We start from the raw sequence: 144,179 nt of genomic DNA on the forward strand, positions 1-144,179 counted from the left end.
CTACAGGTAGCCCCTACACAACCAATCCAGATCCTATTGATCTGAATCGCAATCGATGCAGAGAATCGATTGCGTTCGCATTTTCTTCACAGGCGGTTCTTTGACGCGTTTGCGGCCACGCAACCGTCCGTGACAATCAGCATTGAGGGAAGCTTATGAGGACTCTTTTGTATTAAATGCTAATCTGAAAGGACATTACGTGAAGTGTTTTACACAGATGCTGATGTTATTATCAGTTTCTTGTTGAGTGCCCTGTACACTATTTTATTATCTGACTTAAAGTGGTACACACACTATTTTAGCAGGTGTGATCCAAGCTATATGTATTAACTAACTGGGATATAGGCACAACCTCAAGGTGAAAAGTTTAGTGTAAACAGAAGTGAGATTAACCCTTTTAATTATAGAAAGTAAATAGTGAAAGATGGAATAGAAAAAAGGCATTTAATGTGGACTTGAATTCAGAACTTCTTCTCTGCTCTAAAAGATACCCAACAGGATAATAACCTTTAAAGAAAAACATGTCTTTGTTACAGCTGATACAAATCCTACAATAAATCTGCAGTGTGTCTACTTCCTGTTTTCATGGAAGCAGACATATTGTTAATATCCCGTGCTTTCAAATGAGCTTATCTACCGTGGCAGACGTGGGAGAGTTCAAATTACAACTTGTGATTGGACACAGATGAGATGTTTTCCTTCTTCCCTGTGCAAGAGTTCAGGTCCACTTTAAGGCCTTGTTCACATTATAAATCGCCAGCGCTATCGCAAGCGCTGGCGATTTATGGGGGGATTTTGAAAGCGCTTTTACAGGAGCTTTCAGAGCGATTTCGGCGGAGCGAATGTTTTTTTACTTCCTGACATCAGTGAATTCTTTAACCCAGAAATGAATAAATACAATGTATTTATTCTTAAAATCGCTTGTGAAATCGCTATACAAAGGGCTTTTTCAAAAGCTTTGCGATTTCCCTATACCTTCCATTGAGCCAAAATGCTCCGACAATGGTACAGGTAGTGCGTTAGCATTTATAAAAAAAATCCAAACGCTCAAATGTGAACATTCTCATAGGAAGTTATTGCACAAACGCTTTTAGAGCGATTTGCAAAATTGCCAGCGCTTAAAAAATTCAGCAAAAACTCATAGTGTGAACAAGCCCTAAGGCTACTTGCACACCAAGACGTTGCGTTAGGTGCTACGTTAAGGTCGCATAACGTGCACCTAACACAACGTACGGTGCTGCAAGAGCCGACGGTAGAGTGAGCCGCGTTAGGCGGCTCGATTCCTATAATGTCTCCCAGAGTGGCGCTGATTGGCCAGTGGGTCCACGTGATGCGGAGCGAGACACTCCGCATCACGTGGTCCCGCCGGCCAATCAGCGCCCGCCAGTGCAGTGAATATTAAGTAGCCATGTGCGCGGCTACTGTAGCTGGCTCTTCCCGCCTCCTCTCCGCCCCCCACTGCGCATGTGCAAACAGTCTAACACGGCTATAGCCGCTCCAACGCCGTAGCATGCTGCACTTTGCGGAGAACGTGCAGCGTTACATGTAACGCAACGTGGGCTGTGTGAACAGCCCACTTGTGTTACATTGCTGTGCGTTGGGGGAGCGTTACAGGCGCACTAACGTGCGCCTGTAACGTCTTGGTGTGTAAGCAGCCTAAAGGAAAGTGCACAAAATGATCCAAGAGACTTGAGCGCAATCAAGCAGGCACACGGATAGGACCACGCATGCGCAGCAACCCCCAACAAAAAATGGTTGTAGATCTTTCTGAGGGGGGCAGTGGCACAATGGAGGGGACATGAAGGGAGCCGATACATTTAAAAGACTAAGGGGGGAGGCTGCAAGGGCTGCTGCCCTGAAAGTCATGAATAAATACAATGTGTTGGGTCTTATTTACACACTTGGTAAGTGTTTGGTCTTATTTACACAATTTTCTGTTCGTTGCCCTTAAAATAAACCTGAGATGATTTGTACTTACCTGGGGCTTCCTCCAGCCCCCTGTAGTCTATTAGTTCCCTCAATGTCCTCCCGGTCCGATCTGCTGTGCTGCTATGAAGTCTGTGATCCATCTGGGTTGCGGGTTACTGTGCATGCGCTGTTCTGGGCGCACACCACCTCGATCGTTCTCCCGTGACCGGGGGCGTTCTGCTCAGGCGCAGTTACAATCTTAATGAAGTTCCCATTTGCAGAACACTCCTGGGCACCACAGCATGATGGGGGCAAGGGTTTTAATATTGTACCCCCCTCCCCCGTGGGCTTGAGAATGGTAATTACGATGCGATAATTAGCCCCCAAGTATAGGTAGCCAGCTATAGGCGCCCCATAGTAGGTTATCCAGCCATAGGTGCCCCAGTAAAGGTTAGTTAGCCATAGGTGGCCCAGTATAGGTTAGCCAGCCATTGGTGACCCCAGTAAAGGTTAGCCAGCCATAGGTACCGCCAGTGTAGGGTTAGCCAGCCATAGGTGCCCCCAGTATAGGTTAGCCAACCGTAGGTGCTGCCGTAAAAGGTTAGCCAGCCATAGGTGCCGCCAGTGTAGGGTTAGCCAGCCATAGGTGCCCCTAGTAAAGGTTAGCCAGCCAAAGGTGCCCCCAGTATAGGTTAGCCAGCCATAGGTGCCCCCATGTAAAGGTTAGCCAGCCATAGGTGCCCCCAGTAATGGTTAGCCAGCCATAGGTGCCCCCAGTATAGGTTAGCCAGTCATAGGTGCCCACAGTATAGGTTAGTCAGCCATAGGTGCAGCCGTAAAAGGTTAGCCAGCCATAGGAACCCCCAGTATAGGTTAGCCAGCCAAAGGTATTGTTGCCAGTATAGCTTAGCCAGCCATAGCCGCCCCCATCGCTGACAGTGGCATAGCGGATCGGACTGGGAGGGCATTGACAGACTTAAGCAGGTTCCCCAAAGGTTTTCGGTCGAGGGCCGGGTCAACATACTTCAGACTGCTGGGGGGCCGGAATATACATAAAATGATGTAGAAGTCTTTGCGGGCCAGACAGTGAAGCATACCCAAGTAACAAACTGCAGTCCAATTGGACAGCAGTGTCACCGGATGTGGAATTTGATTGGATGTGAATGGGTGGCCAGCACTGCTATTCTAAATGCAGACCACCAATATTTAAAGATGTAGCTGACCGCATCTATAAGTTATACATTTTGTGTTTGGGGGCCGGTAAAAAAAGCCTCAGGGGGCCATATTCGGCCCGCGGGCCTTAGTTTGAGGACCACTGGACTAAAGGGAAGCCTCAGGGAGTAAGCATCTCTTTGTCCCGTTCATCTCAGGTTTACTTTAACATTGTTCACTTTGCCTATCCCATATCCATATTTAGGACAGATCAATCAATACATTTTTCTTACAGTTTTATTTTTTTCCTTATAATATTTACAATACATTTTTATTCTCATGAATCCATTATTTATTTCTCTTTATTCCCAGCAGCATATCAGTAGTGGAAGTCATCAGTTTGAGCCTCCTGTTTAGAAGGGATGCTGCCTCCCTGGATGTGATTAGAAGGTGGGTTATCATTCTCCTTTTTTATTAAAATCGACCAATATTGTCTCCAGCTTTCTAACATCCCGGTAATATATGGATGTTTTTGTGATTTCTTTGATCTCAGTCTAGATTATCAGTATTGTTTCTAGCATTGAGTGCATTTTTATTGTTTACCACAAGATGGCAGCATTTAGCAATATTAAGTATTGTTAGTTTTGATGGCAGTGAAATGCTAAATTCTGAATACTCACCTGAAGACACAGGAAGATGGATCACAATGAGAACACCAGACTAAGAGCATTCCCCCACCCATCGTCCTGCCCGTGGGAACATGCAATGTCACGTTATGGCACACGTCGGGCGCAAAGGAGAGTTCAAACCATCGCCGCACTTTCTGCGGGAGTCATCCGGGATCTTAACAATCTGTTCCGCCATGACAGTCATAATCGATGCGTGCTACAAAACATTGTTCCTCTAATAGCACGCTCATACTCACATCGCGAGATCATGGAAACAATCGCTTGTTGCTCATAAAATCGCTGGTGGCTGGAAGAATAACCTACAAAATCACGACGTGGGTACGAGCCTTGAAGGAAAACTGTAACGAGAGGGACATGGAGGCGGACATATTTATTTCCTTTTAAACAATACCAGGTGCCTGGCAGCCCTGCTGGTCTGTTTGGCTGCAGTAGTGTCTGAATCACACCAGAAACAAGCATGCAGCTAATCTTGTCAAATCTGACAATATTATTTTAAAGGATTGCGGTGATGCCGCCGCGCAGTCTGGCGGGGGGGCGGCTCTCTCCGCGTTCAGACCGGCGGTTTCCGCACAGCAGCATGCGTCTGGTTTGTCTGAGCCTTCTAGTGCACACAGATGGAGAGCTACGCGCGCGCTGGGAGGCAGGACCTTTATGCCAGGAGGAGAGGGATCAGCTGATCAGGTTGGTCAGCTGATCCCAGCGCAGACTGTCATTGGCTGGGTAGCGCTGAGGAGCGCGGCACTATATACATAGATCTCGCTGGTCAGTCTCAGGTTGTCTGCCGTTGCGAATACATACGTGTGAGCACTCAGAACATAGTCAGATCTCACAGTGTGTTAGAACCAGGTGGACCTGGGAATTCACACTTAGCCAGATTACGCTTGTGTCATTACTGTGTTATACTTTAGACCAGTTCCAGAGTGTTGTGACCAAGGACCTCACACCCAAGCTTAGGAATACTGTGTCATTGCTGTGTTATACTTTAGACCAGTTACAGGGTTTTGTGACCAAGGACCTCACACCCAAGCTTAGGAATACTGTGTCATTGCTGTGTTATACTTTAGACCAGTTCCAGGGTGTTGTGACCAAGGACCTCACACCCAAGCTTAGGAATACTGTGTCATTGCTGTGTTATACTTTAGACTAGTTCCAGGGTTTTGTGACCAAGGACCTCACACCCAAGCTTAGGAATACTGTGTCATTGCTGTGTTATACTTTAGACCAGTTCCAGGGTGTTGTGACCAAGGACCTCACACCCAAGCTTAGGAATACTGTGTCATTGCTGTTTTATACTTTAGACTAGTTCCTGGGTGTTGAGACCACGGACCTCACACTCTAGACTAGGCCTCTGCTTTATCTGTTATGACCAATTGCTCTCTCGACCTCTCTCCTGCTTTCTGATTCGGTACCTATGCATATCTGCCTACCTGTTGCCATACCCTGCCTGTACCTGGTTACCGAATCAGCCTTCTGTCTCTGTACCTTATCTGCTCGTGTGTTGCCAACCTAGCCTGGCCGACCCTTCTGGCTGTCACTCATGCCTTGAGTGTTCAGTCTGTCTGTACTACCTGTGACACTACCCCGCCAAGTGTCAGGTAGCTGCAGAGACCTCCTGTTCCTCAGATAGGCCTCACGGCAGTCCAGTCAGGGGCTCTATCCCTTAGGATTCCTTTGGCTGCAGTATAGTCTGATTCCCAGTATTGCAGGGAATCACTGGCTCGCAGGTTATCTCTATCCCCTTTCCTAGGAGATAGTTCACACACAGCCAGGGGCCTCCTGCTCCTCAGGTGGTCCATGCTCATTGTTATCTGCATCTCCCGCCCCACGGGAGGCAGCCTACTGTTGCACCAAAACACTTACAATTTATCAGGTGTCCAGAGGTTAGTCATACTTGTATTATTGGTGATTCTGCAGATCATCAATAACCGGGTATATATCTGTATTGTTGGTGATACTGCAGATCACCAATAATCAAATTCTCTCTGTGTGCTGACACCAATCGTTACAGAACGGCAGACCCAAAAAACAAAATGGATGCACTCCACAGCCATCTTGATGCACTCACCACCTCGGTGGAGAATTTCATCAGAGTGCTGGACGGTCATCAGACCCAGATCACTGCCTTGTCTGGGTCCATACAAGTCCTTCAGACGGCTGTGAATTCAGTGCGATCCCCTCCAGTTACAGACTTACGTATGTCTGTACCCGAAAGGTTTTCTGGTCATAGATCTGACTTTCAGAATTTTAAAAATCGAGTAATGTCATATTTTGAGTTGAGACCCAACTTGTCAGGAACTGACACACAGAGAATTACATTTATTAAGACCCTGCTGTCAGGGGATTCTCAAACATGGGCATATAGCCTTCAGACAGGGAATGAGGCTTTGACGTCAGTCGAGGAATTTTTTAAGGCCATGGCCATAATTTATGATTATCCGGACATTGCCTCCACTGCTGAGCGGAAGCTCAAAACTTTGCGTCAAGGCAAGGATCCGGTAGAAGTCTACGCAGCTGAGTTCAGGAAGTGGTCTGTGTCAGCTAGGTGGGGGACATTTGCATTGTTAGACTGTTTTTTATCAGGGTTGTCAGACGCAGTCTCAGATTTGATGTTGGGACACCCTGAACCTAAGTCTATCGATGAGGCAATCGCCTTAGCAGTACGGGTTGATCAGCGTTTACGCTATCAGAAACAGACCCGGGGTAAGAACACTGTGAGATATGTCTCCTACGCCTCTCCTCCACCTGTGTCACCTCCACCAGAGCCAATGCAAATTGGGCAGTCAAAATTGACACGGGTGGAAAAGAATCGCAGGAAAACAGAACAGCTCTGTTTATACTGTGCAGAGGAGGGTCATAAGGTACAGAATTGTCCCAAGAAGTCGGGAAACGCTGCCGCCTAGGTGTAGTCAGATGTAATACCCTAGGCGCGCAGTCTTTACCTCTAAACGATAATCGCTTGCTCCTTCCCTGTTCTGTCACATGGGAAGGTCAGACTGTTTCCACTGAAGCTTTCTTAGACTCTGGCTCAGCGGCCAACTTTATGGATTACGAGTTTGCAAAAAAGTTGGGGATTCCCATACTTCCATTGGACCTGCAGGTTTTTGGTCACTGCAGTAGATGACTCTCCTATGCAAAGTAGACATCCCCTGTCTCGGACCCCGGAGTTGGGGTTCAGTGTTGGGGTACTACATAAAGAGAGTCTACAGTTTCTGGTCTTGCGTATGGCAACCTCCACCGTTATTCTTGGTATGCCATGGTTACAGCTTCACTCACCTCAGATAGACTGGGTTTCAGGTCAGCTAACAAGCTAGTCTACCCATTGTTACCCACGGTTACTTTCGCTAAACAGTGATGATAACACCAAGATTCAGGTTAAAGGTGTGCCAAGCCAATACGCAGAATTTGCAGACGTGTTTTGTTCCAAATCAGCTGATAAACTTCCCCCCCCACCGTACCTTTGACTGTCCCATCGATTTAAGATCTGGTTGTATGCCTCCCAGAGGTCACCTCTATAATCTATCTGGGCCTGAGAAACTGGCAATGCAGGAGTATATCAAAGAAAATTTGGCTAAAGGGTTCATCCGCCCCTCTCGTTCACCAGCAGGGGCAGGATTCTTTTTTGAGAAAAAAGATGGAGGCCTTCGTCCTTGCATTGATTACCGAGGTTTAAACAAGATTACAGTGAAAAATCGTTATCCTCTGCCCTTGATTGACCATTTGTTCACTCAGGTTACTAACGCCAAGATTTTCTCGAAATTAGATTTGAGAGGTGCATACAACCTAGTTCGTATCAGGGATGGTGACGAATGGAAGACGGCCTTCAACACACCCGACGGACACTACGAGTACCTGGTGATGCCCTTCGGGTTGTGTAACGCCCCGGCCGTCTTCCAGGAGTTGATTAATGAGGTGTTCAGGGAGGTGTTGGGGAAGTTTGTCCTAGTATATCTGGACGATATTCTGATCTTTTCGTCTAATCTCTCGGAACACCGAAAGCATGTCAAGTTTGTCCTATGGAAGTTAAGACAGAATCTGCTTTACGCTAAACTTGAGAAATGTCTTTTCGAAGTGACCTCTGTTGCCTTCCTGGGGTAGATTATCTCTACGTCTGGCCTCTCTATGGATCCTGGTAAGGTTTCTGCTGTCTTGGAGTGGCCTCAGCCTGTGGGACTGAAGGCGCTCCAAAGGTTTTTGGGCTTTGCCAACTACTACAGGAGGTTTATAAAGGGGTACTCTACAGAAGTCTCGCCCCTCACCAGTCTCACCAAAAAGGGGGCTGATACTTACCACTGGTCAGCAGAGGCACATACTGCTTTTTCCACACTGAAAAAACTGTTCTATTCTGCACCCATATTGAGACATGTGGATGTCACCTTCCCCTTCATCGTGGAGGTGGATGCTTCAGAGGTAGGGGTGGGGGCTGTATTGTCTCAGCGTTCGGGTTTACAGGGTAAACTCCACCCATGCGCCTACTTCTCTCGTAGGTTTTCACCCACAGAGAAAAACTACGATATAGGCAACCGGGAGCTTTTGGCTATCAAGTTAGCCTTTGAGGAATGGCGACATTGGCTAGAAGGTGCAGAACACACTATCACAGTTTATACAGATCATAAAAATTTGGAGTACATAGAGGGTGCCAAGAGACTTAGCCCCCGTCAGGCCCGATGGTCTTTGTTCTTCTCGAGATTTAGATTTGTAATTACGTATACCCCTGGTAGTAAAAACGTCAAGGCCGACGCCTTGTCCAGGTGTTTCGAGCCCGAGACGGTACAGCCCTCAGCCCCTGAGACCATTCTACCTCAGAAGGTGGTTTTGGCAGCCACTGAGACCTGGAAAGATTGGACAGTCACTCTGATCCCTTACCAACAGGATGTTCCAGAGGGGAAGCCTGACGGGGTTATGTTTGTGCCACTACCTTTCCGTCTACAACTGTTACAGCTGTTCCATTCTCACAAAAATGCTGGTCATGCCACCAGAACTTAGGATTTGCTGGCCAGATGTGCTTGGTGGCCTACATTAGCAACAGACTGTAAGGAGTTTGTAAGAGAGTGTGCAGTGTGTGCTAGGAGTAAACCTTCTCGTCAGGCTCCTGTTGGTACTTTACAACCTTTACCAGTCCAGAGTGAATCTTGGACTCACTTGTCCATGGATTTTGTGGGAGAACTCCCCAGGTCTGAGGGCAAGACGGTCATTTGGGTGGTAGTAGACAGATTCAGTAAGATGGCTCACTTTTTCCCCTTGAAAGGACTCCCCTCAGCCCAGGAATTGGCCGATCTCTTCATCCAGCACATTTTCCGGCTGCATGGCATTCCGGAAAATGTAGTGTCAGATCGGGGAGTCCAATTTGTATCTAAGTTTTGGAGAGCTTTTTGCCATCAGCTGGACATGGATCTTGCATTCTCATCAGGCTACCACCCACAGACCAATGGCCAGACCGAGAGAGTTAACCAGTCCCTGGAATAATTTCTTAGATGTTATGTTGCAGATGCGCAATCCGATTGGGTAAAATTTTTGCCGTTTGCAGAATTTGCACACAACAACCTGAAGAGTTCCTCTTCAGGGTTTTCCCCATTTCAGATAGTGTCGGGAAGATCGCCCAAGTTTGCCCCATTGCCAGTGGCTTCTACACCATTCCCGGCCCTGGAGGACTGGCAGAGGGCTTTGAAGGAGATTTGGTGAATGGTTAAGAGAAACTTGGGGAAAGCCTTCCAGACCCAGAGAAAGCAGGTGGACAAAAGGCGGTCCGCAGAGTGGAAATTCTCTCCAGGGGACTTGATGTGGGTGTCCACTCGGCATTTGGCCTTGAAGCAACTGTCACCCAAACTGGGTCCTAGATTTATAGGACCTTTTCCAGTGACCAGAAAAATCAATAACGTCACTTATGCTATTGATCTCCCAGCCAGCATGCGAGGTGTGAGATCATTCCATGTGTCTCTGTTGAAGCCGGCAGTGCACGTGGATTCCTCCCCCCCCCCCCTTGTGTTGGTTGATGACCAACCGGAATATGAGATTGAAAAGATTCTAGACTCTCGGTTAGTGCAGAATTCCGTGCAGTATCTGGTTCATTGGAAGGGATATGGTGTAGAGGAAAGAACTTGGGTGCCAGATTGTCGCATGCATGCGGAAGAATTAAAGAAAGAGTTTCATGACTCACATCCTGGGAAGCCTGGTGGGAAGTGTCCGGAGTCCACTCCTCGGGGGGGGGGGGGGGGGGGGGGTACTGTAAAGGATTGCGGAGATGCCGGCTGTCTACGCGTTCAGACCGGCGGTTTCCGCACAGCAGCATGCGTCTGGTTTGTCTGAGCCTTCTAGTGCACACAGATGGAGAGCTACGCGCGCGCGCTGAGAGGCAGGACCTTTATGCCAGGAGGAGAGGGATCAGCTGATCAGGTTTGTCAGCTGATCCCAGCGCAGACTGTCATTGGCTGAGTAGCGCTGGGTGGCACTGAGGAGCGCGGCACTATATATAAATCTCGCTGGTCAGTCTCAGGTTGTCTGCCGTTGCGAATACATACGTGTGAGCACTCAGACCATAGTCAGATCCCACAGTGTGTTAGAACCAGGTGGACCTGGGAATTCACACTTAGCCAGATTACGCTTGTGTCATTACTGTGTTATACTTTAGACCAGTTCCAGGGTGTTGTGACCAAGGACCTCACACCCAAGCTTAGGAATACTGTGTCATTGCTGTGTTATACTTTAGACCAGTTCCAGGGTGTTGTGACCAAGGACCTCACACCCAAGCTTAGGAATACTGTGTCATTGCTGTGTTATACTTTAGACTAGTTCCTGGGTGTTGAGACCACGGACCTCACACTCTAGACTAGGCCTCTGCTTTATCTGTTATGACCAATTGCTCTCTCGACCTCTCTCCTGCTTTCTGATTCGGTACCTATGCATATCTGCCTACCTGTTGCAAACTCTGCCTGTACCTGGTTACCGAATCAGCCTTCTGTCTCTGTACCTTATCTGTTTGTGTGTTGCCAACCTGGCCTGGCCGACCCTTCTGGCTGTCACTCATACCTTGAGTGTTCAGTCTGTCTGTACTACCTGTGACACTACCCCGCCAAGTGTCAGGTAGCTGCAGAGACCTCCTGTTCCTCAGAGAGGCCTCTCGGCAGTCCAGTCAGGGGCTCTATCCCTTAGGATTCCTTTGGCTGCAGTATAGTCTGATTCCCAGTATTGCAGGGAATCACTGGCTCGAAGGTTATCTCTATCCCCTTTCCTAGGAGATAGTTCACACACAGCCAGGGGCCTCCTGCTCCTCAGGTGGTCCATGCTCATTGTTATCTGCGTCTCCCGCCCCACGGAAGACAGCCTACTGTTGCACCAAAACACTTACAATTTATCAGGTGTCCAGAGGTTAGTCATACTTGTATTATTGGTGATTCTGCAGATCATCAATAATCGGATTCTTTCTGTGTGCTGACACCAATCGTTACAATTATCAGAAACACCTGATCTGCATATGATTGTTCAGGGTCTATGGCTACAAGTATTAGAGACAGAGAATCAGCAGGGCTGCCAGGCAACTGGTATTTTTTTTTAAAAAGTCAATAAATATGGCTGCCTCTATATCCCTCTCGTTACAGTTGTCCTTTAATTCATTCTGTCAATATGCTATACTGTATAATGTTAGTTTGTTAAAGTAAACCAGAGGTGAAAAATTGTTAATATATACTTAACGTTGGTGTTTGAGAGACTAATCAGACAGCTCCAGGCTACTTCTTTCATCCAGCCATCACTCCATCTTAGAGGGTTGTGTAGAGTCACTATATTAACCCCCCTGGCGGTTTGCAAAAAATCCGCCAGGGGGCAGCAAATCTTTTTTTTTAATTTTTTTTTTTTTTCATGTAGCGAGACAAAGTCTCGCTACATGATAGCCGCTGCTCAGCGGCATCCCCCCAGCCCCTCCGATCGCCTCCGGCGATCGGAGATCAGGAGATCCCGTTCAAATGGCGACGGGCGGGATGACGTCACCGACGTCGTGACGTCAGAGGGGACTCCGATCTGCCCCATAGCGCTGCCTGGCACTGATTGGCCAGGCAGCGCACGGGGTCTGGGGGGGGGCGGCCGCGGCGAGAGGAATTGCGGCGGATCGGCGGGTAGCGGCGGCGATCAGATGCTACACGCAGCTGGCAAAGTGCTAGCTGCGTGTAGCAAAAAAAAATTATGCAAATCGGCCCAGCGGGGCCTGAGCGGTGCCTCCCGGCGGCATAGCCCGTGCTCAGCACGGGCTTACCGCCAGGGAGGTTAACACATCAGGTACACTTTTATGTTTGATGCTGTTATTGTGCATTCTGCTGATCTGTGTTTTATAGTTTGTTGTATTTCTTGCTGTTGTGAAGCTTACCAGTTAATTCCTAACACATTCAGCTGGCAAAAACAATTGCATGCCTTGGACATGAGTGATGCACATACCCCAGGCATCTGCACTCTGCAGACAAATGGGGCAGATCAGCTTGTGGTGGCACATGGGCACTGTAGGACCATGTTACTTGTTGTCTCCATGGGCCTCTCTACTGGACTTGGTGAGACTGGCTGGCTTGTTTATGGCATGGCACATGTGGTGCACTAGACATGCCCAGTGTTCTGCCCCTCTGTTGGAATTATAAAAAAAACCAGATACTCCACAGCCTGTCCTGTCCCCTGAGAAAAACTCAAAACAGAAAAAATACACCTTTATTTCAAATTCAGGGTCGTAACAATAGACCATGCAAGGGATGCCTCCGCAGGGGGCCCAGAAGCCACAGGGGGCCCGTGGGGGGAACAGTTTGAGTGTCTGACAGCTAAGGACATGGAGAGAAAAAACGTATTCTGCTCTCGCACCATTGTTATATTGACTGCATATGACACAGATAAGGACTCATACACTGTCCCTGCTCCTTAGGGTTCATAAAAAAACATCTGTCTCTAACTGCTGCAAAGTTCTGATGACTTCATGTACAACCTTACAAAGTAGTCACGTTTTGAAAAAAAGTTGAAGACTTTCCCTTTTCAGCAATCACTCCGAAAGGATTCCTAGATTCTTATCACACACAGGCTAATGACCTTATGGCTCTGATTACATTTACAACACAGTGGAGTAGAGATTGATGTCTGACTGTTGCTGCCTTTTTGAGAGCTTGTTGTCTCACATGGAGTCCAAGATCCTGTAATAACAGTATCAATCAGTGACATTTTGAATGTTTTGCCAAAGTTACAGTAAATACTATATCTTCTTATGTTCAGCATGCCATTGTTGTTCCTCCATATAGCATGTGCTCTCATGTAGTAAGATAATACGGCTGTGTGTGTATGTATGTAGTGGGAGCAGAGCTTCGACAAGGGACTTGTCGGCTGCAAGGGGCTGGAGGAAGCCCCGGGTAAGTAGATCTAGGGGTAGCATAGATTGCCTGACGTTTCCTTTAAGTCTAAGTGTTTTTATCAGCATGGGGAAAACACATTGGTCCTGTAATGAACAGCGGAGATGCCGCCGCATGGTCTAGTGACAGGGCGGCTATCTCCGCGGTCAAACCGGCGGTTTCCGCGCAGCGACACACGTCTGGCTTGGCTGGACCTTCTAGTTCACACAGATGGAGAGCTACGCCGCGCGCCAGGCGACAGGACAGTTATATCAGCAGAAGGGGAATCAGTTGATCAGGCCGATCAGCTGATCCCAGCTGGACTCTGGATTGGCTGAGTGGCTCGGGCGGAGCTGCACAACACTGCAAGTATATATAGATCTTGCTTGTCAGTTGCTGCTTGTCTGCCGTTGCGAATACTTACGTGTGACCACTCAGACCTTAGTCAGATCCTACAGTGTGTTAGAACCAGGTGGACCTGGGAATTCACACTTAGCCAGATTACGCTATTGTTATATGCTGTGTTATACTTTAGACCAGTTCCAGGGTGTTGTGACCAAGGACCTCACACCCAAGTTTAGGATTACTGTGTCATTACTGTGTTATACTTTAGACCAGTTCCAGGGTGTTGTGACCAAGGACCTCACACCCAAGCTTAGGATTACTGTGTCATTACTGTGTTATACTCTAGACCAGTTCCAGCAGTTCCAGGGTGTTGAGACCAAGGACCTCACACCCAAGCATAGGATACTGTGTTATTCTTTAGACTAATTCCTGGGTGTCTAGACCAAGGTCCTCACACCCCAGACTAGGATTGTGATTTATATCTGTTATGACCATTTGCTCGTGTTTTGCCGACCTGGCCTGGCCGACCCTTCTGGCTGTCACTCATCCCTTGAGCGTTCAGTCTGTCTGTACTACCCGTGACACTATTCCACCAAGTGTCAGTTAGCTGCAAGGACCTCTTGCTCATCCGAGAGTCCTTCCTGCAACACAGCCAGTGGCCTCTATCCCATTGGAGTCCCTTGGCTGCAGTACAGTCTGATTTCCAGTTTACCAAGGAATCACTGGCTGCCAGATTATCACTATCTCCTCTCTCTAGGAGATAGTCCCTGCACAGTCCAGGGCCACCTGCCCCTCAGGTGGTTCCTGGCCGAGCTGCCTGTATCTCCCGCCTCACGGGAGATAGCTTACAGTTACACTTAACACTTATACTTCATTAGGTGTCCAGAGGTTAGTCATACTTGTATTATTGGTGATTCTGCAGATCATCCATAATCAGGTATACATCTGTATTGTTGATGATTCTGCAGATCATCAATAATCAGATTCTCTCTGTGTGCTGACACCAATCGTTACAGGTCCTCAGTTTTCCTGTGCAGAAAGCGAGGGGGGTGGGAGGGCCCCATCCAAAGCCTTGTACCTGCCGTATCTGTGACTTTTACGTCAACTTCATCTTAGGGTTATGACATCTGCACTTCACGAACTTGGTTGACAGCAGCCCCATTCTGTAGGACGTCACATCACTGACACAAGTATTGGCTTATCTTATCTCCTACCTTCATCAGTAAAGCAGCCTGCGCTCGCTTGCACACATGCCAAAATACTAATGTTTACCAGCTTCAGAGATCAGCTTACATAATGTGGTATTTATAAGGTGGGGACATTTCTTGGCAGCACCGAGTGTCAACATACCAGTTCTAGAGACAGTGCTGAAACACTGGCAGTGTAAATAGCTTCACTCGTAAACACCTTGCTTCACGAAAATAAACTCCAGGCTGGTGGAGTGTGCACCGCAGAGGGGAGGAGCTACTATCAGCTAATACTGGGTGACCAATAGCAAGATTTTCTATTCAGAAACTGTTACTGTTTTGCACTTTAGTTCTGTTGTCTTATAGTATTAAGTGTACTTATGATGAAGATATGGGGTTAACTCTAAATTGTCCCCAGATTATTCATGTAACTAATTATGACTCTTTACTCCCTTAAAGCAGAATATAACCCAGCATTTCATATTTGCTCTAAAACATTGTTTACAGCATATTATATGAAATCAGCATATTTTTTTTATTCGAAGGGTTACACACAGAGCTTGAAAGTTCAGTGCAGTGAAATGTGGACACATCCGAAGATTTAGATTATGTTATCTTGTGTTTACTTAAATGTATCAAGTGAGGAATGTGACACATTCTCTGACTGCGGAGAAGCAGCTCAACACAGAGACTCAAAGCATGTCTGCCTTTAATACATAATGAAAAAAAACAGTTATTAATACAATGCAAAGTCAGCTCACAAAGCAAAAAACTGTACTTTTGGAAACCTATAACTAATAAATGAATAATAATACTTATGCACATATGCAAATATGATAACCGTATGGCATATAAAAAGTAGGAAAACATGTTTTTATTGAATATTATGTCAGGGTTTTAAATCACTTTAAAGAGATCTGAGGCCCCCAGCTGCATATTGTTCTTATTTTAATTACATATGACACACTTTATTGGCAATCTTTAAACTTAAAGGGTACCAGATGTGAAAATAGTAATAGAAACGGAGGGAGCAGGCATATAGTCTTACCTGTCCTGATGCCTGTCGCTCCCCCCATTCTCTTTTCTGCCCCCCGCATTATGCCTAAATGCCCCCCGGGACCCTCTTCCAGGTTGCCGGAGTCAGGCTTTACTGCTCAGATGCTGGCCAGGCTGTGCGCATCCTACAGCGCACGCCTGTGGCTGGGAGAGCTCTGCACATGCATATGACTTAATTCACATGACGTAGTGACATCACTGTAGGACGCGTACAGCCCGTCCAGCACCTGCTCAGTAAAGCCCGACTCTGGCGACCCGGAAGAGGGATCTGGGGGACATTTAGGCATAATGTGGGGGGCAGAAAGGAGAACAGGCGAGCGACATGCAAAGGAAACCAGGAAAAAAATGATTGACTCGCATACATGCCCCTTTTCCAGTATAGCCCCCTCCAGAATAGCCAGATGTGCCCCCGGTACAAGTCAGCCCCCTCCCCATAGCTAAAGGTGCCCCAAGGATGATGCAGCAGTGTCTCAAGAAGCAACTAGATGGTGTCATAGATTTGAGATACAGCCATTGCTGCACAGGAAGCATCCCCGATCATTGCACTGCAAATAAATTGCTTGCACGCTCAACTCCACAAGCCAGGGGACATAGGTAGTCTTGAGCAATGCACTCTGCACACCATGTTGCCGGGGATGGAGGGCATAGTGTGTATCCAGGCTGAAGTACTTCCTCACATGTGGTAGGAGCGTGCGAGTGCTGCTGTAGGCTTGGACTGCTAGGCTATAAACAAAATACATGGCAGCCGGTCAGCATAATGGTAGTAGCGGTGGGGGAGGGGCGCCTTTTCCCCACACAGCACCTCAAGCAGTTGCTTGTACTGCCTTTTGGTAGAAGCACCCCTGTTCACAAGGGAAACATCACTGTTGCAAATTACAGATGCAGAAGAGTCTCAATCTTTCACTTGTAATATTAAAATACTTAACTCAGGAAGAAGTGAAGGCAAGACTAAATAAATAAAAAATAGACAAGGCACCTGGCCCGGATGGCATAAATCCTCGGGTCCTAAGGGAATTAAGTTCAGTTAGAGATAAACCCCTTTATCTTATCTTTTTTGTGAGTCTCTTTCAACTGGCAGAGTCCCAGTGGATTGGCGTACAGCCCACATTTTCCCATTATTTAAGAAGGGCAAACAATCAGATCCAGGAAATTATAGACCTGTAAGCGTATATAAGTTGTATGTAAACTATTTGAAGGGTTACTAAGAGATACTATGCAGGACTTCATAGTAGAAAATAATCTTATTTCTGAGCATCAGCATGGGTTTACTAAAGACAGGTCCTGTTTGACTAACATGCTCAGCTTTTATGAGGTAGTGAACGCTAATGTGGATATTGGGAATGCTGTAGTTGTGATATACTTGGACTTTGCTAAGGCCTTCGAACCTGTTCCCCACTGGTGCAAAAGTTGAGGATGCAAGGACTGGGGAAGAGTCTGTGTGCATGGATAGGGAACTGGCTAATGGACAGAAAACAAAGAGTTGTGGTCAATGGATCATACTCAAAATGGGAGACTGTTAGCAGTGGGGTCCCACAGGGATCTGTACTGGGTCCAGTGCTCTTCAATTTATTTATTAATGACCTAGTAGATGCAGTAGATCATCAACTCTCAGGAATATAGTGACATATTGCAACAGGATCTGGAAAGGATGGCTATATGGACACATAAATGGCAGATGAAATTCAATGTTGAAAAATGTAAAGTCATGCATTTTGGTCATACCAATGGCCTAGCAGCATATAAAATAAATGGGATACAGTTGGGGACATCAAACTTGGAGAAGGACTTAGGAGTACTCATCGACAGCAAGTTACATAGTTATTTTGGTTGAAAAAAGACATACGTCCATCGAGTTCAACCAGAGAACAAAGTACAACATCAGCCTACTCCCTCACATGTCCCTGTTGATCCAGAGGAAGGCAAGGAAGTTAAATAATCGTATTCAATGCCAAGCCGCTGCAGCTAAAGCTAATAAAATTTTGGGATGCATTAAAAGGGAAATATAAACTTGAGATGCTAGCATAATATTGCCCCTATTTAACTCTCTAGTAAGGCCACATCTGGAATATGGAATTCAGTTCTGGGCACCACATTACAGGAAAGATATTGCAGTTTTAGAGCAGGTGCAGAGATGAGAAACAAAATTGATATGAGGGACGGAAGGTCTCACTTACCAAGAAAGGTTAGATAAACTGGGTTTATTTAGTCTAGAGAAAAGACGCCTTAGAGGGGATCTAATTAACATGTATAAATACATCAGAGTGCAATATAAAAGATTGGTGGATGAGCTTTTTGTCCCTAGGCCTTGTCAAAGGACTAGCGGACATGATCTGCGCATGGAGGAAAAACATTTAAGCCATTTATTTAGATAAGGGTTCCTTACAGTAAGAGTGATTAAGATGTGGAATGCATTGCCACAGAAAGTAGTTATGGCAAATTCTATATCTGCATTTAAAGGGGACTTAGATGCTTTCCTTTCGTTGAAAGACATCCATGGCTACAATTACTAGGTAATGCCCAGTGATGTTGATCCAGGGATATTATCTGATTGCCATTTGGAGTCAGGAAGGAATTTTTTTACCTTTTGGGGCTAATTGGACCATGCCTTGTAAGGGTTTTTCGCCTTCCTCTGGATAAATATGTGAGGGAGCAGGCTGGTGTTGTACTTTGTTCTCTGGTTGAACTCGTTGGACGTATGTCTTTTTTCAACCTAAACAACTATGTAACTAAAATCTCTAAAAACGTCTGTAAATGCTCATTAATGTTAAGGTCTGGGGATTGTGGTGGCCAGATGAGATGCTCAACTTCATTAGAATGTTCCCCGTGCCATTCTTTAACTATTCTAGCTGTATGGATTGGGGCATTATCATCTTGAAAGATGACATTCCCCTCCGGAAACCGTTCTTGAACCATAGGATGAACTTGGTCACCCAAAATTCCTAAATAGTCTCTGCTGTTAATTCTTCCATGAAGGTGTGAAGGATTGCGGAAAAGCCGCCGTGTGCTCTGACGGCGCGGCGGCTGGTTCCGCGTTCAGCCTGGCGGTTTCTGCGCGGCGACATGTGTCTGATGTGGTTCAGCCTTCCTGTGCACATAGGCTGAGGAATGCGCACGCCGAGAGGCAGAAGCTTTATGGGAAGCAGAAAGGGGTCAGCTGACTCTACTGGTCAACTGATCCCAGAACGAATGGCGGTTGGCTGAAGGGGACTGGGCGGCGCTGATCTGCGCTGCACTATGTAGCTGCTTGTCCTTCAGTCTCACGTTGTCTGCCGTTGCGAATGCTTATGTGTTGGCACACAGACCACAGTCAGATCCTACAGTGTGTTAAGAGCCAGGTGGACCTGGGGATTCACACTGAGCTAGATTACTCTTGTGGCTATGTTGTGCTTTAGACCAGTTCCAGGGTGTTGTGACTATGGACCTCACACCCAAGACTAGGACACTGTGTCAGTTCTATGTTATGCTTTAGACCAGTTCCAGGGTGTTGTGACTAGTGTTGGGCGAACACCTAGATGTTCGGGTTCGCGAACGTTCGCCGAACATCGCCGCGATGTTCGGGTGTTCGCGCCGAACTCCGAACATAATGGAAGTCAATGGGGACCCGAACTTTCGTGCTTTGTAAAGCTTCCTTACATGCTACATACCCCAAATTAGCAGGGTATGTGCACCTTGGGAGTGGGTACAAGAGGAAAAAAAATATTTGAAAAAGAGCTTATAGTTTTTGAGAAAATTGATTGTAAAGTTTCAAAGGAAAAACTGTCTTTTAAATGTGGAAAATGTCATGTTTCTTTGCACAGGTAACATGCTTTTTGTCGCCATGCAGTCATAAATGTAATACAGAGAAGAGGTTCCAGGAAAAGGGACCGGTAACGCTAACCCAGCAGCAGCAGCACATGTGATGGAACAGGAGCAGGCGCAGGAGGAGAAGGCCATGCTTTTTGAGACACAACAACCCAGGCCTTGCATGAGGACAAGAAGCGTGCGGATAGCATGCTTTTTAACGCCATGCAGTCATAAATGTAATAAAGATAAGAGGTTCAATAAACGGGGACCGGGCGTCAACGCTAACCCAGCAGCAGCAGCAGACGTGATGGAACAGGAGGAGGCGCAGGAGGAGAAGGCCACGCTTTCAGGTGCAACTCAGGCCTTGCATGAGGACAAAAAAATGTGTGCGCAAAGCAATGCAATGAGTAGTTTTCAGGACACAATGGGCTATTCGGAGGAGCTATTCCCACCCCCACAATCTTCTACCTGTGAAAGGTCAATGGAACAGCCACAAATGTTGTGCCCGGATTCACAACCTTTTTCTGTGGAAAATGCACCTCGCACTGAAATGCAAGGCGAGGCCGAGGATGAACATGACGTCAACAACTCAACATGACGCAAAATGGGGGCGGAACAGAAAGCTGCTTTCAATGTTTTGAAGGCCTTAATTGCCTCCGGTGGCCAGTTAGATGCATCATTCATCACACCCAAATCCCAGAGCAATGTGTGCAGGAATTTGAATCGCAGGAGGTGTACCGAGATCATCTGGACAAGTGACCAAGTGACAAAGTGACCAGTGACAAAGTGACAAAATGACAAAGTGACAAGTGACAAAGTGACAAGTGACAAAGTGACAAAGTGACAAAATGACAAGTGACAAAATGACAAAGTGACCAGTGACAAAGTGACAACTGAGAGGTTGTTCTGGGGAGCTCCACTGCACTCAGTCGCATATGAGGAGAGGTCTCGTCGGGACTGCTGATCCTCCTCAGCTTGCTCAAAGCCTTGAGGGTTCCTGAAGATCCTCTGCTTGGAGTTCGCCGGGGTTCAGCTTGGTGTCGGGGTCGGCAGCGTCCTCCTCACTCCAACGTGGCAGATCTTCTGTTGAAGGAAAAAAAAAAAAATTGTTAAAAGTCCAGTACCGCTTCTGAAGGACTCACCAAGAGATGCAGGAGATGCTTCATCGCTCGCTGGGTGATGTCCCTCCCTACGCGCTGGAATTCTACGCTGCACATGCTAGCACGCTTTTGCGCAGTGCCGAGGCGCATTCCAGCAGCTAGCTACCAAGCTTCTGTGGATCTGATTGGGCCACCATGTTAGATCTCTGCCAAGTCCTCCAAAATTTTGAGCAATCCACGTTGCGTGACTGAGCAGTGACAACTCTACAGTCAGCATTACAATACCACTGCTGTGTTTACTGAAGAAATCAATGTTGAAGATGGAAACCGCTGGCATGATGCAAGTGGGGGATTCTGAAGATGAAAACGATCAGCGTGATGATACCAACATCAGGCAACCTGCCTCAGGAAACGCTGGTCCCAGCTATGACAAAGAACAGGACGAGGAACAGCTGGAGTTGGAGCAGGAATTGGATGCCCCCACTGCCGAGGGACAGAGCGGTGCACGTTGGACTTCCACAATTTAGCGGGAATGGACAGCAGAAGAGGAAGAAAGTGATGCTGGTGACGAATATGGTGCATCACAACAATCACAACGCTCACAAGAACATGAAGACAGAGGAGTCTGGCAGGACTCTCTGGCACACATGGCTCAATTCATGCTAGACTGCATTGAACGCGGCCCGCGCATTATTCACTATTCATTATTATTCATTATTCTGGAATCTGGACAACACCAATTACTGGGTTTATACCCAGTTTATACAAACACAATGTTAAAAAACTGATTGAAGAAAGTGTCAGACAGGTCAAAAATGGAACAATTCCAGCAGGCCCTTGAGGATGGAGACTTTAGAGAGGAGATTGACATCCTCCTCCTTCTCTAGCCAGTTGTACGCCGACAGACTGACTTCAGCAAACCCAGGAGGACCAGGAGGGCAGCAAAGAACACAAGCTGCTGCTAGTGCCGAAAAGGGAATGGTATTGGCAGTGTCCTTGGAGTGGGAACATTTTCTGACACCCATGCAGCAGCCCACAGAACAGCAATCGGGCAGTTCCACGTCCTCCAACACCAATCGCCTGGAGAAGATGGTCAAGGTCCAGGACTACATGTCAGATGGCGTAGCTGTGTTGAACAATCCATCTGCAGACAGACGGTGAGTGTGACAGGCAGCACAGAAGGACCATGGCAACTCACTCATAGTACCACAGTTTGATAGTGCTGCCCAAAAAATTATATGGATCCGTGGACCCGGGCACTGCGGGCAGTACTGGGAAGTGGGAACGCAGATTTTAGTACCTAAACACACGATACAACATGTTTTCCGGGGTCGGACTCTGAGGCACATACAGATGGTCCCGATCATCATCCTCATCATACAACTCTTCTCCTGAGTCTGACCCACCCACCACCTCTGCCACCCCAACATCCCCAGACACAGACCCCTCATCGTCCTCAACATTAACTTGGGATGCTGGCCTGAGCCAGACCTCCTCCTCCACATCAGGCCCCATCATCTCCTCAATGGCAGCCCTCATTAATCGCTCTGGCGACGGACCGATGGACACAACGTTCTCCTCCGGGGAGGGCTGCTGCTGACCACTGGCTGCTGGGGTGGAGTTTATAGCTTGCGTGGGGCGTTGGCTGTTGCTGTTGTTGGGAGTGCTGCTCACAGCGGAGGTCTCTGAGGAACTCATGGTGAGCTCATATAGTGGTTGGCGGTGAGTGGAGTATTACTGATCCCAGCAATATACACACTGACTGGCAGAGTACGCAATGCTATATAGTCTGTCTGAGCGGTGTACACAGAGTGGCAGTAAACAGAATGCTATATAGTGTGGCTGAGCGAGCGGTGTACTACTATTCCCAGCAGACACAGAACAGTAAACAGAATGCTATATAGTGTGGCTGAGCGAGGTACACAGAGTGGCAGTAAACAGAATGCTATATAGTGTGGCTGAGCGAGCGGTGTACTACTATTCCCAGCAGACACAGAACAGTAAACAGAATGCTATATAGTGTGGCTGAGCGAGCGGTGTACTACTATTCCCAGCAGACACAGAACAGTAAACAGAATGCTATATAGTGTGGCTGAGCGAGCGGTGTACTACTATTCCCAGCAGACACAGAACAGTAAACAGAATGCTATATAGTGTGGCTGAGCGAGGTACACAGAGTGGCAATAAACAGAATGCTATATAGTGTGGCTGAGCGAGCGGTGTACTACTATTCCCAGCAGGCACAAAACAGTAAACAGAATGCTATATAGTGTGGCTGAGCGAGGTACACAGAGTGGCAGTAAACAGAATGCTATATAGTGTGGCTGAGCGAGCGGTGTACTACTATTCCCAGCAGACACAGAACAGTAAACAGAATGCTATATAGTGTGGCTGAGCGAGGTACACAGAGTGGCAGTAAACAGAATGCTATATAGTGTGGCTGAGCGAGCGGTGTACTACTATTCCCAGCAGACACAGAACAGTAAACAGAATGCTATATAGTGTGGCTGAGCGAGGTACACAGAGTGGCAGTAAACAGAATGCTATATAGTGTGGCTGAGCGAGCGGTGTACTACTATTCCCAGCAGACACAGAACAGTAAACAGAATGCTATATAGTGTGGCTGAGCGGTGTACCACTATTCCCAGCAGCGATACAGAGCACAATGCTATACAGTGGCGGGTGAGCGGTGTACCACTATTCCCAGCAGCGACACAGAGCACAATGCTATACAGTGGCGGGTGAGCGGTGTACCACTATTCCCAGCAGCAACACAGAGCACAATGCTATACAGTGGCGGGTGAGCGGTGTACCACTATTCCCAGAAGACAGAGTGGCAGTAAACAGAATGCTATATAGTGTGGCTGAGCGAGCGGTGTACTACTATTCCCAGCAGACACAGAACAGTAAACAGAATGCTATATAGTGTGGCTGAGCGAGGTACACAGTGGCAGTAAACACAATGCTGAGCGAGCGGTGTACTACTATTCCCAGCAGCGACACAATGACTGGGGGGACCCTGGCTAGCGTGGCTGGAGTGCGAACTACCCTGCCTGCCTACCCAAAGCTAAACCCACAGACAAATGGCGGAAATATGACGTGGTTCGGGTATTTATTTACCTGAACCACGTGACAGTTCGGCCAATCAGAGCGCGTTCGGGTCCGAACCACGTGACCCGTTCGGCCAATCACAGCGCTAGCCGAACGTTCGGGGAACGTTCGGCCATGCGCTCTTAGTTCGGCCGTGCGGCCGAACGGTTTGGCCGAACACCATCAGGTGTTCGGCCGAACTCGAACATCACCCGAACAGGGTGATGTTCTGCAGAACCCGAACAGTGGCGAACACTGTTCGCCCAACACTAGTTGTGACTACGGACCTCACACCCAAGACTAGGATACTGTGTCAGTTCTATGTTATGCTTTACACCAGTTCCGGGGTGTTGTGTCTACGGACCTCACACCCAAGACTAGCATACTGTGTCAGTTCTATGTTATGCTTTAGACCAGTTCCGGGGTGTTGTGACTACGGACCTCACACCCAAGACTAGGATACTGTGTCAGTTCTATGTTATGCTCTAGACTAGTTCTGGGGTGTTGTGATCACGGACCTCACACCCCAGAACTAGGGTAATTCGGTAGGCTAGTTCCAGGGTGTTGTGATCACGGACCTCACACCCAGAGCTAGGATTGTATTGTATGTGTATTTGTCTTAGCCCAGTTCCAGGGCATAGATAATAGGCCCTCACACCTAATTAGGGCCAGTCTGTTCATATTAGCAGCAGGGCTTCCTGCAACCCAGCCTGGGTCCCTCTCCTAGGGAGTCCTCAGGCTACAGGAATATTCCCCACAGTCAGGGGAGTATTCCTCAAGTCACTCAGGCCACCGGGGTCCCTGGTGGTCTATACTTTACAGTTGTACTGTTACACCAAACACTCACATTATACTGGTGTCCAGAGGTTAGACATTCCCGGATTATTGGTGATACTGCAGATCATCCATAATCTGGTGTATATCTGCATTGCGGGTGATTCTGCAGATCACCAGTAATCAGATTCTCTCTGCGTGTTGACACCCATCGATACAGAACGGCAGACCAAAACAATATGGACGCACTTGACAGTCGTCTGCTTGCATTCACCACCTCGGTGGAGAATTGCATCAGCGTGCTGGATAGTCATCAGACCCAGATCGATGCTTTGTCTGGGTCTATACAAGCCCTTCAGACGACTGTTAATGCAGTGCGGTCCCCTCTTGTTACCGATTTACGCATGCCGGTGCCCGAGAAGTTTTCTGGTCACAGATCTGACTTTCGAAACTTTAAAGATCGAGTGTTATCATACTTTGGGTTAAGACCTAATTCATCTGGTACTGTCGCACAGAGAATTATCTTTATTAAGACTCTGTTGACTGGGGATTCTCAGACCTGGGCATATGGTCTGCAACCAGGGGATAAGGCCCTGACCTCGGTGGAGGAATTTTTAAAGCTATGGCTATAATTTACGATGATCCGGATATTGCTTCGACCGCTGAGCGGAATCTCAAGACTCTGCGGCAGGGCAAGGATTCGGTAGAGATTTATGCAGCTGAGTTCAGGAAGTGGGCGGTGTCGGCTAGATGGGGCTCATTCGCACTGTTAGACTGCTTCTTGTCAGGATTATCAGATGCAGTTTCTAGTCTGATGTTAGGCTATCCTGAACCAAAGTCCATTGATGAGGCCATTACACTAGCAGTCAGAGTGGATCGTCGCTTACGATATCAGAGGCAGACTCGGGGCAGGAATAGTGTGATATATGTTTCCTATGCCTCGTCTCCACCTACGTCACCTCCTCCTGAACCCATGCAGATTGGTAGGTCAAAATTGTCTCGGGTCGAGCAGAGTCGCAGGAAAGCCGAGCAGCTCTGTTTGTACTGTGCAGAGGAGGGTCATAAAGGGCAGAACTGTCCCAAGAAGTCGGGAAACACTGCCGCCTAGGAGTAGTCAGAGGTAATACCCTAGGCGTGCAGAATTTATCTCTTCATGATGATCGGTTGCTTCTCCCATGTATAATTTCATGGGAAGGTCAGACAGTTTCTACTGAGGCCTTTCTTGACTCTGGCTCTGCGGCCAATTTTATCGACTACGAATTTGCCAGAAAATTGGGAATTCCTATTCTCCCATTAGATCATAAAGTGTTGGCTACTGCGGTGGATGACTCTCCTCTGCAGAGTAAATACCCTCTGTCTCAGACTCCAGAGTTGGGGGTCACCATAGGGGTTTTACATAGAGAGAGTCTGCAGTTTTTTGTGTTACGGATGGCAACTTCCACGGTTATCCTTGGCCTGCCGTGGTTACGACTTCACGCCCCTCAGATTAATTGGGCCTCTGGTCAGCTAACAAACTGGTCTACCCACTGCCATCATCATTGTTTGGCGAAGGTAACCATGGGTAACACCAGAATTCAGGTGTAAGGATTGCCAGAGCAGTATAAAGAATTTGCTGATGTATTTTGTCCTAAGGCAGCAGATAGACTACTTTCAAATCCTAATTATGGGTGCACAGGTGCTGAATAATATGGATGGAGAATTAATCGATAATAAATGGATCAATATTTTATTATAAAAGTCAAAATTACATGCATAATCCACATGCATTACCCTCAATCACACTGTATCCACACATGCATGGGAGTCATATGGTGTCCATTAAAAAATGTGTAAATTACATATATACTTAGAGACTCCGCAGGGTTTTTCTTTAAAAATACTAAAAGACTGAAAGAGTATCTCTAATCAATCCCACAGTTCCGTGGCTGTTATCAGCTTTCCCTGTATATGTTTATGTCCCAAACAAATTGTTGTCCACAAATATGCACTATATATACTGTTTGGTGGGTTTTGAAAAAAAAAAGGTTGATGTCACCTGACACTGTGGTATTCCTGATGCTTAGTTCGTTTTGAACTCCCGACCTGGGTAGCGGCGAGCTACGCTTTGATCTCTGTGGCTCCACGTAGGTACTGGACGGTGTCACCGGCCGAGTTCTCCTATAGTCTCGTGGGAACTCGCCGGACTCTCCAGTCATACAACTCAGAGCGCTCCTGCGCGGTGACGTCACGTCTTTTCCCAGTGGTATGGAGCTGCGTATTGGTCAGTACTGATTCTGAGGAAGACAATAGTTATTGTCGAAACATGTCAATCAAAGTCAGTCTGTAGGGGCGCCCCATTGACTGCTGAAGTACCGAGCACTAGGAGGTTTGACTGACATCTGAAGTTGATGCTAAAAAATCTGCTGTTTATTTCAACTCTTGCAATCCAGGAAGCGCTGTGGAACGCATCCAATCCAGGAAGCGCCGTGGAACGCAAAACAGCAAGGTGAAAACCCGGAGCTTAACACAAAATAGAGCGGACCAATACGCAGCTCCATACCACTGGGAAAAGACGTGACGTCACCGCGCAGGAGCGCTCTGAGTTGTATGACTGGAGAGTCCGGCGAGTTCCCACGAGACTATAGGAGAACTCGGCCGGTGACACCGTCCAGTACCTACGTGGAGCCACGGAGATCAAAGCGTAGCTCGCCGCTACCCAGGTCGGGAGTTCAAAACGAACTAAGCATCAGGAATACCACAGTGTCAGGTGACATCAACCTTTTTTTTTCAAAACCCACCAAACAGTATATATAGTGCATATTTGTGGACAACAATTTGTTTGGGACATAAACATATACAGGGAAAGCTGATAACAGCCACGGAACTGTGGGATTGATTAGAGATACTCTTTCAGTCTTTTAGTATTTTTAAAGAAAAACCCTGCGGAGTCTCTAAGTATATATGTAATTTACACATTTTTTAATGGACACCATATGACTCCCATGCATGTGTGGATACAGTGTGATTGAGGGTAATGCATGTGGATTATGCATGTAATTTTGACTTTTATAATAAAATATTGATCCATTTATTATCGATTAATTCTCCATCCATATTATTCAGCACCTGCGCACCCATAATTAGGATTTGAAAGTAGTGTTTTTTAAGGTGGGAGGAGGGGGATACCCACCTCATCTGGGAAGCAGCAGGTGGGCAGTATCAGGATCTTTTTAGCTTTATTCAGGCAGCGCCATCTAACTTTTGTTGAGCAGATAGACTGCCTCCTCACCGTCCCTTTGATTGTCCAGTTGACTTAAGATCTGGTTGTATGCCCCCTAGGGGTCATCTATATAACTTGTCCGGGCCAGAGAAATTGGCAATGCAAGAATACATCAAAGAAAATGTAGCCAAGGGTTTTATCCGCCCCTCTCGGTCACCTGCGGGGGCCGGGTTCTTTTTTTGGCAAGAAAAAAGATGGGGGCCTACGTCCCTGCATTGACTATCGGGGCGTAAACAAGATCACAGTAAAAAATCGTTACCCCCTGCCTATGATTGATGATTTATTTTCTCAGATCACAAATGCTAAAATTTTCTCGAAATTGGACTTAAGGGGTGCATACAACCTTGTACGTATCAGGGACGGTGATGAGTTGAAGACATTCTTTAATACACCCGATGGGCATTACGAGTATCTGGTGATGCCCTTCGGGTTGTGCAACGCTCCTGCCGTCTTCCAAGAGCTGATTAACGAGGTCTTTAGACCGATTTTGGGCAAATTTGCCTTGGTATATCTCGATGATATACTGATCTTTTCAGCTACTCTTTCAGAGCATCGGAGACATGTCAAGTTCGTGCTGGGAAGACTAAGACAAAATCAATTGTATGCCAAACTGGAAAAGTGTATTTTTGAGGTGACCTCTGTTGCTTTCTTGGGGTATTTAATATCCACCTCGGGCCTATCTATGGATCCTGGGAAGGTCTCTGCAATGCTGGACTGCCCGCAGCCTCTGGGTTTGAAGGCCATCCAGAGATTCCTGGGTTTTTGCAAATTACTACAGGAGATTTATAAAGGAGTACTCTACAGTGGTCGCGCTCCTCACCAGTCTTACCAAGAAGGGGGCTGATACTTACCACTGGTCCGAGGAGGCTCTTATGGCGTTTGACACACTGAAGAAACTGTTTTGTTCTGCACCAATTTTGAGACACGTTGATGTCACCTTCCCTTTTATACTGGAGGTCGATGCCTCAGAGGTGAGGGTGGGGGCTGTGCTGTCTCAGCGGTTTGGTTTGCAGGGTAAGCTTCACCCATGTGCCTACTTCTCTCGTAGGTTTTCCCCAGCAGAGAGAAACTACGATATAGGTAACTGAGAACTCCTGGCCATCAAGTTAGCCTTTGAGGAATGGCGGCATTGGCTAGAGGGAGCAGAACACATTATCATTATTTTATGGTAAACACGGACCATAAAAATTTAGAGTACATAGAAAACGCTAAGAGACTCAGTCCCCGACAGGCCCGGTGGTCACTGTTCTTTTCCAGATTCAATTTTGTAATTACATACACTCCTGGTAGTAAAAACGTTAAGGTTGATGCCTTGTCCAGGTGTTTCGAGCCCGAGACGGCACAGCCCTCAGCACCCGAGACTATTCTGCCTTGGAAGGTGGTTTTGGCAGCCACAGATACCTGGAAGGATTGGGCTGCCACACTGGCCCCATATCAGCAGGATGTTCCTGAAGGAAAGCCTGAGGGAGTGTTGTTTGTGCCCCTGCCTTTTCGCCTACAGCTCTTACAGTTATTTCATTCTCATAAGAATGCTGGTCATCCAGGGGCCACCAGGACACAGGATCTCCTTGCCAGGTGTGCATGGTGGCCATCTTTAGCCACGGACTGTAAGGAGTTTGTGAGAGAGTGTGCTGTGTGTGCTAGGAGTAAACCTTCCCATCAGGCACCAGTGGGAACTTTGCAGCCTTTGCCGGTGCCAAATGAACCGTGGACTCATCTGTCCATGGATTTTGTGGGTGAACTCCCCAGGTCAGAAGGCATGTCTGTCATTTGGGTGGTAGTAGACAGATTCAGCAAGATGGCCCATTTTGTCCCTCTGAAAGGACTCCCCTCAGCCCAGGAGCTGGCTAATCTCTTCATCCAGCACATTTTCCGGCTGCGCGGCATTCCGGAGAATGTGGTGTCAGATAGGGGAGTCCAATTCGTTTCTAAGTTCTGGAGGGCATTTTGTCATCTAATGGGCATGGATCTTTCGTTTTCATCAGGCTACCACCCGCAGACCAATGGCCAGACAGAAAGAGTCAACCAATCCATGGAACAGTTTCTCAGATGTTATGTGGCTGATGCGCAAACCGACTGGGTTAAGTTTTTGCCTTTTGCAGAGTTTGCGCACAACAATCTGAGAAGTTCTTCCTCTGGGTTTTCCCTATTTCAGGTGGTGTCAGGAAGGTCACCTAAGTTTGCTCCTTTGCCAGTGACATCTAGTCCTTTCCCAGCATTAGAGGATTGGCAGGGGGCGTTAAAACAGATTTGGGCTATGGTGAAAACAAATTTGGAGTAGGCATTCAAGTCTCAGAAAAAACAGGCGGACAAAAGGCGGTCTACTGAATGGGACTTTTCACCAGGAGATTTGGTCTGGGTGTCTACGCGACACCTGGCACTGAAACAACTGTCACCCAAATTGGGGCCTAGGTTTGTTGGGCCTTTTCCAGTGACCAAAAAGATTAATGCTGTCACTTATGCTGTAGATCTTCCTACCAGTATGCGAGGTGTAAGATCTTTCCACGTGTCATTGCTCAAGCCGGCAGTACAGGTGGATTCTGCTCCCCCCCCCCCTGTGTTGATTGATGATCAACCTGAGTATGAGGTTGAAAAGATTCTGGACTCACGGCTAGTGCAGAACTCCGTGCAGTATCTGGTGCACTGGAAAGGTTATGATGTGGAGGATAGGACTCGGGTGCCAGAATGTCGCATGCACGCAGAGGAGTTAAGGAAAGAGTTCCATGACTTACATCCTGGGAAGCCTGGCGGGAAGTGTTCGGAGTCCACTCCTCGGGGGGGGGGGGGGTACTGTGAAGGATTGTGGAAAAGCCGCCGCGTACTCTGACTGCGCGGCAGCTGGTTCCGCGTTCAGCCCGGCGGTTTCTGCGCGGCGACATGTGTCTGATGTGGTTCAGCCTTCCTGTGCACATAGGCTGAGGAATACGCACGCGCGCGCTGAGAGGCAGAAGCTTTATGGGAAGCAGAAAGGGGTCAGCTGACTCTACTGGTCAGCTGATCCCAGAACGAACGGCGGTTGGCTGAAAGGGACTGGGCGGCGCTGATCTGCGCTGCACTATATAGCTGCTTGTCCTTCAGTCTCACGTTGTCTGCCGTTGCGAATGCTTATGTGTTGGCACACAGACCACAGTCAGATCCTACAGTGTGTTAAGAGCCAGGTGGACCTAGGGATTCACACTGAGCTAGATTACTCTTGTGGCTATGTTATGCTTTAGACCAGTTCCAGGGTGTTGTGACTACGGACCTCACACCCATGACTTGGATACTGTGTCAGCTCTATGTTATGCTTTAGACCAGTTCCAGGGTGTTGTGACTACGGACATCACACCCAAGACTAGGATACTGTGTCAGTTCTATGTTATGCTTTAGACCAGTTCCAGGGTGTTGTGACTACGGACTTCACACCCAAGACTAGGATACTGTGTCAGTTCTGTGTTATGCTTTAGACCAGTTCCAGGGTGTTGTGACTACAGACCTCACACCCAAGACTAGGATACTGTGTCAGTTCTATGTTATGCTTTAGACCAGTTCCAGGGTGTTGTGACTACGGACCTCACACCCAAGACTAGGATACTGTGTCAGTTCTATGTTATGCTTTAGACCAGTTCCAGGGTGTTGTGTCTACGGACCTTACACCCAAGACTAGGATACTGTGTCAGTTCTATGTTATGCTTTAGCCCAGTTCCGGGGTGTTGTGACTATGGACCTCACACCCAAGACTAGGATATTGTGTCAGTTCTATGTTATGCTCTAGACTAGTTCCGGGGTGTTGTGATCACGGACCTCACACCCAAGACTAGGGTATTCGGTAGGCTAGTTCCAGGGTGTTGTGATCACGGACCTCACACCCAGAGCTAGGATTGTATTGTATGTGTATTTGCCTTAGCCCGGTTCCAGGGCATAGAGAATAGGCCCTCACACCTAGTTAGGGCCAGTTTGTTCATATTAGCAGCAGGGCTTCCTGCAACCCAGCCTGGGTCCCTCTCCTAGGGAGTCCTCAGGCTACAGGAATATTCCCCACAGTCAGGGGAGTATTCCTCAAGTCACTCAGGCCACCGGGGTCCCTGGTGGTCTATACTCAGAGTTGTACTGTTACACCAAACACTCACATTATACTGGTGTCCAGAGGTTAGACATACCCGGATTATTGGTGATACTGCAGATCATCCATAATCTGGTGTATATCTGCATTGCGGGTGATTCTGCAGATCACCAGTAATCAGATTCTCTCTGCGTGTTGACACCCATCGTTACAAAAGGGAAATCATTTGCCTGGCGGATTTCCAAGAAATAGCACCCCAGATCATCACAGAACCCCGCCATGTTTTATGGTTCGGAGAAGGCAGTCTGGATGAAATGCTTCTTTCGGCTGTCTCCAAACATACACTCGGCCAGAAATAAGGTAAGCGATGATTCGTCAGAGAAAATCTAATTTTTCCACTGCTCGAGGGACCAATTCTGGTGGTTTCTACACCACTCTTCTCACACGCTTTGAAACATTTGTCATTGAGAGCAGAGGTTTTCTAATTGCAGTTCTTCCGTGGAATCCAGATTTGTGCAGCTCCCAATGAACAGTTTTTGTGGAAACTGGGTTCTGCAGGTGTTCATTCAGCTCTGCAGTGATTTTAGGAGCCGTGGTCTTGCGAGCTTTTGTAACAATTCGATTTAGAGTCCGACGGTCTCTCTCAGACAACTTCGACTTTCGGCCACACCTGTGCTTTGCTGAGGACGTTTTTCCTTCTCTCTCAAAGGCAGTCCTTTCTTTTGAGACAGTACCTCTTGAAATATCCAAGCATTCGGGCAGTTTTTGTTACAGTAGCGCCTGCCATACGAGCACCAACAATTTGGCCTCTTTGAAAGTCTGAGAGATCTGCCATTTTTATAAATTACTAGCTGATTGCCCGGCATTGCCCGGGTATGTATTTGGTTGGTGTTGGCCCCGCCCACTTTTCTAACCCAAACACACAATGACTCAATGGCCTAGTTTGTGAGCTTTGCATTGTTTGGCATCAATAATTTGCATTGAAATGAAACAAATCTGATTGGCTGTGGCTCCACCCTCTTTTCTGATTTTGAACCCCAGTCACCAAATGACCAACTGTACCAGGTTTTAAGCTTGTGTCCTTAACAGTGCAAGAATGGCAGCAATTGAATATTCCCCTTGAAAAGCAATAAATGAATTTGGATTGGCTTTTGTAGGCTCCACCCTCTTTTATGAATATTAATCCCAGTAACCCAGTGACCAACTGTGCAAAGTTTGAGAACTCTACCGTTAACAGTGTAAGAATGGCTGTAGTTTACATTTTCCCGGTGACATTTCTATTTGTCTCCGCCCACTGATGACCCAGCATTGCCTGGGTATGTATTAGGCTGGTGATGGCTATGCCCACTTTTTTAATAGTAACAGACAATTACTTAATTACTCAGTGACCAAATTTGTGAGCTTTGCAGTCTTGGGCTGTTTGTGTCTCCACCCCTTTTCTGCATTTGAACCCCAGTCACCCAATAAATAACTGTACCCAGTTTGGGGCTTGTGCCATCAACAGTGCAAGAATGGCAGTAATGAAATACTTCCCTTGAAAATCAATAGATTAATTTTGATTGGCTTTTGTAGGCTCCATCCACTTTTATGAATAATAGCTGATGAATCGGCGTTGCCCGGGTATGTATTTGGCTGGTGTTAGCTCCGGCCACTTTTTCTAACCCTAACACACAAATACTCAATGACCAAGTTTGTGAGCTTTGGAGTCTTTGTCATCAAAAATTTGTATATTCCCGGGGGCGTGGCCGGCTATGCAGGAGTGAAGACGCGATCTCCCGCGGCTCCTCCACCTCACCTCTAATCCTGCGGTATCCTGATTCTCCCAGCAGCCCAACTGCCACGCAACCTTGCCCCAGTGACGGCGGATCACCTCAGCTCCCAATTGAGCCCCGACATGCCGAAATCCGCGCAAGCCAGAGCCGAGGAGGCGGCAGAGAAGCTGGCTAAATATGCGCACAGGGCCAGCCAAGATGGCGCCGCTCCGTTCCCAGCCAACCCGCCCGTCATACAAGCTGACACTCTCTCGAGCGACGACACAGACATGGAACAGGAGGGGGAGACAGAACACACAACCTCTCAAACTGTGAGTAGATGCCCCAGCCCCAAGATTCATGAAGGGGAATCCAGCAGGAAAAAAAAGCGGGCAGAAACATCTAGTGATGGGGAATCAGACAAGGGGGAGAGGGAGCCATCCAGAGCCGAGCTTCTAGAAGCAATAAGAGCATTACAAGTTAATGTGACAGCCAAACTCGATACAGTACAATCTGACTTATCTCTGGTAAAAGATGATTTGAGAAAACTAAGGGAAAGGCTGCAGCATCAGATAGAAGAATCAGTGACATTGAAGATGCTATAAAACCCATGCAAGCAGCACAGTATACCATGATAAAAACTTCAGCCTCACACGCTCTGAAATTAGATGACCTAGAGAATAGATCAAGGAGATCCAATTTACGGTTTGTGGGATTCCCTGAAAAGTCAGAGGGAACCGCCCCAGAGAACTTTCTAGAACAATGGCTGAAGTCCACCATTCCAAACGTCATACCTCCCAACATTTTAAGTGTCGAAAGTGGGACACTTAGGCCACGCCCCCAACCCCCTAGTCACGCCCACTATTTTATGTTATTTTTTTTTTTTTATTTTTTATTAAAAAAATGTAATTAATTACTCCCGAAAGGGAGGGTGCCAGTGGGAGGGGGAGGAGGGTGGTGAGGGTGGCCGAGGGGGGGAAAAGAAAACCCGATCGAGGCACCAGCCCGGGGATGCGTATGCGGCATGGATGCCGCATGGACGCTATTAAGCTTCTCCCTCCCTCCCTCCTAATGTGCCCCCAGTGTCCCATTATGTGATTAATTAGGGGGGTTGTCAGTGGAGGGGGGGAGAATGCCCGTCACCGTGGGTGGGGAGGAGGGTGCCACTTTTAGGTGGGGGGGGGGGGCGCCTGGGCAGAGAATGGAGGCGGAAAAACTGATCGAGGCTCCAGCCGCGGTACTGAGGGATGCGGGAGCCCGGCTTCAATACTTCCTCCCTCCCTCCCTCTGTGAATGCCCCCTAATGTATGTCCGTGTGCCCCCCTCTCCTCCCCTCCCTATAGGCAGAGTGAGGGCAGCGGAGCGGGCAGTCGGGTCCTCTTACCGCTGGCTGATGCACGCGTACTGTCTCTGGCATCCGACCTCCATGTGCTTCCTGTGACGTCATAGTAAACAGGAAGCACATGGAAGTCCGATGCCAGAGACAGTACGCGTGCATCAGCCAGCGGTAAGAGGACCCGACTGCCCGCTCCGCTGCGCTCACTCTGCCTATAGGGAGGGGAGGAGAGGGGGGCACACGGACATACATTAGGGGGCATTCACAGAGGGAGGGAGGGAGGAAGTATTGAAGCCGGGCTCCCGCATCCCTCAGTACCGCGGCTGGAGCCTCGATCAGTTTTTCCGCCTCTATTCTCTGCCAGCCGTCGGGATTCGAGAGGGGGGGCCCGGGATAGCGGGAGGGCCCCCCCCCCCCCCCAAATCGGGAGAATCCCGACGAAAACGGGACGGTTGGGGGGTATGCAAACTTAGTTCTCACACACTCCTTTTCAATAGAAAGGGCGCACAGAATCCCAGGTGGGAACCCAACACCAGGCAAACCCCTGAGACCTATGATTGCTAAATTGCTAAATTACAGAGACAAAACCGAGATTCTGCAGAAAGCCAGGCTGGCTCCTCAAATGGAATATAACGGCAAAAAAATCTCCATCTATCAAGATTTCTCTGCTGAAATACAAAAACTCAGGGCCACATTCCAAGCTGTTAAAGCAGGCCTCAGGGACAAACAGATTAATTACAGTATGCTTTTTCCAGCCAAGCTGAAGATCCTGTTTAAAGGCAAAGCACTCTTCTTTACAACTTCTGCTGAAGCAGCTGCTTGGATGGAGGAACAGGATATTCCAATTCCAATCATCTCCAACAAGCCAAAACGCTGAACAGTAATGCAGCAACCTATCTACTTATATACACTGATTTACAGGTCTGGAATTTAGGTCCTTGGAAAATTTGACACTGGATCAATACACCAGCCCACTAGATCCTTTTTTTTTTCTCATGCTCCAATGTTCATAGCATAGATGTGTGCTGGTTTTCCTTAAATTACAAACTAACTGTGTAATAATTCAAATCAGTTTACTGACTCTCTTCCCCAACCAATAACAGCATACCAAGATAACTTTCCTCCTGGGATGACTTCCCTATTTTGTTTTTTTTCCACAGGTTCCCACTTTCAACTTTCAATTGAATATAAGTTTATCAGCACCATATAACCATTTGTAATACAACAGCGACACCTACTGGCATGCTTTTGAATTAATGGTTTAAATGTTTTTCTCAGCTGCTTTCTCATACTCCAAATGGTTCTCTGATTTCAAATATCCAACCGCATACTACCTCTTGCTGTATTGGACACCGGATAACATAATAATCTTTAACTATCTACACAGAATAATCTCTTTTAGTTAACTATTATGGTAGCAGGCTGAAATGTTACATTGACACTTATATGTTTTTATCCATGTATGTTGTTATTCTAGCAATATATGCTCCCCTCCCCCCTGTACCCTCCTCCCCTCAACCTCCCCCCCCCCCCTCCCCTTAACCTGAGACTGCTAAGACACTAATGTCATTGAGTTTGTTTTCTCTAAACATGAAGGTACTATTCTATCTCAAATAATGGGAGAAAAACATTTTTTCTGATGGTGAGTTGGACATAGTCGACCCTTTGTTGCTTACTCCTTTCGTTAGTTTAGGGCACAAGACTCTCTGTAGTTGGAACAGGGAGTAGGGTGTTTGAGTTTGTTTTAGGTAGGTAATCTCGTAATGACGAGACGTCCTCCTAGGGATTTTTGGTTATTTTTCTCTTCCCTTTTCTTTTTCCCTTTTCTTCTTTTACTCCATTCCAGCAAAATGTGATAGACAACTTTTGTCTCACAGTGTCATTAGAGAAGGAATAATAGTGAATAACCCATTCTTTAAGACATATGAAACAATATATCTATGGCTCTGATTCCAATACTGTCGTGGAACGTCAGGGGAATGAATAATCCTATTAAACGTAAACTAGTGTTCAACCATATCCGTAAATTAGCCCCACAAATAATCTGCCTGCAAGAAACCCACCTATTAGGAGCCAGAGCATTTCTCCTTAAAAAACCCTGGGTAGCCAAATATTACTTGGCACACTATTCTTCCTACTCGAGGGGCACGGCCATTTTGGTCACTAGAACATTCCAGGGTAGTGTCTCGGAGGTCAGGGTGGATCCCAAGGGAAATTTCGTAATAATTAAATGCCTAATAGAAGGGCGCTCATTTATATTTGCATCCATATATATAGCCACCTCCTTTTGACATATCTGTATTATCAGCACTGATGTCCAAGACACATTCCCTGCTAGACGGTCCATTAATCATAATCGGAGATTTTAATGCAGTTCTAGACCCAGACATAGATAGACTAAAAACAGGGGGGAGATCCTTTCCAACATTACTAAACTGGCTAGACACATACAATTTACAGGACATATGGAGATGGAAATTCCCTGACTCTAAAGTATTTTCCTGTTTCTCAGACCCATATAAAACTATGTCTAGAATTGATATGTGCCTAGGCTCCTCAGATACCCTACCACTAATAGACTCTATTAACTATTTACCACATGGTATATCAGATCATTTCCCACTGCTTTGCAAACTACGGCTCCCTACCCTGACCTCCCAAACATTGTGGCGAATGAATCCATGTTGGCTAGAAGACGAGATGGTTCTTCAGGAATGTCAGAGGGGTATGGATGACTTCTGGCGCATTAACACAGGGACAGCTGGGGAGAACATATGCTGGGATGCAGGCAAGGCGGTGCTTAGAGGCCACTTTCGTGCATCTCTCTCACGAATTAGACAAAACGAAACCGCATCGCAGGAATATCATGAAGAAGCCACCAATGACGCCCAAACCGCTTTAATTAATAACCCCTCGGATGACAACTATACCAGATGGCAAATAGCCCGCAGAAAGCTTGAATTAATCAATTTACAAAGAACCAAACGCAAGGACATCATTCAGTCTCAGCGGTATTTTGAATATGGGAATAAGTGTAGCAAATTGCTAACATATCTATTAAAATCTACGTCAGAGTCTATGGCAATTCCCAACATCAAGTCCCCCGCTGGCACTGTATGTAATAAATCTCCTGACATTGCTCATGCCTTCACTAATTTCTATACAGACCTATACTCCACTAAAGTTGGAAATATAGACACAGAAATCGAGGTGTTTCTTCGAGATCTGGATCTGCCAACTCTATCAGAAGAGGCAATTAAAACCCTTGATGCTCCCATAACACCCCAGGAAATAAGTATAACCATCTCCTCCTTTAAACATAACAAAGCCCCAGGCCCGGATGGTATACCTATCGAATGGTATGCAAAAAATAAGTCCTCTATAATTCCCCACCTAGTATCTTTATTTCAACACATATATGACACTGGCTCTCTCCCTGATACTATGTATGAAGCTTTAATTACGTTAATTCTTAAACCTAACAAAGACCCCACCTCGTGTGATTCATATCGTCCAATATCACTTATTAACACTGATATAAAAATTCTCACTAAAATTCTGGCCTCTAGACTCAATAACTGCATTACCTCCATTATACACCAAGACCAAACGGGCTTTATCCCCAATCGCTCTACCAGGCTTAATATAAGGAGACTTTTTTCAAACTTACAATTTCCACACAAAAATTCTGGTTCAAGAGTAATCTTATCACTCGACGCTAATAAAGCGCTTGACTCAATCGAATGGATATATGTAAGAGCAGTTCTCAAAGCCTTCGGCTTTGGTCCAGTCTTTCAAAATTGGTTCCAGATTTTATATAACAAACCAAAAGCCAAGATAAGAATTAACTCTTTGATTTCCCCTCTTTTTTCTATTTCTAGAGGTACGAGGCAGGGATGCCCACTTTCACCTCTTCTTTTTGCCATTGCTATTGAACCCCTTGCCCAAGCTATCCGTCACAGCCCTTTAATTCAAGGCCTCAAAATACACAATGTTGAAGAACGCATCTCCCTATATGCCGATGACATGCTGGTATATTTGGCAGATCCAGGTCCCTCTTTAGAGGCCACTTTAAATATATATAATGCCTTTTATAAAATATCGGGACTCTCTATCAATTGGTCCAAATCAATCTTATTTCCTCTGGATACCTTTGACCACCAGAGAATTTCCAAACTCTCTCAACTACAGGTAGTGGAGGAATTTAAATACCTAGGAATATGGGTAAGACGCCATCTAAAATCCTTCATAGAGACAAATCTCGACCCTGTTATGACACAGGTTGAATTAAAACTACGAAAGTGGGCCTCTTTGCCCCTAAATCTAGCTGGTAGAATATGTATTATTAAAATGGTAATAGCCCCCAAAATACTATATATTATGCAGATGTCCCCAGTTTGGATCCAACAATCCTTTTTTAAACGTATCAACTCTATGATACTTTCATTCATTTGGTCCGGCTCCCCAACGCGCATATCATTAGCTACACTCCAACTCCCCCCAGCTTTAGAAGGCCTGGCCTTACCTAATTTTATGCTATATCACATGGCGGCACAACTAATTCCCATTCAAAGTTGGCTGAGTGATGACAGATCAAATTCCAGCTTAGCGGTGGAAGCGGACATTGCAGGCTCCTATGAATCATTATGCGGTGCGGTCTATCGATATAAAGTCTCTGGAGGTCTAGAGGGAACATCCCTCATTTGTAACACCATACGAATGTACAAAAAAGCGCGAAAACTACTAGATGAACCCCTGAGATATGTCTCCCTTAGTTCTCCCTTATGGGGCAACCCCAAGCTCCCTGAATTACATACACTGCCTGATATTATCTTCTGGCATACACATAATGTCAAGTATATATCCCAACTGCATGACAGTGGCACTTTTAAAGACTTTAATACTCTACGCTTAGAATTTGGTCTACCCAAACATGCTCTATTTCGGTATTTTCAATTACGACACGCCTTAAAAGCACAAATTGGGCTAACAGGGGTAACCCTTGAACCCTCGGAACTAGAAAAACTTCTCCTCAAAAAAGATCACACAAAACAACTATCCACCTTATCCAATTTGTTAAGCACCCACGGAAATAACAGGAGAATCCTGGTTTCGAGAAACCGATGGTTTCTCGAAACCAGGTCGGCTATCGATCCAAATTTATCCCAAGAGAAATGGTCAGAACATGCGGAAGGCTTTAATAAGAATATCATTGCTTCATATGACAAAATTACAAATATTAAATGGTTTCACCAAGTTTACTATACACCACTAAGATTAGCTAAAATGAGTTCCTCTTATGATGATTGTTGCTTTAAGTGCAAAGCCCCCCACGCTGACTTCCTCCACTGCGTATGGAGCTGTCCTTTAGTCAATAACTACTGGAAATCTGTCATACATTTTCTACGAGATACTCTACAACTACCGGTGATGCTAGATATACAGCTGTGCTTGTTAGGGATCCTGGGAGACATACCCTGTAGCAAATATCAGTCTATCCTAGTTAAAATTCTTCTATATTATGCCAGAAAAGCTGTAGCCTTAAAATGGAAACTACCTACAATTCCCTCAATAAGAGACTGGAAAAAACTGGTAAATTCAGCGCTCCCACTTTACAAAATCACCTACCAGTCACGAAACCAATTCAAAAAATTCGATAAAATCTGGTATAGATGGGTAGATGCTACGGAAACTACAATCCCTAATCTCGATATAAGCGTAGCTGTTCAAGACCTACAATGGGTTTAAAAAAGATGTTTGCAGACACATTTATGGGCATCAATGCCACCTTCACCACAACGAATGTCAATAATACATGCACCCTGTGAGAAATCAAAGTTTGTCTAAAATATTAATGTTTATGACCAACTGCTGATTATAATCAAATCATTGATCTGTGCCAATATTCGTATGTACGCTGGAATGTTTTTCTTTTTTTCTTTCTCTATTTTATGTTTTTATTGTACTGCTTTAAAAAAAAACAATAAAAATTCTCTGTTAAAAATAAATAAATTGTATATTCCCATAGAAATTGAGCAAATCAGATTGGCTGTTTGTGGCTCTGCATTTGAACCCCAGTCACCCAATGACCAACTGTAGCAGGTTTGAGGCATCTGCTATTAATAGAGCAAAAATGGAAGCAATTTAAATATTCCCCTTGAAAATAAACAGGTGAATTTTGATTGGCTATTATAGGCTCCACCCACTTCCCATAATATTAATCTCAGTCACCCAGTGACCATCTGGGCAAAGTTTGAGAACCCTTGCCATTAACAGTGTAAGAATGGCTGCAGTTTATATTTTCCTATTGAAATTTGTTTTTGGCTCTGCCCAATTTTTGTAACCTTGACACACAGTCACTCAATGACCAAGTTTGTGAGCTCTGGGGTCCTTGGCATCATTAATTTGTAATTTACCAGTGAGATGAAACAAATCTGATTGGCTGTTTGTAGCTCCACCCCTTTTCTGAATTTGAACCCCAGTGACCCAATGACCAACTGTACCAGGTTTGAGGCTTGTGCCATTAGCAGTGCAAGAATGGCAGCAATTTAAATATTCCCCTTGAAAATCAACAGGTGAATTTTGATTTTCTTTTTAGGCTCCACCCACTTTTTTGAATATTAATCCCGGAAAATCCCAGTGACCAAGTTTTAAGCTTTTGGGTTTCTGCCATCAAAATTGTGTGAATGGAAGCAGTTTATCCAGTAAAGTAATCTGATTGGCTGTTTGTGGCTCCACCCCTTTAGTGCATTTGAACCCCAGCCACTTCATTACCGACTGTAGCTGGTTTGAGGCTTCTGCCATTATTAGTGTAAGAGTGGCAGCAGTTTCAATATTTCCCTTAAAAATCAATAGGTGAATTTTGATTGGCTGTTGTAGGTTTCACCCACTTTCCTGAATATTAATCCCATTCATCCATTGACCAACTGTGTCACGTTTGAGAACCCTGCCAATAACAGAATGGCTGAAATCAATCTAACAAATCTGATTAGCTGTTTGTGGCTCCATCCCTTAAGTGAATTTGGACCCCAGTCACCTATCAGCTAAGAGGCCTCTGCCATTAACAGTGTAAGAATGGTAGCAATGTAAATATTCCCCTTGAAAATCAATAGGTGAAATTTGATTGGCTGTTGGCTCCACCCACATTTCTGAATATTAATCCCAGTGGCCCACTGTGTCAAGTTTGGGAACCCCGCCATTAACAGTGTAAAAATGGCTGCAGTTTATATTTTCCCCTGGAATAAAATATAGTTGTTGGCTCTGCCCACTTTTTCTAACCTTAACATACAGTCACTCAATGATCAAGTTTATGAGCTTTGGGCTTTTGGTATCAATTATTTGTGTATTCCCATTGAAATTAAATAAATCTGATTGGCTGTTTGTGGCTCCGCCCCCTTTCTGAATTTGAACCCCAGTCACCCAGTGACTAACAGTACCAGGTTTGAAGCATCTGCCATTAACAGTGTAAGAATGGCAGCAATGTAAATATTCCCTTTGAAAATCAACAGGTGAATTTTAATTGGCTGTTGTAGGCTCCACCCACTCTCTTGAATATTCATCCTATTCACCCATTGACCAACTGTGCAAAGTTTGAGACCCCTGCCAGAAACAGTGTAAGAATGGCTGCAGTTTATATTTTCCTAGTGAACTTTATTTTTGGCTCCGCCCACTTTTTGTAACCTTGACACACAGTCACTAAATGACCAAGTTTGTGAGCTTTCAGGTTCCTGGCATCAAAAATGTGTGAATGGAAGCAGTTTATCCAGCAAGGAAATCTGATTGGCTGTTTGTGGCCCCGCCCCTTTAGTGAATTTGGACCCCAGTCACCCAATGACCAACTGTACCAGGTTTGAAGCCTCTGCCGCTAACAGTGTAAGCATGGCAGCAGTTTTAATATTCCCCTTGAAAATCAATAGGTGAATTTTGATTGGCTGTTGTAGGCTCCACCCACTTTCTTGAATCTTAATCACATTCACCCAGTGACGAACTGTGGCAAGTATGAGAACCCAGTCTAAGAATGGCATTTACATGTTTCCATTTAAAATGAATGGCTGAAATTTGATTGGCTGTGTTATGCTCCTCCCACTTTTCCTGGATTTGTAACCTCAGTCACCAAGTGACCAACTGTGCCAAGTGTGGGGACTCTGGCTTGATTACTGTGAGAATGGCAGCCTGTAACGATCGGTGTCAGCTCGCAGAGAGAATCTGATTATTGGTGATCTGCAGTATCACCAAGAATACAGATCTATACCTGGTTATGGATGATCTGCAGAATCACCAACAATACAGATATAGTGCTAACCTCTGGACACCTCTTAAAGTATATAGTGAGTGTTTGGTGTAACAGTATAACTTTGAGTAACCCACCTGAAGAGCAGGTGGCCCTAGGCAGTACAGGAAGTACTGCTATAGAGAGTACAGAAACCTTCCAGCAGCTTGAGACTCTCCAAGGGGTGGAATCAGGCTGAAGGTAGGAAGGACCAGAGAGTGAGTGACACCTGGAGGTGGATGTCACTGACAGATCTGGAGACTATCTCTTAAGTGGAGAGAGATAGCTCTCGAGGTCGGACAAGCCAGGTCGGCAACACACGGACAGACAAAGTACAAAAGACAGAAGGCTGATTCGGTATCCAGGGCAGGCAGGGTTTGGCAACGGTATATCAGATATGGGTGGTACCGATTCAGAGAGCAGAGGGATAGTCAGGAAAGTAACAGGTCATAACAAATATCAAACAATGCCTAGTCTTGGGTGTGAGATCCGTGGTCTCTACACCCTGGAACTAGTCTGATGTATAACAGAATGATAACACAAGTTCCCTAGTCTTGGGTGTGAGGTCTGTGGTCTCTACACCCTGAAACTAGTCTGAAGTATAACAGAATAAACACAAGTAATCTGGCTCAGTGTGAATTCCCAGGTCCTCCTGGTTCAAACACACTGTAGGATCTGACTAAGGTCTGAGTGCTTCCACGTAGTGATCGCAATGGCAGACAATTTGAGAGTGGCCAGCAGTAACCATATATAGAGCAGTGCTCACTGGCGCCGCCCTAAAATGATCAACCAATGGTTACCAGCTCTGAGGTCAGCTGACCAGCCTGGTCAGCTGATCCCCCCTTGGCCATCATAAAAGTTCTGCTTTTCAGCGCGCGCGCGTGTATTCCTAAACCTATGTGAACTAACAGGCTCAGCCACCCCGGCTGCACGCTGCTGCGTGCAAACCGCCACGCTGGACGCGGAACCAGCCGCCTCGCTATCAATACATGCGACAGCTTTTCCGCGTTCTGCCATGTCACTAGATGCACGCTTCCGCGTGCAGACCGCCGCATTGGACGCGGAATCAGCCACCTTGCTGCTAGTACACGCGGCGGCTTTTCCGCGTTTTCTCACACAGCCTTTTACATTTTTTCCATTGACTTGAATGGGTGAAATCTGATTGGCTGTTTGTAGCTCCGCCCAGGTGTGCAGGGGTGCCGCGAGACCCCCAGAACATATCATCCCAGGTAGTAAGGGATCTGTGGTCTCTACACCCTGAAACTAGTCTGAAGTATAACAGAATAAACACAAGTAATCTGGCTCAGTGTGAATTCCCAGGTCCTCCTGGTTCAAGTTTAGTTCAAATCGGTCGAGCTGTTTTCGCGTGATCGCGGCACACACACATACATACACACATACATACATGCACACACATATACATACATACATACGATTTTATATATATAGATAACCAACTTTTGTTTAAATATCTGTAAAAAACTATTATTTTCATTAAACATCAAATGACAAAAATAATAAAAATTAACATATGTCAAGTTTTGATTGCTTAAAACATGTTCAAAGATTATGATGCCAAAAGGTGTTTCCATTATTTTGTCCAGCCCCTGTATTGGTGTGCAAGATCTGTCCCCTGGAGTTTAAAGGGAATTGCGTTGAATCTCTTCACATAAGGATCCGCACCATTCAGTTAAAGCCACTTTATTTAATCTTCTTAAAATCACATTAAAGCATCAAATGTACCAGATCTACCATGACAACTCCTTTCAAATCTGGTGATGCTTCTTCAAGTCATTAGACACAAAAGCACAACTGCTTGCAGTTTTTGAAAGGGACAGTTGAAGCTATGTAATCAGTTCCTACCCGTTTTGATTAACTCAGTTTCTAGCTGCATACAATGTGCACGTAAACTGGAATTATAGACATCTTATTGCCTATCTCTGTACTTCACACATCACACCAAAGCTGTATCATTCACAAGGCCACCCAAGGCAGGTGCCTAGAGCCTAATCCGTGTTCAGGGGCCTGGCTGGCAACCAGAGCCGGGACAAGGTCCTCCAGCACCCAAGACTGAGACACCAAAGGGTGCCCTCCATCACCCCTACCACAGTCTTTACACTCTGGTTGCTATTTGATTACTAGAAAACCCAAACCCCCCCCCCCCCCCCCCCCTGCCCCACCACCACCTTAATCTCTAGTAATCTGGCTTGCAGTCACTGCCATGTATCCCCTTTTCTTATTTCTCTCTGCTTCAGACACAATAGGGTATTGATAGCTGAATGAGTTGTGCGCCCCCTCCTACACTGCGCCCTGAGGATGGAGCCTCTCTCGCCTCTGCCTCGGCCCTGGCAACTTTTATGAACCCTATTCCCCTTCTTACCTAATCAAAGAAAGGTAAATCCACAATATCCAGGCAAGTCTCTCGCTTTTGACAACTACAATCACGTTAGTAAAATATTGAGTTTAGAGCGCAGCTTGGTGGACAGCCAGGCTATGTTTGTTATTGCCAAGTGCTCTGTATAGGACAAGCCATGCCAACTACACTACTGCAGTAAATCACTAAGACTGTTTATTTGTTGTTTGGGTGCTGTCCTAACGCTGATAGGTGTTGCTCTTTGCTCTTGTTCAGTATGATGTTATTGCGTTTCTTTTATGCTGACGTTATTGTCTGTGTTTTTCAAACAAACAAAAATTATATTGTACTGCATTATAGCTATGAAGTGATAACAACAATACCAATAACATTTCTTTAGCACTTTTCTCCCATAGGACTCATGATGTAAAATGAAATCCATATTACCTAATATTTCTTACATCTGTCATGTATGAACTGTTTATCTACTCTAGGTGATGCTTTTATACCTGTGCTTCAGCTGTGTGTGTTATGGTTACAGGAAAATCAATAAAATATATTTGACCACCAATTATTGTCATCTGCAGAGTCGAGCTTCTGTTTCAGCAAAAACTGGGACCTCGAGTTGCACAAAGAAGCCATTCAGGATGATAGAATGTATCTGTGACCTAAGAGTAAGGGCTGGGATCCCGGCACTTTGCGATCAGCTGCGGTCAGAAAAGCGCTGCAGCAGTAGAACCCTGGGAAGGTGATTCCACAGCTGCTGCCTGCACCATTTTTGCCGCAATCCCAGAGCAATTGTATTCAAGGAAATTTGGGGAAAATTTGCCATCCGATTTGGAGATATTATAGCAATTACTTAAAGGACCTCTGTTGCGAAAATCTTAAAATTTTAAATCGATGTAAACATATACAGATAAGAAGTACAGTACTTTTCTTCCAGAGTAAAATGAACTATAAATTACTTTTCTCTTATGTTGCTGTCACTTACAGTAAGTAGTAGAAAACTGACAGAACCGACACGTTTTGGACTAGCTCATCTCCTCATGGGTTTTCTTTATTTTGAAAAGCACTTAGTTAATGGCAGTTGCTCCGCCCAACTGCCAAGAAAGTGTGCAGCGAGCAGGCAGGCTGGCCAGCATCTTTTTATAAATCTTTTCCAAGGAGTGTTTTTATAAAGAATAAAGGCCATGCTGAAAATCCCCTATGGAGAGATGGACTAGCCCAAAACCTGTCAGTAATGTCAGATTTCCACTACTTACTGTAAGTGACAGCAACACAGGAGAAAAGTAATGTATGGCTCGTCTTACTCTGGAAGAAACTTCTTATCTGCTTCTTATCTGTATGTGTTTACATGTATTTTAAAAGTAAAGATTTTCACAGCAGTGGTCCTTTAAATATTTCCATATTTGTTTTTTCTCCCAAGGTTAGAGTGGGATGGAGGGGTGAAGCAGGCAATTTGGGTTCCCCGCTAATGCTGAAAGCTTGGGCGCCGCCGTAGGCACCTATAGGAATATTGGCATTGAGCTGTGATTTGATTGCCCAATAAATAGCCGATGCAGTGCCCGTTATTAATTGGGCACTGGGAGCACCCAAATTACAGCTCAATGATGATATTTCTATTCCATTGATATTGGATGATATTTCTAATACCATAGCTGTGCATGGCACAGCTTCTGGGATTCATCTGTGTCCTCGCAGAACAGGAAGTGCTGCCACGCGCGGCAGATAGTGATAACAAACCTGTAATCAATTAGTCTCAGATCCTTCCTTTGGCTAGAAAGTGTAATGGTCAAGGACTTTACCTCTGACACGAGACCTGGGTTCAAATCTCTACTCTTCCTGTTCAGTAAGTTGCACCTATTCAGTAAGGAGACCTTGGGTGAGACACCCTAACACTACACCGTTCTAATGAGTGCGCTCCAGTGGCTGCCTCGCAAGGCGCTTTGAGTCCGACAGGAGAAAAGCACTATACAAATACTGGAATTTATTTTATTTATTCCTTTCTTTCAAATACTGTCAGTTGGCAAACATCTGCTGTCTGTAAGTAACTTGTACCCTGTGACTGAGTCACTGACATCGGAAATAAATATTCACATCTGCATTAGAGAGCTTGGAGAATAGGTGCGGAAGAGGCAGTCTCTTGTATTGACTATAAGTTTTGTCTATGTGTAGCACTAATAGCTTCTGACCCACTTCAGCTGTTTACCTGCAAGTGAGCAGTGCGGTAATCAGAAATGATGTTATTCAACAAACACAAGCTGATACGACGCGAGGGCATCTTCATGCTTAACGTGCAGCGCTGTATTGATTCTATCGGTGATTACCGGTGTGAAATGAAAACATGGCAAGACCTAAGGCAAAGCTCATTTATTTGCTTTCACTTCCAAGCGACCTATAGATGGCAGGTGATCGCCATTTGATAGCAAACAATACAGTGTTTTAAAGATTCCAGTAAGGTATGTGCTGGGTGGCCATAAGTAGCCAAAGCCGGCACTATCAGCAATGATCAGGTGATGATCATGTTAATAAACCAATAATTATGACGTCATGTATCTACACAGCTATAGCGGCGTTCGAATGCCCGACGACCGACGCTAGCTGCAATACATTACCTGTTCCGGCCGGGGCATGTCCCCTGGTCTCCGCTGTCACTTCTCTGTGCTCTGCTCCTCCACCTTCAATGAACTTAGTGTCCCGGCAGGAACTTTAAACAGTAGAGCGCCCTCTACTGTTTAAACTTCCCCGGCAGGAAGTTCAGTGAAGCTGGAGGAGCCGAGCACAGAGAAGGGACAACGGAGACCAGGGGACATGCGCCGGCCAGAGCAGGTAATGTATGCAAGGGGAGGGGGCCGCGGCAGCACCACCACCACAGATTGTGATCGGTTTCATGCTGAAATCGATTCACAATCTGTTTGCAGTAAAGCCAGCCATACGATCCCTCTCTGATCAGATTCGATCAGAGAGGGATCTATCTGTTGGTCGGATCTGATGGCAAATCAACCAGTGTATGGCTACCTGTAGAGGGGAGAGAGATTGTAGAGAGCTTTGTAGGTTAGGGTTAAGGGCTTGTTCACTCCTAGGGCGTTTTGCGTTTTTTTCAAGCACCGGCGATTTTGAAAATCCCCTTCAAAGTGCTTGTGCAATGATTCCCTATGAGAGTGTTCACATTTGAGCTTCTCATTTCCGATCCGCTCAATGGAAAAGTATAGTATGCCTCAATGGAAAGTATAGGGGAATCACACAACCCTTGAAAAAGCGCTTTGCTTAGCGATTTCCCAGGCGCTTTTAAGAATAAATACAATGGGCTTGATTCACAAAAGGGTGATAACTGAGTTATCACGCCTAAAAGCTTTGCACTTGCAAACTAGGGTGCAAACTACTCAGCACCCTAGTTTGCACGTGCAAAGCTTTTAGGCGTGATAACTAAGTTTTTAGGCGTGATAACTGAGTTATCACGCTTTTATGAATCAAGCCCATTGTATTAATTATTTTCCGGTTCAAAGAGTTCACTTCCTGACTGACGTCAGGTAGTGAAAAAACAAATCGCTCTGCAAAAGCGGATAAAAAACGCAGCTCCCCCCCCCCCCCCCCCAAGCGCTGGCAGAGGAAAAACATTTGCCCACAAAATTGAAAATCGCTGACGTTTTCAATTTCAGCCATGTTCAGTGCAGATTAAAGGGGAGCCTGTCTGGTAGTTGGTGGTCCAAAAAGTAGTATATTACAATAGCCCAATAGGTGTTTTGTACTAACAGTGGCGTAGCAATAGGGGGTGCAGAGATTGCAACCGCATCAGTGCCCTTGGGCCAGAGGGGCCCTACCTCAACCACAGTATTAGCTCTCTATTGGTCCTGTGCTTGTAATAATCACTTCTATAGATGCCTTGAATAGTAATAGTAATTGTTAGCACACTGTCCCCATCTCCTTCTTGCACCTCTGACACTGTGGTTCTCCTTGGCAGGATTTGGTGCGCCCTATCAATTGTTGTGTATAGAGTGCTTGGGGAGCCCCAATGTAAAACTTGCACCAGGGCCCATTGCTCCTTAGCCACGCCACTACCGATAGCCTGGCTGCGTTGTGCTTTGTCGCGCGTTTACGGCCCGGCTGCACACTTGCCCCAGTCATGCTCCAGCAGGCTCAGGACGCTCCCAGCGACGGGGGCATGCTTGCAGCCAGCCCACACATACTCGACAAAACGTGACTTGGCCAGGCTATCGCCCCGTGCAGCAGGAGCCACCAGGGGAGTTGTAGAGGGGCCGAGTGGCCACAAGGGGCTTAAGGAAGCCCCGGGTAAGGGTCCATCTGAAAATGGCACCTGCGAATAATGGCGCACGGTGTTGTTGCTAATCCGTTTGACGCTTATCGCTATTTAACGTTAAAGCCTTATCGCTATTTAACGTTAAAGCCTTATTGTTATTTAGCGTTAACACACAGAACCCTCTCTGTACCTATCCCTAACCCCCCCCTGGTGGTGCCTAACCCTAACCACCCCCCTGGTGGTGCCTAACCCTAACCACCCCCATGGTGGTGCATAACCCTAACCACCCCCCTGATGGTGCCTAACCCTAACCACCCCCTTGGTGGTGCCTAACCCTAACCACTCCCCTGGTGGTGCCTAACCCTAAGCACCTCCATGGTGGTGCCTAAGCCCTCCCAGTGGTGCCTAACCCTAACCACCCCCCTGGCGGTGCCTAATCCTAACCACCCCCTTGGTGGTGCCTAACCCTAACCACCCTCCTGGTGATGCCTAACCCTAACCACCCCCTTGGTAGTGCCTAACCCTAACCACTCCCCTGGTGGTGCCTAACCCTAAGACCTCCATGGTGATGCCTAACCCTAAATCTCCCCTGATGGTGCCTAACCTTGACAGTGTTACATTAAATCCATTCACTGTTTTGCAGTTAAATAACTTCTGCAGTTTGGCTTATGTAGGGCGCTATTGATAAATAATGTTACTGTGCACAATAACGTCTGCTGTTTGGCATATGAACAGCACTATTGATAAATAACGTTACTGTGTGCCGTTTTTCTTCTTTTTTCCCTGTGCGCCATTATTATGCAGTACTAACGATAAATAGCGATAAGCGTATCTTTTTAATGCGGCGCCAATTTTATGCATAGGCGCTGTGCGCAATTATTCGCTGATACCAAGTCAGGAATAGGTACCTCAGCATACATAGCCAGGATTAGATGCCTCTGTATAGATAGTCAGGAACAGGTACCTCAGTATACATAGCCAGGATTAGATGCCTCTGTATAGTCAGGAATAGCTACCACAGTATACATAGCCAGGAGGATTAGATGCCTCTGTATAGATAGTCAGGAATAGGTACCTCAGTATACATAGCCAGGAGGATTAGATGCCTCTGTATAGATAGTCAGGAATAGGTACCTCAGTATAGGTAGTCAGGATTAGATGCCTCTGTATAGATAGTCAGGAATAGGTACCTCAGTATACATTGCCAGAATTAGATGCCTCTGTATAGATAGTCAGGAATAGGTACCTCAGTATACATAGCCAGGATTAGATGCCTCTGTATAGATAGTCAGGAATAGGTACCTCAGTATACATAGCCAGGATTAGATTCCTCTGTATAGATAGACAGGAATATGTACCACAGTATAGGTAGCCAGGATTAGATGCCTCTGTATAGTCAGGAATAAGTACCTCAGTATAAATAGCCAGGATTAGATGCCTCTGTATAGATAGACAGGAATAGGTACCTCAGTATACATAGCCAGGATTAGATGCCTCTGTATAGATAGCTAGGAATAGGTACCTCAGTATACATAGCCAGGTTTAGATGCCTCTGTATAGATAGCCAGGAATAGGTACCTCAGTATACATAGCCAGGATTAAATGCCTCTGTATAGATAGTCAGGAATAGGTACCACAGTATAGGTAGCCAGTATTAGATGCCTCTGTATAGATAGTCAGGATTAGATGCCTCTGTATAGGTAATTCAAAAAGGTAAGGGGAAAAAATAACAATCTAATGAGCGTGTATGTCCAACAAACCCACTGTGTGGTCACTTTATTAGTGCATTAGAAAAAGTTAAAGTGCATACTCAGACAAACATCTTGTAAAATATCTGACAGATCTGTCAAAATATAAAAAAACAATATGGCCGGCCCATGCTGTAATGCAATTCACACACCACCTCCAACTACCTGCCAGGAATGGTCCGCTGGACTACACCTACTAGCTATGAGCAACAGTTCAGAGAGCAGGTATCTCTGGTCGCAATCCCCAGATATTCATTTATTAATAGCATCAAGCACAATTCATGATGAAAAAGCAATGATGCTTGGCGCCTTAAGCTGATGCTGTCATTCCTCAAACAATTGCCAATTAGAAATGGCCCGAATGGTTCGAGGCGAACTTTGGGTGGTTCGCCTTCGCCGGCGAACTTTCCTGGAAGTTCGATTCACCCCATAATGCTCCATTAGTGTCAACTTTGACCCTCTACATCACAGTCAGCAGGCACATTGTAGCCAATCAGGCTACACTCAGTCCTGGAGCCACTCCCCCCTTATATAAGGCAGGCTCCGCTGGCCATTACACTCACTCGTGTGCCTGCAATAGTGAGAGTAGGGTGAGCTGCTTCAGACTGTTTCTCCTAGGGAAAGATTAGTTAGGCTCTTGGCTTGTTAGCTTGCTCCTGGCTGATTGTTATTGCTAAAATAGTATCAACCAACAGCTCTTTTTAGAGCTAATATTCTCCTGATGTGTTTTTTTTTTTGTGTTGCTCACTGACACTGACATTATACAGCCCTATCTGTTGCAGCTGGACCTTGGTAATTGTTATTACTGTGCCAGCCAGGCCCTGCCTAACTATCTATACTGGGACACCTACCTATGCCTTCTTAACTACTGGGGCACCTACTTACCTTTACGGGGACACCTACCTATGCCTACCTACCTACATTAGGGGACCTACCTATGCCTACTTACCTATACTGTGACTCCTACCTATGCCTACCTACCTATACTGTGACTCCTACCTATGCCTACCTACCTATACTGGGACACCTACCTATGCCTACCTACCTATACTGGGTCTCCTACCTATGCCTAGCTAACTACTGAGGCACCTACCTATGCCTATCTACCTATACTGGGACACCTACCCATGCCTACCTACCTATACGGGGACACCTACCTATGCCTAGCTAACTACTGGGGCACCTACCTATGCCTACCTACCTATACTGGGTCTCCTACTTATGCCTAGCTAACTACTGAGGCACCTACCTATGGCTATCTACCTATACTGGGACACCTACCTATGCCTACCTACCTATACTGGGACTCCTACCTATGCCTAGCTAACTACTGGGGCACCTACCTATGCCTACCTACCTATACTGGGTCTCCTACCTATGCCTAGCTAACTACTGAGGCACCTACCTATGCCTATCTACCTATACTGGGACACCTACCTATGCCTACCTACCTATACTGGGATTCCTACCTATGCCTACCTACATACAAGAAGATAATAAGGTAGTTGCTTCATTGTTATCTCTGTTTAGATAGTTAGGAATAGGTACCTCAGTATACATAGCCAAGATTAGATGCCTCTGTATAGTCAGGAATAGGTACCTCAGTATAGGTACCATAGGTGCCTCTGTATAGATAGACAGGAATAGGTACCTCAGTATAGATAGCCAGGAATAGATGCCTCTGTATAGATAGTCAGGAATAGGTACCTCATTATACATACAGTAGACAGGATTAGATGCCTCTGTATAGATAGTCAGGAATAGGTACCTCAGTATAGATAGGCAGGATTAGATACCTCTGTATAGATAGCCAGGAATATGTACCTCAGTATAGATAGGCAGGATTAGATGCCTCTGTATAGATAGCCAGGAATATGTACCTCAGTATAGATAGTCAGGATTAGATACCTCTGTATAGATAGCCAGGAATAGGTACCTCAGTATAGATAGTCAGGATTAGATACCTCTGTATAGATAGCCAGGAATAGGTACCTCAGTATACAAAGCCAAGATTAGATGCCTCTGTATAGTCAGGAATAGGTACCTCAGTATACATAGCCAGGATTAGATTCCTCTGTATAGATAGTCAGGAATAGGTACCTCAGTATACATAGCCAGGATTAGATTCCTCTGTATAGATAGACAGGAATATGTACCACAGTATAGGTAGCCAGGATTAGATGCCTCTGTATAGTCAGGAATAAGTACCTCAGTATAAATAGCCAGGATTAGATGCCTCTGTATAGATAGACAGGAATAGGTACCTCAGTATACATAGCCAGGATTAGATGCCTCTGTATAGATAGCTAGGAATAGGTACCTCAGTATACATAGCCAAGTTTAGATGCCTCTGTATAGATAGCCAGGAATAGGTACCTCAGTATACATAGCCAGGATTAAATGCCTCTGTATAGATAGTCAGGAATAGGTACCACAGTATAGGTAGCCAGTATTAGATGCCTCTGTATAGATAGTCAGGATTAGATGCCTCTGTATAGGTAATTCAAAAAGGTAAGGGGAAAAAATAACAATCTAATGAGCGTGTATGTCCAACAAACCCACTGTGTGGTCACTTTATTAGTGCATTAGAAAAAGTTAAAGTGCATACTCAGACAAACATCTTGTAAAATATCTGACAGATCTGTCAAAATATAAAAAAACAATATGGCCGGCCCATGCTGTAATGCAATTCACACACCACCTACAACTACCTGCCAGGAATGGTCCGCTGGACTACACCTACTAGCTATGAGCAACAGTTCAGAGAGCAGGTATCTCTGGTCGCAATCCCCAGATATTCATTTATTAATAGCATCAAGCACAATTCATGATGAAAAAGCAATGATGCTTGGCGCCTTAAGCTGATGCTGTCATTCCTCAAACAATTGCCAATTAGAAATGGCCCGAATGGTTCGAGGCGAACTTTGGGTGGTTCGCCTTCGCCGGCGAACTTTCCTGGAAGTTCGATTCACCCCATAATGCTCCATTAGTGTCAACTTTGACCCTCTACATCACAGTCAGCAGGCACATTGTAGCCAATCAGGCTACACTCAGTCCTGGAGCCACTCCCCCCTTATATAAGGCAGGCTCCGCTGGCCATTACACTCACTCGTGTGCCTGCAATAGTGAGAGTAGGGTGAGCTGCTTCAGACTGTTTCTCCTAGGGAAAGATTAGTTAGGCTCTTGGCTTGTTAGCTTGCTCCTGGCTGATTGTTATTGCTAAAATAGTACCAACCAACAGCTCTTTTGAGAGCTAATATTCTCCTGATGTGTTTTTTTTTTGTGTTGCTCACTGACACTGACATTATACAGCCCTATCTGTTGCAGCTGGACCTTGGTAATTGTTATTACTGTGCCAGCCAGGCCCTGCCTAACTATCTATACTGGGACACCTACCTATGCCTTCTTAACTACTGGGGCACCTACTTACCTTTACGGGGACACCTACCTATGCCTACCTACCTACATTAGGGGACCTACCTATGCCTACTTACCTATACTGTGACTCCTACCTATGCCTACCTACCTATACTGTGACTCCTACCTATGCCTACCTACCTATACTGGGACACCTACCTATGCCTACCTACCTATACTGGGTCTCCTACCTATGCCTAGCTAACTACTGAGGCACCTACCTATGCCTATCTACCTATACTGGGACACCTACCCATGCCTACCTACCTATACGGGGACACCTACCTATGCCTAGCTAACTACTGGGGCACCTACCTATGCCTACCTACCTATACTGGGTCTCCTACTTATGCCTAGCTAACTACTGAGGCACCTACCTATGGCTATCTACCTATACTGGGACACCTACCTATGCCTACCTACCTATACTGGGACTCCTACCTATGCCTAGCTAACTACTGGGGCACCTACCTATGCCTACCTACCTATACTGGGTCTCCTACCTATGCCTAGCTAACTACTGAGGCACCTACCTATGCCTATCTACCTATACTGGGACACCTACCTATGCCTACCTACCTATACTGGGATTCCTACCTATGCCTAGCTAACTACTGGGACACCTACCTATGCCTACCTACCTATACTGGGATTCCTACCTATGCCTACCTACATACAAGAAGATAATAAGGTAGTTGCTTCATTGTTATCTCTGTTTAGATAGTTAGGAATAGGTACCTCAGTATACATAGCCAGGATTAGATGCCTCTGTATAGTCAGGAATAGGTACCTCAGTATAGGTACCATAGGTTCCTCTGTATAGATAGACAGGAATAGGTACCTCAGTATAGATAGCCAGGAATAGATGCCTCTGTATAGATAGTCAGGAATAGGTACCTCATTATACATACAGTAGACAGGATTAGATGCCTCTGTATAGATAGTCAGGAATAGGTACCTCAGTATAGATAGGCAGGATTAGATACCTCTGTATAGATAGCCAGGAATAGGTACCTCAGTATAGATAGTCAGGATTAGATACCTCTGTATAGATAGCCAGGAATAGGTACCTCAGTATAGATAGTCAGGATTAGATGCCTCTGTATAGATAGCCAGGAATAGGTACCTCTGTATAGATAGCCAGGAATAGGTACCTCAGTATAGATAGTCAGGATTAGATGCCTCTGTATAGATAGACAGGAATAGGTACCTCAGTATAGATAGCCAGGAATAGATGCCTCTGTATAGATAGTCAGGAATAGGTACCTCATTATACATACAGTAGACAGGATTAGATACCTCTGTATAGATAGTCAGGAATAGGTACCTCAGTATAGATAGGCAGGATTAGATACCTCTGTATAGATAGCCAGGAATAGGTACCTCAGTATAGATAGTCAGGATTAGATACCTCTGTATAGATAGTCAGGAATAGGTACCTCAGTATAGATAGTCAGGATTAGATGCCTCTGTATAGATAGCCAGGAATAGGTACCTCAGTATAGATAGGCAGGATTAGATACCTCTGTATAGATAGCCAGGAATAGGTACCTCAGTATAGATAGTCAGGATTAGATGCCTCTTTATAGGTAGCCAGGAATAGGTACCTCAGTCAGGATTATGCCACCATGAAGCGTGTACAAAAGCAAGCAATGCAGCATGTGTAAAAACACAAGGCATTGCGGCTCAGAGACAAACGAAGCTACCGTTGTAAAGCAGAAGTCTCTCACCCATGCGCTGCACAACCACTTTCTATCTGGTCTCAAGATGCTGCTAAGTCCATAACACAGGGCTTCAGCTCAGAGCCGCGCTGCACAGAGCGCTGGGTGGATGACACTCGGCGGACCTCCGTATGCAGCTACACACTGATGGCACGCTGATGCAGGTGGCATGGACGGTGTTGCAACGTGGTACCCGGTAGGAAACGCCTCTGTATAGGTAGCCAGGATTAGATGCCTCTGTATAGTCAGGAAATCGGTACCTCAGTATAGATATCCAGGATTAGATGCCTGTCTAGATAGTCAGGAATAGGTACCTCAGTATAGTCAGGATTAGATTCCTCTTTATAGGTAGCCAGGATTAGATGCCTCAGTATAGATAGACAGGATTAGATGCCTCAGTATAGTCAGGATTAGATGACTCTGTATAGATAGTCAGGAATAGGTACCTCAGTATAGATAGCCAGGATTAGATGTCTACCTACCTACCTATACTGGGACTCCTACCTATGCCTAGCTGACTACTGGGGCACCTACCTATGCCTACATGCCTATACTGGGACTCCTACCTATGCCTAGCTAACTACTGGGACTACCTACCTATACTGGGACTCCTACCTATGCCTACCTACATACAAGAAGATAATAAGGTCGTTGCTTCATTGTTATCTCTGTCTAGATAGTCAGGAATAGGTACTTCAGTATACATAGCCAGGATTAGATGCCTCTGTATAGATAGTCAGGAATAGGTACCTCAGTATACATAGCCAGGATTAGATTCCTCTGTATAGATAGTCAGAAAATAGGTACCTCAGTATAGATAGCCAGGATTAGATGCCTCTGTCTAGATCAGGGGTCCCCAAATGTTTTGGGTCGAGGGCCGGGTCAACATACTTCAGACAGCTGGGGGCCCGGAGTATATATAAAATGATGTAGAAGTCTGCGGGCCAGACAGTAAAGCATACCCAGGTAACAACCTGCAGTCCAATTGGACAGCAGTGTCATCTGATGTGGAATTTGAATGGAAAGCAGCAAAAAAGTTGGAAATATACATCTGGAAATATGCCTGAAGAAGGGGACTAGATCCCAGAAAGCTTGCATCATTTAACTCTATTAGTTAGCCATTAAAAGGTATTATTTTTTACAAAACGTTGTTTTTTTCTACCTATATAATTGGAATGCAGCGAATTACTGCTTTCTGGCTTCCATGTGGATGGGTGGTGCCAGCACTGCTATTTTATATGCGGACCACCAATATTTAAAGATGTAGCTGATCGCATCTTTAAGTAATACATTTTGTGTGTGGGGGGCCGGTAAAAATGCCTCTGGGGGCCACATTCGGCCCGCAGGCCTTAGTTTGAGGCCCACTGGTCTAGATAGTCAGGAATAGGTACCTCAGTATAGTCAGGATTAGATGCCTCTTTATAGGTAGTCAGGATTAGATGCCTCAGATAGATAGCCAAGATTAGATTCCTCTGTATAGTCAGGAACAGGTACCTCAGTATAGGTAGCCAGGATTAGATGCCTCTGTATAGATAGTCAGGAATAGGTACCTCAGGATACATAGTCTGTATAGTCCAGAATAGGTACCTCAGTATACATAGCCAGGATTAGATGTCTCTGTATAGATATCCAGGAATAGGTACCTCAGTATACATAGTCAGGATTAGATGCCTCTGTATAGATAGTCAGGAATAGGTACCTCAGTATAGGTAGCCAGGATTAGATGCCTCTGTATAGATAGTCAGGAATAGGTACCTCAGTATAGGTAGCCAGGATTAGATGCCTCTCTATAGTCAGGAATAGGTACCTCAGTATACATAGCCAGGATTAGATGCCTCTGTATAGATAGTCAGGAACAGGTACCTCAGTATAGGTAGCCAGGATTAGATGCCTCAGTATAGTCAGGATTAGATGCCTCTGTATACATAGTCAGGAATAGGTACCTCAGTATAGATAGCCAGGATTAGATGCCTCTGTATAGATAGCCAGGATTAGATGCCTCTGTATAGTCAGGATTAGAGGCCTCAGTATAGGTAGCCAGGATTAGATGCCTCTCTATAGATAGTCAGGATTAGATGCCTCTTTATAGGTAGCCAGGATTAGATGCCTCAGTATAGATAGTCAGGATTAGATGCCTCTGTATAGATAGTCAGGAATAGGTACCTCAGTATAAATAGCCAAGATTAGATGCCTCTGTATAGTCAGGAATAGTTACCTCAGTATACACCAGGATTATATGCCTCTGTATATAGTCAGGAATAGGTACCTCAGTATAGATAGCCAGGATTAAATGCCTCTCTACAGTCAGGAATAGGTACCTCAGTATAGATAGTCAGGATTAGATGCCTCTTTATAGGTAGTCAAGAATAGGTACCTTAGTATAGATCAGCTATGGCGAACCTATGGCACGCGTGCTAGACCCAGTTTGTGACAGCTATCTGGAGTGCCATTTACCTTCCGTGTCATTATTGAACTGGCAGTGAATTTATATTTCTTTGGCTGCATTTTCCCAGTGTTGGCTTCCAACACTTGGGTGATCCTCGCTCCACGGACATTTGGGTTTTTATTGGTGGGTGGGTTGGACAGGCATCGGGCTTCTGACATCCAATATTGCATTTTACCCTTTTTTGATACAATAAAGCGATGATTTTTCATACCATTTAATCCCTTGTCAAGTATTGGTTTAATCACGCTTTGCACTTCAAACTCCTTTTTATTACACCTCAGTATAGGTAGCCAGGATTAGATGCCTCAGTATAGTCAGGATTAGTTGCCTCTGTATACATAGTCAGGAATAGGTACCTCAGTATAGATAGCCAGGATTAGATGCCTCTGTATAGTCAGGATTAGATGCCTCTGTATAGTCAGGATTAGAGGCCTCAGTATAGGTAGCCAGGATTAGATGCCTCTCTATAGATAGTCAGGATTAGATGCCTCTTTATAGGTAGCCAGGATTAGATGCCTCAGTATAGATAGTCAGGATTCGATGCCTCTGTATAGATAGTCAGGAATAGGTACCTCAGTATAAATAGCCAAGATTAGATGCCTCTGTATAGATAGTCAGGATTCGATGCCTCTGTATAGATAGTCAGGAATAGGTACCTCAGTATAAATAGCCAAGATTAGATGCCTCTGTATAGATAGTCAGGAATAGTTACCTCAGTATACACCAGGATTATATGCCTCTGTATATAGTCAGGAATAGGTACCTCAGTATAGATAGCCAGGATTAAATGCCTCTCTACAGTCAGGAATAGGTACCTCAGTATAGATAGTCAGGATTAGATGCCTCTTTATAGGTAGTCAAGAATAGGTACCTTAGTATAGATCAGCTATGGCGAACCTATGGCACGCGTGCTAGACCCAGCACGCATAGCCTCATCTGCAGACACGCCATCGCTGCTGCGCTATGTCCCGGATTTAACAGTTCATAGCCTGCAGCCCCGCTCCAGTCTGCAGGGCTACGGGAAGATGACGCCCGAAGCCCTGCACTGGAGACTATTTGTGTCTCCAGTACAGGGCTTCGGGCGCCATCTTCTTGTAGCCCTGCATTCTGCCTGTCAGCGCGGGAGACTGCAGGAGCATCATCTGGGGAACTGCACACCAGAGACCGCCGGGAGAGGAGACTTCTGTCAGGTGAGTACATTTTTTTTTCTTTGCAGGTGAAATGCTGCCATCTTTGCGTTTATTTTTGGTGAAAAGCTGCCATCATTGCGTTTATTTTCTGGTGAAAAGCTGCCATTATTGCGTTTATTTTCTGGTGAAAAGCGGCACTCACTGTGTTTATTTTCTGGTGAAAAGCTGCCCTCATTGCGTTTATTTTCTGGTGAAATGCTGCCATCATTGCGTTTATTTTCTGGTGAAAAGCTGCACTCACTGTGTTTATTTTCTGGTGAAAAGCTGCCCTCATTTTGTTTATTTTCTGGTGAAATGCTGCCATCATTGCGTTTATTTTCAGGTGAAAAGCTGCACTCACTGTGTTTATTTTCTGGTGAAAAGCTGCCCTCATTGCGTTTATTTTCTGCTGAAATGTTGCCCACTGCGTTTATTTTCTGCTGAAATGTTGCCCACATTGTGTTATTTTCTGCTGAAATGTGGCCCACTGCATTATTTTCTGCTGAAATGTTGCCCACTGCGTTTATTTTCTGCTGAAATGTTGCCCACTGCGTTATTTCCTGCTGAAATGTTGCCCACTGCGTTTATTTTCTGCTGAAATGTGGCCCACTGCGTTTATTTTCTGCTGAAATGTTGCCCACTGCGTTTATTTTCTGCTGAAATGCTGCCCACTGCGTTTATTTTCTTCTTAAATGTTGCCCAAAAAATAAAACACTAATGAGCGTGTATGTCCAACAAACCCACTGTGTTGTCACTTTATTAGTGCATTAGAAAAAGTTAAAGTGCATACTCAGACAAACATCTTGTAAAATATCTGACAGATCTGTCAAACTATTAAAAACAGTATGGCCGGCCAACGTTGTAATGCCATTCACACACCACCTACAACTACCTGCCAGGAATGGTCCGCTGGACTACACCTACTAGCTATGAGCAACATTTCAGAGAGCAGGTATCTCTGGTCACAATCCCCAGATATTTATTTGCATGTTAATAGCATCAAGCACAATTCATGATAAAAAAGCAATAATGCTTGGCACCTTAAGCTGATGCTCTTATTCCTCAAACAATTGCCAACGCAATAATTCCGGCAGTGTCCACACTATTGCAGCAGAGTGTCCAGATCACAACTCAATCGTAGTTATTGAATCAGTTAGCACTCTTGAGTATGGAATATGGCACCATGAAGCGTGTACAAAAGCAAGCGATGCAGCATGTGTAAGCACAAGACATTGCCGCCCAGAGACAAACGAAGCTACTGTTGTAAAGCAGAAATCTCTATTCAATCCATTGGACAACTGCTTCCTATCTGGTCTCAAGATGCTGCTAAGTCCATAACACAGGGCTTTCAGAGTGCTGGGTGGATGACACACGGTGGACCTCCGTATGCAGCTACACGCTGATGCAGTGGGCATGGGTGGCGTTGTTACGTGGTACCCGGAAGGAAACGCTTCTGTATAGGTAGCCAGGATTAGATGCCTCTGTAGTAGTCAGGATTAGATGCCTCTGTAGAAGTAATCAGGATTAGATGCCTCTGTATAGATAGTCCGGATTAGATGCCTCTGTATAGATAGCCAGGATTAGATGCCTCTGTAGAAGTAGTCCGGATTAGATGCCTCTGTATAGATAGCCAGGATTAGATGCCTCTGTATAGATAGTCAGGATTAGATGCCTCTGTAAAGGTAGTCAGGATTAGATGGCTCTGTATAGGCAGCAAGGATTAGATAGCTCTGTGTAGGTAGCCAGGATTAGATGGCTCTGTATAGGTAGCCAGAATTGGATAGCTCTGTATAGGTAGCCAGGATTAGATGCCTCTGTATAGATAGTCAGGATTAGATGCTTCTGTATAGATAGTCAGGATTAGATGCCTCTGTATAGGTAGCCAGGATTAGATGCTTCTGTATAGATAGTCAGGATTAGATGCCTCTGTATAGGTAGCCAGGATTAGATGCTTCTGTATAGATAGTCAGGATTAGATGCCTCTGTATAGGTAGCCAGGATTAGATGCTTCTGTATAGGTAGTCAGTATTAGATGGCTCTGTATAGGTAGTCAGGATTAGATGCCTCTGTATAGATAGTCAGGAACAGGTACCTCAGTATAGGTAGCCAGGATTAGATGCCTCAGTATAGTCAGGATTAGATGCCTCTGTATACATAGTCAGGAATAGGTACCTCAGTATAGATAGCCAGGATTAGATGCCTCTGTATAGATAGCCAGGATTAGATGCCTCTGTATAGTCAGGATTAGAGGCCTCAGTATAGGTAGCCAGGATTAGATGCCTCTCTATAGATAGTCAGGATTAGATGCCTCTTTATAGGTAGCCAGGATTAGATGCCTCAGTATAGATAGTCAGGATTAGATGCCTCTGTATAGATAGTCAGGAATAGGTACCTCAGTATAAATAGCCAAGATTAGATGCCTCTGTATAGTCAGGAATAGTTACCTCAGTATACACCAGGATTATATGCCTCTGTATATAGTCAGGAATAGGTACCTCAGTATAGATAGCCAGGATTAAATGCCTCTCTACAGTCAGGAATAGGTACCTCAGTATAGATAGTCAGGATTAGATGCCTCTTTATAGGTAGTCAAGAATAGGTACCTTAGTATAGATCAGCTATGGCGAACCTATGGCACGCGTGCTAGACCCAGTTTGTGACAGCTATCTGGAGTGCCATTTACCTTCCGTGTCATTATTGAACTGGCAGTGAATTTATATTTCTTTGGCTGCATTTTCCCAGTGTTGGCTTCCAACACTTGGGTGATCCTCGCTCCACGGACATTTGGGTTTTTATTGGTGGGTGGGTTGGACAGGCATCGGGCTTCTGACATCCAATATTGCATTTTACCCTTTTTTGATACAATAAAGCGATGATTTTTCATACCATTTAATCCCTTGTCAAGTATTGGTTTAATCACGCTTTGCACTTCAAACTCCTTTTTATTACACCTCAGTATAGGTAGCCAGGATTAGATGCCTCAGTATAGTCAGGATTAGTTGCCTCTGTATACATAGTCAGGAATAGGTACCTCAGTATAGATAGCCAGGATTAGATGCCTCTGTATAGTCAGGATTAGATGCCTCTGTATAGTCAGGATTAGAGGCCTCAGTATAGGTAGCCAGGATTAGATGCCTCTCTATAGATAGTCAGGATTAGATGCCTCTTTATAGGTAGCCAGGATTAGATGCCTCAGTATAGATAGTCAGGATTCGATGCCTCTGTATAGATAGTCAGGAATAGGTACCTCAGTATAAATAGCCAAGATTAGATGCCTCTGTATAGATAGTCAGGATTCGATGCCTCTGTATAGATAGTCAGGAATAGGTACCTCAGTATAAATAGCCAAGATTAGATGCCTCTGTATAGATAGTCAGGAATAGTTACCTCAGTATACACCAGGATTATATGCCTCTGTATATAGTCAGGAATAGGTACCTCAGTATAGATAGCCAGGATTAAATGCCTCTCTACAGTCAGGAATAGGTACCTCAGTATAGATAGTCAGGATTAGATGCCTCTTTATAGGTAGTCAAGAATAGGTACCTTAGTATTGATCAGCTATGGCGAACCTATGGCACGCGTGCTAGACCCAGCACGCATAGCCTCATCTGCAGACACGCCATCGCTGCTGCGCTATGTCCCGGATTTAACAGTTCATAGCCTGCAGCCCCGCTCCAGTCTGCAGGGCTACGGGAAGATGACGCCCGAAGCCCTGCACTGGAGACTATTTGTGTCTCCAGTACAGGGCTTCGGGCGCCATCTTCTTGTAGCCCTGCATTCTGCCTGTCAGCGCGGGAGACTGCAGGAGCATCATCTGGGGAACTGCACACCAGAGACCGCCGGGAGAGGAGACTTCTGTCAGGTGAGTACATTTTTTTTTCTTTGCAGGTGAAATGCTGCCATCTTTGCGTTTATTTTTGGTGAAAAGCTGCCATCATTGCGTTTATTTTCTGGTGAAAAGCTGCCATTATTGCGTTTATTTTCTGGTGAAAAGCGGCACTCACTGTGTTTATTTTCTGGTGAAAAGCTGCCCTCATTGCGTTTATTTTCTGGTGAAATGCTGCCATCATTGCGTTTATTTTCTGGTGAAAAGCTGCACTCACTGTGTTTATTTTCTGGTGAAAAGCTGCCCTCATTTTGTTTATTTTCTGGTGAAATGCTGCCATCATTGCGTTTATTTTCAGGTGAAAAGCTGCACTCACTGTGTTTATTTTCTGGTGAAAAGCTGCCCTCATTGCGTTTATTTTCTGCTGAAATGTTGCCCACTGCGTTTATTTTCTGCTGAAATGTTGCCCACATTGTGTTATTTTCTGCTGAAATGTGGCCCACTGCATTATTTTCTGCTGAAATGTTGCCCACTGCGTTTATTTTCTGCTGAAATGTTGCCCACTGCGTTATTTCCTGCTGAAATGTTGCCCACTGCGTTTATTTTCTGCTGAAATGTGGCCCACTGCGTTTATTTTCTGCTGAAATGTTGCCCACTGCGTTTATTTTCTGCTGAAATGCTGCCCACTGCGTTTATTTTCTTCTTAAATGTTGCCCAAAAAATAAAACACTAATGAGCGTGTATGTCCAACAAACCCACTGTGTTGTCACTTTATTAGTGCATTAGAAAAAGTTAAAGTGCATACTCAGACAAACATCTTGTAAAATATCTGACAGATCTGTCAAACTATTAAAAACAGTATGGCCGGCCAACGTTGTAATGCCATTCACACACCACCTACAACTACCTGCCAGGAATGGTCCGCTGGACTACACCTACTAGCTATGAGCAACATTTCAGAGAGCAGGTATCTCTGGTCACAATCCCCAGATATTTATTTGCATGTTAATAGCATCAAGCACAATTCATGATAAAAAAGCAATAATGCTTGGCACCTTAAGCTGATGCTCTTATTCCTCAAACAATTGCCAACGCAATAATTCCGGCAGTGTCCACACTATTGCAGCAGAGTGTCCAGATCACAACTCAATCGTAGTTATTGAATCAGTTAGCACTCTTGAGTATGGAATATGGCACCATGAAGCGTGTACAAAAGCAAGCGATGCAGCATGTGTAAGCACAAGACATTGCCGCCCAGAGACAAACGAAGCTACTGTTGTAAAGCAGAAATCTCTATTCAATCCATTGGACAACTGCTTCCTATCTGGTCTCAAGATGCTGCTAAGTCCATAACACAGGGCTTTCAGAGTGCTGGGTGGATGACACACGGTGGACCTCCGTATGCAGCTACACGCTGATGCAGTGGGCATGGGTGGCGTTGTTACGTGGTACCCGGAAGGAAACGCTTCTGTATAGGTAGCCAGGATTAGATGCCTCTGTAGTAGTCAGGATTAGATGCCTCTGTAGAAGTAATCAGGATTAGATGCCTCTGTATAGATAGTCCGGATTAGATGCCTCTGTATAGATAGCCAGGATTAGATGCCTCTGTAGAAGTAGTCCGGATTAGATGCCTCTGTATAGATAGCCAGGATTAGATGCCTCTGTATAGATAGTCAGGATTAGATGCCTCTGTAAAGGTAGTCAGGATTAGATGGCTCTGTATAGGCAGCAAGGATTAGATAGCTCTGTGTAGGTAGCCAGAATTGGATAGCTCTGTATAGGTAGCCAGGATTAGATGCCTCTGTATAGATAGTCAGGATTAGATGCTTCTGTATAGATAGTCAGGATTAGATGCCTCTGTATAGGTAGCCAGGATTAGATGCTTCTGTATAGATAGTCAGGATTAGATGCCTCTGTATAGGTAGCCAGGATTAGATGCTTCTGTATAGATAGTCAGGATTAGATGCCTCTGTATAGGTAGCCAGGATTAGATGCTTCTGTATAGGTAGTCAGTATTAGATGGCTCTGTATAGGTAGTCAGGATTAGATGCCTCTGTATAGATAGTCAGTATTAGATGCCTCTGTATAGATAGTCAGGATTAGATGCCTCTGTATAGGTAGCCAGGATTAGATGCTTCTGTATAGGTAGTCAGTATTAGATGGCTCTGTATAGGTAGTCAGGATTAGATGCCTCTGTATAGTCAGGATTAGATGCCTCTGTATAGATAGTCAGTATTAGATGCCTCTGCATAGATAGTCAGGATTAGATGGCTCTGTATAGGTAGTCAGGATTCGATGGCTCTGTATAGGTAGTCAGGATTCGATGCCTCTGTATAGTCAGGATTCAATGCCTCTGTATAGTCAGGATTCGATGCCTCTGTATAGTCAGGATTAGATGCCTCTATATAGGTAGCCATGCGGAGGGGGGACACAGCAGCAGAGGCTCAGCTGTCATCGGATAGTCACTTCGGCGAGGATCCACTCTCTGCAGCTACAAACTTGGTGGACCTCCGTATGCAGCTACACGCTGATGCAGGGGGCATAGGCGGCATTGTTACGTGGTACCCGGAAGGAAACGCTTATGTATAGGTAGCCAGGATTAGATGCTTTTGTAGTAGAAGTAGTCAGGATTAGATGCCTCTGTATAGGTAGCCAGGATTAGATGCTTCTGTATAGGAAGTCAGGATTATATGCCTCTGTATAGGTAGCCAGGATTAGATGCTTCTGTATAGATAGTCAGGATTAGATGCCTCTGTATAGGTAGCCAGGATTAGATGCTTCTGTATAGGTAGTCAGTATTAGATGCCCCTGTATAGGTAGCCAGGATTAGATGCTTCTGTATAGGTAGTCAGGATTAGATGCCTCTGTATAGGTAGTCAGGATTAGATGCCGTAGTATAGGTAGCCAGGATTAGATGCCTCTGTATAGGTAGTCAGGATTCGATGCCTCTGTATAGGTAGTCAGGATTAGATGCCTCTGTATAGATAGTCAGGAACAGGTACCTCAGTATAGGTAGCCAGGATTAGATGCCTCTCTATAGTCAGGAATAGGTACCTCAGTATAGGTAGCCAGGATTAGATGCCTCAGTATAGTCAGGATTAGATGCCTCTGTATACATAGTCAGGAATAGGTACCTCAGTATAGGTAGCCAGGATTAGATGCCTCTCTATAGTCAGGAATAGGTACCTCAGTATAGGTAGCCAGGATTAGATGCCTCAGTATAGTCAGGATTAGATGCCTCAGTATAGATAGCCAGGATTAGATGCCTCTGTATAGTCAGGATTAGATGCCTCAGTATAGATAGCCAGGATTAGATGCCTCTGTATAGTCAGGATTAGAGGCCTCAGTATAGGTAGCCAGGATTAGATGCCTCTCTATAGATAGTCAGGATTAGATGCCTCTTTATAGGTAGCCAGGATTAGATGCCTCAGTATAGATAGTCAGGATTCGATGCCTCTGTATAGATAGTCAGGAATAGGTACCTCAGTATAAATAGCCAAGATTAGATGCCTCTGTATAGATAGTCAGGATTCGATGCCTCTGTATAGATAGTCAGGAATAGGTACCTCAGTATAAATAGCCAAGAATAGATGCCTCTGTATAGATAGTCAGGAATAGTTACCTCAGTATACACCAGGATTATATGCCTCTGTATATAGTCAGGAATAGGTACCTCAGTATAGATAGCCAGGATTAAATGCCTCTCTACAGTCAGGAATAGGTACCTCAGTATAGATAGTCAGGATTAGATGCCTCTTTATAGGTAGTCAAGAATAGGTACCTTAGTATAGATCAGCTATGGCGAACCTATGGCACGCGTGCTAGACCCAGCACGCATAGCCTCATCTGCAGACACGCCATCGCTGCTGCGCTATGTCCCGGATTTAACAGTTCATAGCCTGCAGCCCCGCTCCAGTCTGCAGGGCTACGGGAAGATGACGCCCGAAGCCATGCACTGGAGACTATTTGTGTCTCCAGTACAGGGCTTCGGGCGCCATCTTCTTGTAGCCCTGCATTCTGCCTGTCAGCGCGGGAGACTGCAGGAGCATCATCTGGGGAACTGCACACCAGAGACCGCCGGGAGAGGAGACTTCTGTCAGGTGAGTACATTTTTTTTTCTTTGCAGGTGAAATGCTGCCATCTTTGCGTTTATTTTTGGTGAAAAGCTGCCATCATTGCGTTTATTTTCTGGTGAAAAGCTGCCATTATTGCGTTTATTTTCTGGTGAAAAGCGGCACTCACTGTGTTTATTTTCTGGTGAAAAGCTGCCCTCATTGCGTTTATTTTCTGGTGAAATGCTGCCATCATTGCGTTTATTTTCTGGTGAAAAGCTGCACTCACTGTGTTTATTTTCTGGTGAAAAGCTGCCCTCATTTTGTTTATTTTCTGGTGAAATGCTGCCATCATTGCGTTTATTTTCAGGTGAAAAGCTGCACTCACTGTGTTTATTTTCTGGTGAAAAGCTGCCCTCATTGCGTTTATTTTCTGCTGAAATGTTGCCCACTGCGTTTATTTTCTGCTGAAATGTTGCCCACATTGTGTTATTTTCTGCTGAAATGTGGCCCACTGCATTATTTTCTGCTGAAATGTTGCCCACTGCGTTTATTTTCTGCTGAAATGTTGCCCACTGCGTTATTTCCTGCTGAAATGTTGCCCACTGCGTTTATTTTCTGCTGAAATGTGGCCCACTGCGTTTATTTTCTGCTGAAATGTTGCCCACTGCGTTTATTTTCTGCTGAAATGCTGCCCACTGCGTTTATTTTCTTCTTAAATGTTGCCCAAAAAATAAAACACTAATGAGCGTGTATGTCCAACAAACCCACTGTGTTGTCACTTTATTAGTGCATTAGAAAAAGTTAAAGTGCATACTCAGACAAACATCTTGTAAAATATCTGACAGATCTGTCAAACTATTAAAAACAGTATGGCCGGCCAACGTTGTAATGCCATTCACACACCACCTACAACTACCTGCCAGGAATGGTCCGCTGGACTACACCTACTAGCTATGAGCAACATTTCAGAGAGCAGGTATCTCTGGTCACAATCCCCAGATATTTATTTGCATGTTAATAGCATCAAGCACAATTCATGATAAAAAAGCAATAATGCTTGGCACCTTAAGCTGATGCTCTTATTCCTCAAACAATTGCCAACGCAATAATTCCGGCAGTGTCCACACTATTGCAGCAGAGTGTCCAGATCACAACTCAATCGTAGTTATTGAATCAGTTAGCACTCTTGAGTATGGAATATGGCACCATGAAGCGTGTACAAAAGCAAGCGATGCAGCATGTGTAAGCACAAGACATTGCCGCCCAGAGACAAACGAAGCTACTGTTGTAAAGCAGAAATCTCTATTCAATCCATTGGACAACTGCTTCCTATCTGGTCTCAAGATGCTGCTAAGTCCATAACACAGGGCTTTCAGAGTGCTGGGTGGATGACACACGGTGGACCTCCGTATGCAGCTACACGCTGATGCAGTGGGCATGGGTGGCGTTGTTACGTGGTACCCGGAAGGAAACGCTTCTGTATAGGTAGCCAGGATTAGATGCCTCTGTAGTAGTCAGGATTAGATGCCTCTGTAGAAGTAATCAGGATTAGATGCCTCTGTATAGATAGTCCGGATTAGATGCCTCTGTATAGATAGCCAGGATTAGATGCCTCTGTAGAAGTAGTCCGGATTAGATGCCTCTGTATAGATAGCCAGGATTAGATGCCTCTGTATAGATAGTCAGGATTAGATGCCTCTGTAAAGGTAGTCAGGATTAGATGGCTCTGTATAGGCAGCAAGGATTAGATAGCTCTGTGTAGGTAGCCAGGATTAGATGGCTCTGTATAGGTAGCCAGAATTGGATAGCTCTGTATAGGTAGCCAGGATTAGATGCCTCTGTATAGATAGTCAGGATTAGATGCTTCTGTATAGATAGTCAGGATTAGATGCCTCTGTATAGGTAGCCAGGATTAGATGCTTCTGTATAGATAGTCAGGATTAGATGCCTCTGTATAGGTAGCCAGGATTAGATGCTTCTGTATAGATAGTCAGGATTAGATGCCTCTGTATAGGTAGCCAGGATTAGATGCTTCTGTATAGGTAGTCAGTATTAGATGGCTCTGTATAGGTAGTCAGGATTAGATGCCTCTGTATAGATAGTCAGTATTAGATGCCTCTGTATAGATAGTCAGGATTAGATGCCTCTGTATAGGTAGCCAGGATTAGATGCTTCTGTATAGGTAGTCAGTATTAGATGGCTCTGTATAGGTAGTCAGGATTAGATGCCTCTGTATAGTCAGGATTAGATGCCTCTGTATAGATAGTCAGTATTAGATGCCTCTGCATAGATAGTCAGGATTAGATGGCTCTGTATAGGTAGTCAGGATTCGATGGCTCTGTATAGGTAGTCAGGATTCGATGCCTCTGTATAGTCAGGATTCAATGCCTCTGTATAGTCAGGATTCAATGCCTCTGTATAGTCAGGATTAGATGCCTCTATATAGGTAGCCATGCGGAGGGGGGACACAGCAGCAGAGGCTCAGCTGTCATCGGATAGTCACTTCGGCGAGGATCCACTCTCTGCAGCTACAAACTTGGTGGACCTCCGTATGCAGCTACACGCTGATGCAGGGGGCATAGGCGGCATTGTTACGTGATACCCGGAAGGAAACGCTTATGTATAGGTAGCCAGGATTAGATGCTTTTGTAGTAGAAGTAGTCAGGATTAGATGCCTCTGTATAGGTAGCCAGGATTAGATGCTTCTGTATAGGAAGTCAGGATTATATGCCTCTGTATAGGTAGCCAGGATTAGATGCTTCTGTATAGATAGTCAGGATTAGATGCCTCTGTATAGGTAGCCAGGATTAGATGCTTCTGTATAGGTAGTCAGTATTAGATGCCCCTGTATAGGTAGCCAGGATTAGATGCTTCTGTATAGGTAGTCAGGATTAGATGCCTCTGTATAGGTAGTCAGGATTAGATGCCGTAGTATAGGTAGCCAGGATTAGATGCCTCTGTATAGGTAGTCAGGATTCGATGCCTCTGTATAGGTAGTCAGGATTAGATGCCTCTGTATAGATAGTCAGGAACAGGTACCTCAGTATAGGTAGCCAGGATTAGATGCCTCTCTATAGTCAGGAATAGGTACCTCAGTATAGGTAGCCAGGATTAGATGCCTCAGTATAGTCAGGATTAGATGCCTCTGTATACATAGTCAGGAATAGGTACCTCAGTATAGGTAGCCAGGATTAGATGCCTCTCTATAGTCAGGAATAGGTACCTCAGTATAGGTAGCCAGGATTAGATGCCTCAGTATAGTCAGGATGCCTCTGTATACATAGTCAGGAATAGGTACCTCAGTATAGATAGCCAGGATTAGATGCCTCTGTATAGTCAGGATTAGATGCCTCAGTATAGATAGCCAGGATTAGATGCCTCTGTATAGTCAGGATTAGATGCCTCAGTATAGATAGCCAGGATTAGATGCCTCTGTATAGTCAGGATTAGAGGCCTCAGTATAGGTAGCCAGGATTAGATGCCTCTCTATAGATAGTCAGGATTAGATGCCTCTTTATAGGTAGCCAGGATTAGATGCCTCAGTATAGATAGTCAGGATTAGATGCCTCTGTATAGATAGTCAGGAATAGGTACCTCAGTATAAATAGCCAAGATTAGATGCCTCTGTATAGATAGTCAGGAATAGTTACCTCAGTATACACCAGGATTATATGCCTCTGTATATAGTCAGGAATAGGTACCTCAGTATAGATAGCCAGGATTAAATGTCTCTCTACAGTCAGGAATAGGTACCTCAGTATAGATAGTCAGGATTAGATGCCTCTTTATAGGTAGTCAGGAATAGGTACCTTAGTATAGATCAGCTATGGCGAACCTATGGCACGCGTGCTAGACCCAGCACGCATAGCCTCATCTGCAGACACGCCATCGCTGCTGCGCTATGTCCCGGATTTAACAGTTCATAGCCCGCAGCCCCGCTCCAGTCTGCAGGGCTACGGGAAGATGACGCCCGAAGCCCTGCACTGGAGACTATTTGTGTCTCCAGTACAGGGCTTCGGACGCCATCTTCTTGTAGCCCTGCATTCTGCCTGTCAGCGCGGGAGACTGCAGGAGCATCATCTGGGGAACTGCACACCAGAGACCGCCGGGAGAGGAGACTTCTGTCAGGTGAGTAAATTTTTTTTCCTTTGCAGGTGAAATGCTGCCATCTTTGCGTTTATTTTTGGTGAAAAGCTGCCATCATTGCGTTTATTTTCTGGTGAAAAGCTGCCCTCATTGCGTTTATTTTCTGGTGAAATGCCGCCATCATTGCGTTTATTTTCTGGTGAAAAGCTGCACTCACTGTGTTTATTTTCTGGTGAAAAGCTGCCCTCATTGTGTTTATTTTCTGGTGAAATGCTGCCATCATTGCGTTTATTTTCAGGTGAAAAGCTGCACTCACTGTGTTTATTTTCTGGTGAAAAGCTGCCCTCATTGCGTTTATTTTCTGCTGAAATGTTGCCCACTGCGTTTATTTTCTGCTGAAATGTTGCCCACATTGTGTTATTTTCTGCTGAAATGTGGCCCACTGCATTATTTTCTGCTGAAATGTTGCCCACTGCGTTTATTTTCTGCTGAAATGTGGCCCACTGCGTTTATTTTCTGCTGAAATGTTGCCCACTGCGTTTATTTTCTGCTGAAATGCTGCCCACTGCGTTTATTTTCTTCTTAAAAGTTGCCCAAAAAATAAAACACTAATGAGCGTGTATGTCCAACAAACCCACTGTGTTGTCACTTTATTAGTGCATTAGAAAAAGTTAAAGTGCATACTCAGACAAACATCTTGTAAAATATCTGACAGATCTGTCAAAATATTAAAAACAGTATGGCCGGCCAACGTTGTAATGTCATTCATACACCACCTACAACTACCTGCCAGAAATGGTCCGCTGGACTACACCTACTAGCTATAAGCAACATTTCAGAGAGCAGGTATCTCTGGTCGCAATCCCCAGATATTTATTTGCATGTTAATAGCATCAAGCACAATTCATGATGAAAAAGCAATAATGCTTGGCACCTTAAGCTGATGCTCTCATTCCTCAAACAATTGCCAACGCAATAATTCCGGCAGTGTCCACACTATTCCAGCAGAGTGTCCAGATCACAACTCAATCGTAGTTATTGAATCAGTTAGCACTCTTGAGTATGGAATATGGCACCATGAAGCGTGTACAAAAGCAAGCGATGCAGCATGTGTAAGCACAAGACATTGCCGCCCAGAGACAAACGAAGCTACTGTTGTAAAGCAGAAATCTCTATTCAATCCATTGGACAACTGCTTCCTATCTGGTCTCAAGATGCTGCTAAATCCATAACACAGGGCTTCAGAGTGCTGGGTGGATGACACACGGTGGACCTCCGTATGCAGCTACACGCTGATGCAGTGGGCATGGGTGGCGTTGTTATGTGGTACCCGGAAGGAAACGCTTCTGTATAGGTAGCCAGGATTAGATGCCTCTGTAGTAGTCAGGATTAGATGCCTCTGTAGAAGTAATCAGGATTAGATGCCTCTGTATAGATAGTCCGGATTAGATGCCTCTGTATAGATAGCCAGGATTAGATGCCTCTGTAGAAGTAGTCCGGATTAGATGCCTCTGTATTGATAGCCAGGATTAGATGCCTCTGTATAGATAGTCAGGATTAGATGCCTCTGTAAAGGTAGTCAGGATTAGATGGCTCTGTATAGGTAGCAAGGATTAGATAGCTCTGTGTAGGTAGCCAGGATTAGATGGCTCTGTATAGGTAGCCAGAATTGGATAGCTCTGTATAGGTAGCCAGGGTTAGATGCCTCTGTATAGATAGTCAGGATTAGATGCCTCTGTATAGGTAGCCAGGATTAGATGCTTCTGTATAGATAGTCAGGATTAGATGCCTCTGTATAGGTAGTCAGGATTAGATGCCCCTGTATAGGTAGCCAGTATTAGATGCTTCTGTATAGGTAGTCAGGATTAGATGCCTCTGTATAGGTAGTCAGGATTAGATGCCTCTGTATAGGTAGTCAGGATTAGATGCCTCTGTATAGGTAGTCAGGATTAGATGCCTCTATATAGATAGTCAGGATTAGATGCCTCTGTGTAGGTAGTCAGGATTAGATGCTTCTGTATAGGTAGTCAGGATTAGATGCTTCTGTATAGATAGTCAGGATTAGATGCCTCTGTATAGGTAGCCAGGATTAGATGCTTCTGTATAGGTAGTCAGGATTAGATGCCCCTGTATAGGTAGCCAGTATTAGATGCTTCTGTATAGGTAGTCAGGATTAGATGCCTCTGTATAGGTAGTCAGGATTAGATGCCTCTGTATAGGTAGTCAGGATTAGATGCCTCTAAATAGATAGTCAGGATTAGATGCCTCTGTGTAGGTAGTCAGGATTAGATGCTTCTGTATAGGTAGTCAGTATTAGATGGCTGTGTATAGGTAGTCAAGATTAGATGCCTCTGTATAGTCAGGATTAGATGCCTCTGTATAGATAGTCAGGATTAGATGCCTCTGTATAGGTAGCCAGGATTAGATGCTTCTGTATAGGAAGTCAGGATTATATGCCTCTGTATAGGTAGCCAGGATTAGATGCTTCTGTATAGATAGTCAGGATTAGATGCCTCTGTATAGGTAGCCAGGATTAGATGCTTCTGTATAGGTAGTCAGGATTAGATGCCCCTGTATAGGTAGCCAGTATTAGATGCTTCTGTATAGGTAGTCAGGATTAGATGCCTCTGTATAGGTAGTCAGGATTAGATGCCTCTGTATAGGTAGTCAGGATTAGATGCCTCTATATAGATAGTCAGGATTAGATGCCTCTGTGTAGGTAGTCAGGATTAGATGCTTCTGTATAGGTAGTCAGTATTAGATGGCTGTGTATAGGTAGTCAAGATTAGATGCCTCTGTATAGTCAGGATTAGATGCCTCTGTATAGATAGTCAGTATTAGATGCCTCTGCATAGATAGTCAAGATTAGATGGCTCTGTATAGGTAGTCAGGATTCAATGCCTCTGTATAGTCAGGATTCGATGCCTCTGTATAGATAGTCAGGATTAGATGCCTCTGTGTAGGTAGTCAGGATTAGATGCCTCTGTATAGATAGTCAGTATTAGATGGCTGTGTATAGGTAGTCAGGATTAGATTCCTCTGTATAGATAGTCAGTATTAGATGCCTCTGTATAGGTAGCCAGGATTAGATGCCTCTGTATAGGTAGCCAGGATTAGATGCTTCTGTATAGGTAGTCAGGATTAGATGCCTCTGTATAGGTAGTCAGGATTAGATGCCTCTGTATAGGTAGTCAGGATTAGATGCCTCTGTATAGATAGTCAGGATTAGATGCCTCTGTGTAGGTAGTCAGGATTAGATGTTTCTGTATAGGTAGTCAGTATTAGATGGCTGTGTATAGGTAGTCAAGATTAGATGCCTCTGTATAGTCAGGATTAGATGCCTCTGTATAGATAGTCAGTATTAGATGCCTCTGCATAGATAGTCAGGATTAGATGGCTCTGTATAGGTAGTCAGGATTAGATGGCTCTGTATAGGTAGTCAGGATTAGATGCCTCTGTATAGATAGTCAGTATTAGATGGCTGTGTATAGGTAGTCAGGATTAGATGCCTCTGTATAGATAGTCAGTATTAGATGCCTCTGTATAGGTAGCCAGGATTAGATGCCTCTGTATAGGTAGTCAGGATTAGATGCCTCTGTATAGCCAGGATTAGATGCTTCTTTATAGGTAGCCAGGATTAGATGGCTCTGTATAGATAGTCAGTATTAGATGCCTCTATATAGGTAGCCATGCGGAGGGGGGACACAGCAGCAGAGGCTCAGCTGTCATCGGATAGTCACTTCGGCCAGGATCCACTCTCTGCAGCTACAAACTTGGTGGACCTCCGTATGCAGCTACACGCTGATGCAGGGGGCATGGGCGGCATTGTTAAGTGGTACCCGGAAGGAAACGCTTATGTATAGGTAGCCAGGATTAGATGCTTTTGTAGAAGTAGTCAGGATTAGATGCCTCTGTATAGATAGTCAGGATTAGATGCCTCTGTATAGGTAGCCAGGATTAGATGCTTCTGTATAGGAAGTCAGGATTATATGCCTCTGTATAGGTAGCCAGGATTAGATGCTTCTGTATAGATAGTCAGGATTAGATGCCTCTGTATAGGTAGCCAGGATTAGATGCCTCTGTATAGGTAGCCAGGATTAGATACTTCTGTATAGGTAGTCAGGATTAGATGCCTCTGTATAGGTAGTCAGGATTAGATGCCGCAGTATAGGTAGACAGGATTAGATCCCTCTGTATAGGTAGTCAAGATCAGATGCCTCTGTATAGGTAGTCAGTATTAGATGGCTGTGTATAGGTAGTCAAGATTCGATGCCTCTGTATAGTCAGGATTAGATGTCTCTGTATAGTAGTCAGGATTCGATGCCTCTGTATAGTCAGGATTCAATGCCTCTGTATAGATAGTCAGGATTAGATGCCTCTGTATAGGTAGTCAGGATTAGATGCATCTGTATAGCCAGGATTAGATGCCTCTGTATAGATAGTCAGTATTAGATGCCTCTGTGCAGTTAGTCAGGATTAGATGCCTTTGGTTAGGTAGTCAGGATTAGATGCCTCTGTATAGCCAGGATTAGATGCTTCTTTATAGGTAGCCAGGATTAGATGGCTCTGTATAGATAGTCAGAATCAGATGCCTCTATATAGGTAGCCAGGCGGAGGGGGTATGCAGCAGCAGTGGCTCAGCTGTCATCGGATAGTCACTTCGGCCAAGATCCACGCTCTGCAGCTACAAAATTCTTCCTGTCCTATGTTCCAGCTCACAGCAAGAGCGCCCCTAGGGAGCACTCTTAATGTGAGATGGAGCACAAGAACAGGAAGAAGTTTGTAGCTGCAGAGCGTGGATTGTGGCGAAGTGAGTATCTGATGACTCCCTCAGTGGCAGCACTGTGGTAGGAACAAGCGGGCCCCTCAGGGGCCCGGTTGCACAGGCAACTGCTGCGACCTTGGCCCCTATGCCCTGATCCTCCTCCTAAAAATGTGTTGTTGTTTTTTTAGATATCCCAGTTTTATTTAATATTTAAATCTACTTTTTAAGTTTTTACTGTTTCATTGTCTCTGCTCAATAGCCCTTTATTGAAGTATGCCAGAGCTACAATCTATGAACTGTTGACCCTTTTTAATCTATTTTCTGCTCTCAGAAGCCATTTTCTGTATTATAGCTGGAATTCCTTATCAGTGAGGGTTACGCTGTGGTCCCACCCAGTCCCAAGCCAGTCACTTGCATGCCTGATGTTTAACTCTTTCAGGCAGGGAAAGAAAAAAAGGAACACAGCATAGTTATTTGTATGCTTGGCGCTGTACATACACATGTCTATGTCATCATGTCACCTCGTGCATCCTTTCAAGGGTACCTGAAGTGAAAAAAAGATAATTGAACACTTACCTCAGTAGTGGGAAGCCTCTGGAGAGTTCAGAGTCTTCTCAATCCTCCTTGATCCCACCGATCCAGAACTTATTCGACAAGGGCTTGAGGAGGTTATGGAAACAAAACATTTAATTTATCAATACTGTTATAAACGTTGATTAATATTATTAAAATATGAATGACTCCATTCACATAAAAAACATTACTTCAAGGTGGTAATTTAGGAATGATCTCTGTATAGGCATGCTAGCGGGCTATCTGCTGAGTAGCCTGTTCTGTTGTATGGAAAGGGGAGGGGAAAAGGGGTGAGCTGGAGGTGTAGGAAAAACAATAGAAGATAACTGTCAGACAATGCTGACCTAAAGTGTGCAATGGCTGAAGGGAATGCCAGGAACATTGGGGGCACCTGGACACACACTTCAGACTACTTGAACAATTTATTTGAGCAGCAAGATTCTAATATACTGTATATGCTTTATAAGTGTTGTGCAGTTACGTTCAGGACACTCAAGCAGTCCCCACAATATCTATACCAGAGGTGTAACCACAGAGAGCAGCCCCAGTGACTGCAGGGGGTTCCAGAGCTGTGGGGGCACAGCTTCTAACCTCCCCCCCCCCTCCAATACAGGGGCCCATCTCACATATCATAAAATGCAGCACATTAGCCAGTATAGAAAATGTAGTGCATACATGTGAAATCAGCCCGGTAGACTTGGGCACAGGACACAGCAGGTATATAGCTGATCCCAGGGCCGGCCCGAGACTTTTTGCCGCCTGAGGCAAATTAAAAAAAAAATTATTGCTGCCGCCGCCGAGCTGGAGGGGTAGCGGGCAGGGCGGGGGTATTGTGCCTAGCGGCGGGGAGGGGGGTCGGACCCCCCCCCTCCCTCGCCTGGGTCCCCGTCCTCCGCTCCCCTCCAGCCTTAAATACATCAGAACTAGCGCAACTCGTAAGAGGCAGTGGGCGGGGAGGACTCACCTCTTCCTCGCTCGATCCAGCGTGCGCTCCACTGACGTCCCTTCCTGCAGCGCCGTCCATTTACAATACAGTGGGCGGCGTGCAGGAAGTGACGTCAGTGGAGCGCACGCTGGATCGAGCGAGGAAGAGGTGAGTCCTCCCCGCCCACTGCCTCTTACGAGTTGCGCTAGTTCTGATGTATTTAAGGCTGGAGGGGAGCGGAGGACGGGGACCCAGGCGATGGAGGGGGGGGTCCGACCCCCCTCCCCGCCGCTAGGCCCAATACCCCCGTCCTGCCCGCTACCCCTCCAGCTGGGCGGCCGGCTCCCCGCACCCTCCGACGGGCGGATGCCGCCCCTAGAAATTTGCCGCCTGAGGTAAAAGTTTCACCCCGCCTCATGAGCGGGCCGGCCCTGGCTGATCCTGCTTCTGCACAAGTCCGGGCCGTGTTATTTACTATTCCTCCTCCAGGCCGCCATGGATAGGGGGGAATGATATAATTTGGCTTCCAGCGATTGCTGGAGGCCGATTTATTGTGTGATTTAAGCAACTTCGGCTCTGTCTTCTGACAGCGCCAACGTTACTCACTGAGCGCTGTGTGATGTGATTCCTATAATAGTCTATGGTGGCGCCGGCTGCGCTCAAATCTAGCAGTGCTAAAAATCACTTCTCCGAATGCAGCCCATATATAAAATGTATCACATTGGCCCATATGGAAAATGTAGCACTTTAGTCCATATGGAAAATGCAGCACTTTAGCCCATATGGAAAATGCAGCACTTTAGCCCATATGGAAAATGCAGCACGTTAGCCCATATAGAAAATGCAGCACGTTAGCCCATATACAAAATGCAGCACGTTAGCCCATATGGAAAATGCAGCACGTTAGCCCATATACAAAATGCAGCACGTTAGCCCATATGGAAGAGTAGAAGTATTGGAGGCTGACACTTCCAAACGTGAAAAAAGCTCTTTATTGAAACATTAAAATTAGTGGTAATACAGCTGTATTACCACTAATTTTAATGCTTCAATAAAGAGCTTTTTTCACGTTTGGAAGTGTCAGCCTCCAATACTTCTACTACACGAATTGGATCCAGAGGTGTGAGGATCCTTTGAGGCTTTGGCACCCATATCCCTGCTTTATATGAGTGCCACTCTTTTTACCAGCCCATATGGAAAATGCAGCACTTTAGCCCATATGGAAAATGCAGCACTTTAGCCCATATGGAAAATGCAGCACATTAGCCCATATAGAAAATACAGCACGTTAGCCCATATACATAATGCAGTCCATATATAAAAAGCAGCACATTAGCCCATAAACAAAATGCAGCCCATTAATAAAATGAAGCATGTTAGCCCATATAGAAAATAAGCAGGTTAATCCATATAGAAACAGCAGCCTATATATGAATTGCAGCACATTAGCCCATACAGAAAATGAAGCACATTAGCCCATATAGAAGTTAAAAAGATTAGGCCACACATAAAATGAGCATATTAGCCCAGACAGAAAATGTAGACCATCTATAAAATGCAGCATATCCTACTAATATTATAAAAGGGGAAGTTCGGATGTTTGCTACTCGATCACGCAAAAATGGCTGAAGGAATTTGAATGAAATTTGGCACACACATAGTATATTACCTGAAATAACATATAGGATACTTTTTATCCCCATAACCAAAAAGTGGGCGGAGACAAATACAAATTTCACTGGGAAAATGTAAACTGCAGCCATTCTTACACTGGTAATAGCAGGGTTCTCAAACTTTGCACAGTTGGCCACTGGGTGACTGGGATTAATATTCAGAAAAGTGGGTGGAGCCTACAAAAGCCAATCAGAATTCACCTATTGATTTTCACAGGGAATATTTAATTGCTGCCATTCTTGCACTGTTAATGGCGCAAACCTCAAACCTGGTACAGTTGGTCATTGGGTGACTGGGGATCAAATTCAGAAAAGGGGTGGAGCCACCGCCAATCAGATTTGTTTCATTTCAATGCAAATTATTGATGCCAAAGACCACAAAGCTCACAAACTTGGTCATTGAGTAATTGTGTGTTAGGGTTAGAAAAAGTGGGCAGAGCCAACACCAGCCAAATACATACCCAGGTAACGCCAGGTCATCAGCATGTAAGCCCTTATATAAAATGCAGCATGTTAGCTCATATAGAAAATGCAGCATGTTAGCACATATAGAGAATGTAGCACGTAAGCCCATATATAAAATGCAGCACGTTAGACCATACGGAAAATGCAGCACATTTGCCTATATAGAAAATAAGTTGGCTAGCCCAAAAATAAAATGAGCATGTTAGCCCATATAGAAAATGCAGTCCATATACAAAAAGAAGCATGTTTGCCCACATAGAAAATGCAGCATCTTAAACCATATATAAAATGCAGCATGTTAGCCCATACAGAAAATGCAGCATGTTAGCCCATATACAAAACACAGGACATTAGCCCATATACAAAATGCAGCACGTTAGCCCATATACAAAATGCAGCATGTTAGCCCATATACAAAATGCAGCACGTTAGCCCATATACAAAATGCAGCACATTAGCCCATATACAAAATGCAGCACATTAGCCCATATACAAAATGCAGCACGTTAGCCCGTATACAAAACGCAGCACGTTAGCCCGTATAAAAAACGCAGCACGTTAGCCCGTATACAAAACGCAGCACGTTAACCCGAATACAAAAATCAGCACGTTAGCCCGTATACAAAACGCAGCCCGTTAGACCGTATACAAAACGCAGCACATTAGCCCGTATACAAAAATCAGCACATTAGCCCGTATACAAAATGCAGCCCGTTAGCCCGTATACAAAACGCAGCACGTTAGCCCGTATACAAAACGCAGCATGTTAGCCCATATACAAAACGCAGCACGTTAACCCGAATACAAAATGCAGCACGTTAGCCCGAATACAAAATGCAGCACGTTAGCCCGATTACAAAACGCAGCACGTTAGACCGTATACAAAACGCAGCACGTTAGCCTGTATACAAAACGCAGCACGTTAGCCCATATACAAAACGCAGCACGTTAGCCCATATATAAAACGCAGCACGTTAACCCGAATACAAAACGCAGCACGTTAGCCCGAATACAAAACGCAGCATGTTAGCCCGAATACAAAATGCAGCACGTTAGTCCGTATACAAAATTCAGTACGTTAGCCCAAATACAAAATGCAGTACGTTAGCCCGTATACAAAACGCAGCACGTTAGCCCGTATACAACACGCAGCACGTTAGCCCGTATACAAAACGCAGCACGGTAGCCCGTATACAAAACGCAGCACGTTAGCCCGTAGACAAAACGCAGCACGTTAGCCCGTAGACAAAACGCAGCACGTTAGCCCGTAGACAAAACGCAGCACGCTAGCCCGTATACAAAACGCAGCACGTTAGACCGTATACAAAACGCAGCACGTTAGACCGTATACAAAACGCAGCACGTTAGCCCGTATACAAAACGCAGCACGTTAGCCCGTATAACGAACGCAGCACGTTAGCCCGTATACAAAACGCAGCACGTTAGCCCATATACAACACGCAGCACGTTAGCCCGTATACAAAATGCAGCACATTAGCCCGTATACAAAATGCAGCACGTTAGCCCATATATAAAACGCAACACGTTAGCCCGTATACAAAATGCAGCACGTTAGCCAATAAACAAAATGCAGCATATTGACCCATATATAAAATGCAGCATGTTAGTCCATATATAAAATGCAGCATATTGACCCATATATAAAATGCAGCATGTTAGTATATATATAAAATGCAGCATATTGGCCCATATATAAAATGCAGCATGTTAGCCAATATATAAAATGCAGCACATTAGACCATATGGAAAATGCAGCACTTTAGCCCATAGGGAAAATACAGCACTTTAGACCATAGGGAAAATACAGCACTTTAGCCCATAGGGAAAATGCAGCACGGTAGCCCGTATACAAAACGCAGCACGTTAGCCCGTAGACAAAACGCAGCACGTTAGCCCGTAGACAAAACGCAGCACGTTAGACCGTATACAAAACGCAGCACGTTAGCCCGTATACAAAACACAGCACGTTAGCCCGTATACAAAACGCAGCACGTTAGCCCGTATAATGAACGCAGCACGTTAGCCCGTATACAAAACGCAGCACGTTAGCCCATATACAACACGCAGCACGTTAGCCCGTATACAACACGCAGCACGTTAGCCCGTATACAAAATGCAGCACGTTAGCCCGTATACAAAATGCAGCACGTTAGCCCGTATACAAAATGCAGCACATTAGCCCGTATACAAAATGCAGCACGTTAGCCCGTATACAAAATGCAGCACGTTAGCCCGTATACAAAACACAGCACGTTAGCCCGTATACAAAACGCAGCACGTTAGCCCGTATAATGAACGCAGCACGTTAGCCCGTATACAAAACGCAGCACGTTAGCCCATATACAACACGCAGCACGTTAGCCCGTATACAACACGCAGCACGTTAGCCCGTATACAAAATGCAGCACGTTAGCCCGTATACAAAATGCAGCACGTTAGCCCGTATACAAAATGCAGCACGTTAGCCCGTATACAAAATGCAGCACGTTAGCCCGTATACAAAATGCAGCACGTTAGCCAATAAACAAAATGCAGCATATTGACCCATATATAAAATGCAGCATGTTAGTCCATATATAAAATGCAGCATATTGACCCATATATAAAATGCAGCATGTTAGTATATATATAAAATGCAGCATATTGGCCCATATATAAAATGCAGCATGTTAGCCAATATATAAAATGCAGCACATTAGACCATATGGAAAATGCAGCACTTTAGCCCATAGGGAAAATATAGCACTTTAGACCATAGGGAAAATACAGCACTTTAGCCCATAGGGAAAATGCAGCAATGTTACATGTGGCACTTGCGCCACGGTTTCCAGATTGAAAGTTCCAGGACGGAGGGGCGGAGCACAGCAAAACAGCAGCAAATAGCAGGAGCATGACAGGAGCATCACATCCCTGGCACCCAACACAGAAAGCAACAAAGAGGCATGACAGCCAGGTGGAAAGGTACAGAGGAGGGGGCGGAGCTAATCGAGTGGTCGCGGTGTTACAGCTGTATTTTCTATTGCATTAGTGCAGCCGGCCCAGGGTGAAATGTCCCCCCTTTGCTAGCTGTACACTTCAGGTAGACCGCCATGGGTCTCCATGAGGCTCGCAGCAGACCCCCCTATCGCCGGTAAAGAGAATAGGACCCTTGGCTAAGGCCGCCATAGCAGCTACTATGGCTCCTATGGAGATTCCTATGCCACTTGTGCTGGAGGAGGGAGAACTCAGTGTAGGTGCTGGGAGGAGGAAGAGGTCAGGATGGGTGCTGGGCGGGGGTCAGTGTGGGTGTCGGGGGAGGGACAGGTCAGTGTGGTTGTTGGGGAAGGGAGTAGTTAGTGTGGGTTCTGGGGGGTGGGAGAGGTTAGTGTAGGGGGTGGGGGAAGGGAGAGGTCAGTGTGATTGTCGAGGAAGGGAGAGGTCAGTGTGGTTGTCGGGAAAGGGAGAGGTTAGTGTGGGTTCCGGGGGTTGGGACAGGTTAGTGTAGGGGGTGGGGGAAGGTAGAGGTCATTGTGATTGTCGGGGAAGGGAGAGGTCAGTATGATTGTCAGGGAAGGGAGAAGTTAGAGTGGATTGTGGGGGGTGGGAGAGGTCAGTGTGGATGATGGAGAGGTTAGTGTGGGTGGAGGGTGAGGTCAGTGTGTGTGTGTGTGTGTGTGTGTGTGTGTGTGTGTGTGTGTGTGTGTGTGTGTGTGTGTGTGTGTGTGTGTGTGTGTGTGTGTGTGTGTGTGTGTGTGTGTGTGTGTGTGTGTGTGTGTGTGTGGGGGAGGGGGGGGGGGGGGGGGTATGAAGTTACTGTGGGTTCTAGGGGGGGTGATGGGTCAGTGTAGGTGATTGGTGGAGGGAGAGGCCAGTGTGGGTGTAGGGGGTGTGTGTGTTGGATGAGGAAGAAGTTACTGTGGGTTTTGGGGGTGGGGTGGGGGGGGGGTGTGAGGGATCAGTGTGTGTTGATTGGTGGAAGGAGGGGTCAGTGTGTTTGTGTGTGTGTGTGTGTGTGGGGGGGGGGGGGGGGGTTCTTGAGGGAGAAAGTACTGTGGGTGCAGGTGGGGGGAGGGGTCAGTGTCGGTGTGTGGATAAAGGAGAAGTTGGAAGGGGGTGGAGCTCAGTGAGGGTGCTGCAATGGGGGATGCACATTCTCACCTGATCCCAAATTCCTGTCAGGGCTGCCTGCCTCTCCAAAGTGTCCTGGATAGGGGGGCGGAGCTTCTCGCGGCGGGGGGCGTGGCTTCTTGCAGCCACCTTTGTTGTATGTAAAAAAAGGCATGTGGGGGTCGGGGGGGATGTGCCAGAGCCCCTCCCCTCTGCACGTGACGGAGCCGCATCTGTGCTTCCAGTGCCGACAGCTCCGGGGTCACGTGACAGGCTTTGTGCTTCTCCAATCACACTAAACTGCTCATAACTCCCCATCACCGCCCCCTGGAGGCCCCAAATAGCATTACACCTGTCTATCAGAGAGCCCTCCTCCACCCCCAGCAGCGATCTCTCCTCTCTGCCCCCTCTCACCCCCGCAATCTGCCCCCGAACAGCCGTCTTCACACCGCTGGCGCTGTGACCGCCAGGGGGCGCCCATGGATCGTATGATTTCCACATGAAAGCGGCGGCATTCCTCCGGGATTCCTGTTCGGGTCTTCGGGGCGGAGTCCGGAGATGGAGACATGCGGGTGGTCCCGGGTTTGGGGGTCACCGATCGCCTGAAAACCGCGCGAAGAGGCGGGAGAAGAAACACAAATGTGGCGCAGCGGCACGCGGTGGCTGTGTGTGTTCTCAACGTGGTCCGCTCTGTGGCTGTATAAAGCTCCGCTGCGGGAGCGAGGCATTCGCCTAGAGACCGCCGAGCCGAGGGGCACCTCTGCCGCTGATCGCAGCTCCAATGCTGCAACGGAAGGAAGGAATGTTTTAGTAATTATTCTTTTTATTATTTAAACATCAATCATAGAGTCACATAAGGATTTTAATACAGCAAATATATTAATGAAAGCGTTATATATATATATAGCAGCCAGAGAAAAAGCGATGTAAGCAGATATACCAAATGACATAAGAAATGATGGCTATATATATATATATGTATATATGTGTGTGTGTATTTTTTGTTTAAACGTTTTATTGAAAAGGTAAGCAAAGTCCATATATACAAAAAAGTCAACAAACCTCACTCAGGAAGCATTACATCAGCGTGAATTATGAAAAGAAAATATAATCAAATCCCTAGTACAGAATACATTATCATTTACATGCAAACAGTCCTGACATGCTGTAAATTGTCTTTCCAGATGAAAACTTGACTGATCAGTTATAGCTGTTTTTTCCCACCTGATGACCTCACAATACTCAGCTGGGTACAGATAGAGGATGCTTGGATTACCTGATGACCTCACAATACTCAGCTGGGTATAGAGGATGCTAGGATTACCTGATGACCTCACAATACTCAGCTGGGTATAGAGGATGCTGGGATTACGTGATGGCCTCACAATACTCAGGTGGGTATAGAGGATGCTGGGATTACCTGATGACCTCACAATACTCAGCTGGGTATAGAGGATGCTGGGATTACCTGATGACCTCACAATACTCGGCTGGGTATAGAGGATGCTGGGATTACCTGATGACCTCACAATAAACTCGGCTGGGTATAGAGAATGCTAGGATTACCTGATGACCTCACAGTACTCAGCTGGTTATACATAGAGGATGCATGTAGGAAGAATAAGTATATGGAATAGAGAACATACAGGCTAGGTGCACACTTAGCAGAAACGCTAACGTTGCAGAACGGAAGTCAATGGGCCGCAGGAAAAATGCATATAAAAACGCATATGCGTTTTCAAACATGCGTTTTTAAAATTCAGGTTTTGTTGCATAATATTAAAAAACACACATAATGAAAGTCAATGGGAACGCAATGGTATGCATTTTTTATGTTTTATGTTTGCATTTTACATGCGCTTTTATATGCGTTTTTATTTTAAAAAATTGTTTTCTTATGTATTTCCGCTTCCTGTTGTCTTCCTAGGGATTAGCATAAAACGCAATTGAAAAGCGCATACAAAACACATATGGGTTTTGTATATACCAAACACAAATGCATAAAAATGCACACAAACGCTTGAAAAACGCATCTGCAAGGAAAAACCGCAAACGTACTAAAAACACACACAAAAAACCCCACACATGACAGAAAACGCAACCTTTCACGCTGTGTTATGTGTGCACCCAGCCTCAGTCAGTTTTAAGCACTGAGTATGAGCTGAGTGTAAAGGTTGCCATACACTTATAGATTTGCAGCAGATTTGACCATCAGATAGATTTATGGCAGATGCCTGTCAAGTCCAATCTGACAGGAATCTATCTGATGTGCCACACAATAGGAACAGATTTCCTGAAATCTATTGAAAATCAATCTAAATGCATTATTGAACCATTAAATCCAATGCAAGGTATACACACTACAACTTACGCCACTCCCACATCAGCCTCTGGCCAAGTTGTGCTCCTCACTAGCAAACCTAAAAACACATCACCTCTTGGTATACATGTTGTTTACTACCCCATCCCCCGAATTCCCATAGATAGTAAACTCACTCATTATTGGACCATTAGAGCCAATGCAACTCTATGGGTCATCGATCAGAAATTGATTCTATCAAATTCCCCATTCGATCGATTTGCGGCCAATTTTCGATCGATTTGATCTATCTGACAGGATGGAAAATTTAGGTCGATCCTGTCAGATAGATCAAATCGATCGAACTTGGCCGCAAATCGATCGAATGGGGAATTTGATAGAATCGATTTCTGATCGATCGATCGCTGAAATCAACCACTGTATGGGCCCCTTAAGTGCATTAGTAACCATAACTGTGGATTCCTGATTGGCCAGTTTGGTGTTAGTAGTTTTCAGATCATCAAATCATATTTGTGATCTGTTCACAGAGATTATGGTAATTAGTAGCCAAATAGAAAGTTATATAAACAGATCACAAATATAATGATTTGATGATCTGAAAACTACTAACACCAAGCAGGCCAATCATGGCAGAACGATGGAACGTTTGACATGTTTAGTAGCCTGGTACACACTTTCAATTATGATTGGCCAATAACTTACCAATTACCACCTATGGCTAGGTCCACACTTGTCAGTTCAGGATCAAATCCGTTTTAAAAGGGTCCTTTTTTATTTTTTTCTCTAAACAAAACAGAGGCTAGGGTAAAGCCACAGGTGACGTTTCCAGTCCGTGGAAACGTCAGTGGGGAGGGGGGTCATTCCCCCCTCACCTGGGTCCCCCGTCCCCGCTCTCCCTCCAGCTAGTTGGGGTCCTTGAAAATGTTGCAAATACGGACCGTCCGTTCAGGTTTTAAAAACGGGTCCCCCTGAACGCAGACAGATCCGTTTTTTTTTTATGGGTGAAGAGAACTGCCATCTTTAACACTGGTATCCGTAGCTCCAGTTTTGATCCGGCCTGAAAAACAGAGCCACAGATATGTTAACGGACCAAGTGTGAACCTAGCTATATGTAGTGTGATTGTTTACCTGCACAATCTGCTCATTAAATCCAATATCTGTTGGCTCCCATAGTGCATTTTGGTAAGGTTAGTTAGTGATTGGCCAATCATAATTGAAAGTGTGTACCAGGATTTACTCACTGGGAAGACTACATCCTATAGGTGTTATGCCTGGGTCACACCATGCAATTTCCTTCAGATGGACGGATCGATTTGATAATTTCCAACAGATTAGATCTGATTTCAGATCGTTTTTCCAATTAAACTTTCCAAAAACTTCTACAAAAAATGCATCAGAAACATGATCAGAAATCAGATCAGATTGGACCTGTCAGAAATCATCGTTTGGACCCGTCTATCAGATGGGAAATTGCATGGTGTGTATGTACCAGGCATAACAACTAGCTGGAAGCATCTGAGTCAAGTATCTGATATCTGATCAAGTATGATATGTGTGAAAGTGGAGATTCCATTCTACAATGGGGCACAGTTCCATCTTATCTCTGCTTATTAATATTACTTTTTCTTTATGGTTATGATTGGCTCACAAGGTTATATTCTCTACCTCAGGCTTATTAACTCCTTCCATAGAGTCAGGATCAGGCCCGTTTTGTAGGGCCGTGTGGCCACCCTGAGGGGGGCGCAGTGATGGAGGGGGAGCTGCAGCTGTGGGGAGAGTGGCCCGACCTCTCTCTCCCTTCCTCTCCCGGGCCGCCCTCCATGCTCCCTCTCTGATGCAGAGTAAAGCGCAGCAGGAAGCAATGTAGAGAGTAACAGGAAGCAATGTAGAGAGCAAATCCAATCAATTAGTGGCGCCAATGGTCCACACATGCCCAATTAAGATTGTGATACCTTAAAAATAAAAACACAGACAAGCGGGTCTCCTCATAGTGAGTATTGCCTCAATACAGTACACCCTACTGCCAACACACATTGCGTGAGGGTAATAGCTATCACCAAAAGGCAGGGGATCACCCCCCCCCCCCCTCAATCGCCGCTCACCGGATGGCTTCTTTCAATAATTACACATCAAACATTTCATTCCGGCTGCACATAAAATACACTGGTATGTTTACATATCACAACACCCGTCCGCCGACACCGGTCACCTCTCACATCCCCAGGCCGCGTCTGGTTCAGTATTCAGTTTGCGTGCGTCCTCCTGACTGAGTCACAATCCTGACGAAATGCGTAGGGCGGAGCTTGGAGGACGCACACAAACTGAATACTGAACCAGACGCGGCCTGGGCATGTGTGAGGTGACCGGTGTCGGCGGATGGGTATTGTGATATGCAAACATACCAGTTTATTTTATGTGCAGCCGGAAGAGTTGGGAGAATTATTAAGCAACATTGGGGTGCTCTTTCGCAGTCGCTCCCCGCTGTCCCTGAGTTCCAGAATCCGCCTTTATTCTCTTACAAAAGGGCCCCTACACTCAGGGATAAACTTGTACACGCTGAAATTAAACCTTCTGACAAAAAATGTGGGGGCTCTAGGAGAGGCATGTATCCGTGCCTTAATTGTGTGCACTGCAACTCAGTTATCAGGAGCAACTTTTTCACTCATCCTAGATTGGGTACCAAGTTTGAGATTAGGAGTATCTATAACTGTGATTCCCAATATGTGATATACATATTGAAGTGCCCTTGTGGCCTTCTCTATGTGGGGGAGACTACTCAAAAATTCAAGATTAGACTGTCTGCTCATAAACATGCTATCCGGGAACGCCTGGTGGAGCAACCAGTGGCCTGTCACTTCGCCCAAGTTAACCATTCTGTTAGTCAGTTACGCTGTCAAATTATTGACAGCGTGCCTCCTTTAAAACGGGGTGGCGATAGACACAGGCTACTGTTACGCCGCGAGGCTCACTGGATACGTGTTCTTGACACTTTGGAACCACGGGGCATGAATCGTGAATACGATCTATTGCCCCTTTTGTGATTCCTTGTAATTTTTTGCAACAATAGATTTTTTTACAACTGATCTCATCTTAAGATCATATCCTTTTTTATCTTTTTTCTTTTATTTTTTCTGGGCATTCTTCCCCTTAATGTCTGTGGTTTGATTTTTATTCCTAATCTGGACTATAGAGATCAAGTGATGTGCTGTGTTTGGATGAGACCCGGTGACTGCTGCTGCGCGGTGGCTATTCTGGGCTGTTTATGCGCTGTGTGTTCCTCTCTACATCCGCATCTCTGCCCCGGCGTGTACATCGCTATGGCAACGTGTAAGCTGGTCTACACGTAGCCATGTGGTGTAACAGCGTGCCGGCCAATTGGTGGACCATGGAGCCACCTGATTGGCCAGGACCACAGTGACGTCATCCACTGGTTTGATAGACGCACGGGGCTTTCTCCGTGGCGTCTTCACTGTTCCCCTGACAACGTCCATGTGACGTTGTAGCACCGCCTACTCGACGCTCAGTTTCCCATCTGGTCCGTGCGACTGGTGGGAGTGGTTCCATCACTGTGACGCCGAGCTGTGGGGCAGACCTGGCGTGATGCGGATGTGGAGTGTGATTGCATATGACGCAGGTGAGTTCTCCTTTTCTCCATTGGCTCCTACATTTTCGTGCATAGTTCCCCATCAGGTCCTCCCTTGTGTGGAGACAGGGGATTGGTCTATTATGTTTTGATAGCCTACAATTGGTGAATTTAAAATGTGGGTGTGTTATATAAACTACTGTTGAAAACTTACACTTTGAGACTGCCATAGCTTGATAAAGGAGCATAACATCTGCTCCGAAACGTCGCTGTTATGTATGACAGTCTTTAATAAAAAGTAAAAGAGCTTTGATGGTGCCGGCTTTACTTCTTTGCTATATGTACTCGAGTGGTGATCGAGCAGCCTGGGCACATCTTCATTAGACCTTCAGCGGGGTGTGCATCTCTTCAGATCTTCATGTGCAGCCGGAATGAAATGTTTGATGTGTAATTATTAAAAGAAGCCATCCGGTGAGTGGGGATTGAGAGGGGGGGTGATCTCCTGCCTTTTGGTGATAGCTATTACCCTCACGCAGTGTGTGTTGGCACTAGGGTGTACTGTATTGAGGCAATACTCACTATGAGGAGACCCTCTTGTCTGTGAGACCTTAAAAATAAAAACACAATCTGAATTGGGCGTGTGTGGACCATTGGCACGTCTAATTGATTGGATTTGTTTCACTGGGACTTGTCTCTGTGCATAGTCAGCAGCCACACAGGAGCTTGAGGACTGAGCGCAACATCACGGTGAAATTGAAAATGTAGAGAGCAACTCACCTGCCTGAGTTCCAATCGCCGGTATCTAGCCGCTGGTCTCCTCCTCTGCATAGCCGCTTATACACACTATACTTCTTGTTTGGGGGTACTGGTTTAGCAGGAAGTAGAGTGTGTGTATAAGCGGCTATGCAGAGGAGGAGACCAGCGGCTAGTGACCGGCGATTGGAACACAGGCAGATGCGCTCTACATTGCTTCCTGTTGCTCTCTACATTGCTTCCTGCTGCGCTTTACTCTGCATCAAAGGGGGAGCACGGAGGGCAGCCCGGGAGAGGAAGGAAGGGAGAGGTTGGGTCGCTCTCCCCTCGGCTGACTCCCCCCTCCATGATGGGGAGGAGGGTACCTACCTATCTAGCTGATACTAGGGGCAGCTACCTATCTAACCTATACTGGGGGTACCTACCTATCTAACCTATACTGGGGGCACCTACCTATCGAGCCTATACTGGAGGTACCTACCTATCTAACTTACACTGGGGGCACCTACCTATCTAGCCTATCCGGGGAAAAACTACCTATCTAACCTATACGGGGGCAGCCTCCTATCTAGCCTATACTGGGGGTAGCTACCTATCTAACCTATACTGGGGGCACCTACCTATCTAACCTATACTGGGGGCACCTACCTATCTAGCCTATACTGGAGGTACCTACCTATCTAACTTATACTGGGGGCACCTACCTATCTAGCCTATCCGGGGAAAAACTACCTATCTAACCTATACGGGGGCAGCCTCCTATCTAGCCTATACTGGGGGTACCTACCTATCTAACCTATACTGGGGGCACCTACCTATCTAACCTATACTGGGGGCACCTACCTATCTAGCCTATACTGTGGGGCATCTACCTATCTAACCTATACTGGGGGCAGCTACCTATCTAACCTATACTGGGGGCAGCTACCTATCTAACCTATATTGGGGGCATCTACCTATCTAACCTATATTGCAGGTACCTACCTATCTAACCTATACTGGGGGCACCTACCTATCTAACCTATATTGCAGGTACCTACCTATCTAACCTATACTGGGGGCAGCTGCCTATCTAACCTATACTGGGGGCAGCTGCCTATCTAACCTATATTGCTGGTACCTACCTATCTAACCTATACTGGGGGCAGCTACCTATCTAACCTATATTGCAGGTACCTACCTATCTAACCTATACTGGGGGCACCTACCTATCTAACCTATATTGCAGGTACCTACCTATCTAACCTATACTGGGGGCACCTACCTATCTAACCAATACAGGGGTACCTACCTATCTAACCTATACTAGGGGCACCTACCCGTCTAGCCTATACTGGGGGGCACCTACCTATCTAACCTATACTGGGAGTACCTGCCTATCTAACCTATACTGGGGGCAGCTGCCTATCTAACCTATATTGCTGGTACCTACCTATCTAACCTATACTGGGGGCAGCTACCTATCTAACCTATATTGCTGGTACCTACCTATCTAACCTATACTGGGGGCAGCTGCCTATCTAACCTATATTGCAGGTACCAACCTGTCTGAAGAAACCCGACGCCGGGTGAAATGCGTCACGTGAGGCTACGGTCATGTGACGGATCTCGGTGTACGGCCTCGCTCTCTCCTCCCAGCATCCTGGTTCCTGCTTCAAAACGCCCGAACAGCTGAAGTAGCCGGTGCACATAAACGGACGGCGGCAGACGAGTGGCACGCAAGGGAACCTGGCATATGGACGTTGCTAGTGCCGGAAGTACCCGCCATTATAGCGTAATACACTTATACAAAAGGACAGGTGAGTCCCGGCAAGTGCCGGTCTGCTTAGAAAAATTGCTGTGGATGTTCTGCATATAAAAAGGGGAGCTAAAGTAAGAGGCTGAAGTCTATTCATCATATGCTATCCATGACATATGGCACATGACCTGGATACCTATAGAGAACATCACAAGGATTGTTAGCATCCTGAGTTTACATAAAGGGGATCCCGAAGAAATACGCTATTGGTAACTGTTGCTTATGCTTGAATAATAGAAGTGCACTCCAAATTCATCTAGCGCTAGGCCTACCATCCTCTATGGGAACCGCAGCCATTTTTATGGTTTTAAATTGGGCAGGGGGGGTTATTCACACTATGCTTTTTGAATAAAAAATATTTTTGATACGTTGTATATGAGGCTCCCTTTTTTGTCATACCTACCTATCTAACCTATACGGGGGGCAGCTACCTATCTATCCTATACTGGAGGCACCTACCTATCTAGCCTATACTGGAGGCACCTACCTATCTAGCCTATACTGGAGGCACCTACCTATCTAGCCTATACTGGAGGCACCTACCTATCTAACCTGTACTGGGGGCACCTACCTATCTAACCTGTACTGGGGGCACCTACCTATCTAGCCTTTACTGGGGGCAGCTACCTATCTAACCTATATTGGGGGCATCTACCTATCTAACCTATACTGGGGGAACCTACCTATCTAGCCTATACTGCGGGCACCTACCTAGCTAGCCTATACTGGGGGCACCTACCTAGCTAGCCTATACTGGGGCAACTATTCTGGCTACTTATATTGGAGACACCCACCTAGCTAACCTGTACTGGGGGCACCTACCTATCTAACCTATAGCGGTGACACCTGCCTATCTAACCTATGCCGGGACAACAATACTGCATACCTATACTGGAGGCACCTACCTGGCTAACCTATACTGTGGGGACCTATAGCTGGCTACCTATACTGGGGCACCTATGCCTAGCTACCTATACTGAGGGGACTTATAGTTGGCTACCTATACTTAGTGCAACTAGACCTTGCTAACCTATACTGCAGGCCCCTATACCTGGCTCCACGTGGAGGGGGTGCACTTTTCACACCCTCGCCCTGAGTGTATTTTTGCCTAGAAACTGCCCTGGTCAGGATTACCTGATGACCTCACAATACTCAGCTGGGTATAGATAGAGGATGCTGGGAACCTCTGGTCCACGCCCTCTCAGGTGGTGCTTTTCACTGCTGTTCTAGTATGCATGCACATTGGGGAAGAGGACGGAAAGGAAAGCAGATCCTGGTCACTCTGCAGTACTGGAGGCCAGGTGCCAGATTCTGCAGAGTATACATCCTGTAAGACAGTCCTGCAGCTCTACAAATGGGAGAGGTACCGAAAAGTCATTTCTCACCACCATTTACAACTGACTGACAGAGCGTGACTGTATACGGCCCTGAAACATGGTCACACTTGATAGTAATCTGGTGTTACAATTTATAGGATGACAGGGTGGCAACAATTCTCCAGTTATTTCATGCAACAGCTATGAATTGCTGCTATGAATTATTACTCTGTGCTAGTATATGGTCCTGAAAAAAGCATCACACTTGATAGCTACATTTTCCAACAAGTATACACACTACAACTTACGCCACTCCCACATCAGCCTCTGGCCAAGTTGTGCTCCTCACTAGCAAACCTAAAAACACATCACCTCTTGGTATACATGTTGTTTACTACCCCATCCCCCGAATTCCCATAGATAGTAAACTCACAAGGACAAGGCTCTCTCAACATGTTGTGTCTTGAAATGTGTTATACATTTTATTCATCATGTAACATTTGTCACTGTAATTACTTTTTCTACCAAGTCTGAATTTTGAGCCAGTGTGTTTATATTTGGTGTATATGTTACGGCCAGAACCTGAAGTTTGGCCACTTTGCGTTCTGGCTGGCCACTTCGGGTTCTGGCCGGCCAATGTGGCTGCTGCGCTGCGGCCAGTGTTAGAAATGAAATGATTCCTGAAAGATGAATGTATTTTCTGACTGTCTCGCTGAATGTATGAAAAGTTAGTTAATGTTAATGACATTAAGCCGGCGGCAAATGTAGCAGATGAAGCCGCTGGCTTCAGCTCTGCCTCTCTCTCCTTCCCCTGCCTCTCTCTCCTACTGGCAGCCGGGGGGGACACGCGTGTCCCCGAGAGTCGTTCGTCACACCAGGGAAGCATAGCGGGGAAGGCTGCAGACATTGCTTGTGCCAACACCCGCTCTGCAAGAACGGCAGGATTCCCTGCTGCGACGAACGACTCTCGGGGACACGCGTGTCCCCCCCCCGGCTGCCAGTAGGAGAGAGAGAGAGGCAGGGGGGAGGAGAGAGAGGCAGAGAGGAAGCCGGCGGCTACATTGCTGCCGTCTTAATTTCATTAAATTAATTAACTTTTCATACATTCGGCCGCAGCGAGACGGCCAGAGAATACATTCATCTATCAGGAAACATTTCATTTCTAACACTGGCCGCAGCGCAGTGGCCACTTCGCACATTGGCCGACCAGAACCCGAAACTTCGGGTTCTGGCCGTAACATATAAATTTTTCTATATTACAGTACACCCCATATTTTTACTTACTTTGTACCGCGCACAGTAATTTATTGGTGTTTGGAGTGCTTTTGGTGGGGAGCGTTTCTGCTCTTTGCTGATAGCCGGTATTCAGCAAAGCAATGTGGTAAATCCTTGCAGTGCCTGCGGTGTGCATATGTCGCACAGGTGCACTGCGTGCAACATTTCGGTGGCAGTTAGAATGCCATTCTCATTCTCTGGAATGAGACTCGAAAAACGCAATCACTGCAACATGGACCCACAATTGCTTGGTAAAAACGCAATCACACTCCATAGGCGATTGTGATTTTCCTTTTGCGATCCCAATGTTAAACCAGGCCTAAGGGGGACCAACTGGGTCCCAATTATTTATCAGGTGGTTGTCATGGGTTCCAGACTTTACACTTGAGGGTGTAAGAGTGGTACCCATGATGACCACCTATCCCCCTTATCCCCCTTCAAAACTGTCATCCCCTATGCCTCACTCACTCCCTTCCCCCAACCTGCCCTAAGAGTCTACCTTGCCATGGTGGGCCGGCTTACAATCCTATTGGCCATAATGTGATTTACTTTTAGCCAATTGGATTAGCCAAAGTACTCTGCCAAAAAAGAATATAATAAACCATCTGAGAGGGAGATCAACTAATTAGAGCCCTTTTGTATTAGGCACGTTACAATTAAAAAATGGTATCGTGCCCATTTTGCCAATAGCAACAGCACGGCGATGAACATGTAAATTGCATTGCCTGGTTTTTGCTAGTGCAATTAATATTTACAATAATTACGATTGTCGGCCTGCATCTTTTTTGTTTTGTTTGCGCTTCTATGCTTTGTAACTTTTTGGTGAGAGTTGGTATGGCTGTGGGGAGGAGGAGGCCATACGTAGAACTTGGGGGTATATTTAAATCATTTTAAATATGCCCTGAGTTCTACACTGCAGGCTGCAACAATTTGTAATCGCCAATCAAATTCTCTTAAGAGCCAGTTCACACTTGGTGTGGTTTTGGTGGGGAGCATTTCTGCTCTTTGCTGATAGCCGGTATTCAGCAAAGCAATGTGGTAAATCCTTGCAGTGCCTGCGGTGTGCATATGTCACAAAGGTGCACTGCGTGCAACATTTTGGTGGCAGTTAGAATGCCATTCTCATTCTCTGGAATGAGACTCGAAAAACGCAATCACTGCAACATGGAGCCACAATTGCTTGGTAAAAACGCAATCACACTCCATAGGCGATTGTGATTTTCCTTTTGCGATCCCAATGTTGAACCAGGCCTAAGGGGGACCAACTGGGTCCCAATTATTTATCAGGTGGTTGTCATGGGTTCCAGACTTTACACTTGAAGGTGTAAGAGTGGTACCCATGATGACCACTTATCCCCCTTCAAAACTGCCATCCCCTATGCCTCACTCACTCCCTTCCCCCAACCTGCCCTAAGAGTCTACCTTGCCATGGTGGTCCGGCTTACAATCCTATTGGCCAAAATGTGATTTACTTTTAGCCAATTGGATTAGCCAAAGTACTCTGCCAAAAAAGAATACAATAAACCATCTGAGAGGGAGATCAACTAATTAGAGCCCTTTTGTATTAGGCACGTTGCAATTAAAAAAAAGGTATCGTGCCCATTTTGCCAATAGCAACAGCACAGCGATGAACATGTAAATTGCATTGCCTGGTTTTTGCTAGTGCATTTGGTATTTTCAATAATTACGATTGTCGGCCTGCATCTTTTTTGTTTTGTTTGCGCGTCTATGCTTTGTAACTTTTTGGTGAGGAGTGGTATGGCTGTGGGGAGGAGGAGGCCATACGTAGAACTTGGGGGTATATTTAAATCATTTTAAATATGCCCCTGAGTTCTACACTGCAGGCTGCAACAATTTGTAATCACCAATCAAATTATCTTAAGGGCCAGTTCACACTTGGTGTGCTTTTGGTGGGGAGCATTTCTGCTCTTTGCTGATAGCCGGTATTCAGCAAAGCAATGTGGTAAATCCTTGCAGTGCCTGCGGTGTGCATATGTCACAAAGGTGCACTGCGTGCAACATTTCGGTGGCAGTTAGAATGCCATTCTCATTCTCTGGAATGAGACTCGAAAAACGCAATCACTGCAACATGGAGCCACAATTGCTTGGTAAAAACGCAATCACACTCCATAGGAGATTGTGATTTTCCTTTTGCGATCCCAATGTTGAACCAGGCCTAAGGGGGACCAACTGGGTCCCAATTATTTATCAGGTGGTTGTCATGGGTTCCAGACTTTACACTTGAAGGTGTAAGAGTGGTACCCATGATGACCACCTATCCCCCTTATCCCCCTTCAAAACTGCCATCCCCTATGCCTCACTCACTCCCTTCCCCCATCCTGCCCTAAGAGTCTACCTTGCCATGGTGGGCCGGCTTACAATCCTATTGGCCATAATGTGATTTACTTTTAGCCAATTGGATTAGCCAAAGTACTCTGCCAAAAAAGAATATAATAAACCATCTGAGAGGGAGATCAACTAATTAGAGCCCTTTTGTATTAGGCACGTTACAATAAAAAAATGGTATCGTGCCCATTTTGCCAATAGCAACAGCACGGCGATGAACATGTAAATTGCATTGCCTGGTTTTTGCTACTGCAATTGGAATTTTCAATAACTACGATTGTCGGCCTGCATCTTTTTTGTTTTGTTTGCGCTTCTATGCTTTGTAACTTTTTGGTGAAGGTTGGTATGGCTGTGGGGAGGAGGAGGCCATACGTAGAACTTGGGGGTATATTTAAATCATTTTAAATATGCCCCTGAGTTCTACACTGCAGGCTGCAACAATTTGTAATCACCAATCAAATTCTCTCAAGGGCCAGTTCACACTTGGTGTGCTTTTGGTGGAGGGCGTTTCTGCTCTTTGCTGATAGCCGGTATTCAGCAAAGCCCTGTGGTAAATCCTTGCAGTGCCTGAGGTGTGCATATGTCGCACAGGTGCACTGCCTGCAACATTTCAGTGGCAGTTAGAATGCCATTCTCATTCTCTGGAATGAGACTCGAAAAACGCAATCACTGCAACATGGAGCCACAATTGCTTGGTAAAAACGCAATCACAATCCATAAGCGATTGTGATTTTCCTTTTGCGATCCCAATGTTGAACCAGGCCTAAGGGGGACCAACTGGGTCCCAATTATTTATCAGGTGGTTGTCATGGGTACCAGACTTTACACTTGAGGGTGTAAGAGTGGTACCCATGATGACCACCTATCCCCCTTATCCCCCTTCAAAACTGCCATCCCCTATGCCTAACTTACTCCCTTCCCCCAACCTGCCCTAAGAGTCTACCTTGCCATGGTGGGCCAGCTTACAATCCTATTGGCCAAAATGTGATTTACTTTTAGTCAATTGGATTAGCCAAAGTACTCTGCCAAAAAGAATATAATAAACCATCTGAGAGGGAGATCAACTAATTAGAGCCCTTTTGTATTAGGCACGTTACAATTAAAAAATGGTATCGTGCCCACTTTGCCAATAGCAACAGCACGGCGATGAACATGTAAATTGCATTGCCTGGTTTTTGCTAGTGCAATTGGTATTTTCAATAATTACGATTGTCGGCCTGCATCTTTTTTGTTTTGTTTGCTTTGTAACTTTTTGGTGAGGGTTGGTATGGCTGTGGGGAGGAGGAGGCCATACGTAGAACTTGGGGGTATATTTAAATCATTTTAAATATGCCCCTGAGTTCTACACTGCAGGCTGCAACAATTTGTAATCACCAATCAAATTTTCTTAAGGGCCAGTTCACACTTGGTGTGCTTTTGGTGGGGAGTATTTCTGCTCTTTGCTGATAGCCGGTATTCAGCAAAGCAATGTGGTAAATCCTTGCAGTGCCTGCGGTGTGCATATGTCGCACAGGTGCACTGCGTGCAACATTTCGGTGGCAGTTAGAATGCCATTCTCATTCTCTGGAATGAGACTCGAAAAACGCAATCACTGCAACATGGAGCCACAATTGCTTGGTAAAAACGCAATCACACTCCATAGGCGATTGTGATTTTCCTTTTGCGATCCCAATGTTAAACCAGGCCTAAGGGGGACCAACTGGGTCCCAATTATTTATCAGGTGGTTGTCATGGGTTCCAGACTTTACACTTGAGGGTGTAAGAGTGGTACCCATGATGACCACCTATCCCCCTTATCCCCCTTCAAAACTGTCATCCCCTATGCCTCACTCACTCCCTTCCCCCAACCTGCCCTAAGAGTCTACCTTGCCATGGTGGGCCGGCTTACAATCCTATTGGCCATAATGTGATTTACTTTTAGCCAATTGGATTAGCCAAAGTACTCTGCCAAAAAAGAATATAATAAACCATCTGAGAGGGAGATCAACTAATTAGAGCCCTTTTGTATTAGGCACGTTACAATTAAAAAATGGTATCGTGCCCATTTTGCCAATAGCAACAGCACGGCGATGAACATGTAAATTGCATTGCCTGGTTTTTGCTAGTGCAATTAATATTTACAATAATTACGATTGTCGGCCTGCATCTTTTTTGTTTTGTTTGCGCTTCTATGCTTTGTAACTTTTTGGTGAGGGTTGGTATGGCTGTGGGGAGGAGGAGGCCATACGTAGAACTTGGGGGTATATTTAAATCATTTTAAATATGCCCTGAGTTCTACACTGCAGGCTGCAACAATTTGTAATCGCCAATCAAATTCTCTTAAGAGCCAGTTCACACTTGGTGTGGTTTTGGTGGGGAGCATTTCTGCTCTTTGCTGATAGCCGGTATTCAGCAAAGCAATGTGGTAAATCCTTGCAGTGCCTGCGGTGTGCATATGTCACAAAGGTGCACTGCGTGCAACATTTTGGTGGCAGTTAGAATGCCATTCTCATTCTCTGGAATGAGACTCGAAAAACGCAATCACTGCAACATGGAGCCACAATTGCTTGGTAAAAACGCAATCACACTCCATAGGCGATTGTGATTTTCCTTTTGCGATCCTAATGTTGAACCAGGCCTAAGGGGGACCAACTGGGTCCCAATTATTTATCAGGTGGTTGTCATGGGTTCCAGACTTTACACTTGAAGGTGTAAGAGTGGTACCCATGATGACCACCTATCCCCCTTATCCCCCTTCAAAACTGCCATCCCCTATGCCTCACTCACTCCCTTCCCCCAACCTGCCCTAAGAGTCTACCTTGCCATGATGGGCCGGCTTACAATCCTATTGGCCAAAATGTGATTTACTTTTAGCCAATTGGATTAGCCAAAGTACTCTGCCAAAAAGAATATAATAAACCATCTGAGAGGGAGATCAACTAATTAGAGCCCTTTAGTATTAGGCACGTTACAATTAAAAAAAATGTATGGTGCCCATTTTGCCAATAGCAACAGCACGGCGATGAACATGTAAATTGCATTGCCTGGTTTTTGCTAGTGCAATTGGTATTTTCAATAATTACGATTGTCGGCCTGCATCTTTTTTGTTTTGTTTGCGCTTCTATGCTTTGTAACTTTTTGGTGAGGGTTGGTATGGCTGTGGGGAGGAGGAGGCCATACGTAGAACTTGGGGGTATATTTAAATCATTTTAAATATGCCCCTGAATTCTACACTGCAGGCTGCAACAATTTGTAATCACCAATCAAATTCTCTTAAGGGCCAGTTCACACTTGGTGTGCTTTTGGTGGGGAGCATTTCTGCTCTTTGCTGATAGCCGGTATTCAGCAAAGCAATGTGGTAAATCCTTGCAGTGCCTGCGGTGTGCATATGTCGCAAAGGTGCACTGCGTGCAACATTTCGGTGGCAGTTAGAATGCCATTCTCATTCTCTGGAATGAGACTCGAAAAACGCAATCACTGCAACATGGAGCCACAATTGCTTGGTAAAAACTCAATCACACTCCATAGGCGATTGTGATTTTCCTTTTGCGATCTCAATGTTGAACCAGGCCTAAGGGGGACCAACTGGGTCCCAATTATTTATCAGGTGGTTGTCATGGGTTCCAGACTTTACACTTGAGGTTGTTAGAGTGGTACTCATGATGACCACCTATCCCCCTTATCCCCCTTCAAAACTGCCATCCCTTATGCCTCACTCACTCCCTTCCCCCAACCTGCCCTAAGAGTCTACCTTGCCATGGTGGGCCGGCTTACAATCCTATTGGCCAAAATGTGATTTACTTTTAGCCAATTGGATTAGCCAAAGTACTCTGCCAAAAAGAATATAATAAACCATCTGAGAGGGAGATCAACTAATTAGAGCCCTTTTGTATTAGGCACGTTACAATTAAAAAATGGTATCGTGCCCATTTTGCCAATAGCAACAGCACGGCGATGAACATGTAAATTGCATTGCCTGGTTTTTGCTAGTGCAATTGGAATTTTCAATAACTACGATTGTCGGCCTGCATCTTTTTTGTTTTGTTTGCGCTTCTATGCTTTATAACTTTTTGGTGAGGGTTGGTATGGCTGTGGGAAGGAGGAGGCCATACGTAGAACTTGGGGGTATATTTAAATCATTTTAAATATGCCCCTGAGTTCTACACTGTAGGCTGCAACAATTTGTAATCACCAATAAAATTCTCTTAAGGGCCAGTTCACACTTGGTGTGCTTTTGGTGGGGAGCATTTCTGCTCTTTGCTGATAGCCGGTATTCAGCAAAGAAATGTGGTAAATCCTTGCAGTGCCTGCGGTGTGCATATGTCGCAAAGGTGTACTGCGTGCAACATTTCGGTGGCAGTTAGAATGCCATTCTCATTCTCTGGAATGAGACTCGAAAAACGCAATCACTGCAACATGGAGCCACAATTGCTTGGTAAAAACTCAATCACACTCCATAGGCGATTGTGATTTGCCTTTTGAGATCCCAATGTTAAACCAGGCCTAAGGGGGATCACCTGGGTCCGAATTATTTATCAGGTGGTCGTTGTGTTTCCATACTTTACACTTGAGGGTGTAAGAGTGGTACTCATAATGACCACCTATCCCTCTTATCCCCCTTCAAAACTGCCATCCCCTATGCCTCACTCACTCCCTTCCCCCAACCTGCCCTAAGAGTCTACCTTTAAAAACACACGATTGGTTCGCACGATGGCCAGGGGCCCCGGACCTCTCTCACTGGCCGGGGCCCCAAGGTCAATGCGCGATACCTGGAGGGGAGTGTAGGTGGGCCTGGACCTCTCACACCCAGGCTCTGGACCTCTCACATCCAGAAAACCCACCAACACTGCCTCCATACTGAATGCTAAATTCGACACACACAAGCAATAGAACACAGCAATACATGCATACAGCTACATTTAAGTCGTCAGCAGGTGCTCGTCAGCCAATCAGGATGCACTGTCATACACCCTTTACCTGCCATACCACATCTAGCAGCCATTAGCATTCAGGTGGGAGGCTTCAGTTGGACGCAAATCGCAAGATTGCGTCGCTAGCAGGACCGCCCCGTGCAGGCATCCCTCCCACAGGGGTCCCTCCCTAACCGCTCACCTGTCTGCCATGTCCTAGAGCTGAAAAAAAAACGTTTAAAAACACACGATTGGTTCGCACGATGGCCAGGGGCCCCGGACCTCTCTCACTGGCCGGGACCCCAAGGCCAATGCGCGATACCTGGAGGGGAGTGTAGGTGGGCCTGGACCTCTCACACCCAGGCTCTGGACCTCTCACATCCAGAAAACCCACCAACACTGCCTCCATACTGAATGCTAAATTCGACACACACAAGCAATAGAACACAGCAATACATGCATGCAGCTACATTTAAGTCGTCAGCAGGTGCTCGTCAGCCAATCAGGATGCACTGTCATACACCCTTTACCTGCCATACCACATCTAGCAGCCATTAGCATTCAGGTGGGAGGCTTCAGTTGGACGCAAATCGCAAGATTGCGTCGCTAGCAGGACCGCCCCGTGCAGGCATCCCTCCCACAGGGGTCCCTCCCTAACCGCTCACCTGTCTGCCATGTCCTAGAGCTGAAAAAAAAAAACATTTAAAAACACACGATTGGTTCGCACGATGGCCAGGGGCCCCGGACCTCTCTCACTGGCCGGGGCCCCAAGGCCAATGCGCGATACCTGGAGGGGAGTGTAGGTGGGCCTGGACCTCTCACACCCAGGCTCTGGACCTCTCACATCCAGAAAACCCACCAACACTGCCTCCATACTGAATGCTAAATTCGACACACACAAGCAATAGAACACAGCAATACATGCATACAGCTACATTTAAGTCGTCAGCAGGTGCTCGTCAGCTAATCAGGATGCACTGTCATACACCCTTTACCTGCCATACCACATCTAGCAGCCATTAGCATTCAGGTGGGAGGCTTCAGTTGGACGCAAATCGCAAGATTGCGTCGCTAGCAGGACCGCCCCGTGCAGGCATCCCTCCCACAGGGGTCCCTCCCTAACCGCTCACCTGTCTGCCATGTCCTAGAGCTGAAAAAAAACCGTTTAAAAACACACGATTGGTTCGCACGATGGCCAGGGGCCCCGGACCTCTCTCACTGGCCGGGGCCCCAAGGCCAATGCGCGATACCTGGAGGGGAGTGTAGGTGGGCCTGGACCTCTCACACCCAGGCTCTGGACCTCTCACATCCAGAAAACCCACCAACACTGCCTCCATACTGAATGCTAAATTCGACACACACAAGCAATAGAACACAGCAATACATGCATGCAGCTACATTTAAGTCGTCAGCAGGTGCTCGTCAGCCAATCAGGATGCACTGTCATACACCCTTTACCTGCCATACCACATCTAGCAGCCATTAGCATTCAGGTGGGAGGCTTCAGTTGGACGCAAATCGCAAGATTGCGTCGCTAGCAGGACCGCCCCGTGCAGGCATCCCTCCCACAGGGGTCCCTCCCTAACCGCTCACCTGTCTGCCATGTCCTAGAGCTGAAAAAAAAAACGTTTAAAAACACACGATTGGTTCGCACGATGGCCAGGGGCCCCGGACCTCTCTCACTGGCCGGGGCCCCAAGGCCAATGCGCGATACCTGGAGGGGAGTGTAGGTGGGCCTGGACCTCTCACACCCAGGCTCTGGACCTCTCACATCCAGAAAACCCACCAACACTGCCTCCATACTGAATGCTAAATTCGACACACACAAGCAATAGAACACAGCAATACATGCATGCAGCTACATTTAAGTCGTCAGCAGGTGCTCGTCAGCCACTCAGGATGCACTGTCATACACCCTTTACCTGCCATACCACATCTAGCAGCCATTAGCATTCAGGTGGGAGGCTTCAGTTGGACGCAAATCGCAAGATTGCGTCGCTAGCAGGACCGCCCCGTGCAGGCATCCCTCCCACAGGGGTCCCTCCCTAACCGCTCACCTGTCTGCCATGTCCTAGAGCTGAAAAAAAAACGTTTAAAAACACACGATTGGTTCGCACAATGGCCAGGGGCCCCGGACCTCTCTCACTGGCCGGGGCCCCAAGGCCAATGCGCGATACCTGGAGGGGAGTGTAGGTGGGCCTGGACCTCTCACACCCAGGCTCTGGACCTTTCACATCCAGAAAACCCACCAACACTGCCTCCATACTGAATGCTAAATTCGACACACACAAGCAATAGAACACAGCAATACATGCATGCAGCTACATTTAAGTCGTCAGCAGGTGCTCGTCAGCCAATCAGGATGCACTGTCATACACCCTTTACCTGCCATACCACATCTAGCAGCCATTAGCATTCAGGTGGGAGGCTTCAGTTGGACGCAAATCGCAAGATTGCGTCACTAGCAGGACCGCCCCGTGCAGGCATCCCTCCCACAGGGGTCCCTCCCTAACCGCTCACCTGTCTGCCATGTCCTAGAGCTGAAAAAAAAACGTTTAAAAACACACGATTGGTTCGCACGATGGCCAGGGGCCCCGGACCTCTCTCACTGGCCGGGGCCCCAAGGCCAATGCGCGATACCTGGAGGGGAGTGTAGGTGGGCCTGGACCTCTCACACCCAGGCTCTGGACCTCTCACATCCAGAAAACCCACCAACACTGCCTCCATACTGAATGCTAAATTTGACACACACAAGCAATAGAACACAGCAATACATGCATGCAGCTACATTTAAGTCATCAGCAGGTGCTCGTCAGCCAATCAGGATGCACTGTCATACACCCTTTACCTGCCATACCACATCTAGCAGCCATTAGCATTCAGGTGGGAGGCTTCAGTTGGACGCAAATCGCAAGATTGCGTCGCTAGCAGGACCGCCCCGTGCAGGCATCCCTCCCACAGGGGTCCCTCCCTAACCGCTCACCTGTCTGCCATGTCCTAGAGCTGAAAAAAAAACGTTTAAAAACACACGATTGGTTCACACGATGGCCAGGGGCCCCGGACCTCTCTCACTGGCCGGGGCCCCAAGGCCAATGCGCGATACCTGGAGGGGAGTGTAGGTGGGCCTGGACCTCTCACACCCAGGCTCTGGACCTCTCACATCCAGAAAACCCACCAACACTGCCTCCATACTGAATGCTAAATTCGACACACACAAGCAATAGAACACAGCAATACATGCATGCAGCTACATTTAAGTCGTCAGCAGGTGCTCGTCAGCCAATCAGGATGCACTGTCATACACCCTTTACCTGCCATACCACATCTAGCAGCCATTAGCATTCAGGTGGGAGGCTTCAGTTGGACGCAAATTGCAAGATTGCGTCGCTAGCAGGACCGCCCCGTGCAGGCATCCCTCCCACAGGGGTCCCTCCCTAACCGCTCACCTGTCTGCCATGTCCTAGAGCTGAAAAAAAAACGTTTAAAAACACACGATTGGTTCGCACGATGGCCAGGGGCCCCGGACCTCTCTCACTGGCCGGGGCCCCAAGGCCAATGCGCGATACCTGGAGGGGAGTGTAGGTGGGCCTGGACCTCTCACACCCAGGCTCTGGACCTCTCACATCCAGAAAACCCACCAACACTGCCTCCATACTGAATGCTAAATTCGACACACACAAGCAATAGAACACAGCAATACATGCATGCAGCTACATTTAAGTCGTCAGCAGGTGCTCGTCAGCCAATCAGGATGCACTGTCATACACCCTTTACCTGCCATACCACATCTAGCAGCCATTAGCATTCAGGTGGGAGGCTTCAGTTGGACGCAAATCGCAAGATTGCGTCGCTAGCAGGACCGCCCCGTGCAGGCATCCCTCCCACAGGGGTCCCTCCCTAACCGCTCACCTGTCTGCCATGTCCTAGAGCTGAAAAAAAAACGTTTAAAAACACACGATTGGTTCGCACGATGGCCAGGGGCCCCGGACCTCTCTCACTGGCCGGGGCCCCAAGGCCAATGCGCGATACCTGGGGGGAGTGTAGGTGGGCCTGGACCTCTCACACCCAGGCTCTGGACCTCTCACATCCAGAAAACCCACCAACACTGCCTCCATACTGAATGCTAAATTCGACACACACAAGCAATAGAACACAGCAATACATGCATGCAGCTACATTTAAGTCCTCAGCAGGTGCTCGTCAGCCAATCAGGATGCACTGTCATACACCCTTTACCTGCCATACCACATCTAGCAGCCATTAGCATTCAGGTGGGAGGCTTCAGTTGGACGCAAATCGCAAGATTGCGTTGCTAGCAGGACCGCCCCGTGCAGGCATCCCTCCCACAGGGGTCCCTCCCTAACCGCTCACCTGTCTGCCATGTCCTAGAGCTGAAAAAAAAAACGTTTAAAAACACACGATTGGTTTGCACGATGGCCAGGGGCCCCGGACCTCTCTCACTGGCCGGGGCCCCAAGGCCAATGCGCGATACCTGGAGGGGAGTGTAGGTGGGCCTGGACCTCTCACACCCAGGCTCTGGACCTCTCACATCCAGAAAACCCACCAACACTGCCTCCATACTGAATGCTAAATTTGACACACACAAGCAATAGAACACAGCAATACATGCATGCAGCTACATTTAAGTCGTCAGCAGGTGCTCGTCAGCCAATCAGGATGCACTGTCATACACCCTTTACCTGCCATACCACATCTAGCAGCCATTAGCATTCAGGTGGGAGGCTTCAGTTGGACGCAAATCGCAAGATTGCGTCGGTAGCAGGACCGCCCCGTGCAGGCATCCCTCCCACAGGGGTCCCTTCCTAACCGCTCACCTGTCTGCCATGTCCTAGAGCTGAAAAAAAAACGTTTAAAAACACACGATTGGTTCGCACGATGGCCAGGGGCCCCGGACCTCTCTCACTGGCCGGGGCCCCAAGGCCAATGCGCGATACCTGGAGGGGAGTGTAGGTGGGCCTGGACCTCTCACACCCAGGCTCTGGACCTCTCACATCCAGAAAACCCACCAACACTGCCTCCATACTGAATGCTAAATTCGACACACACAAGCAATAGAACACAGCAATACATGCATGCAGCTACATTTAAGTCGTCAGCAGGTGCTCGTCAGCCAATCAGGATGCACTGTCATACACCCTTTACCTGCCATACCACATCTAGCAGCCATTAGCATTCAGGTGGGAGGCTTCAGTTGGACGCAAATCGCAAGATTGCGTCGCTAGCAGGACCGCCCCGTGCAGGCATCCCTCCCACAGGGGTCCCTCCCTAACCGCTCACCTGTCTGCCATGTCCTAGAGCTGAAAAAAAACGTTTAAAAACACACGATTGGTTCACACGATGGCCAGGGGCCCCGGACCTCTCTCACTTGCCGGGGCCCCAAGGCCAATGCGCGATACCTGGAGGGGAGTGTAGGTGGGCCTGGACCTCTCACACCCAGGCTCTGGACCTCTCACATCCAGAAAACCCACCAACACTGCCTCCATACTGAATGCTAAATTCGACACACACAAGCAATAGAACACAGCAATACATGCATGCAGCTACATTTAAGTCCTCAGCAGGTGCTCGTCAGCCAATCAGGATGCACTGTCATACACCCTTTACCTGCCATACCACATCTAGCAGCCATTAGCATTCAGGTGGGAGGCTTCAGTTGGACGCAAATCGCAAGATTGCGTCGCTAGCAGGACCGCCCCGTGCAGGCATCCCTCCCACAGGGGTCCCTCCCTAACCGCTCACCTGTCTGCCATGTCCTAGTGCTGAAAAAAAAACGTTTAAAAACACACGATTGGTTCGCACGATGGCCAGGGGCCCCGGACCTCTCTCACTGGCCGGGGCCCCAAGGCCAATGCGCGATACCTGGAGGGGAGTGTAGGTGGGCCTGGACCTCTCACACCCAGGCTCTGGACCTCTCACATCCAGAAAACCCACCAACACTGCCTCCATACTGAATGCTAAATTCGACACACACAAGCAATAGAACACAGCAATACATGCATGCAGCTACATTTAAGTCGTCAGCAGGTGCTCGTCAGCCAATCAGGATGCACTGTCATACACCCTTTACCTGCCATACCACATCTAGCAGCCATTAGCATTCAGGTGGGAGGCTTCAGTTGGACGCAAATCACAAGATTGCGTCGCTAGCAGGACCGCCCCGTGCAGGCATCCCTCCCACAGGGGTCCCTCCCTAACCGCTCACCTGTCTGCCATGTCCTAGAGCTGAAAAAAAAACGTTTAAAAACACACGATTGGTTCGCACGATGGCCAGGGGCCCCGGACCTCTCTCACTGGCCGGGGCCCCAAGGCCAATGCGCGATACCTGGAGGGGAGTGTAGGTGGGCCTGGACCTCTCACACCCAGGCTCTGGACCTCTCACATCCAGAAAACCCACCAACACTGCCTCCATACTGAATGCTAAATTCGACACACACAAGCAATAGAACACAGCAATACATGCATGCAGCTACATTTAAGTCGTCAGCAGGTGCTCGTCAGCCAATCAGGATGCACTGTCATACACCCTTTACCTGCCATACCACATCTAGCAGCCATTAGCATTCAGGTGGGAGGCTTCAGTTGGACGCAAATCGCAAGATTGCGTCGCTAGCAGGACCGCCCCGTGCAGGCATCCCTCCCACAGGGGTCCCTCCCTAACCGCTCACCTGTCTGCCATGTCCTAGAGCTGAAAAAAAACGTTTAAAAACACACGATTGGTTCACACGATGGCCAGGGGCCCCGGACCTCTCTCACTTGCCGGGGCCCCAAGGCCAATGCGCGATACCTGGAGGGGAGTGTAGGTGGGCCTGGACCTCTCACACCCAGGCTCTGGACCTCTCACATCCAGAAAACCCACCAACACTGCCTCCATACTGAATGCTAAATTCGACACACACAAGCAATAGAACACAGCAATACATGCATGCAGCTACATTTAAGTCGTCAGCAGGTGCTCGTCAGCCAAACAGGATGCACTGTCATACACCCTTTACCTGCCATACCACATCTAGCAGCCATTAGCATTCAGGTGGGAGGCTTCAGTTGGACGCAAATCGCAAGATTGCGTCTCTAGCAGGACCGCCCCGTGCAGGCATCCCTCCCACAGGGGTCCCTCCCTAACCGCTCACCTGTCTGCCATGTCCTAGAGCTGAAAAAAAAACGTTTAAAAACACACGATTGGTTCGCACGATGGCCAGGGGCCCCGGACCTCTCTCACTGGCCGGGGCCCCAAGGCCAATGCGTGATACCTGGAGGGGAGTGTAGGTGGGCCTGGACCTCTCACACCCAGGCTCTGGACCTCTCACATCCAGAAAACCCACCAACACTGCCTCCATACTGAATGCTAAATTCGACACACACAAGCAATAGAACACAGCAATACATGCATGCAGCTACATTTAAGTCGTCAGCAGGTGCTCGTCAGCCACTCAGGATGCACTGTCATACACCCTTTACCTGCCATACCACATCTAGCAGCCATTAGCATTCAGGTGGGAGGCTTCAGTTGGACGCAAATCGCAAGATTGCGTCGCTAGCAGGACCGCCCCGTGCAGGCATCCCTCCCACAGGGGTCCCTCCCTAACCGCTTACCTGTCTGCCATGTCCTAGAGCTGAAAAAAAAACGTTTAAAAACACACGATTGGTTCGCACGATGGCCAGGGGCCCCGGACCTCTCTCACTGGCCGGGGCCCCAAGGCCAATGCGCGATACCTGGAGGGGAGTGTAGGTGGGCCTGGACCTCTCACACCCAGGCTCTGGACCTCTCACATCCAGAAAACCCACCAACACTGCCTCCATACTGAATGCTAAATTCGACACACACAAGCAATAGAACACAGCAATACATGCATGCAGCTACATTTAAGTCGTCAGCAGGTGCTCGTCAGCCAATCAGGATGCACTGTCATACACCCTTTACCTGCCATACCACATCTAGCAGCCATTAGCATTCAGGTGGGAGGCTTCAGTTGGACGCAAATCGCAAGATTGCGTCTCTAGCAGGACCGCCCCGTGCAGGCATCCCTCCCACAGGGGTCCCTCCCTAACCGCTCACCTGTCTGCCATGTCCTAGAGCTGAAAAAAAACGTTTAAAAACACACGATTGGTTCGCACGATGGCCAGGGGCCCCGGACCTCTCTCACTGGCCGGGGCCCCAAGGCCAATGCGCGATACCTGGAGGGGAGTGTAGGTGGGCCTGGACCTCTCACACCCAGGCTCTGGACCTCTCACATCCAGAAAACCCACCAACACTGCCTCCATACTGAATGCTAAATTCGACACACACAAGCAATAGAACACAGCAATACATGCATGCAGCTACATTTAAGTCGTCAGCAGGTGCTCGTCAGCCAATCAGGATGCACTGTCATACACCCTTTACCTGCCATACCACATCTAGCAGCCATTAGCATTCAGGTGGGAGGCTTCAGTTGGACGCAAATCACAAGATTGCGTCGCTAGCAGGACCGCCCCGTGCAGGCATCCCTCCCACAGGGGTCCCTCCCTAACCGCTCACCTGTCTGCCATGTCCTAAAGCTGAAAAAAAAACGTTTAAAAACACACGATTGGTTCGCACGATGGCCAGGGGCCCCGGACCTCTCTCACTGGCCGGGGCCCCAAGGCCAATGCGCGATACCTGGAGGGGAGTGTAGGTGGGCCTGGACCTCTCACACCCAGGCTCTGGACCTCTCACATCCAGAAAACCCACCAACACTGCCTCCATACTGAATGCTAAATTCGACACACACAAGCAATAGAACACAGCAATACATGCATGCAGCTACATTTAAGTCGTCAGCAGGTGCTCGTCAGCCAATCAGGATGCACTGTCATACACCCTTTACCTGCCATACCACATCTAGCAGCCATTAGCATTCAGGTGGGAGGCTTCAGTTGGACGCAAATCGCAAGATTGCGTCGCTAGCAGGACCGCCCCGTGCAGGCATCCCTCCCACAGGGGTCCCTCCCTAACCGCTCACCTGTCTGCCATGTCCTAAAGCTGAAAAAAAAACGTTTAAAAACACACGATTGGTTCGCACGATGGCCAGGGGCCCCGGACCTCTCTCACTGGCCGGGGCCCCAAGGCCAATGCGCGATACCTGGAGGGGAGTGTAGGTGGGCCTGGACCTCTCACACCCAGGCTCTGGACCTCTCACATCCAGAAAACCCACCAACACTGCCTCCATACTGAATGCTAAATTCGACACACACAAGCAATAGAACACAGCAATACATGCATGCAGCTACATTTAAGTCGTCAGCAGGTGCTCGTCAGCCAATCAGGATGCACTGTCATACACCCTTTACCTGCCATACCACATCTAGCAGCCATTAGCATTCAGGTGGGAGGCTTCAGTTGGACGCAAATCGCAAGATTGCGTCGCTAGCAGGACCGCCCCGTGCAGGCATCCCTCCCACAGGGGTCCCTCCCTAACCGCTCACCTGTCTGCCATGTCCTAGAGCTGAAAAAAAAACGTTTAAAAACACACGATTGGTTCGCACGATGGCCAGGGGCCCCGGACCTCTCTCACTGGCCGGGGCCCCAAGGCCAATGCGCGATACCTGGAGGGGAGTGTAGGTGGGCCTGGACCTCTCACACCCAGGCTCTGGACCTCTCACATCCAGAAAACCCACCAACACTGCCTCCATACTGAATGCTAAATTCGACACACACAAGCAATAGAACACAGCAATACATGCATGCAGCTACATTTAAGTCGTCAGCAGGTGCTCGTCAGCCACTCAGGATGCACTGTCATACACCCTTTACCTGCCATACCACATCTAGCAGCCATTAGCATTCAGGTGTGAGGCTTCAGTTGGACGCAAATCGCAAGATTGCGTCGGTAGCAGGACCGCCCCGTGCAGGCATCCCTCCCACAGGGGTCCCTCCCTAACCGCTCACCTGTCTGCCATGTCCTAGAGCTGAAAAAAAAACGTTTAAAAACACACGATTGGTTCGCACGATGGCCAGGGGCCCCGGACCTCTCTCACTGGCCGGGGCCCCAAGGCCAATGCGCGATACCTGGAGGGGAGTGTAGGTGGGCCTGGACCTCTCACACCCAGGCTCTGGACCTCTCACATCCAGAAAACCCACCAACACTGCCTCCATACTGAATGCTAAATTCGACACACACAAGCAATAGAACACAGCAATACATGCATGCAGCTACATTTAAGTCGTCAGCAGGTGCTCGTCAGCCAATCAGGATGCACTGTCATACACCCTTTACCTGCCATACCACATCTAGCAGCCATTAGCATTCAGGTGGGAGGCTTCAGTTGGACGCAAATCGCAAGATTGCGTCGCTAGCAGGACCGCCCCGTGCAGGCATCCCTCCCACAGGGGTCCCTCCCTAACCGCTCACCTGTCTGCCATGTCCTAGAGCTGAAAAAAAAAACGTTTAAAAACACACGATTGGTTCGCACGATGGCCAGGGGCCCCGGACCTCTCTCACTGGCCGGGGCCCCAAGGCCAATGCGCGATACCTGGAGGGGAGTGTAGGTGGGCCTGGACCTCTCACACCCAGGCTCTGGACCTCTCACATCCAGAAAACCCACCAACACTGCCTCCATACTGAATGCTAAATTCGACACACACAAGCAATAGAACACAGCAATACATGCATGCAGCTACATTTAAGTCGTCAGCAGGTGCTCGTCAGCCAATCAGGATGCACTGTCATACACCCTTTACCTGCCATACCACATCTAGCAGCCATTAGCATTCAGGTGGGAGGCTTCAGTTGGACGCAAATCACAAGATTGCGTCGCTAGCAGGACCGCCCCGTGCAGGCATCCCTCCCACAGGGGTCCCTCCCTAACCGCTCACCTGTCTGCCATGTCCTAGAGCTGAAAAAAAAACGTTTAAAAACACACGATTGGTTCGCACGATGGCCAGGGGCCCCGGACCTCTCTCACTGGCCGGGGCCCCAAGGCCAATGCGCGATACCTGGAGGGGAGTGTAGGTGGGCCTGGACCTCTCACACCCAGGCTCTGGACCTCTCACATCCAGAAAACCCACCAACACTGCCTCCATACTGAATGCTAAATTCGACACACACAAGCAATAGAACACAGCAATACATGCATGCAGCTACATTTAAGTCGTCAGCAGGTGCTCGTCAGCCAATCAGGATGCACTGTCATACACCCTTTACCTGCCATACCACATCTAGCAGCCATTAGCATTCAGGTGGGAGGCTTCAGTTGGACGCAAATCGCAAGATTGCGTCGCTAGCAGGACCGCCCCGTGCAGGCATCCCTCCCACAGGGGTCCCTCCCTAACCGCTCACCTGTCTGCCATGTCCTAGAGCTGAAAAAAAACGTTTAAAAACACACGATTGGTTCACACGATGGCCAGGGGCCCCGGACCTCTCTCACTTGCCGGGGCCCCAAGGCCAATGCGCGATACCTGGAGGGGAGTGTAGGTGGGCCTGGACCTCTCACACCCAGGCTCTGGACCTCTCACATCCAGAAAACCCACCAACACTGCCTCCATACTGAATGCTAAATTCGACACACACAAGCAATAGAACACAGCAATACATGCATGCAGCTACATTTAAGTCGTCAGCAGGTGCTCGTCAGCCAATCAGGATGCACTGTCATACACCCTTTACCTGCCATACCACATCTAGCAGCCATTAGCATTCAGGTGGGAGGCTTCAGTTGGACGCAAATCGCAAGATTGCGTCTCTAGCAGGACCGCCCCGTGCAGGCATCCCTCCCACAGGGGTCCCTCCCTAACCGCTCACCTGTCTGCCATGTCCTAGAGCTGAAAAAAAAACGTTTAAAAACACACGATTGGTTCGCACGATGGCCAGGGGCCCCGGACCTCTCTCACTGGCCGGGGCCCCAAGGCCAATGCGTGATACCTGGAGGGGAGTGTAGGTGGGCCTGGACCTCTCACACCCAGGCTCTGGACCTCTCACATCCAGAAAACCCACCAACACTGCCTCCATACTGAATGCTAAATTCGACACACACAAGCAATAGAACACAGCAATACATGCATGCAGCTACATTTAAGTCGTCAGCAGGTGCTCGTCAGCCACTCAGGATGCACTGTCATACACCCTTTACCTGCCATACCACATCTAGCAGCCATTAGCATTCAGGTGGGAGGCTTCAGTTGGACGCAAATCGCAAGATTGCGTCGCTAGCAGGACCGCCCCGTGCAGGCATCCCTCCCACAGGGGTCCCTCCCTAACCGCTCACCTGTCTGCCATGTCCTAGAGCTGAAAAAAAAACGTTTAAAAACACACGATTGGTTCGCACGATGGCCAGGGGCCCCGGACCTCTCTCACTGGCCGGGGCCCCAAGGCCAATGCGCGATACCTGGAGGGGAGTGTAGGTGGGCCTGGACCTCTCACACCCAGGCTCTGGACCTCTCACATCCAGAAAACCCACCAACACTGCCTCCATACTGAATGCTAAATTCGACACACACAAGCAATAGAACACAGCAATACATGCATGCAGCTACATTTAAGTCGTCAGCAGGTGCTCGTCAGCCAATCAGGATGCACTGTCATACACCCTTTACCTGCCATACCACATCTAGCAGCCATTAGCATTCAGGTGGGAGGCTTCAGTTGGACGCAAATCGCAAGATTGCGTCGCTAGCAGGACCGCCCCGTGCAGGCATCCCTCCCACAGGGGTCCCTCCCTAACCGCTCACCTGTCTGCCATGTCCTAGAGCTGAAAAAAAACGTTTAAAAACACACGATTGGTTCGCACGATGGCCAGGGGCCCCGGACCTCTCTCACTGGCCGGGGCCCCAAGGCCAATGCGCGATACCTGGAGGGGAGTGTAGGTGGGCCTGGACCTCTCACACCCAGGCTCTGGACCTCTCACATCCAGAAAACCCACCAACACTGCCTCCATACTGAATGCTAAATTCGACACACACAAGCAATAGAACACAGCAATACATGCATGCAGCTACATTTAAGTCGTCAGCAGGTGCTCGTCAGCCAATCAGGATGCACTGTCATACACCCTTTACCTGCCATACCACATCTAGCAGCCATTAGCATTCAGGTGGGAGGCTTCAGTTGGACGCAAATCACAAGATTGCGTCGCTAGCAGGACCGCCCCGTGCAGGCATCCCTCCCACAGGGGTCCCTCCCTAACCGCTCACCTGTCTGCCATGTCCTAAAGCTGAAAAAAAAACGTTTAAAAACACACGATTGGTTCGCACGATGGCCAGGGGCCCCGGACCTCTCTCACTGGCCGGGGCCCCAAGGCCAATGCGCGATACCTGGAGGGGAGTGTAGGTGGGCCTGGACCTCTCACACCCAGGCTCTGGACCTCTCACATCCAGAAAACCCACCAACACTGCCTCCATACTGAATGCTAAATTCGACACACACAAGCAATAGAACACAGCAATACATGCATGCAGCTACATTTAAGTCGTCAGCAGGTGCTCGTCAGCCAATCAGGATGCACTGTCATACACCCTTTACCTGCCATACTACATCTAGCAGCCATTAGCATTCAGGTGGGAGGCTTCAGTTGGACGCAAATCGCAAGATTGCGTCGCTAGCAGGACCGCCCCGTGCAGGCATCCCTCCCACAGGGGTCCCTCCCTAACCGCTCACCTGTCTGCCATGTCCTAGAGCTGAAAAAAAAACGTTTAAAAACACACGATTGGTTCACACGATGGCCAGGGGCCCCGGACCTCTCTCACTGGCCGGGGCCCCAAGGCCAATGCGCGATACCTGGAGGGGAGTGTAGGTGGGCCTGGACCTCTCACACCCAGGCTCTGGACCTCTCACATCCAGAAAACCCACCAACACTGCCTCCATACTGAATGCTAAATTCGACACACACAAGCAATAGAACACAGCAATACATGCATGCAGCTACATTTAAGTCGTCAGCAGGTGCTCGTCAGCCACTCAGGATGCACTGTCATACACCCTTTACCTGCCATACCACATCTAGCAGCCATTAGCATTCAGGTGGGAGGCTTCAGTTGGACGCAAATCGCAAGATTGCGTCGCTAGCAGGACCGCCCCGTGCAGGCATCCCTCCCACAGGGGTCCCTCCCTAACCGCTCACCTGTCTGCCATGTCCTAGAGCTGAAAAAAAAACGTTTAAAAACACACGATTGGTTCGCACGTTGGCCAGGGGCCCCGGACCTCTCTCACTGGCCGGGGCCCCAAGGCCAATGCGCGATACCTGGAGGGGAGTGTAGGTGGGCCTGGACCTCTCACACCCAGGCTCTGGACCTCTCACATCCAGAAAACCCACCAACACTGCCTCCATACTGAATGCTAAATTCGACACACACAAGCAATAGAACACAGCAATACATGCATGCAGCTACATTTAAGTCGTCAGCAGGTGCTCGTCAGCCAATCAGGATGCACTGTCATACACCCTTTACCTGCCATACCACATCTAGCAGCCATTAGCATTCAGGTGGGAGGCTTCAGTTGGACGCAAATCGCAAGATTGCGTCGCTAGCAGGACCGCCCCGTGCAGGCATCCCTCCCACAGGGGTCCCTCCCTAACCGCTCACCTGTCTGCCATGTCCTAGAGCTGAAAAAAAACGTTTAAAAACACACGATTGGTTCGCACGATGGCCAGGGGCCCCGGACCTCTCTCACTGGCTGGGGCCCCAAGGCCAATGCGCGATACCTGGAGGGGAGTGTAGGTGGGCCTGGACCTCTCACACCCAGGCTCTGGACCTCTCACATCCAGAAAACCCACCAACACTGCCTCCATACTGAATGCTAAATTCGACACACACAAGCAATAGAACACAGCAATACATGCATGCAGCTACATTTAAGTCGTCAGCAGGTGCTCGTCAGCCACTCAGGATGCACTGTCATACACCCTTTACCTGCCATACCACATCTAGCAGCCATTAGCATTCAGGTGGGAGGCTTCAGTTGGACGCAAATCGCAAGATTGCGTCGCTAGCAGGACCGCCCCGTGCAGGCATCCCTCCCACAGGGGTCCCTCCCTAACCGCTCACCTGTCTGCCATGTCCTAGAGCTGAAAAAAAAACGTTTAAAAACACACGATTGGTTAGCACGATGGCCAGGGGCCCCGGACCTCTCTCACTGGCCGGGGCCCCAAGGCCAATGCGCGATACCTGGAGGGGAGTGTAGGTGGGCCTGGACCTCTCACACCCAGGCTCTGGACCTCTCACATCCAGAAAACCCACCAACTCTGCCTCCATACTGAATGCTAAATTCGACACACACAAGCAATAGAACACAGCAATACATGCATGCAGCTACATTTAAGTCCTCAGCAGGTGCTCGTCAGCCAATCAGGATGCACTGTCATACACCCTTTACCTGCCATACCACATCTAGCAGCCATTAGCATTCAGGTGGGAGGCTTCAGTTGGACGCAAATCGCAAGATTGCGTCGCTAGCAGGACCGCCCCGTGCAGGCATCCCTCCCACAGGGGTCCCTCCCTAACCGCTCACCTGTCTGCCATGTCCTAGAGCTGAAAAAAAAACGTTTAAAAACACACGATTGGTTCGCACGATGGCCAGGGGCCCCGGACCTCTCTCACTGGCTGGGGCCCCAAGGCCAATGCGCGATACCTGGAGGGGAGTGTAGGTGGGCCTGGACCTCTCACACCCAGGCTCTGGACCTCTCACATCCAGAAAACCCACCAACACTGCCTCCATACTGAATGCTAAATTCGACACACACAAGCAATAGAACACAGCAATACATGCATGCAGCTACATTTAAGTCGTCAGCAGGTGCTCGTCAGCCACTCAGGATGCACTGTCATACACCCTTTACCTGCCATACCACATCTAGCAGCCATTAGCATTCAGGTGGGAGGCTTCAGTTGGACGCAAATCGCAAGATTGCGTCGCTAGCAGGACCGCCCCGTGCAGGCATCCCTCCCACAGGGGTCCCTCCCTAACCGCTCACCTGTCTGCCATGTCCTAGAGCTGAAAAAAAAACGTTTAAAAACACACGATTGGTTAGCACGATGGCCAGGGGCCCCGGACCTCTCTCACTGGCCGGGGCCCCAAGGCCAATGCGCGATACCTGGAGGGGAGTGTAGGTGGGCCTGGACCTCTCACACCCAGGCTCTGGACCTCTCACATCCAGAAAACCCACCAACTCTGCCTCCATACTGAATGCTAAATTCGACACACACAAGCAATAGAACACAGCAATACATGCATGCAGCTACATTTAAGTCCTCAGCAGGTGCTCGTCAGCCAATCAGGATGCACTGTCATACACCCTTTACCTGCCATACCACATCTAGCAGCCATTAGCATTCAGGTGGGAGGCTTCAGTTGGACGCAAATCGCAAGATTGCGTCGCTAGCAGGACCGCCCCGTGCAGGCATCCCTCCCACAGGGGTCCCTCCCTAACCGCTCACCTGTCTGCCATGTCCTAGAGCTGAAAAAAAAAACGTTTAAAAACACACGATTGGTTCGCACGATGGCCAGGGGCCCCGGACCTCTCTCACTGGCCGGGGCCCCAAGGCCAATGCGCGATACCTGGAGGGGAGTGTAGGTGGGCCTGGACCTCTCACACCCAGGCTCTGGACCTCTCACATCCAGAAAACCCACCAACACTGCCTCCATACTGAATGCTAAATTCGACACACACAAGCAATAGAACACAGCAATACATGCATGCAGCTACATTTAAGTCATCAGCAGGTGCTCGTCAGCCAATCAGGATGCACTGTCATACACCCTTTACCTGCCATACCACATCTAGCAGCCATTAGCATTCAGGTGGGAGGCTTCAGTTGGACGCAAATTGCAAGATTGCGTCGCTAGCAGGACCGCCCCGTGCAGGCATCCCTCCCACAGGGGTCCCTCCCTAACCGCTCACCTGTCTGCCATGTCCTAGAGCTGAAAAAAAAACGTTTAAAAACACACGATTGGTTCGCACGATGGCCAGGGGCCCCGGACCTCTCTCACTGGCTGGGGCCCCAAGGCCAATGCGCGATACCTGGAGGGGAGTGTAGGTGGGCCTGGACCTCTCACACCCAGGCTCTGGACCTCTCACATCCAGAAAACCCACCAACACTGCCTCCATACTGAATGCTAAATTCGACACACACAAGCAATAGAACACAGCAATACATGCATGCGGCTACATTTAAGTCGTCAGCAGGTGCTCGTCAGCCACTCAGGATGCACTGTCATACACCCTTTACCTGCCATACCACATCTAGCAGCCATTAGCATTCAGGTGGGAGGCTTCAGTTGGACGCAAATCGCAAGATTGCGTTGCTAGCAGGACCGCCCCGTGCAGGCATCCCTCCCACAGGGGTCCCTCCCTAACCGCTCACCTGTCTGCCATGTCCTAGAGCTGAAAAAAAAATGTTTAAAAACACACGATTGGTTAGCACGATGGCCAGGGGCCCCGGACCTCTCTCACTGGCCGGGGCCCCAAGGCCAATGCGCGATACCTGGAGGGGAGTGTAGGTGGGCCTGGACCTCTCACACCCAGGCTCTGGACCTCTCACATCCAGAAAACCCACCAACTCTGCCTCCATACTGAATGCTAAATTCGACACACACAAGCAATAGAACACAGCAATACATGCATGCAGCTACATTTAAGTCCTCAGCAGGTGCTCGTCAGCCAATCAGGATGCACTGTCATACACCCTTTACCTGCCATACCACATCTAGCAGCCATTAGCATTCAGGTGGGAGGCTTCAGTTGGACGCAAATCGCAAGATTGCGTCGCTAGCAGGACCGCCCCGTGCAGGCATCCCTCCCACAGGGGTCCCTCCCTAACCGCTCACCTGTCTGCCATGTCCTAGAGCTGAAAAAAAAAACGTTTAAAAACACACGATTGGTTCGCACGATGGCCAGGGGCCCCGGACCTCTCTCACTGGCCGGGGCCCCAAGGCCAATGCGCGATACCTGGAGGGGAGTGTAGGTGGGCCTGGACCTCTTACACCCAGGCTCTGGACCTCTCACATCCAGAAAACCCACCAACACTGCCTCCATACTGAATGCTAAATTCGACACACACAAGCAATAGAACACAGCAATACATGCATGCAGCTACATTTAAGTCGTCAGCAGGTGCTCGTCAGCCAATCAGGATGCACTGTCATACACCCTTTACCTGCCATACCACATCTAGCAGCCATTAGCATTCAGGTGGGAGGCTTCAGTTGGACGCAAATTGCAAGATTGCGTCGCTAGCAGGACCGCCCCGTGCAGGCATCCCTCCCACAGGGGTCCCTCCCTAACCGCTCACCTGTCTGCCATGTCCTAGAGCTGAAAAAAAACGTTTAAAAACACACGATTGGTTCGCACGATGGCCAGGGGCCCCGGACCTCTCTCACTGGCCGGGGCCCCAAGGCCAATGCGCGATACCTGGAGGGGAGTGTAGGTGGGCCTGGACCTCTCACACCCAGGCTCTGGACCTCTCACATCCAGAAAACCCACCAACACTGCCTCCATACTGAATGCTAAATTCGACACACACAAGCAATAGAACACAGCAATACATGCATGCAGCTACATTTAAGTCGTCAGCAGGTGCTCGTCAGCCACTCAGGATGCACTGTCATACACCCTTTACCTGCCATACCACATCTAGCAGCCATTAGCATTCAGGTGGGAGGCTTCAGTTGGACGCAAATCGCAAGATTGCGTCGCTAGCAGGACCGCCCCGTGCAGGCATCCCTCCCACAGGGGTCCCTCCCTAACCGCTCACCTGTCTGCCATGTCCTAGAGCTGAAAAAAAAACGTTTAAAAACACACGATTGGTTCGCACGATGGCCAGGGGCCCCGGACCTCTCTCACTGGCCGGGGCCCCAAGGCCAATGCGCGATACCTGGAGGGGAGTGTAGGTGGGCCTGGACCTCTCACACCCAGGCTCTGGACCTCTCACATCCAGAAAACCCACCAACACTGCCTCCATACTGAATGCTAAATTCGACACACACAAGCAATAGAACACAGCAATACATGCATGCAGCTACATTTAAGTCGTCAGCAGGTGCTCGTCAGCCAATCAGGATGCACTGTCATACACCCTTTACCTGCCATACCACATCTAGCAGCCATTAGCATTCAGGTGGGAGGCTTCAGTTGGACGCAAATCGCAAGATTGCGTCGCTAGCAGGACCGCCCCGTGCAGGCATCCCTCCCACAGGGGTCCCTCCCTAACCGCTCACCTGTCTGCCATGTCCTAGAGCTGAAAAAAAAACGTTTAAAAACACACGATTGGTTCGCACGATGGCCAGGGGCCCCGGACCTCTCTCACTGGCCGGGGCCCCAAGGCCAATGCGCGATACCTGGAGGGGAGTGTAGGTGGGCCTGGACCTCTCACACCCAGGCTCTGGACCTCTCACATCCAGAAAACCCACCAACACTGCCTCCATACTGAATGCTAAATTCGACACACACAAGCAATAGAACACAGCAATACATGCATGCAGCTACATTTAAGTCGTCAGCAGGTGCTCGTCAGCCAATCAGGATGCACTGTCATACACCCTTTACCTGCCATACCACATCTAGCAGCCATTAGCATTCAGGTGGGAGGCTTCAGTTGGACGCAAATCACAAGATTGCGTCGCTAGCAGGACCGCCCCGTGCAGGCATCCCTCCCACAGGGGTCCCTCCCTAACCGCTCACCTGTCTGCCATGTCCTAGAGCTGAAAAAAAACGTTTAAAAACACACGATTGGTTCGCACGATGGCCAGGGGCCCCGGACCTCTCTCACTGGCCGGGGCCCCAAGGCCAATGCGCGATACCTGGAGGGGAGTGTAGGTGGGCCTGGACCTCTCACACCCAGGCTCTGGACCTCTCACATCCAGAAAACCCACCAACACTGCCTCCATACTGAATGCTAAATTCGACACACACAAGCAATAGAACACAGCAATACATGCATGCAGCTACATTTAAGTCGTCAGCAGGTGCTCGTCAGCCAATCAGGATGCACTGTCATACACCCTTTACCTGCCATACCACATCTAGCAGCCATTAGCATTCAGGTGGGAGGCTTCAGTTGGACGCAAATCGCAAGATTGCGTCGCTAGCAGGACCGCCCCGTGCAGGCATCCCTCCCACAGGGGTCCCTCCCTAACCGCTCACCTGTCTGCCATGTCCTAGAGCTGAAAAAAAAACGTTTAAAAACACACGATTGGTTCACACGATGGCCAGGGGCCCCGGACCTCTCTCACTGGCCGGGGCCCCAAGGCCAATGCGCGATACCTGGAGGGGAGTGTAGGTGGGCCTGGACCTCTCACACCCAGGCTCTGGACCTCTCACATCCAGAAAACCCACCAACACTGCCTCCATACTGAATGCTAAATTCGACACACACAAGCAATAGAACACAGCAATACATGCATGCAGCTACATTTAAGTCGTCAGCAGGTGCTCGTCAGCCACTCAGGATGCACTGTCATACACCCTTTACCTGCCATACCACATCTAGCAGCCATTAGCATTCAGGTGGGAGGCTTCAGTTGGACGCAAATCGCAAGATTGCGTCGCTAGCAGGACCGCCCCGTGCAGGCATCCCTCCCACAGGGGTCCCTCCCTAACCGCTCACCTGTCTGCCATGTCCTAGAGCTGAAAAAAAAACGTTTAAAAACACACGATTGGTTCGCACGATGGCCAGGGGCCCCGGACCTCTCTCACTGGCCGGGGCCCCAAGGCCAATGCGCGATACCTGGAGGGGAGTGTAGGTGGGCCTGGACCTCTCACACCCAGGCTCTGGACCTCTCACATCCAGAAAACCCACCAACACTGCCTCCATACTGAATGCTAAATTCGACACACACAAGCAATAGAACACAGCAATACATGCATGCAGCTACATTTAAGTCGTCAGCAGGTGCTCGTCAGCCAATCAGGATGCACTGTCATACACCCTTTACCTGCCATACCACATCTAGCAGCCATTAGCATTCAGGTGGGAGGCTTCAGTTGGACGCAAATCGCAAGATTGCGTCGCTAGCAGGACCGCCCCGTGCAGGCATCCCTCCCACAGGGGTCCCTCCCTAACCGCTCACCTGTCTGCCATGTCCTAGAGCTGAAAAAAAAACGTTTAAAAACACACGATTGGTTCGCACGATGGCCAGGGGCCCCGGACCTCTCTCACTTGCCGGGGCCCCAAGGCCAATGCGCGATACCTGGAGGGGAGTGTAGGTGGGCCTGGACCTCTCACACCCAGGCTCTGGACCTCTCACATCCAGAAAACCCACCAACACTGCCTCCATACTGAATGCTAAATTCGACACACACAAGCAATAGAACACAGCAATACATGCATGCAGCTTCATTTAAGTCGTCAGCAGGTGCTCGTCAGCCACTCAGGATGCACTGTCATACACCCTTTACCTGCCATACCACATCTAGCAGCCATTAGCATTCAGGTGGGAGGCTTCAGTTGGACGCAAATCGCAAGATTGCGTCGCTAGCAGGACCGCCCCGTGCAGGCATCCCTCCCACAGGGGTCCCTCCCTAACCGCTCACCTGTCTGCCATGTCCTAGAGCTGAAAAAAAAAACGTTTAAAAACACACGATTGGTTCGCACGATGGCCAGGGGCCCCGGACCTCTCTCACTTGCCGGGGCCCCAAGGCCAATGCGCGATACCTGGAGGGGAGTGTAGGTGGGCCTGGACCTCTCACACCCAGGCTCTGGACCTCTCACATCCAGAAAACCCACCAACACTGCCTCCATACTGAATGCTAAATTCGACACACACAAGCAATAGAACACAGCAATACATGCATGCAGCTACATTTAAGTCGTCAGCAGGTGCTCGTCAGCCACTCATAATGCACTGTCATACACCCTTTACCTGCCATACCACATCTAGCAGCCATTAGCATTCAGGTGGGAGGCTTTAGTTGGACGCAAATCGCAAGATTGCGTCGCTAGCAGGACCGCCCCGTGCAGGCATCCCTCCCACAGGGGTCCCTCCCTAACCGCTCACCTGTCTGCCATGTCCTAGAGCTGAAAAAAAAACGTTTAAAAACACACGATTGGTTCGCACGATGGCCAGGGGCCCCGGACCTCTCTCACTGGCCGGGGCCCCAAGGCCAATGCGCGATACCTGGAGGGGAGTGTAGGTGGGCCTGGACCTCTCACTTGGTGTGCTTTTGGTGGGGAGCATTTCTGCTCTTTGCTGATAGCCGGTATTCAGCAAAGCAATGTGGTAAATCCTTGCAATCCCTGCGGTGTGCATATGTCGCAAAGGTGCACTGCGTGCAACATTTCGGTGGCAGTTAGAATGCCATTCTCATTCTCTGGAATGAGACTCAAAAAACGCAATTACTGCAACATGGAGCCACAATTGCTTGGTAAAAGCGCAATCACACTCCATAAGCGATTGTGATTTTCCTTTTGCGATCCCAATGTTGAACCAGGCATAAGGGGGACCAACTGGGTCCCAATTATTTATCAGGTGGTTGTCATGGGTTCCAGACTTTACACTTGAGGGTGTAAGAGTGGTACCCATGATGACCACCTATCCCCCTTATCCCCCTTCAAAACTGCCATCCCCTATGCCTAACTCACTCCCTTCCCCCAACCTGCCCTAAGAGTCTACCTTGCCATGGTGGGCCGGCTTACAATCCTATTGGCCAAAATGTGATTTACTTTTAGCCAATTGGATTAGCCAAAGTACTCTGCCAAAAAGAATATAATAAACCATCTGAGAGGGAGATCAACTAATTAGAGCCCTTTAGTATTAGGCACGTTACAATTAAAAAAAAGGTATCGTGCCCATTTTGCCAATAGCAACAGCACGGCGATGAACATGTAAATTGCATTGCCTGGTTTTTGCTAGTGCATTTGGTATTTTCAATAATTACGATTGTCGGCCTGCATCTTTTTTGTTTTGTTTGCGCTTGTATGCTTTGTAACTTTTTGGTGAGGAGTGGTATGGCTGTGGGGAGGAGGAGGCCATACGTAGAACTTGGGGGTATATTTAAATCATTTTAAATATGCCCCTGAGTTCTACACTGCAGGCTGCAACAATTTGTAATCACCAATCAAATTCTCTCAAGGGCCAGTTCACACTTGGTGTGCTTTTGGTGGAGGGCGTTTCTGCTCTTTGCTGATAGCCAGTATTCAGCAAAGCACTGTGGTAAATCTTTGCAGTGCCTGAGGTGTGCAGATGTCGCACAGGTGCACTGCGTGCAACATTTCGGTGGCAGTTAGAATGCCATTCTCATTCTCTGGAATGAGATTCGAAAAACGCAATCAATGCAACATGGAGCCACAATTGCTTGGTAAAAATGCAATCACACTCCATAGGCGATTGTGATTTGCCTTTAGAGATCCCAATGTTGAACCAGGCCTAAGGGGGACCAACTGGGTCCCAATTATTTATCAGGTGGTTGTCATGGGTTCCAGACTTTACACTTAAGGGTGTAAGAGTGGTACCCATGATGACCACCTATCCCCCTTATCCCCCTTCAAAACTGCCATCCCCTATGCCTCACTCACTCCCTTCCTCCAACCTGCCCTAAGAGTCTACCTTGCCATGGTGGGCCGGCTTACAATCCTATTGGCCAAAATGTTATTTATTTTTAGCCAATTGGATTAGCCAAAGTACTCTGCCAAAAAAAAATATAATAAACCATCTGAGAGCGAGATCAACTAATTAGAGCTCTTTTGTATTAGGCACGTTACAATTAAAAAATGGTATAGTGCCCATTTTGCCAATAGCAACAGCACGGCGATGAACATGTAAATTGCATTGCCTGGTTTTTGCTAGTGCAATTGGTATTTTCAATAATTACGATTGTCGGCCTGCATCTTTTTTGTTTTGTTTGCGCTTCTATGCTTTGTAACTTTTTGGTGAAGGTTGGTATGGCTGTGGGGAGGAGGAGGCCATACGTAGAACTTGGGGGTATATTTAAATCATTTTAAATATGCCCCTGAGTTCTACACTGCAGGCTGCAACAATTTGTAATCACCAATCAAATTCTCTTAAGGGCCAGTTCACACTTGGTGTGCTTTTGGTGGGGAGCATTTCTGCTCTTTGCTGATTGCCGGTATTCAGCAAAGCAATGTGGTAAAGCCTTGCAGTGCCTGCGGTTTGCATATGTCGCAAAGGTGCACTGCGTGCAACATTTCGGTGGCAGTAAGAATGCCATTCTCATTCTCTGGAATGAGACTCGAAAAACGCAATCACTGCAACATGGAGCCACAATTGCTTGGTAAAAACGCAATCACACTCCTTAGGCGTTTGTGATTTTCCTTTTGCGATCCCAATGTTGAACCAGGCATAAGGGGGACCAACTGGGTCCCAATTATTTATCAGGTAGTTGTCATGGGTTCCAGACTTTACACTTGAGGGTGTAAGAGTGGTACCCATGATGACCACCTATCCCCCTTATCCCCCTTCAAAACTGCCATCCCCTATGCCTCACTCACTCCCTTCCCCCAACCTGCCCTAAGAGTCTACCTTGCCATGGTGGGCCGGCTTACAATCCTATTAGCCATAAGGTGATTTACTTTTAGCCAATTGGATTAGCCAAAGTACTCTGCCAAAAAAGAATATAATAAACCATCTGAGAGGGAGATCATTTAATTAGAGCCCTTTTGTATTAGGCACCGTACAATTAAAAAAAAAGGTATCGTGCCCATTTTGCCAATAGCAACAGCACGGCGATGAACATGTAAATTGCATTGCCTGGTTTTTGCTAGTGCAATTGGTATTTTCAATAATTACGATTGTCGGCCTGCATCTCTTTTGTTTTGTTTGCGCTTCTATGCTTTGTAACTTTTTGGTGAGGATTGGTATGGCTGTGGGGAGGAGGAGGCCATACGTAGAACTTGGGGGTATATTTAAATCATTTTAAATATGCCCCTGAGTTCTACACTGCAGGCTGCAACAATTTATAATCACCAATCAAATTCTCTCAAGGGCCAGTTCACACTTGGTGTGCTTTTGGTGGAGGGCGTTTCTGCTCTTTGCTGATAGCCGGTATTCAGCAAAGCACTGTGGTAAATCCTTGCAGTGCCTGAGGTGTGCATATGTCGCACAGGTGCACTGCCTGCAACATTTCAGTGGCAGTTAGAATGCCATTCTCATTCTCTGGAATGAGATTCGAAAAACGCAATCAATGCAGCATGGAGCCACAATTGCTTGGTAAAAATGCAATCACACTCCATAGGCGATTGTGATTTGCCTTTTGAGATCCCAATGTTAAACCAGGCCTAAGGGGGACCAACTGGGTCCGAATTATTTATCAGGTGGTCGTTGTGTTTCCAGACTTTACACTTGAGGGTGTAAGAGTGGTACCCATGATTACCACCTATCCCTCTTATCCCTCTTCAAAACTGCCATCCCCTATACCTCTCTCACTTCCTTTCTCCAACCTGCCCTAAGAGTCTACCTTGCCATGGTGGGCCGGCTTACAATCCTATTGTCCAAAATGTGATTTACTTTTAGCTAATTGGATTAGCCAAAGTACTCTGCCAAAAAAGAATATAATAAACCATCTGAGAGGGAGATCAACTAATTAGACCCCTTTTGTATTAGGCACGTTACAATTAAAAAATGGTATCGTGCCCATTTTGCCAATAGCAACAGCACGGCGATGAACATGTAAATTGCATTGCCTGGTTTTTGCTAGTGCAATTGGTATTTTCAATAATTACGATTGTCGGCCTGCATCTTTTTTGTTTTGTTTGCGCTTCTATGCTTTGTAACTTTTTGGTGAGGGTTGGTATGGCTGTGGGGAGGAGGAGGCCATACGTAGAACTTGGGGGTATATTTAAATCATTTTAAATATGCCCCTGAGTTCTACACTGCAGGCTGCAACAATTTGTAATCACCAATCAAATTCTCTTAAGGGCCAGTTCACACTTGGTGTGCTTTTGGCGGGGAGCATTTCTGCTCTTTGCTGATAGCCGGTATTCAGAAAAGCAATGTGGTAAATCCTTGCAGTGCCTGCGGTGTGCATATGTCGCAAAGGTGCACTGCGTGCAACATTTCGGTGGCAGTTAGAATGCCATTCTCATTCTCTGGAATGAGACTCGAAAAACGCAATCACTGCAACATGGAGCCACAATTGCTTGGTAAAAACGCAATCACACTCCATAAGCGATTGTTATTTTCCTTTTGCGATCCCAATGTTGAACCAGGCATAAAGGGGATCAACTGGGTCCCAATTATTTATCAGGTGGTTGTCATGGGTTCCAGACTTTACACTTGAGGGTGTAAGAGTGGTACCCATGATGACCACCTATCCCCCTTATCCCCCTTCAAAACTGCCATCCCCTATGCCTAACTCACTCCCTTCCCCCAACCTGCCCTAAGAGTCTACCTTGCCATGGTGGGCCGGCTTACAATCCTATTGGCCAAAATGTGATTTACTTTTAGTCAATTGGATTAGCCAAAGTACTCTGCCAAAAAGAATATAATAAACCATCTGAGAGGGAGATCAACTAATTATAGCCCTTTTGTATTAGGCACGTTACAATTAAAAAATGGTATCGTGCCTATTTTGCCAATAGCAACAGCACAGCGATGAACATGTAAATTGCATTGCCTGGTTTTTGCTAGTGCAATTGGTATTTTCAATAATTACGATTGTCGTCCTGCATCTTTTTTGTTTTGTTTGCTTTGTAACTTTTTGGTGAGGGTTGGTATGGCTGTGGGGAGGAGGAGGCCATACGTAGAACTTGGGGGTATATTTAAATCATTTTAAATATGCCCCTGAGTTCTACACTGCAGGCTGCAACAATTTGTAATCACCAATCAAATTCTCTTAAGGGCCAGTTCACACTTGGTGTGCTTTTGGTGGGGAGCATTTCTGCTCTTTGCTGATAGCCGGTATTCAGCAAAGCAATGTGGTAAATCCTTGCAGTGCCTGCGGTGTGCATATGTCGCAAAGGTGCACTGCGTGCAACATTTCGGTGGCAGTTAGAATGCCATTCTCATTTTTTTGGAATGAGACTCGAAAAACGCAATCACTGCAACATGGAGCCACAATTGCTTGGTAAAAACGCAATCACAATCCATAAGCGATTGTGATTTTCCTTTTGCGATCCCAATGTTGAACCAGGCATAAGGGGGACCAACTGGGTCCCAATTATTTATCAGGTGGTTGTCATGGGTTCCAGACTTTACACTTGAGGGTGTAAGAGTGGTACCCATGATGACCACCTATCCCCCTTCAAAACTGCCATCCCCTATGCCTAACACACTCCCTTCCCCCAACCTGCCCTAAGAGTCTACCTTGCCATGGTGGTCCGGCTTACAATCCTATTGGCCATAATGTGATTTACTTTTAGCCAATTGGATTAGCCAAAGTACTCTGCCAAAAAAGAATATAATAAACCATCTGAGAGGGAGATCAACTATGTAGAGCCCTTTTGTATTAGGGACGTTACAATAAAAAAAAAAGGTATCATGCCCATTTTGCCAATAGCAACAGCACGGCGATGAACATGTAAATTGCATTGCCAGGTTTTTGCTAGTGCAATTGGTATTTTCAATAATTACGATTCTCGGCCTGCATCTTTTTTGTTTTGTTTGCGCTTCTATGCTTTGTAACTTTTTGGTGAGGATTGGTATGGCTGTGGGGAGGAGGAGGCCATACGTAGAACTTGGGGGTATATTTAAATCATTTTAAATATGCCCCTGAGTTCTACACTGCAGGCTGCAACAATTTGTAATCACCAATCAAATTCTCTTAAGGGCCAGTTCACACTTGGTGTGCTTTTGGTGGGGAGCATTTCTGCTCTCTGCTGATAGCCGGTATTCAGCAAAGCAATGTGGTAAATCCTTGCAGTGCCTGCGGTGTGCATATGTCGCAAAGGTGCACTGCGTGCAACATTTCGGTGGCAGTTAGAATGCCATTCTCATTCTCTGGAATGAGACTCGAAAAACGCAATCACTGCAACATGGAGCCACAATTGCTTGGTAAAAACGCAATCACACTCCATAAGCGATTGTGATTTTCCTTTTGCGATCCCAATGTTGAACCAGGCATAAGGGGGACCAACTGGGTCCCAATTATTTATCAGGTGCTTGTCATGGGTTCCAGACTTTACACTTGAGGGTGTAAGAGTGGTACCCATGATGACCACCTATCCCCCTTATCCCCCTTCAAAACTGCCATCCCCTATGTAAGGCTTGGTGGTGTATTCTCCACAGTCAGCATGCAACGCATGAGCTGGCGTGGAGGAGGTACACACACCAGCACCAGGAAACAGGCTATCCCTAGTATAGTGGAGGGGAGGACTGACTCCAATAGGAGATTGTGGCGCACAGAGCCGGTGCAGATCTGACAGCCACAAACAATGCTTTCGTTATAACGTCTCAGCGCAAAGTAGCGCTGAGCGCATAAACCAGAACTGAGGATATCAGGACAGGTAGACAGAATGAACGCTTGCTAGCTAGCAGCTACTTAGCGACAGCAAGCGTCCAAAACCAGACAGACTGGAATGAGGCAGCCAATGCGCTGCGGCGATGGCGTGCCTCACAAAGACAGGACAGGACAGTCAGAAAATAGCAGGATTAAGATAGATGAACGTAACACAGATAAATATACAATAAGTATGTTTTCCTAGCGTATTACAATTACAGCTATCAATGAAACTATTTGTAACTTCTGACTAACATATGTATATATCGGCAATGAACCGATATATGACATAAGCAGGAACGCTGACTAGGACTGGAGTAATACAGGGAACAGGACTCAGAAGGATTCGCTATCTCTTCGCAGAGATGAACGCAATCCACAAACAGTAACAGAACAGGATTCAGAAGGATTCGTTATCTCTTCGCAGAGATGAACGCAATCCACAAACAGGAACAGAACAGGATTCAGAAGGATTTGTTATCTCTTCGCAGAGATGAACGCAATCCACAAACAGGACCAGGAACAGGATAACTAGCTCAGCACGGGTGTTCACGGTACGCGCAAACTACCAAAACGTGCTGGAAAACTGACTAACTGAACACAGGAAATAAACAGTTCGTGTACGTATATATCAGCAACACTGATATATCAACGTAACACAAATACAAGGAAAATAATAAACGTGCTGGTATGCATATATATTGGCAATGAACCAATATATGATGCAAAGACCAGCAAAGTATCTTTAACAAGAAACACGATCGGGGGCTAAAGCGACAGCAAGGCAGGCTTAAGCTGAAGCTATGAAAACCCAAGGAAACCCTGCAGGAAGCAGATCTTTATACTGAGGTCATCCAATGGGAGCAGACATGCAGATTCCCACACAGGTGAATGATAATCAGTCACAAGCTGACAGCAGGGAAAGACAGACAAATCTATGCAGCTTGCATGGAAATAGATCAGAACTGCCTGAGCTGCAGCACTACTACTTCCAGTAATAGCTGCTGCAGCAGCGATCATTACAGTACCCCCGCCTTTAAAAGCGGATTCCAGACGCTTTTCAAAACTGAAATTCCCAACAAAACAGTCTGACTGATAATTCATGATGACCGGGACAGCCCGGCAAGACCGAATTCCAGAATCAGTCCCCACAAGACTGGACCCATCAGAACCAGAACCTACAGAACCATGCCCATCAGTACTACAAGCCCCAGTGTGACACCCATCAGAACCATGATTTCCAGAAGAAAGCCCTCCGAAATTCCCTGAGCGATACCCACCGCCTTCCAGGAACCGTTCAGAAACGCCAAAGCCTTTGCAATGCCCACCGGTACTGTCTTTACCAAGACAAAACCCACTGTTGAACCAGTCCAAGGCACCAGGACAAGTTTTCTCAGAGACCTCCCAGAACACCTTGAAGCTCCAAAGAGATCCCCATAGGTCAGAATGCCCCTTAGGCTCACATGGAGAACTATCAAGAACCCCTATGGAACCTAGGGCAATTCCCGAGTCAGGGCCACAAGGACAAACATCAATATCAGGGCTTTCAGGGACCAGAACCATCTCTGGGCATGCAGGCAGACTGGCAACATCAGAACGTGTTCCCACTAAGGAAGCATCAGAGCACGCTAACACCTTAGACACACTTGGGCATTCTGGCACACAAAGAACATCTGGGCACACCGGCACAAGAGAAACCTCTGGGCATGTCAAGGAACTGTGAGCCTCAGGGTCAGCCAAGACAGGACCAAAACCAGGACTGGCCAAAAAAAAATCATCATGACTAAACTTCGCAACTACTGGACTTTTACACGAGAATGCTGGATCAGACTTAGATGTCGCTGATTCCAGCAAAGTCAGTAACAAATCAGATTCAGGGGCACTAACAAGACAGGACAAATCTTCTGATGTATGCACTGAACCAGATAGGGACTCCACAACTACCTCTGGACTGGACAGAGACTCATTTAATACACTGGATTGGAGCTCATGAGGCGCTGCAGAACAAGTCAGTATTGCAGCAGCCCCCACTGGACTAGGCAAAACTGAGGAATTCCCTGGACAGGAAGGGGACTCTGGAACCTCTGCCACAGCGGCCAGAGAACCAGAATCTTTCAGGATACAGGGCTGGGTTTCAGGAACACACATCAGACCGGACTGAAATTCTGAGATTTCTATTATTTTGACCAGAGAATCAGAATTATCCATGTTACAGGGCAAGACTTCTGAAACATTCAGAGGACAGGGCTGGAGTTCCTCGGCTGTTACAACACTGGAGAGGGACTCAACATTGGTTAAATCAGACTGTGTACAGGGCAAGGTATCTAACACAATTGCTGACGAGGACAATATTTCAATGGCTTCTGCTTTGCTGGGCAGAAATTCACCAAGTTTTATTAGAGCAGACTGTAATTCCAAAACAGCTGCTAGACAAGTGAATATTACTGCAACACCAACTGAGGTAAGCAGTGCCTCAGACCCTTCTGCTAGAGGGTTTGAAATATCCAAAGTACTGGGTGAAGCATAAGACTCTGCGACCACAGCTTCACTGGACAGGATCACTGAACAGTCCCTATTGCAGGGCAAAACCATGGAAGCACCTGCTGGACAGCATAATGATTCTGTGACCTGAGTTTCATTGGAGAGATCTACTGCACAATTCATGGTACAGGGCAAATTTACTGGAAGATTTTCTGAACAAGGTAATAATTCTGCGATTTCAGGTTCACATAGCAGATGCTCTGAGCTATTCATGAAACTAGAGCGAGGTGTAGAAACAGGAAGATCAAGACACAATGTTTGCGCATCTGAATCACCATTCATTTGTAAAATTGGAAAATTCAGATGCTGGGGTTCTGAGTTTACTAGACAGGATTGCTGGGACTCGGAAACTGATGTAGTGCATCTATTGGCATCTGCTGGATCAGACAGGAGTTGAACTTTATTAACACAGGTAATTTCTGCAGAAGTGTTTGCAGAGACAGGCAAGATTTTTCTGGTGTCTGTTTAACTAAACAAAGAGTCATGAGTACTGGCTAGGCTGGACTCGGAAGTCAGCAGGACCTCTGGATTCTCTGCTGAGAAATTTGCGCAGGGCAAGGTTAAGAATGTATCAGTGGCTTCTGTTTTACTGGGAAGTAACACTGAGTTATCCATGATACAGGGTGGAATTGCAGGAACTTCAATTTCACACAAAAAGAGCTCCGAATCACCTGCTGAATCAGCCAAAGGTGCTGAAGCAGGCGGGTCAGAACGCCAAATTTGCGAATTCGGAGTCACATAAAAATCATCCAAAATCAGTTCCCACACATCAATCAAGGGAGCCACACAGTCATACCTACACACACCAGCCTCTATTAGGTTATAGGCTGACTTAATGCATGCGTTCAATACCATTTCACTTTTTGCACTGTAAAATTGACAAAATGAACTTGAATCATTCTTCCATTCATTGACCAGAGCTTCCATCTCTCCTTTCTCAAATGGAGGATTCCAAGCATACTTAAAGGAATACTATTGAAATATACATAGTTTTGTGGCAACATTGCAATGGGTGTAAAAGTAATATAAATGAAAGACTCTGTATATATTTTTGTCATGTAGTGTTTTTTTTCCCTAGGAACCTGTTTAATAGCTGTCCATAGACAGCAGTGGACAGAGGAATAGTCCACTTTTGTAGGTGACCTCGCTGACAATAAGAATGTACTGAAGCCTCTCCTGCCCCCACGAGCTGTAATTCACTCATGCAGCCTCAGTGATTGATAATGCCTGTAATTGCTGATGCTATGTAGATAAGAGGAGCCGAGAGCGTCTCACCCTTTCTCAGTCCTGTCCTGTATATCTGCTAGTACTATGCCCGTCAATAGGATGTAACAGGAGCCGAGAGCTTCTCTCCCCTTCTCTCGCTCCTGTCATGTATTTCTCAGACCACACTGTGTCTGCCCCGTCACTGGAGGTTTGCTGTTGCTATGCAACTACAAACAACTAGGCAAAGGAGAGCATTAACATTCCGGTCTGCAAAGTAATTTTAATATACAGTATTTTAGTGTAGACAGTGCGGACTCCTTTGCTTGTAGTTGTTTGTGCCTAGCAAGCAAAACTCTTCAATGATTCAGCAGATACAGCGTGTGCAATAAAACACAGTGAGGCAGGGAACACACTTGACTGTTTTCGTACGTGTTTTCTGCACAGAAAAACTGAGAACTCATGTTAATCAATGGGCTAGTACACACTTACTGTGTTGTTCGCACGCAGAAAAAAAACTGACATTCTGCATGATGACTCTGCACATTTTGGCAGTTTTCTCTATCAATTACATCAGCTGCTGTGAAAAAACGCGCACATTTTCCTGCATGGAAACACACTCGGTGTGCAGAAAAAGTATGCAGAAAAACGCGCGCGGAAAACTGAAAGTCAAGTGTGTTCCCTGCCTGATAGATTGCAGCTCTGAAGCGAGAGAAGAGAGAGACGCTCTCCCTTCTCTTACATCCTGTTGACGGGCATCACAGCAATTAGTGCAGCGGCCATGTGAGTTAAAACTAACGTTGGGGAGGGGAGAGGGCGGCATAATAGGAGAGAAGTTCCTTCATACATCTCTGTGTGTTCGGGTGAAGGGACTAGGGAGGCCAGGACCATGACGCCCCATGATTAAATCAAAGGCCTCCCCCACAAAGATGGACTATTCCACTGTTCCGACGCCGTCAGTGTTCTCAGGGGACACTGACTTAAAGGTACCAAGTATATAAAATGCACTACAGGACAAAAATATATACAGAGTCCTTCATTTAAATTACTTTTACACCCATTGCAATGTTGACACAAAACTATGCATATTTCAATAGTATTCCTTTAACAGGCAGATCATGGTTTGCAGATATGATTGTAGCAGGGACATGTATAGGGTTAATTAGCAGGTGATTGGCAGATTCCTTATTCTTAAGAATCTCCAATACCTGTAGCAAGTGTTGAACTGTAGTGTATGCAAACTTCCCTTGGTTCACAAATAAGTTGATTTGTTCAATACTCTGTAATATCTCATCATAATCATACTCAGATAATTCTTTTAAACAAAAATCTTTATTTTCCCTAGCCAGGGAGGAAAGTTCATTAGTAGTTTCATAAGTCCATTTAACTCCCCTGAAAGACAATTGCATTTCATTATCTGTTAATGGCAGAATCTCATTATAGGTCTCAGTCGCTAAGGATAACGATTCTGCAGATTGGACACGTTTCTTAGAACGTTTGCGTTTTGCCTTTGACCTTGCGGTTTTTGGTGATTTATTCAAAGCTGCAGGAAAATTATCAGTAACACTTTCTGCTTGCTGCTCATTCTTGCAAGCAATTGAAGGAGCAGCTGATTGGCCTGCTGCCAGGAGTTCATTAAGAGGAAAAGGCAATGGATCTATGCGCAACCAGTTATGGATCACAAACGCTAGAAATTCCAGCGGTCTTTCTTTCAAATCGGAATGATTGAGAACATCAAATGCCCACTGGAATAATTCCCCTTTAAACAAAATATAACTTAGTTGGAGTGCCCAGGTTGAAACAGGAGTCGCTTGGAGATCAGGATTGGCCAGGAACCTGGCACATTCAGAGAAAAACTCATTTTCTGTTTCAGAGCTAAGTTCTTCAAATTTCTTAAAGGAACAGGAACCATAATTAACAGTGTCATACTTTCTGGGAATCCCCCCCACAATGGGGATTGGTAATGGGGTTTTCATAATGTAAGGCTTGGTGGTGTATTCTCCACAGTCAGCATGCAACGCATGAGCTGGCGTGGAGGAGGTACACACACCAGCACCAGGAAACAGGCTATCCCTAGTATAGTGGAGGGGAGGACTGACTCCAATAGGAGATTGTGGCGCACAGAGCCGGTGCAGATCTGACAGCCACAAACAATGCTTTCGTTATAACGTCTCAGCGCAAAGTAGCGCTGAGCGCATAAACCAGAACTGAGGATATCAGGACAGGTAGACAGAATGAACGCTTGCTAGCTAGCAGCTACTTAGCGACAGCAAGCGTCCAAAACCAGACAGACTGGAATGAGGCAGCCAATGCGCTGCGGCGATGGCGTGCCTCACAAAGACAGGACAGGACAGTCAGAAAATAGCAGGATTAAGATAGATGAACGTAACACAGATAAATATACAATAAGTATGTTTTCCTAGCGTATTACAATTACAGCTATCAATGAAACTATTTGTAACTTCTGACTAACATATGTATATATCGGCAATGAACCGATATATGACATAAGCAGGAATGCTGACTAGGACTGGAGTAATACAGGGAACAGGACTCAGAAGGATTCGCTATCTCTTCGCAGAGATGAACGCAATCCACAAACAGGAACAGAACAGGATTCAGAAGGATTCGTTATCTCTTCGCAGAGATGAACGCAATCCACAAACAGGACCAGGAACAGGATAACTAGCTCAGCACGGGTGTTCACGGTACGCGCAAACTACCAAAACGTGCTGGAAAACTGACTAACTGAACACAGGAAATAAACAGTTCGTGTACGTATATATCAGCAACACTGATATATCAACGTAACACAAATACAAGGAAAATAATAAACGTGCTGGTATGCATATATATTGGCAATGAACCAATATATGATGCAAAGACCAGCAAAGCATCTTTAACAAGAAACACGATCGGGGGCTAAAGCGACAGCAAGGCAGGCTTAAGCTGAAGCTATGAAAACCCAAGGAAACCCTGCAGGAAGCAGATCTTTATACTGAGGTCATCCAATGGGAGCAGACATGCAGATTCCCACACAGGTGAATGATAATCAGTCACAAGCTGACAGCAGGGAAAGACAGACAAATCTATGCAGCTTGCATGGAAATAGATCAGAACTGCCTGAGCTGCAGCACTACTACTTCCAGTAATAGCTGCTGCAGCAGCGATCATTACACCCTATGCCTAACTCACTCCCTTCCCCCAACCTGCCCTAAGAGTCTACCTTGCCATGGTGGGCCGGCTTACAATCCTATTGGCCAAAATGTGATTTACTTTTAGTCAATTGGATTAGCCAAAGTACTCTGCCAAAAAGAATATAATAAACCATCTGAGATGGAGATCAACTAATTATAGCCCTTTTGTATTAGGCACGTTACAATTAAAAATGGTATTGTGCCCATTTTGCCAATAGCAACAGCACGGCGATGAACATGTAAATTGCATTGCCTGGTTTTTGCTAGTGCCATTGGTATTTTCAATAATTACGATTGTCGGCCTGCATCTTTTTTGTTTTGTTTGCTTTGTAACTTTTTGGTGAGGGTTGGTATGGCTGTGGGGAGGAGGAGGCCATACGTAGAACTTGGGGGTATATTTAAATCATTTTAAATATGCCCCTGAGTTCTACACTGCAGGCTGCAACAATTTGTAATCACCAATCAAATTCTCTTAAGGGCCAGTTCACACTTGGTGTGCTTTTGGTGGGGAGCATTTCTGCTCTTTGCTGATAGCCGGTATTCAACAAAGCAATGTGGTAAATCCTTGCAGTGCCTGCGGTGTGCATATGTCGCAAAGGTGCACTGCGTGCAACATTTCGGTGGCAGTTAGAATGCCATTCTCATTCTCTGGAATGAGACTCGAAAAACGCAATCACTGCAACATGGAGCCACAATTGCTTGGTAAAAACGCAATCACACTCCATAGGCGATTGTGATTTTCCTTTTGCGATCCCAATGTTGAACCAGGCCTAAGGGGGACCAACTGGGTCCCAATTATTTATCAGGTGTTTGTCATGGGTTCCAGACTTCACACTTGAGGGTGTAAGAGTGGTACCCATGATGACCACCTATCCCCCTTATCCCCCTTCAAAACTGCCATCCCCTATGCCTCACTCACTCCCTTCCCCCAACCTGCCCTAAGAGTCTACCTTGCCATGGTGGGCCGGCTTACAATCCTATTGGCCATAATGTGATTTACTTTTAACCAATTGGATTAGCCAAAGTACTCTGCCAAAAGAGAATATAATAAACCATCTGAGAGGGAGATCAACTAATTAGAGCCCTTTTGTATTAGGCACGTTACAATTAAAAAATGGTATCATGCCCATTTTGCCAATAGCGACAGCACGGCGATGAACATGTAAATTGCATTGCCTGGTTTTTGCTAGTGCAATTGGTATTTTCAATAATTACGATTGTCGGCCTGCATCTTTTTTGTTTTGTTTGCGCTTCTATGCTTTGTAACTTTTTGGTGAGGATTGGTATGGCTGTGGGTGAGGAGGAGGCCATACGTAGAACTTGGGGGTATATTTAAATCATTTTAAATATGCCCCTGAGTTCTACACTGCAGGCTGCAACAATTTGTAATCACCAATCAAATTCTCTTAAGGGCCAGTTCACACTTGGTGTGCTATTGGTGGAGGGCGTTTCTGCTCTTTGCTGATAGTCGGTATTCAGCAAAGCACTGTGGTAAATCCTTGCAGTGCCTGCGGTGTGCATATGTCGCAAAGGTGCACTGCGTGCAACATTTCGGTGGCAGTTAGAATGCCATTCTCATTCTCTGGAATGAGACTCGAAAAACGCAATCACTGCAACATGGAGCCACAATTGCTTGGTAAAAACGCAATCACACTCCATAAGCGATTGTGATTTTCCTTTTGCGATCCCAATGTTGAACCAGGCATAAGGGGGACCAACTGGGTCCCAATTATTTATCAGGTGGTTGTCATGGGTTCCAGACCTTACACTTGAGGGTGTAAGAGTGGTACTCATGATGACCACCTATCCCCCTTATCCCCCTTCAAAACTGCCATCCCCTATGCCTCACTCACTCCCTTCCCCCAACCTGCCCTAAGAGTCTACCTTGCCATGGTGGGCCGGCTTACAATCCTATTGGCCAAAATGTGATTTACTTTTAGCCAATTGGATTAGCCAAAGTACTCTGCCAAAAAAGAATATAATAAACCATCTGAGAGGGAGATCAACTAATTAGAGCCCTTTTGTATTAGGCACGTTACAATTAAAAAATGGTATCGTGCCCATTTTGCCAATAGCAACAGCACGGCGATGAACATGTAAATTGCATTGCCTGGTTTTTGCTAGTGCAATTGGTATTTTCAATAATTACGATTGTCGGCCTGCATCTTTTTTGTTTTGTTTGCTTTGTAACTTTTTGGTGAGGGTTGGTATGGCTGTGGGGAGGAGGAGGCCATACGTAGAACTTGGGGGTATATTTAAATCATTTTACATATGCCCCTGAGTTCTACTCTGCAGGCTGCAACAATTTGTAATCACCAATCAAATTCTCTTAAGGGCCAGTTCACACTTGGTGTGCTTTTGGTGGGGAGCATTTCTGCTCTTTGCTGATAGCCGGTATTCAACAAAGCAATATGGTAAATCCTTGCAGTGCCTGCGGTGTGCATATGTCGCAAAGGTGCACTGCGTGCAACATTTCGGTGGCAGTTAGAATGCCATTCTCATTCTCTGGAATGAGACTCGAAAAACGCAATCACTGCAACATGGAGCCACAATTGCTTGGTAAAAACGCAATCACACTCCATAGGCGATTGTGATTTTCCTTTTGCGATCCCAATGTTGAACCAGGCCTAAGGGGGACCAACTGGGTCCCAATTATTTATCAGGTGTTTGTCATGGGTTCCAGACTTTACACTTGAGGGTGTAAGAGTGGTACCCATGATGACCACCTATCCCCCTTATCCCCCTTCAAAACTGCCATCCCCTATGCCTCACTCACTCCTTTCCCCCAACCTGCCCTAAGAGTCTACCTTGCCATGGTGGGCCGGCTTACAATCCTATTGGCCAAAATGTGATTTACTTTTAGCCAATTGGATTAGCCAAAGTACTCTGCCAAAAGAGAATATAATAAACCATCTGAGAGGGAGATCAACTAATTAGAGCCCTTTTGTATTAGGCACGTTACAATTAAAAAATTGTATCATGCCCATTTTGCCAATAGCGACAGCACGGCGATGAACATGTAAATTGCATTGCCTGGTTTTTGCTAGTGCAATTGGTATTTTCAATAATTACGATTGTCGGCCTGCATCTTTTTTGTTTTGTTTGCGCTTCTATGCTTTGTAACTTTTTGGTGAGGATTGGTATGGCTGTGGGGAGGAGGAGGCCATACGTAGAACTTGGGGGTATATTTAAATCATTTTAAATATGCCCCTGAGTTCTACACTGCAGGCTGCAACAATTTGTAATCACCAATCAAATTCTCTCAAGGGCCAGTTCACACTTGGTGTGCTTTTGGTGGAGGGCGTTTCTGCTCTTTGCTGATAGCCGGTATTCAGCAAAGCACTGTGGTAAATCCTTGCAGTGCCTGAGGTGTGCATATGTCGCACAGGTGCACTGCGTGCAACATTTCAGTGGCAGTTAGAATGCCATTCTCATTCTCTGGAATGAGATTCGAAAAACGCAATCAATGCAGCATGGAGCCACAATTGCTTGGTAAAAATGCAATCACACTCCATAGGCGATTGTGATTTGCCTTTTGAGATCTCAATGTTAAACCAGGCCTAAGGGGGACCAACTGGGTCCGAATTATTTATCAGGTGGTCGTTGTGTTTCCAGACCTTACACTTGAGGGTGTAAGAGTGGTACCCATGATTACCACCTATCACTCTTATCCCTCTTCAAAACTGCCATCCCCTATACCTCTCTCACTTCCTTTCTCCAACCTGCCCTAAGAGTCTACCTTGCCATGGTGGGCCGGCTTACAATCCTATTGGCCAAAATGTGATTTACTTTTAGCCAATTGGATTAGCCAAAGTACTCTGCCAAAAAAGAATATAATAAACCATCTGAGAGGGAGATCAACTAATTAGACCCCTTTTGTATTAGGCACGTTACAATTAAAAAATGGTATCGTGCCCATTTTGCCAATAGCAACAGCACGGCGATGAACATGTAAATTGCATTGCCTGGTTTTTGCTAGTGCAATTGGTATTTTCAATAAATACGATTGTCGGCCTGCATCTTTTTTGTTTTGTTTGCGCTTCTATGCTTTGTAACTTTTTGGTGAGGGTTGGTATGGCTGTGGGGAGGAGGAGGCCATACGTAGAACTTGGGGGTATATTTAAATCATTTTAAATATGCCCCTGAGTTCTACACTGCAGGCTGCAACAATTTGTAATCACCAATCAAATTCTCTTAAGGGCCAGTTCACACTTGGTGTGCTTTTGGTGGGGAGCATTTCTGCTCTTTGCTGATAGCCGGTATTCAGAAAATCAATGTGGTAAATCCTTGCAGTGCCTGCGGTGTGCATATGTCGCAAAGGTGCACTGCGTGCAACATTTCGGTGGCAGTTAGAATGCCATTCTCATTCTCTGGAATGAGACTCGAAAAACGCAATCACTGCAACATGGAGCCACAATTGCTTGGTAAAAATGCAATCACACTCCATAAGCGATTGTTATTTTCCTTTTGCGATCCCAATGTTGAACCAGGCATAAGGGGGACCAACTGGGTCCCAATTATTTATCAGGTGGTTGTCATGGGTTCCAGACTTTACACTTGAGGGTGTAAGAGTGGTACCCATGATGACCACCTATCCCCCTTATCCCCCTTCAAAACTGCCATCCCCTATGCCTAACTCACTCCCTTCCCCCAACCTGCCCTAAGAGTCTACCTTGCCAAGGTGGGCCGGCTTACAATCCTATTGGCCATAATGTGATTTACTTTTAGCCAATTGGATTAGCCAAAGTACTCTGCCAAAAAAGAATATAATAAACCATCTGAGAGGGAGATCAACTAATTAGAGCCCTTTTGTATTAGGCACGTTACAATTAAAAAAAAGGTATCGTGCCCATTTTGCCAATAGCAACAGCACGGCGATGAACATGTAAATTGCATTGCCTGGTTTTTGCTAGTGCAATTGGTATTTTCAATAATTACGATTGTCGGCCTGCATCTTTTTTGTTTTGTTTGCTTTGTAACTTTTTGGTGAGGGTTGGTATGGCTGTGGGGAGGAGGAGGCCATACGTAGAACTTGGGGGTATATTTAAATCATTTTAAATATGCCCCTGAGTTCTACACTGCAGGCTGCAACAATTTGTAATCACCAATCAAATTCTCTTAAGGGCCAGTTCACACTTGGTGTGCTTTTGGTGGGGGAGCATTTCTGCTCTTTGCTGATAGCCGGTATTCAGCAAAGCAATGTGGTAAATCCTTGCAGTGCCTGTGGTGTGCATATGTCGCAAAGGTGCACTGCGTGCAACATTTCGGTGGCAGTTAGAATGCCATTCTCATTCTCTGGAATGAGACTCGAAAAACGCAATCATTGCAACATGGAGCCACAATTGCTTGGTAAAAACGCAATCACACTCCATAAGCGATTGTGATTTTCCTTTTGCGATCCCAATGTTGAACCAGGCATAAGGGGGACCAACTGGGACCCAATTAATTAACAGGTGGTTGTCATGGGTTCCAGACTTTACACTTGAGGGTGTAAGAGTGGTACCCATGATGACCACCTATCCCCCTTATCCCCCTTCAAAACTGCCATCCCCTATGCCTAACTCGCTCCCTTCCCCCAACCTGCCCTAAGAGTCTACCTTGCCATGGTGGGCCGGCTTACAATCCTATTGGCCATAATGTGATTTACTTTTAGCCAATTGGATTAGCCAAAGTACTCTGCCAAAAAAGAATATAATAAACCATCTGAGAGGGAGATCAACTAATTAGAGCCCTTTTGTATTAGGCACGTTACAATTAAAGAGACACTGAAGCGAAAAAAAATATATGATATAATGAATTGGTTGTGTACTATGAATAATTACTAGAAGATTAGCAGCAAAGAAAATATTCTCATATTTTTATTTTCAGGTATATAGTGTTTTTTCTAACATTGCATCACTCTATAATATGTGCAGATTACACAACAC

General features: G+C 46.8%; 1 long non-coding RNA gene across 1 annotated transcript; it reads right to left on the reverse strand.

Moving 5' to 3' along the window:
* Positions 1-12,417: 12,417 nt before the first annotated feature.
* On the reverse strand, positions 12,418-84,913 carry LOC137541617 (uncharacterized). Its single transcript, XR_011025233.1, has 3 exons — positions 84,727-84,913; positions 77,509-77,591; positions 12,418-12,901 (listed from the first exon to the last, which is right to left on the reverse strand). It is a non-coding gene; the product is annotated as an uncharacterized lncRNA (long non-coding RNA).
* Between the last annotated feature and the right edge of the window lie 59,266 nt (positions 84,914-144,179).

The sequence above is a fragment of the Hyperolius riggenbachi genome, chromosome 12 (assembly GCF_040937935.1).
Source record: "Hyperolius riggenbachi isolate aHypRig1 chromosome 12, aHypRig1.pri, whole genome shotgun sequence".
NCBI classification, from domain to species: Eukaryota; Metazoa; Chordata; class Amphibia; order Anura; family Hyperoliidae; genus Hyperolius; species Hyperolius riggenbachi.